The sequence below is a fragment of the Lepidochelys olivacea genome (assembly GCF_965140295.1).
Source record: "Lepidochelys olivacea isolate rLepOli2 genome assembly, chromosome: 2".
Classification (NCBI taxonomy): Eukaryota; Metazoa; Chordata; order Testudines; family Cheloniidae; genus Lepidochelys; species Lepidochelys olivacea.
Genome location: NC_140412.1, coordinates 85,367,063 through 85,499,910, shown reverse-complemented (window position 1 = coordinate 85,499,910; position 132,848 = coordinate 85,367,063). Strand labels below are relative to the sequence as shown.

The window sequence follows — 132,848 nt, the reverse complement described above, 5'->3', positions numbered from 1 at the left end:
ATACAAAGAGGACTGTTGCATTTGCTTCAAGGACACTAAGTAATGCTGAGAGAAAATATTCTACAGTCGAAAAAGAAGCATTTGCTTGTGTCTGGGCTACAGAAAAATGAAGAACTTACCTGTGGGACCACACGTTCAAGTTGCGCACAGGCCACAGCCCTTTGACGACGTTGCTCACCACGAAAGGACTGGGAAGGTCAGGATATCGTATTGCTAGATGGTCTGCAAGACTACTTTCTTTCAATTAGGAGCTGGAATATAAGCCTGGAAACCAAAATGTGGTAGCTGATTGCCTTTCTCGCCTGCCTTTGCCTTCACCAGATGGTCCACTGGAGGATGAGGATGTAGTAGTTGCGCTTATTATAAGCACTCTTACTGCAGTTACAAAAGTACAATTTCAAGCTGCTTGTTCAGCGTGTCCAATTCAACAAAACTACGGGAATTTCTGACAAAGGGATGGCCCAGTAACTCTAAAAACCTTGACCTAGTTTTGCTGCCTTATTTTAGAGTTCGGGATGAACTTTCTTTGCTTGATGGCTGTGTGCTACGAGGTACACACCGGATACTTGTGCCAGAAAAATTGCAGTCAAAATTCATACATCTGGAACACGATACTCATCAAGTCGATACTCAACAATGACTATGGGATCTGTATTGGTGCCCAGGGATGGGCTCTCAAACTGAAGCACTCATAAAATCCTGTGTCACTTGCCAAATGCATGGTAAGACAGCAGTGACATGTACCTCTCCATTACAGCCTGTTCCTCTTCCTGAATCTGCATGGGAAAAAGTGGCGATTGACATTGTAGGATCCTTTGAAACTGCTCAAAGTGATTGCCATTATGTCATCACTTTAATAGACTATTTCAGTAAATGGCCTGAGGTAGTGTTTACATTGCAAATTTCTTCTGCTACAGTAATTAAGTTCCTCTCTTCAGTTTTTAGCAGGGAAGGTAACCCCAAAGAACTGGTTTCAGATAATGGTAGTCAATTTACTTCCCTGGAGTTTGAAACTTTTCTAGCAGAGAGGAACATTTTACATAGAAGGTCATCCCTATAGTACCCTCAAGCCAATGGGGAAATCGAATGGTTTAACAGAAGTTTGAAAGAGAGTTTGCAAACTGATAAACTGGAAGGGCGATTGTGGATAAACTTCACTACTGATTTCTTGCAAGCATACCCGGCTACACGACATGCAACAACTCAAAGATCACCTGCAAAATTACTACATGGGAAACAGATTAATACTAAACTGAACATTGCTGGATTGTTAAAGGCATGACCTGAGGCCCCAACCGAGGATGATGTGAGAAAAACAGTTGAACAGAACCAAGCAAAATATAAGACTTTCAGAGACGAGTGGCGAGGTGCTAAGGAACCAAATTTGAGTGTGGTTCCTTCGTTAGAATATGAAAACCTGGAATTTTTAAGCAAAGGGGACCATAAATTCACAGGTCCTCTTAAAATCATAGAGAAGAAGGGACCTTACACCTATCGACTTTCTGATCAGCAGGTATGGAATGCTTCTTATCTTGCACCTGCCTATGCACCAAGAGGAGATTATGCCAACACCCAGTCTGCATTGGATGACTTCACCATAGTATCAACACAACAAGACATTGCACTGGAACCGGGGCTTGAGAGACGGCCTGTCAGACCCAGACGACCACCTGTCTGGACTGGAGACTATGTTATGTAGTATCTACAGTGTTTTCAGTGTAATATTTCTGCCAACAGTATAGTGTCTTGTTTCATATTTGTTCCTGTGGTTAGAACAACAATGTTTATTTTAATTGGGAGATTTCAGAGTAACAGCCGTGTTAGTCTGTATTCACAAAAAGAAAAGGAGTACTTGTGGCACCTTAGAGACTAACCAATTTATTTGAGCATAGCTTTCGTGAGCTACAGCTCACTTCATCGGATGCATACCGTGGAAACTGCAGCAGACATTATATACACACAGAGATCATGAAACAATACCTCCTCCCACCCCACTGTCCTGCTGGTAATAGCTTATCTAAAGTGATCATCAGGTTGGGCCATTTCCAGCACAAATCCAGGTTTTCTCACCCTCCACCCCCCCCACACAAACTCACTCTCCTGCTGGTAATAGCAGGATAGTGAGTTTGTGTGTGTGGTTTTTGGAGGGGGGTGAGAGAACCTGGATTTGTGCAGGAAATGGCCCACCTTGATTATCATGCACATTGTGAAGAGAGTCGTCACTTTGGATGGGCTATTAACAGCAGGAGAGTGAGTTTGTGTGTGGGGGGGTGGAGGGTGAGAAAACTGGATTTGTGTTGGAAATGGCCCAACCTGATGATCACTTTAGATAAGCTATTACCAGCAGGACAGTGGGGTGGGAGGAGGTATTGTTTCATGATCTCTGTGTGTATATAATGTCTGCTGCAGTTTCCACGGTATGCATCCGATGAAGTGAGCTGTAGCTCACGAAAGCTCATGCTCAAATAAATTGGTTAGTCTCTAAGGTGCCACAAGTACTCCTTTTCTTTTTAATTGGGAGAGTTTCTTAAGAGAGGAGGGAATCTGCTGTAATTATTAGAACTGGGAGCACTGGCTGTTGGGAGTCTGAAAGGACAGGAAACAGGAAGGAGGGGGGAGGAGTTGAGGAGGTGGAGTGAGAGCTACCGAGCGTGCAGTAGCAGCTTGGTAAAGAAGTTTCCACTTTAAAAATAAAGTCCTGTTGAAGTTTGTTAGTACCTTGCCTGGTTGCTACAACATTTCCTTAATCACCAACAACACCTCTCCTGCCCTTGTGCCTGAGAGCATGTTGTCTTCTGCTGGACAGGAGCTAGTCTCAGCCCCTCCCATACTTGGAAGCACCCTGCTCCCCTGTGTTACAGAGTCACAGGAATCCTCACCCACCTTAGTGGTTTCTGAGATTCCCTGCCCCTTCTCTGGGCTCTCCTCTGGGACACATTTCTCTGTGCTCCCTGGAGCCAGTTTTGCACTTTTAGGGAGCTTCTTCTCCAGCCCAACCCAGACAATTCTTTTCATAGGCTGTATATTGGACTTTTGATACTGTCTCACATGACCTTTTCATAAACAAACTAGGGAAATGCAATCTTGATGGAGCTACTATAAGGTGGGTGTAAAACTGGTTGGAAAACTGTTCCCAGAGAGTAGTTATTAGTGGTTCACAGTCATGCTGGAAGGGCATTACAAGTGGGGTCCCACAGTCAGGGATCAGTTCTGGGTCCAGTTCTGTTCTATATCTTCATCAATGATTTAGATAATGGCATAGCGAGTACACTTATAAAGTTTGTGGACAATACCAAGCTGCAAGTGCTTTGGAGGATAGGATTAAAATTCAAAGTGATCTGGACAAACTGGAGAACTGGTCTGAAGTAAATAGAATGAAATTCAATAAGGACAAATGTAAAGTACTCCATTTAGGAAGGAACAATCAGTTGCACACATACAAAATGGGAAATGACTGCCTAGGAAGGAGTACTGCGGAAAAAGATCAGGGGGTCATAGTGGACCATAAGCTAAATATGATTCAACAGTGTAACACTGTTGCAAAAAAAGCAAACATCATTCTGGGATGTATTAGCAGGAGTATTGTAAATAAGACACGAGAAGTAATGCTTCCGCTGTACTCTGCGCTGACTCAACTGGAGTATTGCGTCTAATTCTGGGCTCCACATTTCAGGAAAGATGTGGACAAATTGGAGAAAGTCCAGAGAAGAGCAACAAAAATGATTAAAGGTCTAGAAAACATGACCTATGAGGGAAGATTGAAAAGATTGGGTTTGTTTAGTCTATAAAAGAGAAGACTGAGGGGACAGAGGGGACATGATAACCATTTTCAAGTACATAAAAGGTTGTTACAAGGAGGAGGGAGAAAAATTATTCTGGTTAATCTCGAGGATAGGACAAGAAGCAATGGGCTTAAATTGCATCAAGGGAGGTTTAGGTTGGACATTAGGAAAAACTTCCTAACTGTCAGGGTGGTTAAGCACTGGAATAAATTGCCTAGGGAGGTTGTGGAATCTCCATCACTGGAGATTTTTAAGAGCAGGTTAGACAAACACCTGTCAGGAATGGTCTTGATAATACTTAGTCCTGCCATGAGTGCAGGGGACTGGACTAGATGACCTCTTGAGGTCCCTTCCAGTTCTATGATTCCCTGATGGGAGGGCTGCCCCTGTTCTCAAGGGTTGACAAACACAGGGCCCTGGGCTGGGACTCAGTGGAGCAGGTGGTCCCAGATCCCCCTACCACTCCCCCGTGCTTAAAGACTGAGACACTATAACCAAGCAGGGAGCCATTCCTTCTAACCACTAGGTCATTGGGCCTCCAGACTCCCATTACAGATTTAGTGGAGAATGTGAGCAGATGCCCTAGTCACTGGATAAGGGAACTGAAGGCGGGGGGCGGGGAACCCAAACAGCCAGCACCCAAACCCCATCCACTAAATGGAAATGGAGCAGCTATTAAAATGGATGACCAAACCAAACCCCACCCCAGCAGCAACAGCAACAACTGCTTTGGCAGATGGCTAACCACCAGCAGCAGTTGATCCATGAGCTAATGGCCCAGCTGCAACAGTTAGTCCGGCAGGTGCTTGCGATCCTGTAGCCATCCGCTCCAGTACAGGCAGAGAACCCTACTCCAGCTGTAACTGCTGCCCTGATTAGGCTTACCAGGATGGGGCCCACTGATGGTCTGGACTGGGAATACTGACCCAATTCTCCAACTTTGTAGAGGAACAACAGGCAGACAACATGCTGAGCTGAGTGTACACCCAAATGGTGGTAGTAAATGGGGAGACAGTCAAGCCCTTGCAAGTGGAAACATTCCCACACTTTGAAATTCAGAGTGACTGCATATATTCACATCAAGAAGGACCAACAGACTGGGGAAGTCCAGAGTCAGCTTCTGGTACCCCGATTCTACTGGAGGGAGGTGATGCAGCTTGCCCATGCCAAGCTTGCCCACCTTCTCAGAACACCTCGGAAAGGAGAAGACATTAGTCCAGATTCTTGCCCTTTTTTTTTTTGGTTTGGGGTATGCAAAGATGTTCAGGATTTCTATGATTTATGCCCGGAGTGTCATCATACATCTCCCTGGCCAACAGAGAGAACTCCCTTGGTCCCACTCCCATTGGTTGGCATGCCCTTCAAGTGGATTGGAATGGACATTGTCGGGTCCCTGGAAAAGAGCGAGGTAGGCTACTAGTTCATTTTAGTGATAGTAGACTATGCAACCAGGTAGGCTGAAGCAGTACCTTTAAACAATGAATGCCACAGCAGTGGCTGCTAAACTCATAAAAATCTTTGCTCGGGTCAGGATGCCATGGGAGATCTAAACAGATCAGAGAATGAACTTCATGTCCCAGATGATCAAACAATTGTGCAGTCTGCTGAAATTCAAGGCTCTCAGGACATCTGTTCACCATCCCCAAACAGATGGTCTGGTGGGATGGTTTAACAGAACACTGAAAATGATGCTCCAAAAATTTATCATCATGGATGCTCAACATTGGGACCAGTTACTCCCTCCTCTTCTGTTCAGCATGCAAGAACACCTGAGGTCTTCCACTGGCTTGTTGCCATTCAAGCTGTTATATGGAAGGCAACCCCAAGGGATCTTAGGACTCTTTTGAGAGATGTGGGAGGACCAACCCTCTCAGGCCTATAACATTGTTCAATATGTCCTGGAGAGAAGCTTGACCCTCTTGGCTTGTTTGCCAGAGAAAACCTCCTACACACCCAGAGCACATAGGAAGCAGCCTATAATAAAAGGGCTTACCTCTGAGAGTTCCAATCCACTGATTGGGTTCTCTCGTTACTACCCAGTTCCGAATCAAAACTCCCAGCCTAATGGCAAAGGCGCTATGAAGTGGTGCGGTGAGTGGAACAGGTGAATTACGAAATCCCACAGCTGGACAAGTGAAAGGTACTGCAAATATACCATTTGAATCTTTTAAAATTGTGGAAAAACTGAGAAAGCCCACTAATAGCTCCCTAGCACCCCTTAACCTGAGTTAGGCCAGCAGGTTGCTGAGGCCTCAGAGCTGGGGCTGGTCAAAACTGGAAATAGCCTACCCCTAGACCAGAGGACATGGACTCGACAGGTGATTGCCACCTTCTTCTCTGTATTTTCTACCCAACTTGGATGGATCCATTTAATAAGACAACATCTAGATGGAACTTGGGCTTAAAGTCAGAGAAAATCCTCGACCCCTTCCCCAGAAGTTGCAGGAAACCATGAAGTGAGAACTCTAATCAATACTTAAACTAGGAGTAATCAAAGAATCATACAGTGACTGGAGAAGCCCTGTAGTGTTGGTCCCTGAGCCTGACGGGACCACCCAGTTTTGCATCAATTTCCGAAAGGTCAGTGTGGTCTCAAAATTTGATGTGAACTTGCATGGATGAACTGCTCAACCAACTAGAGAAAGCAGAGTACATTGCCACTCTGAGTCTGACAAAGGCATATTGGCAGATACCCCTCACACCACAGTCCATCGAAAAAATAGCTTTTTCCACTCCCTTTGGGCTCTTTCAATTCTGGACAATGCCCTTCAGGCTGCATGGCGCCCTGGGCACATTCCAGTGGCCAATGGATTGGATCCGCCAATTCCATAGCCAGTATGCTGCCATGTACATAGATGACATCATAGTCTACAGCTGAAACTGGCAGGACCACCTAAAACATGGGATGGCCATGCTACAATCCCTTTACGAGGTCAGCCTGATTGCAAATCCTGCTAAATGCCACCTGGGCAAGGATGAAACAATCTATCTTTAGGAAAAGGCACAGTCTGACCTTGATTAATAAAGCCCAAGCCCTCCAGATGTTCCCCACACCTTCTTTAAGGAAACAGGTACATCAATTTTTCAGGTACAACCACCAGTTTATTCCTGGTTTCGCAATCATTGCAGTCCCTCTGACTGATCTTCTCAAGAATGGTAGCCCAAAGATGATCCAGTGGACCAAAGTTTGTGAGGAGGCTTTTCAAGCCCTGAAGACCCAGCTCTGCTGAGGACCCATTTTGTGCAGCCCTGACTTCACCAAAAAGTTCTTGCTATATACCGATGCATTGGATGCAGGCCTAGAAGCCGTTTTGTCCCAGGTAGTGATGGACACACAATCTGGTACATTAGCTGCAAACTGTTTCCAAGGGAGAAGGCCTACTCCATAATTGAAAAGGAGGCATTTACAGTAAAGTGCGGTATGGACTCGCTCTGCTACTACCTTCTGGGCAGAAGGTACCTTCTACCTTCACATTAGTTACAAACCATGGCCCCCCTATGATGGCTACATGCCATGAAAGATACTAACTCCTGAATTATGAGATGGTACCTCTCCCTCCAGCCCTTTTCCTTCCACATTCAACAATGGTCTGGAAAAGACCACCTGAATGTTGACTTTTTTTCATGGAATGAGGAGAGCGGATGGGAGTTGGGGTTGGACCCCAAATGGGATCATGGAGGGGGGGAAATATGTGATGAAGCAGAGGAACCGCCAGCCAGCACATCAAGGGTTAAAGACAGCCCAGCGCAGCTAGCCCAGCCCCATTATATCTACAGCAATGCCAGGCCTGAAGGGAGGAGAAAAGGAAACAACTTGGCTCAGTTTGAGGCTGACTGGCAAAGGGGCAAGAGCTAGTCGCCTCTCTAACTGAAAGGAAGGACTACTAACCTGCTCACCAAGGCAGTCACCAAGGCAGTCGCTCCCCACCAGCTGCAGGAGACTCTGGAGGAGACCTAGGAGCTTCCAGCTCTGGAGGCAACTGAGTGGGCGAAGCCCAGGGACATTGTGGGTCTGGCCTCCCCAGCTTGCAGCTGCCTGCCCAAAGGAGCATGGGACCATGATGAGCCACCGCTCAAGATCCATGAGAAAGACCCTACAGGAAGCAGGCCGCCCAACTAAGTGAATTATAGGGTCTGTCATAAATATAAAGGGAAGGGTAAACCCCTTTGAAATCCCTCCTGGCCAGGGGAAAGCTCCTCTCACCTGTAAAGGGTTAAGAAGCTAAAGGTAACCTCGCTGGCACCTGACCAAAATGACCAATGAGGAGACAAGATACTTTCAAAAGCTGGGAGGAGGGAGAGAAACAAAGGGTCTCTGTGTCTGTCTATAGTCTGTCTATATGCTGGTTTCTGCCGGGGATAGACCAGGAATGGAGTCTTAGAACTTTTAGTAAGTAATCTAGCTAGGTATGTGTTAGATTATGATTTCTTTAAATGGCTGAGAAAAGAATTGTGCTGAATAGAATAACTATTTCTGTCTGTGTATCTTTTTTGTAACTTAAGGTTTTGCCTAGAGGGGTTCTCTATGTTTTTGAATCTAATTACCCTGTAAGATATCTACCATCCTGATTTTACAGGGGGGATTTCTTCATTTCTATTTACTTCTATTTTTATTAAAAGTCTTCTTGTAAGAAACTGAATGCTTTTTCATTGTTCTCAGATCCAAGGGTTTGGGTCTGTGGTCACCTATGCAAATTGGTGAGGCTTTTTATCCAACATTTCCCAGGAAAGGGGGGGTGCAAGTGTTGGGAGGATTGTTCACTGTTCTTAAGATCCAAGGGTCTGGGTCTGTAGTCACCTCGGCAAATTGGTGAGGCTTTTTACCAAACCTTGTCCAGGAAGTGGGGTGCAAGGTTTTGGGAAGTATTTTGGGGGGAAAGACACGTCCAAACAGCTCTTCCCCAGTAACCAGTATTAGTTTGGTGGTGGTAGCGGCCAGTCCAAGGACAACGGGTGGAATATTTTGTACCTTGGGGAAGTTTTGACCTAAGCTGGTAAAGATAAGCTTAGGAGGTTTTTCATGCAGGTCCCCACATCTGTACCCTAGAGTTCAGAGTGGGGGAGGAACCTTGACAGGGTCCATGCCCCAAACTGAACAGATTGGTAGGAAGTAGCCCAGAGCAGTAAATTTAGACTCCCTGTTGGGAGGATTGCCCCTGTTCAGGGTTTGACAAACCCAGGGCCTAGTGGAGAGAGAGAACCTGGGCCTTAAAGACTGAGGCTCCACAACCAAGTAGGGGGCTTGCAGCCACATGCGCTAACCACTAGGCTGTCTGGCCCTCCAGGCTGCCCATTACACATTCACAGTTTATGAAAAGGCACAGATTTTTAAACATTCCTCTACAATAGAGCTTGACATTTCTTTAGCTTCAGCTATATCAAAGATGAGTCTTTCAGTCTCCTGTAGCATAATCTTTGCTACTCATCAGTTGTTTAGACTAGAAGTTTTCCTAAATGTAAAACAGAGCAATTCCACTTTCACCATCATTAATTACTTATTTGAGAACCTCCTGACTTCTTTCAGGTGGCTTCAGAATAAATATGCCAGGAGGGAAAGAAAAATTATATAACAACCTACAGCTCAGGCACTTTTATTTGCATTAAAATTAGGCCCTCATTATTCACTTTGTCCCCAAGCCTGTTAAAAGAGTTACTGTAATTGCCAGGTATTTAATTTTTCAGTATGATTTATAATTCAGCACGATTTATAATTCTGTTATATTTAAATATAAATTGGATACTTATTTTAAATCCTCATGGAAAGAGGACACTGATAGAAAAATAAAAAGTTAAGAGAGCATAAAAATAATAGATTTTAGTTATATAGATGTTAGGCCTTAAAAGAAGTCACGCACCTTTCGAGATGTGTGTCCCTATGGGTGCTCCGCTCTAGGTGTAACTGCATCTGTGCGCTGCTGATTGGTGAACTTCAGTAGCAGTGTTTCTTTGGCCTGCACATGTGGTGTCTCTCCTCATGCTGGGCCATATGCGTGGGCTAACGGTCCTCAGTTCCTTCTCCACCACAGAATCATAAACGAGAACTCCTAAGTTGAGGGGAGGAGGGAGGATAATGGAGCACCCATAGGGATACACATCTCAAAGAATCGTTGTTACTGCACAAGGTGAACAAATTCTTCTTCTTCTTCGAGTAGTGTCCATATGGATGCTTCACTGTAGGTGACTCCCAAGCAGTACCCCACTTGGAGGGCTGGGACTTTGGAGTTGAGTTAGTCAGACATGATAGTACTGTGGAGCCAAAGATGGCATCAGAAGCAGTGTCCCCAGTGATCACATAATGTTCTGCGAAGGTGTGGACTGACGCCCACGTCGTTGCTCTGCATATCTCTGAGATGGGGACATCCTTAAAGAAGGCAACAGATTAGGAAGTGATCTCGTGGAATGTGTATGGATCGAATCTAGAGAGGTCATGTTATGAATTTGGTAGCACTGTCTGATGCAATTTGAGACCCACTTAGAGAGTTTTTGGACTGATATCTCTGAGCCCTTAGATCTTTCTGCCATAGAGAGGAATAGTCTAGGGGACTTCCTGAAGGCTTTTGTCCTACTGAGGTAGAATGCAAGGGCTCTTCTGACATCTAGGGCATGTAGTATGGCCTCCCTATTGTCTCAGTGAGGTTTGGAGTAGAAGGCAGGAAGGTGAATTGAGTGATTCATATGAAACGAGGAGGTCCCTTTCGGGATGAACCTTGGATGCAGCCTGAGTGTAATCTTATCTGGGAAGAATACTGTGTATGGGGGATGCATCATCAGAGCTGCTATTTCCCCAATTTTTCTAGCTGAGGTAATTGCTATCAGAAAAACCTTTTTCATCGATAGGAATGCTAACGAACGGGTGGCCATAGGTTCAAAGTGGAGCCTGGTCAGTCCTTTCAGCACTAGGTTTAGGTCACATGAGAGGGTAAGGAAGCTGAGGTTGAGGGAAGAGGTTTGTTATTCCCTTAAGGAACCTTTTAGTGGTTGGGTATGAAAGTACTGAGTACCCCTCTATGGATGGGTGAAATGCGATAATAGCTGCCAGGTGGACCCTGCGATTGCTCAGGGATAACCCCAATCTTTTAAGGATTAGGGGATATTTCAGAATATGTGGAAGACTTGCTGACACTGGAGAGATTTATTGGGGCATGCACCAAATCTAGAACCTGGACCATTTCTGCTGGTAAGTGCATCATATAGAGGATTTTCTACTATGTAGTAGAACCTCTTGCACTTCCTTTGAGCATGAGTTTTCTAGGTGCTGGAGCCATTTAGGAGCCATGTTTTGAGGCAGAGGACCGCCAATTTGGGATGTATGGTATGCCCTTTGTCCTAAAAGAGATGGTGCAGGATGGCCAGAAGGGAGATTGGTGGCACATCATGAAGTGCGTCAGGTAACAGTACAAGGTCTGTCCCAGCCACATGGGAGCAATTAAAATTACATAAGCTCCATCCATCTTTATCTTTATCAAGATCTTCAGCAAAAGAGGAAATGGAGGGAAGGCAAAAAGAAGTTCCTTTTCCCACAGGAGGAGGAGTGGTAAAGTGGTGATCTGTGGATGGTGTTCCCTTCCATATGAACAAGTTGTGATGTACTCATGGGTGCATCTCCCACTCATGTGGGAATTTGAGACTGAGCTTGTCTGCTCTTGAGTTTTGCATGTCTGGGCAGTAAGCCACAGACAAGGTAATGTTGTGAGAGATGCACCAGTTCCATAGTTTCATTGCCTCCATGCATAGGGAGGACAATCTGCTCCTGACTGATGGTTGATATAACACATGTGGGCTATGTTGTCTCTTAGGATTTTCGTACATGATCCTGTTATCACTGGCACAGGCATTCCTGACCACTCTCAACTTGAGGAGATTGATTTGCCGGGATATCTCCACAGGTGACCATTTGCCTTGCATTATGAGACTGTTTAAATGCATGCCCCATCCTATGGGATGCGTTTGTGGTAAGTAGCGACGAAGGTGGAACCTGTAAGAAGGGGATCCCTTTGTATGCATTGGCTGGGTTCTTCCACCAGTCCAGGGAGTTCTTGATCCTGGTGGGCAGTAACAGGGGTATGTCCAGTTTGTCTCTGTTCGGTCTGTAAACTGAGCTGAACCACAGCAGTAGGCATCGCATGTGGAGTCTGGCATGTGGAATCACCTCCGTGCTTGCTGCTATATGCCCCAGGAGTTGGAGGAAGATTCTGGCTGGCACTTGAAGGCTGCATTGAACTGTGCCTATAAGTGAGACCAGGGATAGAAACCAGTCCTGAGGTAGGAAGGCTTTGGCCTGTACCATGTCGAGATTGGCCCCTATGAATTCCTGGGAATTGATGTGTAGGCCCAGTTCCATGAACAAGCATATTGTGGCTTTGGTGGCTCAACAAGCCCCCTGAAGTGATCGGGCTCTGAGGAGACAATCATCTAGGTAAGGATAGATCATTATCTCATCTGATCGTTGATGGGCGGCCCCACTGAGAGAAATTTGGAAAATGCTCTCAGGACCGATGAAAGAACGAAGGGGAGGACTCTGTATTGATTGTGGTTGTGTCCCAGAGAACCTGAGAAAAGGTCTGTGAGCTGGTAGTATTGAAATGTGAAAAGTCCTGTAGGTCGAGGGCCAAAAACCAGTCTCCCTGTTCCAGTGATGAAATGATTGTTGACAAGATGACCATCTTGAACTTCTGAGCATCGACAAATTTGTTGAGAGTTCTGAGGTCCAGAATGAATCTCCACCCTCCCTTCTTTTGCATATTAGGAAGTAACAAGAGTATGACTCATTGCCTCAGAGATGTTGAGGTACTGTTTCTATGGCTTCTAACTGCAGGAGGCAGTTTATTTTCTGCTTTAGTAGACTTTTGTGAGAAGGGTACCTGAAGAGGGACAGGGAAGGATGTTGTGGGAGGGATAGGGAGGGTGAAGTGGATGGAGTAACCAGATCTAATGATCTCTAGGACCCATCTATCCAACGTTATGCACTCCCAGGCACTGTGGAATGCTGCCAAAGGGTGGCCAGACAGGTGCATGGGCACTGGTAGTAGTGGGGAGAGGTCTTGCAGCACCTTGACCTGCCCGTCAAAAGTGGTGCTTAGGGCCAGGTGGTTGGGTCAAGGATTGGGAGCTGGAAGGCTTCCATTTTGAGAATTTCCCCTTTTTCCTTTGAGGCTCATAGTGCTGTTGTGACAGGAATTGGGATGAATAAGGCCTTTGTTGGTACTGAAGGCCGAAACATCTCTTTTGCCCCGGCGTGTAGATTCCCAGTGACCCTGAGAGTGGCCCTGGAATCCTTCAAGGAGTGGAGAGAGGCATCTCTCTTCTCGGTGAAGAGCTTCACCCCCTGAAAGGGGATGTCCTCCACAGTGATCTACACCTCCTTCGAGAGGTGAAGCCATGATGTCTGTCATATCACCACAGCTGTGGAGATGGTCCTGACAGTGGCAACTTGTTGGCAGCATTGAGGGCTGAATCCACATCTGCCTATGATGGGATTTCTTACTCCTTCCTCTGAAGCCTCTGGTGGGCCACTGTTGGAAACAGAATATTAGACTAGATGGACCAGAGCTCTGACTCAGTATGGTAATTTTATGTCCCTACAATTGTCTTGTAACCACTTTCAGGAAAAACTGGGTTGTGGTGAAGAACCCCCTTATCCTATGATGAAGGGTGGATCAGCCATAAGTGCCTGCAATTCAGTCAACACATTCAAGTGATAGCAATCAGAAATGCTGTTTTAATGCACAGATGAAATAAAGAACAGTCTGGCAATGGCTCAGAGTGTCGATTTTTGTTGTGAGTACCAAATTAAGGTCTCAAGTAGGAAGTGATTGTCTTTTTTGGGAATATGTATGGTCCAAACCTTTCATATTAGGATGAGGAAGCATAAATTACCCTTGAATGAGTGGGTGACAAGTGTATGTATCTGACAAATACATGTTGGCAGTAGATATAGAATGCATGAAATTCATGTAATGACAAATATCTGCATATAAGTATTGTGTGATTAGCTCTTATGAGATGTATTTGTTGCACTTATGGTGAGCTATGTAAGTCCATCCATATACGAGAGTGTCAGCTTCCATGCTCTAACTGTGGGGAGTCTCAGTTCAAATACAGAATCTGACCCCATTGTCTACAGCCAAGCTCTACGATACAACTGCATTTGCTCCAACCCCTCAGACAGAGACAAACACCTACAAGATCTCTATCAAGCGTTCTTACAACTACAATAACCACCTGCTGAAGTGAAGAAACAGATTGACAGAGCCAGAAGAGTACCCAGAAGTTACCTACTACAGGACAGGCCCAACAAAGAAAATAACAGAACGCCACTAGCCATCACCTTCAGCCCCCAATTAAAACCTCTCCAACGCATCATCAAGAATCTACAACCTATCCTGAAGGAAGACCCATCACTCTCACAGATCTTGGGAGACAGGCCAGTCCTTGCTTACAGGCAGCACCCCAACCTGAAGCAAATACTCACCAGCAACCACACCCACACAACAAAAACACTAACCCAGGAACCTATTCTTGCAACAAAGCCCGTTGCCAACTGTGTCCACATATCTATTCAGGGGACATCATCATAGGGCCTAATCACATCAGCCACATTATCAGAGGCTCGTTCACCTGCACATCTACCAGTGTGATATATGCCATCATGTGCCAGCAATGCCCCTCTGCCATGTACATTGGCTAAACTGGACAGTCTCTACATAAAAGAATAAATGGACACAAATCAGATGTCAAGAATTATAACATTCAAAAGCCAGTTGGAGAACACTTAAGTCTCTTTGGTCTCTCGATTACAGCCCTAAAAGTGGCAATTCTTCAACAGAAAAACTTCAGAAACAGACTCCAACGAGAGACTGCTGAATTGGAATTAATTTGCAAACTCGATACAATTAATTTAGGCTTGAATAAAGACTAGGAGTGGATGTGTCATTACACAAAGTAAAACTATTTCCCCGTGTTTATTTCCCCCCCCGCCCCGCACTGTTCCTCACACGTTCTTGTCAACTGCTGGAAATAACCCACCTTGATTATCACTACAAAAGGTTTTTTTTTCTCTCCTGCTGGTAATAGCTCACCTTACCTGATCACTCTCATTACAGTGTGTATGGTAACACCCACTGTTTCATGTTCTCTGTGTATATAAAATCTCCCCACTGTATTTTCTACTGCATGCATCCGATGAAGTGAGCTGTAGCTCATGAAAGCTTATGCTCAAATAAATTTGTTAGTCTCTAAGGTGCCACAGGTACTCCTGTTCTTTTTGCGGATACAGACTAACATGGCTGCTACTCTGAAAGAGGTATTTGTGCATATCATGACTTTGGATACCAAAGGAGGGAGGAATGGAATGCTGTACTGAGGCATTATGACTGAGGCATTGTCCGCCACAGAAATGAGTCCAATATCTCTGGATGCTTGGTCAACTTTTTAAATAATGTTGCTATTTGCTTTGTAATGTGCATTCATTTAAATTCAAGAAGATTCTCATTTGTAATCCTGGTATGAGATGTCACCTGAGTGCTTGAGGTAATAAGAATATAAGAACGTAAGAATGGCCATAGTGGGTCAGACCAATGCTCCATCTGGCCCAGTATCCTGTCTTCTGACATTGGCCAATGTCAGATGCTTCAAAGGGAATGAACAGAGCAGGGCAATCATCAGGTGATCCATCCCCTGTCATCCAGTCCCAGCATCTGGCAGTCAGAGGCTTAGGAACACCCAGAGCATGGGGTTGCATTTCTAACAATCTTGGTTAATAGTAATTGATGGACCTATCCTCCATGAACTTATCCAATTCTTTTTTGAACCCAGTTATAATTTTGGCCTTCACAACATCCACTGGCAATGAGTTCTACAGATTGACTGTGTGTTATGTGAAGTAAAAAGAGACCTCCTGGGGACACCTGGAGCCCCAACAGATGTAAAAATGTTCTAATTTGGAGCTATTGGATTCTTGATGAGAGCAGATGTGAGAGGCATTCTTGGTTGGTACTTATATACTACCATAATAAACAGGATTAATAATTAATAGTTTGGAATGTTGTGAAACCTCTCCTTTAGGCCAGGAGGGCTTTTAATGGGAAACATTTAATACTGCTCCTAAAAAGCACTAGACAGTGATTCTTCAGTCTAACAAGTTTTGTTTAAAGTATAGCTAGATTGCAAAAGAAATGCCATGTTGTTAGTTGTGATGTAGTACTTTTTAGAGGGTGGATGTATTTCCATTAAAGTTGGTTCTGCCCCTGAATCCATCTCTCTGACTAGTGTAATTTCTTTGTTGAACATATGTAATCTATATTTTGTATCAAAGTAAAAACAAAACAAAACAAAAACATTATCAGGTATCAGTTTCCATGTTCCACTAAGGTGGAATTTTTAGTTAATCTGCAGCCCCAGTTTTCAGATAACTGACAATTCATTTTCAGAGATAAGCTTAAGCCTTGATATATTTGAAGATAAGGATAGATCAATGTTCTGATACCTTGGATGGGCTGCAGCTAGGAATTCTGTGGATATATGGTGCTGTTGCTAGTCCACAAGGAAGGCTCTTGTATTGGTAAGTGGTCATGGTCTACACACAAGTGAAGGTGTTTCTGATGACACTGTCCGATTGAGATGTGTAAACAGACATCTTTCAGATCAAGACCTTTAAACCAGTCATCTGAAGGCAAAAAAGGGATGATAGATGTTAATCTCATCAAACAGAATTTCTTGATGAACGTTCAAATCTCTCAAGCCTATTATGGGATGTAGCTTCCCTTCCTTTTTGGGATAAGAAAACAGTGGGAATCCCTTCCCTCAATTCTGTATGGAACTTTTTCTATGATTTTACAATAATTATCAACAGTTTTCTCATTTGAAGAATTCCTCAAAAGAGAAGTAGAAAAAAAGGATAGGAGGGCAGCATGAAGTGGCATTTGAAAGCATGCTTTTTTTCAATCACTTCTAGCACTTTGTCTGAAATAATTCTCCTCCATGCCACTAAGAAGTGGCAGATAGATATTCCCTAAAGGGTGCAGGACAAGGTAGGAGGATGGGAAGATAAAGGGGAAATAAAAGATATATTTGGCAAGTGAAGTTCTCAGATGCAGGATTGAAGTTGCTGTCTGGAGGGTAGTGAAGCAAAGCCTGAGTGGCTAGTTAACTGTTTCTGCTTTTAAGGACAGAATTCCTGAAGGCTGTTTGGTTGGGGCAAGAAACAGACTAATTATTTTTTTTACAGGACTGAAAAAGTTCCATTAAAACAGAAGGGCTTCTTGTATCTTCTGGAGCTAAGCTACATCAGGCCTAGGGAGCAGATTTGGTCTCCTTAATTTTGCCTACTGTTTCTGACTAAGTTAGTCTTTGAAGGGCAAATCTGTAACACGGGACACAAAAAACTTAGTTTGGAGAAAGTTATTAGTGGTGTGAGTGCATATTATCTTTTAGGATTTGAAAAATAACAAAAAAAACTACCACCAGCTACCAACTGTTGAATGTGCAGAGTTAAAGTTGCATTTCTCAAACAAAGCTCACACTCAATTATCAACCATAACCTTAATTCTACCTCAGTAAAGTCAACAGAGGACAAATCTGAGTTGTAGACATGGTTAGCAGAATTCCACTACACAAAATGGTCATCAGCAAATACAAGTAGAATTGTTAATGTTAGTTTCCATACACAATTATGGTGTATGTTATTATGCAGCAGTTTCCATACACAAATTCAACAAAATTACTCCTAAGAAAGAAGATACTGGTGTATGCATGATTGAATATTTAGAGAACCAGTATTTACTTTTTTAAACATGAGTATCAAGGGAACGGAATTCCAACTTGGATATTTACATGCTACTTACATAAAACTCTCACTGTAGCTTCAAATTCAACTATTAATCACTTCCCCTTAAAAACAAATAAAACTGGTGTTGTGTTTCTGGCAAAGAATTGCTACCACATTTTCAGTGTGGAGGTGGCTGCATTCAGTTGTAGGTGAAGTGATCTTACTTTTGGAATCTTCAGAAGGAAAAGTGCTATATAAATAATTTTTGAAAATGTATAAAATCAAAAAGGAAGAAGAAATAATTTCAGAAGTGTTTTCTCATGATCACTTCAGATCAACCAGCAAGAACTGGTTGACCATGTAGCAGAAATAAAGCATATTATAAAGAGACAGAAATCACATTCATATCAACCACAAGAACCTGGGCATCATTGTATAATATAGCCCGTAGCTGAGAACAATTAATTGGCAAAAAATCTTCTCTGAATAAAAAGGTGTTAAAGTCACTCATAAATTAATAAAATAACTTCATTAAATGAAATCAATTTACTGCCCTATCAGAAAAAAGTTGACAGATTGTGCCCAATGTAACTACTACTCATGTTTTTTTCAAAATATTTGTTAATATCATTAAGATTTTCACCAACCGTTACAAAGCAATATACCCATCAACATCCAATACCCAGGAAGAGAATATCACGCCATCCTGATCTGTAGCATTGCTGAGTCTCTCTGGCTGGTACATAAGGAGAGATATTATGGTGCTGTTCTTTTCAGCAGGCCTGGTACCCCAGTGACACGGCACATAGCTGTAGAGCAGAAACTGATTAAAAGATGAGAGGCCTTTTTTGTTGCTTTTCTTTGCATTACATTTTTTCCTGCTTTAGCTTGGTAATATATGTCTAATATGTAAAGTGTTCAATCATAGTATTGTTCTGTGTATTCAGCTGGAGGAAGACCAAGGTGTTTATTTTAATTTTTTTAATACAAATTCAGGATGGCTGCTGCATATAGCCGTTCAGTGCTTTAGATAATCATGAGTTGTCAAATGGATGATCCTATTATTAGCTATTAACACTGTGTTCTGTTTTGAATTGAGTAAATGGGATGAGTTAGTGGCCTCACTGGCATTTTAGACTATCTAGACCAGTTTCCCAAACTACAGTATATGGGCAATGGGTGGTCCTTGGAGAGCAAGTTGATCACATAGGTGAAATCTTGATTCAAATGAAGTCAGTGGGAGTGTTATCATTAATCAGTGGGTCAGGATTTCATCCAGTGTTGGTTCTTCTTGTTTCCAGCTGTTAAACTGCATTACAATACGGCTGAACTTTGTGACTTTGTCCTTACCCATAACTATTTTACATTTGGGGACAATGTATACCTTCAGATCAGCGGCACTGCTATGGGTACCCGCATGGCTCCACAGTATGCCAACATTTTTATGGCTGACTTAGAACAACACTTCCTCAGCTCTTGTCCCCTAACGCCCCTACTCTACTTGTGCTATATTGATGACATCTTCATCATCTGGACCCATGGAAAAGAAGCCCTTGAGGAATTCCACCATGATTTCAACAATTTCCATCCCACCATCAAGCTCAGCCTGGTCCAGTCCACACAAGAGATCCACTTCCTGGACACTACAGTGCTAATAAACGATGGTCACATAAACATCACCCTATACCGGAAACCTACTGACCGCTATTCCTACCTACAGGCCTCCAGTTTTCACCCTGACCACACCACACGATCCATTGTCTACAGCCAAGCTCTGCGATACAACCGCATTTGCTCCAACCCCTCAGACAGAGACAAACACCTACAAGATCTCTATCAAGCATTCTTACAACTACAGTACCCACCTGCGGAAGTGAAGAAACAGATTGATAGAGCCAGAAGAGTTCCCAGAAGTCACCTACTACAGGACAGGCCTAACAAAGAAAATAACAGAACGCCACTAGCCATCACCTTCAGCCCCCAACTAAAACCCCTCTAATGCATTATTAAGGATCTACAACCTATCCTGAAGGATGACCCAACACACTCACAAATCTTGGGAGACAGGCCAGTCCTTGCCTACAGACAGCCCCCCAACCTGAAGCAAATACTCACCAGCAACCACATACCACACAACAGAACCACTAACCCAGGAACCTATCCTTGCAAGAAAGCCCGTTGCCAACTGTGCCCACATATCTATTCAGGGGACACCATCACAGGGCCTAATAACATCAGCCAAACTATCAGAGGCTCGTTCACCTGCACATCCACCAAGATATATGCCATCATGTGCCAGCAATGCCCCTCTGCTGTGTACATTGGTCAAACTGGACAGTCTCTACGTAAAAGAATAAATGAACACAAATCAGATGTCAAGAATTATAACATTCATAAACCAGTCGGAGAACACTTCAATCTCTCTGGTCACGCAATTACAGACATGAAAGTTGCTATATTACAAGAAAAAAACTTCAAATCCAGACTCCAGCAAGAAACTGTTGAATTGGAATTCATTTGCAAATTGGATACAATTAACTTAGGCTTGAATAGAGACTGGGAATGGCTAAGTCATTATGCAAGGTAACCTATTTTCCCTTGTTTTTTCCTACCCCACCCCCAGACGTTTTTGTTAAACCCTGGATTTGTGCTGGAAATGGCCCACCTTGATTATCATAGACATTGTAAGGAGAGTGGTCACTTTAGATAAGCTATTACCAGCAGGAGAGTGGGGTGGGAGGAGGTATTTTTTCATGCTTTGTGTGTATATAAAAAGATCTTCTACACTTTCCACAGTATGCATCCGATGAAGTGAGCTGTAGCTCACAAAAGCTTATGCTCAAATAAATTGGTTAGTCTCTAAGGTGCCACAAGTACTCCTTTTCTTTTTGCGAATACAGACTAACACGGCTGTTACTCTGAATACAGATAAATGTACCCTTACCCATTTTACTTTTCCAAGTAATTGCTGTAAATGATCAAGAGATGTTACATGATTGTGAATGGGAAAGAAGTTGGATCACAAAACCCTTTCATTTTTAAATGTTTGGGAAACACTCATCTACCTAGAACCACTATATTCCAGCAGTTTGGATTAGGCCCTTCTTCCCTCCAAGGGAGAACCATGAAATTTACTAGATATGAATCCTTCAGATAGGGCCTTAAAACATGGCTGTCTGGATGTTAGATATCCCAGTGATGCTTTTTAAAAAAAGTTTCTGCTTATTCACCTGCCCTTATATTGCCCCTACTAATTTTTGTGGTTTTACAACCACATTTTTAAAAAAATATTTTTAATTTGTGAGATACATTATGCATATGGAAAGTAAAAATCTATGTTTAATGTCAGTTCTTAAAAAGGAAGTGATAGTTCACCTGCAGAAAGAATGCACATATGAAATAATGGCTATACATACATAATTGGCGTAATTTTAAATTTTGGCCCATAAAAGGGGACAGTCAACTTGAAACTTACTCTACTCATAAAAAGTAGACCAGATTTCAGTCCCAAAGACTCCCTGCTGGGTTTTTGGCCACACAAACAGGGGGACTGACAACATAGGGGAAAGAATAAAATTGTAAAGTGCTGTCAAACGCACAAAGTACATTGGGAAAAAATATTGTAATTTGTCAGTTCAGTAACCTGAGGTGTTACTTGTAACTATATTAGGTTACAAACTTTTAGACTGAAGTGTGATTTAAGTTAGGTGGACCTCTAATGCTTCAACTATAACAAGAGGTCAGGAAACCTAGTGAGAGAGATTTTCAAAAGCACCTAGGAGATTTAGGCACACAAGTCCTATTTAAGGTCAATTGGATGTGTGCATCTACACCCTTGTAGTGCTTTTAACCCCCCCCCCCCCCGCCCCAAAGTTTAAGGAAGGTCAGTTTATACTTTCCTGGATTATTATTTTTTCTGTCTTAAACAGCTTAAGAAATCTATCCATTTTTTGAAAATATTTCCACATTCAAAACGTGCATTTCCTAGAGACAAATACAGCTCCAAAACATAAGTCAGGGAATTCATTTAGTTTTTGTTGAAAGAGGCACTCCTTATCTACCAGAAAGTTTCTCCAGCCACACTCCAGTGTTATGTGCATTCTTTATGTGGTTTATCCCACCCTTCTCATAATAGAATCATTTAGGAAAATGAGGTATTTAACATTTTATTCAATATAAAATACCCCCCAAATCTATAAGGAACTTCTAAGCAATCACATTCTGTACAATAGCTATATCTGTGATAAACTAGTAGACCAGTATACTGTATCCAAACAAAAGCCAAAGAACCAATTACAAATTGCTACATACCGATAACCAGTAGCAGATACATTTGTTTCCAACTAAGAATGTACTTTAGTAGCAAAATAGATTCAAAGTAGTAATGTTCTGTTGTCTTTGGTGCAGCAGTTTAAGAGCAACATTCCATTTCAAGAAGGCCTATTTCTCCTCTGGAATAACAGAAAGATTACCTATTAGATTACAAACTCATGTTGGGGAAGAAGCCTCATTCCGTGAGCAAGATTTTCAGAAATGACTAATTATGAGTGCTTCAATTTTTGAGTGCCCAACTCCAGACACCTTAAAGAAGCTGGGTTTTCAGAAAAAGACGAGGAGCACCCACACTCCAAAAAGTCTGGAAGTTTGAAGAAACTAGAAGGATTAGCTAAATTGCAACCTGTTTTACTAACTTCAGCTGGTAATCATTGTGGCATGGGTGTAGATAGCACATTACAGAGGGCCAAATCTTCTACTGGTGTAGAAGTCAGTGCAGCTCCATTAACTTAAAATATGTATATATATATAATTTACATGCTGTGATCTAGCCCAAAAATCATAGCCGATTAAATAATATATTGCAAATAATATTAATTTCAAATGTAGAAATTTTTCCATTATTCAAGCAGCTTTAATATTTGAGCAGGAAATTTACAGAATACTCAAGAGCAAGACATTCTGGCCTGGATTCTCCAACTTCTCACCCATTACCCCTGTGAGTAGTCCCACTGAAATGAGATTTACTCATGTAATCTTATTCCGATTTTATTCACTATAATCAGTAGACAACTCCTAAGAGTAAGACTGCAAGTTGTGCCCAAAATTAGACAAACACCTAGTGACAAGTTGGTTAGGGAAGCAGGGGAGGACAGAGACTTAAGCAATGAAAGAAAACATGGCCCTTGGGAGAGCTTTTTCAAAATCTAATAATAACAGGTCATATGAGGAGCTTTGTTGTGTATATTTGTTTGTTACTTCCTTATAATTAGAGTAGGAGTATATGGCTCTGGCGAGCATATACGTAGTAGAAAATGAACCAAAATAAATGCATTCTGAAAAGAAGAAAATTTGTCTGGCTCGCAGGAAGAGGGAGGCTGTTCAAGCAGAAGAGGACAGCTTAAAAATGGCAAGCGAGAGAGCGGGGAACAGAGAGCCTTGAGTAAGAGGAGAAATGGGAGTATTAGCTACTTGTAAACCTTTGTAACAGTCTGTATGGTCGGGATAACTTATTGGAGTGTAAAGTGGGAGAATGGATAATTAGGAACCTAATATTTAAAGCTACCATCCCAATGACAATGTTTGAAGCAGAATACCCATTTGTGAGCCAGAAGATCTCATACATACCACATTAATTCCAGGCTATTTTCTATAATCTGAAAGCACAATATAAGCCATATATAACATATTAAAGAGACATCCAGCTCAGACCTGTGCATAATCTTTGTTGAGAGATGATTTGAGCTCAGGTTTTGTTTTATTGTGTGGGTTTGTGTTTCAAACACTACCTAGCTGCAGGTAGATTTACACATTGGACTGTGTTTTGTCATCTGCCTTCTAGAGACTTGATGAAAGCATAAGCAGCAACTCTAAAACACAATGGGGTAATTAGTTTTTATTATAGATACTTATTCATTAGCATCAATGATATTTTATTATTTATTACTATACACAGTTGATACATCAAAAAATCCAAATATTGACTGAAGTATTTTCTGTTAGCTAGCTGGGAGATACTGTGGTACATTTAATTACTAAGGACAATAAATGTTGATTTTAAAAAAAGTCCATGTCTGCTGTACAAAGTAGGAAACAAAAAAGAGAAACAAGACTGATTTAAAAGATAGCTACCCACGTTCTCCTGTTTATTAGGCTTGAACCTCTCTTATAGACACTAATTTTAACCCCTCTAAGGAAGACAGGATGAAGAGGTGCTAAAGTAAGCTATAATGAGAGCTTTTGCTTAACAACCCAATAGCTTTCTGTAAAAATAATAGTATATCTAACAGTAGCTTCCATGTTGCCAGAGAGGATAACATGCCTTGCGTACATCTGTCTCTGGTTCAGACATATCTGGGTAGCAAGATAAGGTTGTTTTCTGGGAATGTGGACCACTTAAAGGGATACAACGTGACTTAATAGACTAAGCTCACTTTTTCTATACTACTTAACAAGGTTCAATATTGTCCTTAATTCCCCCCCAAAAAACCTTCTTTAAAAATTGTTAAGGGTTTTTCTACTCTGCTTTATGTTGAGAAGGGTCTTTGGGCAGGTGTGACAGTTCTTGGGGTACCCAGATTGGAGTTATTTCGCTATCCCCTGAGGTAGCTGGGTGTTAGCTCTGTAACACCACCGACCAGCCAGCGACTCCAGCACTCTACTCTGGGCTATTTCATCCCTGTCTTTACCTTGCAGATTAACAAGTGCCCAAGACCTCTTGAATCGTTCCCCTGTGATATCCAGCCCCTTATCTTGGCTACTCACAGAAATCCCAGATTCTCTGCTCTTAAGCGTATCCAAGTTTACCAGTTTTACTTTGAATCATTGCACCTATAATAACTAAGACCCTACCAAGTTCACAGACTGTGAAACAAGTCCTTCCCCGTGAAATCCAATCCTCCAGTAGGAGGCTCCTCACTGCTAGTCCCAGCCAGGCTGGGGAAGCACAGGACTTGTTCTTCCCCAGCAGTCGCTTTCAGTGGGGAGATCAGAGCAACTTTCAGAGGCAATGCAGAAGTGAGGGCAGTACACCCTCACTTCTGCACTATAGGAGCCCCGGAACTTCCTGCAGCCAAGGAAGGTACTTGGACATAGGTCTGATCTCCCCACGAGACTAGCCGTGCAGGGGAAGAGCAAGTTCTGTCACTCCCTAGCCCGGCCAGGAGTCAGGCTTGGAGCTTCCGCCCCTGCGGCATCTTCCAGGGCTCAGGCACCAATTTCTCCAGGGTGCCCCCAAATTGGCTGGGAGTCCTGGGCAAGAGCCCTGTGGGCCCACGCAATAATTTGCCACTGGCTGGGACTAGCAGTTAGAAGACCCCAGCTGGGGTGCTCCCAGCAGCACCGGGGAGATCAGACTCACCTCTACCTCCGGAAGCTTCCTTCAGCTACAGGAAGTTCTGTGGTTGCTGCCTTCAGAGCCTAGCTCTGTGGGCAGCATGGAAGTGAGGGTGGCAACAGCCCACAACAGCTCTGCAACCCCCCCACGACCCGCTTTTAGGTTGGGACGCCCACTGTGAAATTTCAGCTGTAAATGTGCAATTGGCTAATTTTTCATATCCTATGGTCATGAAATTGACCAGAATGGAACTTGAATTTGGTAGGGCCCAATATGTAACAGACAGCATTTATAATAAAACAAAAAGGTTTTCTTTAAGCAAGAATGGATAGTTAATGAGAAACAAGAGTCATAGAAACAAATGGTTACACTATAAAACAAAATAATAAAACACAAACTAGGACCTACACTTAATAGATATCCTTCCTATTTAATAAAGTAGTCCCCCTAAAAAGGTCAGTCTGATAGGGAGCTGGCTGGTTTTCCAGGAATCAGTCTTTTATGAAATACCTCCACTCAACAAGATGTCTCCTCAGTGAATGGATGCAGAGTGTCTTTCTCCACCCTGTGACATACTGAATCAGTCTTTTGTCTTTATAACAGACCGGAGATCGCCATTTCTGTGAATAACGTTCCCTTTTTATCTCCATATGGTTTTGAATGTTTGCAATGGACTTTGATGGTTTTGACTGTTAAGAGATGGGGCCACGGTAGATTATTGAGCCTGGCATTATATCACCAGCTAACCAGGGTGCGATGACAACTCTTTCCTGATTGAACAGGCCATCACTGAGACAGATGATTCCCTAGTGACTAATTTCCAATTCAAGACCATCAGGCATAATTTTCAATATAATTACATTATTCCTTAATTATTACCTGTGCACACATTTCACAATGATTATGAGTATTGATAAATTACAGGCTTTCAGTAAAGACCTTATATGCTACCCTTTATGAATAAATACCATGAAAGAGGGGTACTGGTGTAATCAGTTTGTCAGGTCTGAGACAAGAGTTGCTTGTAAAGTACAGTTAAGCCTTTGCCAGGTGGTTTCCTCTGAGTGTCAGCAGGTCTGTGAGCAATACCAAACATGCTCAAGCACAGTCCTCCTCCCCTGTCTACTGCCTGTTCTCTTTTGGTGCTGCTGCTGCCACTGGTTAAAAAACCAAAACACTGTCTTTTGCAGGGCGTGGGGAAGGATGTGCACCATCAATAGAAACAGTTAAATTTGCTATATACTGTCAAATGCACAGTAAACACAAAAATGGGAAAAAAACCCCTTTCATCTCAGTTATTAGTAATCTTATAGGTTTATTGCAACATTAGTCAATACAAAGTTTTCAGATGGCAGATTTTCAAGTTGGCAATGTCCCTTTTAGCAGTGGGACTTGATGTCCCATCTATAAATCCATTCCAAGTCATTTTTCAGAATGGTAGCGCTGTATCTTAAACCCATTAAATATTTCTTGGAGGAGCACAAGTAACGTGAACACCTCCTACTAGTTACAGAGGGATTAAAATTAAATTTGTTCTCTGGGTTGTGTCTTGCCATAGTTGCATAAATGGATAACAAAGAAAGTAAAAACAAATCCATTACTTTATTTGCAAATAATTTGATTAACCTCTTAATTTGTTTTATAGAATGATGCACATACTAAAAACTAAAAGGAAGCTATGTACATTTGTAAAAGAGTCTATGAAACATAACAGCAATTCAGCTAACAAGGAAATCTCTGACAGGTGATGCCTACATTGAAGGACGGATGCCTCTAGAGCTCTGCAAATTCAAAATTTTTATCTTCTTCATCCTTTTTGAGAATTACACTGCATCAGCCTTCTTTTTATAGTTGTCTAGGATCTCTCTTAAGTTTGCCAATAAATCTTCTGACATGAATTCTTCAAAGTCTCTATCAACCTTTACATTCTGCTCACCCAGGTATTTCTGAAAGAGAGTTTCAGCAAACTAGTTAAACTATTGCTTTCTCTAATAATGTTGAACGATGGTTTCTTCTTAAGTATTTGGGATTTGCGAGCTGCATGTGTTTTGAGTAATCTCAACTTCTAAATGTGAAATATTTTAAGTCATTCTATTCTTGAGGGAGACGCAGGAGGAGGAGGGAGGAAGATTAAAATGGACAAGGAAGGACTACTAAATTTCAGCTGCCATTCCTGACTTCTACTGAACAAAGGATTAAACTCATCAACTTTATTATCAGAAGCTCCAAGCTCTTTTTAACAGGACTATAGATGCTATGATTGGTATTTTATTCAAAGGAGCAAACTCTTTAATACAGATGCAGTTATCCTTCGGAAAGTCCCACGTTCAGAAGGATTTCATTTTAGACAGCAACAAGTTTGACTTACCTCTACTGATACTACATGAGTAGCAATCACTTCCAACAGTCGGTTCAAATTATCACCCACTTTCCTACTCTCTTCTGTTGTCATCTGCATAACAACCTGGTATCTAAAGAATAAAAAGCCCTTTCCTTAATTATACAAGTTGAACAACAGTGGAAACAGAATCACTTTACTCTGGCTGATGGTTCAGAGTAATACAACTTTTTATGGGATAATTTATTTGAATTAGATCAGACTTGTTTTCTTAAACTTAACTTTGAAAAACAAGGATAATTTTTATGCTGGTCAATAAAAAGTAAAGGATCACAAGGAAAAGAAGAACAACAGAGAAAATCCTGTCTATCAGGATCAAAATACAGCTTTCCTGGATTTTTCTGGATGAATTACTGCACTCAAGTATGTCTTTACTGAACTCTGATGGATTTACACTCTCACTATAACCAAATACATCATATGAAGGTACACTGGAAGACAACTGAACACAACTATGGGGCAAACTGGTTAAATATCCTGGCAAAGCACATTTACTGTGGAGGGAAAATATTTTATAGCTCTAAGCTTGCAGAAGAAGGGTAATGATATTGAGTCTCATGAAAAATAACTGAAATGGGTACTTACTCACTTAAGGAACTATAAAAATATCATCATATAATGCTAGACATGTTAAAACTTAACACTGAATGACCTGTGCAATATATCTCAAAAACCAATCGCTAGCTGTTGTTGGACTTACTGCCGCTGAACATCATGCAACTCGTTCATAGCTTCACTGAAGCCTTCATTGATTCCACTCTCAAGCAAGTGTTTATGCTTCTCCAATAATTCCAGCTCAGTTGCACATTTTCTCTCTCTCTCTTCTGCTTCCTGTAATGGTAACAGGAAAGTTAGTATTTCTATTTTTTATTTTTAAGAGACAAAATTGTTCTCTCTCAATTTCCAACCAATACTCATATTAGAATTAGTAAATCAACACACTTGTAATGCCATGCTGCAGCTTATTTGGAAACCAAATGAGAGAGTTCAAGGGGGTCCCTTTGTACTACTCTGGAGTACAACTCCCACTCCACCCTTCAACGCTTGGGTTGCTCCAGCCTTCCCTTCCAAGTCTAACAGCCAGCCCGCCCTCCCCCCCAAGTTATTTGAAGAATTAAGATAGGCAGTAGTATTCACCTCTCTCACAGTGGGAGTACTCTGGGATCCTGATTACTCCTGCACATTTTTGTGATTTTACAAGAATATCCATTTTTAAGTTTTTCTTTCCCCTGTTCCTCTGTGAAAGGCTCAAACAAAACAGGCGAAAGACTGACTATATGCAGGGAAAGAGTGAAGTTGGCAATACACATAGTGCTATCAAATGCACAAAACCAACAAAAAGAATTCCCGCACTCCAGAGCTTTCAGTTCTAGTAAACTTAAATGTTACTCATAATAGCAGATAAGTCATACTTCTGCTCAAAAATTGTTGATAGTCTTTCTAATGTTTGTATAGTGTTTTGAAAGTTATATGAATAAGTATTATTACCAATATCACAGCTGTTAAATATTTTGTTGCCTGGGGGTATGTCTACACTACCTGCCGGATTGGCGGGCAGCGATCGATCCATCAGGGGTCGATTTATCTGGCACAATAAATTGACCCCTGAGCGCTCTCCCATCGACTCCTGTACTTCACCGCCGCGAGAGGTGCAGGCAGAGTTGATGGGGGAGCGGCAGCAGTCGACTCAACGTGGTGAAGACACCACGGTAAGTCGATCTAAGTAAGTCGACTTCAGCTACGTTATTCACGTAGCTGAAGTTGCTTAACTTAGATCGATTCCCCCCCACCCCAGTGTAGACCAGGGCTTACTCTAATAGCATAGTATCAATAGCTGAGTTTAGGTGTGTTGTGAGGCAAGAGTGTGATGGTCAGCTGCCTTCAACTCCTAATTAGTGCATCAGTAGCCAAGTAATGCAGACCCTTTTTGTGGTTTACAGCTCCACTAACTCTTTCAAACCTACACCTCTAACATTAACACTAGCTTATTTTGAAGTAGCATTTTTTCCTGTGCATCACTCTTTCTCAGAAATATAGTTCTCAGGGCAAGAACAAACATAAGAGAAGGGGTTGCTATACAAGATGACAGGTGCCAAAGCAGTAATGGGGATGTTAAGGGGACCACTCAGTCAACAGGAGGGCTCTTTTTTGTTACCAAACATGTTCTACTGGATGTTAGATCAAGACTTTCTTCAGCGCTGAAGTCTCAATTATGTATCAGTTTGTTTATGACTGTGACAGCACCAATAAGACTCAAATGGCCAGTCAGAACACAACTTTCGATTCTCACTATCCAAATCCCCCATTGAATTTGTCTCAGTTTATAAATAGTGCCTACCTTAAGCTTCTGGTGGTAAAGGTCATCCAGCTTTTGGGCCTCTTCCTTAAGCATTTTAACACTGCTTTTCTTTTCTAATACCATTGTGTTCACCTGAAAGTACACAGTTGGTTAAAAAAGTCCAGCAGTAGTCCTTCAAAAATTCCAACCTGCAATTTTGAGTACTTTCCACCTTCACAGAAAATATATACATAGAAGCCACATCCCCCCATGATTCTTATTTCAACTCCCAAAGATGAATACTTAGATCAACTCCTATTATGTACCAGTGTAAGGAATAATTGTTAGTGACACAAACTATGTATACAGAGAGAATTGTACCCTTTGCCTTCAGTATTACCTCTGATTAAGTGGGGATGGAGGTTGGGGGAAGAGGTGAAAATAAGCTACTTCAAAAACAGGTCTTAATATTCTTAATATGAATAACTATTAGAAAACTAATATAAACTTTGACAAGCCATATTTTCTGTGTACAAAACATTTCCTGAACAAGAGAATTTTGTAATAGGTGTCCTATTAAAAGTGCTTCTTAAAGTGGCAGCAAACTTAGCAGCATGTTATTTCATCAGAAATTTCAAGAACAATTCTTCTATCTGATGCAGTACCAGTTTTGAATGCTCATTTGTTGGCTCCTCCTCCAGACAGGTCTACACTTTTTTTTTAAAATGCTGCTCCTGTTAGCTAATACATATATATTATGTGTAGTATACACCACATTAATGGATATTATGCCTTCAGTATTCATATACATTATATATATATATGTGTTGGGAAGTTATAGTAACTGAATGTATTATACTATTCTTTCCACAATTCTGTTCACCCATGTCAAGTATCCCATAGCACTTTGCAAAGCTGAGTTCAGAAACTCATTAGAAAATAGGAAGCCTGTCAAAGTCAAGATACATTTGTTCTAGGTCCCAATAGAGGTACTTTCACAGGCAACTGTCTTGGAATATAGTATCCAAAACAAAGATAAGGAAAGGTATAGGACAAGAAGTTAAGGAACTGGTGAGTTGGATCTTAGGTGATGTATAAAGTAAAGTACTTTTTAACTGGTAAACAGCCATGATATAAATGTAAGTGGTCTTGGGGCTGTATCTTTGAAGCACACCTATTGTGTGATAATCATGCTGAGAGAAAAAAAAAAGAGTTGTTCTCAGGAGGTGTATGTATGTCTTCCTTTTGTATTGTAGCACACTGTTTTGTATATAGACAAATTGGCTGAGCTTTGTTATTTGGGTTCTTGAGCATTTTTAATATCCAACTGCAAATATAGTCAAAATCAATTGGCTATAATATTAATCAACAACCTCTAAACATGGAATACCTTCCCCAAACTAATCCATCTTCAGGTACCTGCTAGGCCCAGTTCTACTCTGAAACCTACAAGATATCAGTCAGTTAGTGATGGCTAGGTTGCGCAGAAGTCTGAGAAAGCTCATTTTACTTATTTGTTTGTCTAAAAAGAAAAAGCTTTCCAATATTTCTGCAAACTTATGTGACTGCATCTTATTTTTGTTACCCTTGACCACCCAACTTTCTCTTCTGTTAATCACTTTTGCATCTTTGAGGCATGGACCATAGGTACCTTTGTTTCGTACTGTGCCTAGTACAATATGGGGTGGGGGATGGACTGACCCTGGCAAAGGCCTTTGGGCACTACCAGAATAAAAAAAAATAAAAATAAAATGTTTTTATAATATGTAAGTGGTCAAGTGTTAGTAATGGTCTAGCAAAGCTTAATATCGAGACACCATAAGCATGTGTAGCTCACCTGTTCCAATGTATCCTCTAAACCCATTTTCTTGTGGGTAGCTTTTCTAATTTCTTCTTCTGTCCTATTTATGAGCTCCATAAGGGGAGCCTGAAATGCACATACAAAAGAAATAGCCATTTAAGAAGCGGTGCGTGTTGCAATAAGGAAATTGTCCCAGAAACCTCCAGAATTTACAATAATTTAGAATTGAACAAAACCATTATTGCTCAGAGAAAAGCCCCACCACAATTTAAAACTTCAAAGGATGGGCATCTGGAACCTCTTCAGCAAGACTCAAGCTTTCAACCAAGCCACTTTATAAGCAAAAAAGATGACTTGGGGTGGTGTGAGAGACAAAAAGAAAAAAAAACACCCTGAAAGTGATGTCAGTTTCTCCCCTCCCTCCCAAAATGACTTACCACTCCCACCACCCCTTATACTTTTTTTTTTTTTTTTTTTTTTTTACTTAGACCATCTATACTTTACCATTTATTTCCTTTTGCCATTCCCGTCAGTACATCTCAAAGCACTGTACTGACTTTACATAAAGGGTAGTTTAAAACTTCCTAACAAAGTTGCTTATAAATGAAGTACTAACTCTGTTCCTAGGAGCGAAGCAGCAATAAAATTATCAGTCTTTTAAACACAATGGTGTCCACTTACATGAATATGAGTTCTGTATTTGACTAGACAGTTTGGTCCTGCTTCAGGATTAAATTTAATCTCAAAGTCATGGCCTTTAGAATTCTCTGCACTTATTGGGATTAGTTTCAGCTTTCGAGCCAGCTTGTGATACTCTGCCAGTTGTGTTTCGATCTGTTCGGTTGCAGGGGGAGAGAGGAGAGGGAAAAGCCAAAAATTAACAGAAATTCCAAGCATGCATCCAACTCCAAAGCCTTGCAGCAAGCTCATTGTTCTTACTATGAGTAAAAGAGTGCCCAATTGCTCCACGAGCACACACACTTCTTGGAAATGCAAGAGTTCTAGGTTTTGTTAACTTACCAATTAGCGTTTTTGGTTTAACCACTGCGAGTCTTGTAGATTGGCTCTCAGAAGTTTCATAATGTATACAAGTGAGATTGAACAGTTTCCTTATTTGACTTATTGTATTTTCTCATCATGAAGTATAACTACTCTCCAGTTTTCACTTGGGTACTGACTCTCAAAGCTAGGAGATGGATACTTATGAGTAGTTTGTAAGGCTCCAAAAAAAGGCAAACATCTGTCATAACTGCAATGCTTCTAATGTAGGGAGCAAGAGTTATGGACACTGCACATACACAATTGTATGGCCTAGCAAGTTATTTTAATGATTACTTACCTAGAGAGTTTCAAAATTGGCCTGTTTCCTGATCCCCAGGTGTTACTTAGCAACAGTGCAATATCTATTTTGTTTTTATTTCGCATTAGCTCTGAATTTTACAGCTATAAGCAAGTGCCATGTAAAGTTATACAGTGTTTGAGCAGAATTTTTTTTTTTTGGTGTGCTTTGCCCAACAAGCAGCAACTTTAAAAAACTGCCATTTTAAATTAGAATACTAAGGGCCAAACTCATACTTTCAGCAGGGCTGAATTCAGTGGAATTGAGGGATGAGTTTGGTCTTAAAAGCTCAGAGAAATATTGATGCAAATTAAAGTGCTAAAATGGCATAAATTACATTAGGGATATTTAATTCCAAAAAAGTGATTTAGGTGCATACCTGCTATCCCATAGATGATGCACAAATCATTATGCATCACAAAGACATTTCCACTCCACTTGAAAGGAGAGGTGGGCAAGAACAAAAGTGTTTGTTCAAGATAAGAATAAATACAGACACTTTTAACAGATTAAAAATGATAAGACACATTACTGCTATTGTTAAATTAATTTAGGAAACTAATTGGCAGTAGTGTCTTAAATTTCAGTTTTTGACTAATCTTGAATTAAGTTTTAAGGATGCAAACTGACAATTGCCTCTCTCAGATAGTAGTGCTTTCACATACCGCCTCTTTTCCTTTAGCATATTTCATCTCTTCATTCCATAATTGGTGTTCTTCTGCCTCCAGTTCCTTGGTCAGCTTGTTGATGGTTTGCTGCAGTTCATCCCTTTCATGATTTATTCTCTCAATGTCTGCAACTGAGTACTTCTGGTTATCAAAGATGTGCTGGAGGCGTGCATTCTCCTGCTTCATCGCTTCAACTTCCATTTCTGAATTTACAAAATGTTTTTTTAGATCTATTAGAAACTCAGACTAGTTAATGGCTGTGTAAGCATTATAACTACTCCATATTAGTTCATACTTTGCTTTCTTAAAAGTTTCCTAATTTAATACCTGATGTATCTTTCTGAGCCCTGGAGCTAACATCTCTAATGTGACCTAATTCAGCAATACTATAACTTTTAGCAAAAGAAAAGGTGATTGTTTCAGAAGTTTGGGCAATTTCTAGTTAAAACAAGTTAGAATCAGATGTTTTGCCAATTAAATATTAATATGGAAAGGAAATCACTAAATATACACTAAAATTAATAATAGAATCTTACATTTAGAAGGATATTTTTGTATAAGAAGGATCCCCAAATGCTTTACAAACAACATAAGGATGCTTTCACTCAGTTTTGAAGTAAACCTAGCTCTAGACCAGTGTTCTCAAGCTTTTTGTACTGGTGTCTCCTTTCACACAACAAACCTCTGAGTGCAGCTATCCTTATAAATTAAAAGCGTGTAATAACTTCATGACCGCCAATTTGAGAACCTGTGTTCTAGATGTTAAAATAAATAAATAAAAAAATCAGGATCAACTAATAGGTTCTTAAGTATCAGCCTATGCATTTTTTAAAAGTGATGCATACATTGGTCTGGGAAATAATCACTCACTTGCCATTTCCTCACCACACCCTCTTCAGAGCCTATAGAGTGGCTACAAATCTAATAAAATCTGTTTTGTTAGGAATCTATATAGGAAAGTTTCTCTGTAGGATCATGATATGCACAATAAATATTTCACACTCATAAAGCTGAACTAAGTTGTTTTTAGCATGGTCGACCATTTGTGAACAGTGCTTCTTCCTCACCTGCTGTTTCAAGTTCCCCATTAATTCCTTTCACTTTCTGGTCAAGGATGGTTGCATGAGACTCCAGATTAACCATGTAAGCCTGATATTTCTGAACATCTGCTTGCAAAGAAGATTTCAGTTTTTTCAATGACACTAAACGATCCTTTTGTGGGGAGGAGAAGGGGGGGAAAAAAAAACACCAACCTCTCACTTAGAGAATTTGTAGAAATAAAATCATTTTTACTTTCTATGCAGGACTGTGCCGTGACGACAAGAAGCTTTGTTAGGCTGATGAAGTTTTCCTTTATACTCGCTCCCTCTTTTTAGCAGTTGACTTGCCCAAAGCCTTAGGCATTCCCAACAGCTTTATTAACCTCAAACATTTCAATCCAAAAGCCTCTGATACTTTTGTTTGTATCACAACAACACTTAAAAGCCTGTATCAAGGATAAGGGCCCAGTAGTGCTAGGCACTGAACAACAAGCAATAAGCTAGTTCCACCTCAGAGAACTTGCAATTTAGGGTTATGACAAGACAACAGATGGTGGAAACAGGGGAGAGGGGACAACAGTAAAACAAGCACATTTTGAACAGGAGAAGTACAGAAACTCCTCACTTAAAGTCCTCCCGGTTAATGTTGTTTCCTTATTACCTTGCTGATCAATTAGGGAACATGCTCATTTAAAGTTGCGCAATGCTCCCTTATAACGTTGTTTGGCAGCCACCTGCTTTGTCCACTGTGTGCAGAAAGAGTAGCCCGTTGGAGCTAGCCGCGGGGGGGTGGGGTGGAGGGGGTGGGGACAGGGGCTTGGAACCAGGGTGGATCGGCAACCCCCCTAAATTCCCAGTGTAGCAGCCACCCAGCAGGCTATCAATTGCCAGGCAGTTCAACTGTCCCTCCCCCCACTGCCATGTGCTGCTCCTGCCCTCTGCCTTGGAGCTGCTCCCAGGAGCCTACTGCTTGCTGTGCGGGGAGGTGAGGGGGTGTGCTAATGTCAGGGGGTAAAGGAGCGGGACATGGCAGGACAGGGGTCAGGGAGCTTGCTGGCAGCAGCTGCTGTCTCAACTTGCTGATCTACTTAAAAAGGCAATGTACTTAGAGTGGAGTCAGCATACTTAAAGGGGCAATACACGTCTCTCTCTCTCATACATGGTGTGTGTCTCTGTCTGCCATGCTGTCACCCCTCCCTCCATTTGTGCTGCCTTGTAGAGCATGAGGCTACATTAACAACGTGTTAACCCTTGAGGGCTCAGCCTAGTGCTAGTTCATCATTTAGCAGTAAGGTGTTCCCTGGGAAATATTCCTCTTCCACCCTTTGACTCCACCACCTCAATCAAGCTTCACAATCATCATTGCTGTGTTCTGTATTAAATTGTTTAAAAAACTTATATTGTGTGTATATATATATAAAAAAATATAAAATATAGTCTTTTGTCTGGCGAAAAAAATTTCCCTGGAACCTATTTACAATAATTCTTATGGGGAAATTGGATTCGCTTAACATTGTTTCACTTAAAGTAGCATTTTTCAGGAACATAATTACAACGTTAAAGTGGCAAAGAGTCCTCTGGCACCTTATAGACTAACAGACGTATGGGAGCATAAGCTTTCGTGAGTGAATACTCACTTCGTCAGATGCATGTCATGGAAATTTCCAGAGGCAGGTATAAATATGCAAGCAAGAATCAGGCTAGGGATAACGAGGTTAGCTCAATCAGGGAGGATGAAGCCCTCTTCTAGCAGTTGATGTGTGAACACCAAGGGAGGAGAAACTGCTTTTGTAGTTGGCTAGCCATTGACAGTCTTTGTTTAATCCTGAGCTGATTGTGTCAAATTTGCAAATGAACTGAAGCTCAGCAGTTTCTTTTTGAAGTCTGGTCCTGAAGTTTTTTTGCTGCAGGATGGCTACCTTTAAATCTGCTATTGTGTGTCCAGGGAGATTGAAACGTTCTGCTACAGGTTTTTGTACATTGCCATTCCTAATCTCTGATTTGTGTCTATTTATCCTTTTACGTAGGGACTGCCCAGTTTGGCCAATGTACATAGCAGAGGGGCAAGGCTGGCACGTGATGGCGTAGATTACGTTGGCGGACGTGCAGGTGAATGAACCGGTGATGGTGTGGCTGATCTGGTCCTCATCCTCCCTGATTGAACTAACTTCGTTATCCCTAGCCTGATTCTTGCTTGCATATTTATACCTGCCTCTGAAAATTTCCACTACATGCATCCAACAAAGTGGGTATTCACCCACAAAAGCTTATGCTCCAATATGTCTGTTAGTCTATAAGGTGCCACAGGACTCTTTGCCGCTTTTACAGATCCAGACTAACATGGCTATCCCTCTGATACAACATTAAGTGAGGAGTTACTGTAGTCTCAGTTTCCCAGTTTCCTAGCTACTGAGCCAATTTATATTTCAGTATATTATATATATTTAAAATACTTAAACTGACTTTTCAAATACGCAATGCTTTCTTACAAAACAAACATTTTGATAAGTTGCTGCCACTTGTCCCATACTCTTCTCCCCCCAAAACCCTCTAGATATTAAGTCCTTGGAGAGAAATCCTGTTGGATAAACAGTGCTTAGAATTACATTGGCTAAACTGTGAACATTGCAAAGTCCTCCATTATTTGAAAGTATCTACACAATACCTAACTGTGACTCAAGCCTTCCCAATAAAATGTTTTATATTGCATAGATATAGAGCAAATGATATCCAGGGCCAGCGTGAGTCACTTGGAACATCTGAAGGAATATTTACATTTTATTCTAGCATGAAATAGCCACATCAGTTTGCCCGTCTTACTGTTGTGTTATCAATGCTTTGCTATGGAAATATTATTTCCAAGGAATGTGAGCGGGGACCCGGAATATCAATATAAATCAAGTTAAAAAACAGCTCCCCTTCACTTATTTGGGTATATTTACTAACCGGCTCACTTTCCCTTTCTTTTTCTAGTCTTGCAATCTCTTCTTGCAACCTTTTATTTTCTGCTGCTAGAGCCTCCACCTGGAATTCATCTACATTAAACAAATCCTCTGCAAGGAAACAAAAAAAGGTTAGACTGCTCTCGTAAAACATCAACATCCATACTGCATAATACCAATGCAGTTGCTTTTATTATAGCACACCAGACACCCAGGCTTTGAATAGACACACTTATCAAAAGGTTATAATTTTTATTTAATTCTTATCACACAATCTAGAACATAGACAAAAAAAAATATAAAATTAATCCAAGTGAGTTCTTGCCTATGTCAGATATATGCAGAAGCTCTACCATGTGGCGAGTTCCAGTAAACAGGGATTCTCAAACTTTTTGAAATGATTACTACACATAATTGTAGTAGAATGTTCACCTCATGAACCAAGTCCCTCAAAACTTCTCAAGTATAGCCCCATTTGTGACTGTGCAATATGTTACTTATGTAAAAACTGTGATAAATGTGGGGGGAAATGGTCACTTACTCACTCTGCTCCTCTAACAATGATTCTCTTCTTTTCCTCCCAGGTGCCTCCCAACAATTTGATTTGTCCCTTCCCTTGCTCCTTGCACATGCTGGACAGCTGCCTGGTTCTCTTTCCTTTTGAACTTTCCCCTCTCACTGATAACTCATGTCTCCTCTCCTACTAATGGCTCCATTAGCAGGCAACTCCAGTCCTATTGGTGGTTCTAGTCTGAGTGTGGCTCCTATGTAAACAGCAGCCACTGAGGGACTGAGTGAGATTGTCTCCTTGTTTTCAGCAGTTTCGACAGGCTCTCTGTTGGATGCCTGTAGAAGCAGGTGAAAACAGGGAGCTGCACCATACAACTTGCCAACACTCTGCAGACCATCAGCAAGTACTTCACAGGTCAGTTTGAGAAGCTCTGCAATACAGTGTGGAACCATACAGGCCCTGAAAAGAGACTGCAGAAGTGGAACCTTCTTACTCATCTGATCTGCTGTCTATATGTATTCAGTCACATCTGCATCTTTTAGTGAGAAAAGGAACTTTGTATTGCCTTTTATTTGTCAGCCCTGCTGAGCCAGAGGTAAGAATGAGCAGCAAATGCTATTTCATCTGTGCATCAACAGCATTGCATAATGCATTCCAATAACTTACACCCATACAACACCACTGATAACACAGGATTGCACGAGTATTGCTGAGGGCATAGGGTGACCAGCCTGTATTACTGGGGATGATACATAAGATGAAGACAACCTCATCTGACTCTCAGAGCCCAGGCTGAGTTTGCATGGTTGGCAGTTTGGAGGGGGGAAAAAATCCATCCTTTTATTTTCATATCTAATTTGCAAACAAGAGAGAAATATGGAATCAACCTTTTAGTTACAACTAGGCACTTTACAGAGAAGAATTTCACTTTTAATTGAAACAATTTATGGCCAAATATAGACTAACTCCTTCCCCCCCCGACACACACACACACAACTTACTTAGCTTTGACTGCACTTCTGCATCAAACTCCTCAAAAGTGTCTCCACCCTTCATGAAGTGCTCATAGCACTTTACAGTGTAGTCCATAAAGAGCTGAAAATACAATTTAAAAAACTTGCATAAAGGAAAGCCAAAAGCTTCTAAGCATCTGGATATCCAGTTCCATCCCGCAAGTGGAATTAAACTGAACATTTTAATCAAAAAGATCTGTTATCAGTTTATTTACTAAGCACTGTCCATGTGCTCAACTCTTTACAATACAGACAGATGGGGTCTGGCCCAAGGGATTTACATTCTAAATTAAAAAACAGAATACAGTTCATACTTACTATACACCAACTGATCAGATGACCATTAACTCTTAGAACTGTTTGTTTTAATATGTTTTTGTTAGGATATTTTTAAATAGTTTGAATGAAGATAGCATAACTATATGGTACATAGAATAGTTTCTTTCCTAAGTATAAAAAAGAAGGTACAAAGATGAGAATGCAGAAGAATACAAAAAGAGAGGCAATGGAGTGAAAACAAGAACAGGATGAAAATAAAGTGATGTAAGCCAGAGCAGAGTTCAGAGGTTTGAAGGCAAGGTCCAAAAACTTGACTTTCAGATAGCAAATGAAAGGATTTAAATAGGGACTTATATGGTACATCAGAGGCATGAGGGGAAATTTTTTTGAAGCAGCATTCTGCATGGCCTGGAGGAGAGCAAAGAGAGAAACCAGCAAGGTGTACAGTAAATGAGGCAGAATGGATGAGGATTCAATGGTACATAATGGGGAAGAGGAAAGATTAGAGGCAAAAGGATGAGTTCAGTTTGAGCTGAAGAGGGAGAGGAGAAGGAGTAATAGTCATCAACCAAAATGCTCAAGAAATTTGGGAAAAAACAAGAAGTGAGCATGGAGAGCAAAGCATGAAGAGAAAAACCATATAAGAGTGAATCCAAGTGGGAGGAGTAATCAACCACATTAACAAAAGAGGAGTCTAGGCAAGCAGCTTTTTGGTGTGGCTATGAGGTCTTTGGTGACCTTGATAAGACATTTAAATGGTGCAGTAGAACTGGATTTAAGGGAATTAAAGACAGAAAGAATAGATTGTGTATTCAATTGAATTTAGATGCAAAGGAGAAGGGAGGAAGCTGATGTGGTATTTGCAGAGGTAAGTGCGGACAAAAAAGTCTATTTTTTGGTGGTTTTGTTTGTTTTAAAAATAAGATGTATGAGGGATGATCTGATATAGTCCCCTGACAGATGATGTAGCCTGTATTGTTGGGCAGGGTGTCCATGTAATCCAGGAATCCCCAAAGATTGTAATCGGTTAGCAATTTTAAACTGCAGTTCTCTCAAGAGCAACTGAAAGTGGTATTGTGTGTCTTTTGTTTGTACGTTAACTCCAGCTCATATTTGTTCAGTTTACAGAGGTTTTATATTTTAAACAGTTTTTTCCATTGCAACTGCCAGCCCTGCAACCTCACCCCAGGATCCAAAATTCATCCAAGGTTCTTTCTTGCTTGTACATCACTGCTCATAACAATTCTATAGGTCCAATTATGCCCTCTGTCAAACTGTGCAACCCCACTGAAAAGTACTGCATAGCTTTAACTCAGGGCAGAACTTTTATTACTGATGATAAGAGGAGGAAAGAATGAAGCTTGGTTTTTAGATCTGGGGTTAGGTTGTAGGGCTAGCAGCTAGAAATAGTTTTACTCAGTTTTAATGTAAAAATGAAGATCTGAACTGGCAACATTTGTGACTAAAGGACCTCTTGATGCCAACTGGCAGAGGGCCCGGGATAAAGGGATCCCCTGGGTTCACCAAAAGAATTTCATGTAAGGTCTCTAATGAAAGCCAGTCCACTGTCATCATAATCATTGACAGATGTACATACAGGAAATATGTGAGGAATTATGAATATATGCTGAAAATTATGTTGTATAGGTCTGGTAGTTAAAGGCAGATCACTAAGGATACAGTACCTGGAGACAAACTTCTCCAGATAGAAGATGGGAGACACTTATCTCCCTGGTGGACCATTCAGTATCCAGTATCTCACAATAGAAGTCTATTAGCATACTGATTCAAATGCTAATGAAGAACTTATGGAGACTTTAGAAGAGAATTAACAGGAAGAGGTAAATGAGGATTAGGGTTGCCAATTTTGATTGGATGTATTCCGGGAGGTTTCATCACATGACAATCTTTAATTAAAGATTAATCTTTAATTCCTGAAGTCTCGAGGACAACTCTGAAGGGTTGGCAACCCTAATGGGGATGGACAGTTGTGGGGAGTGGAAGGGAATGGAGAAGCAGGGTGGATAAGGAACCCTGTTTTCAGGTGAAAAAAAATCAAAGGTTTGGTCTGGTATATTTGGGGATGCAGACACACACCCTGGCATCTTTTAATCTGTGAAGTCAAGCTGCCAGTGGGCTTGATTTTATAAAAGGGAGATCTCAGCCATCCTGGCTGAAAATTCTTAAAAAGGACTTAGGGTAAGCTCTCCCACAGCAGAAAGAGTGAATTAGGTTTAGGTCTAGAAAGTCTGTTATGATTTTGTTTTGTGTGTAACCATATTTCCAATATTCTTACTACCATTTGAATCTTTATGATCAGAGAACAAACTTATTCTGGTTTTTCCTATACATATATCTGAGTGCTGTGGGTTAAGTGGGAAGGCAGGTAATCCTGGATTAAAACTAGTAAAATGGTGTGTACTATTCCCTTGGGAGCAGTGAATCTCAGAGTTCTGTGAGTGTTCAGTGGAATAGGGGCTGGACACTCCAGAGGGATGCTTGAAAGACTTGGGGGTTGGCATGTGCCTATTGCTAACCTATGCAAAGAAATTGAGGCCTAGGGAGGCCTGGAAGGCAGTGCTTGTGTTGCCAAAGGATGATGGAGTCAGGGAACCGATCTACATAAGGCACAGACAAGACTACTTCATGCTAAGGGCAGATGGTAGTGAGGTGCCGCACAATCCTGTGAAACGTCACCCCCATAAGAAAGAAACCCTACCTTTTTTAAATGGAGTTACTGTTCATAACAGTATTGCAATTTAATAAGAAAAGAATCAAGTTCCAAATAGAGGAAATCTTTTGGACTTTGCCAAGAGAGGAAAATGAAAAGCAGGATGACAATCCTCTCTTCTCTCCTCCCCACCCCTCCTGAGGAGCAGAAGCACTGTGTGACAGAATCATAAAAACAAAGGATTCCTATTTTAAATTTAACAAACAGTTTCTATCCTGAAGTGGAACACTTAGACTATTAATCTGGTGTTAATCCACATTCAGGGAAGTAGTTTTAGCTGTAATTTACCAGTGCCCAGACAAAAGGAGGATGAGTGCCTTTCCTAAGAAATTTATTTTATTTTAAAAATTAATTTGGGTTGAGGTAAACAGTCCAGCCAATAATCGAGAAAATACAATAAAGCTTATGCTGCAGACATAACATAGTACAATCTTACAATTTTAAAAAAATAAGGAGACACTAGTACAAACTGTTACTTTCTTAAGCTAATTTACATTGTATTTATGATTTTGTGAAAAATAGCATTAAAGATGTAAGACTGACCAAGAAAACTGAAAGCCGAATTAAACTAGCTTAAGTTATACACATTGTCTTATGACAGTATACTTCAGAATCTAGGTCAGAGGTCCCCAAACTGTGGGGCGTGCCCCCTTAGGGGTGGAAAAACATTCAAGGGGGCATAGTGGGGCCAGGGGAGAAGAGAGGGAGCACCACCCCATCCAGCTCTACTCTAACTCTGCTCTGGCCCTGCCCCCAGCCAGGATCCCGGCTTCCAGCCCCATCCCAAGCCTCGACCCTCAACCGTAGTCCAGCTGCACCTCTGCACCCGGCCCCAGTCCTCACTCCTGCCCCCAGCCTCAGTCCTGTTCCTGGCCCCAGACCTGCCTCCAGCCTCAGCCTCTTTTACCCCTGTTGCCCCCCCCCCCCCGGAACCACAGCCATGCCAGCCTTGGCTCGAGGGGGTAGCGGGTAGGGGAGACACGACCCTGAAAATTGTGGGGACCACTGCTCTAGATGATCAGTTACTATAGTCACTGGTAAATTATTTTGGTACCTTATGATGTACAATTCCATCTTCTGTTTCTCCTTCCCAGGTCTGTCCTTCATCAAAGGGTGTGTTTTCCCTCATGGCAGAATACAACTAGAAGGGGAATTAATGGCATATGAAGTTAATAGTACTCCAGAGAATGCAGTCTGTGAAGACCTCTACCAGTTGCTGGATTACAGTATCACATTAATTTTAAGAAAAAGTCCATGGATGCAGAATTAGCATCACTGGACCAGTATCTCCTTTTTTTGGAGGTGGTTTCTAAATAGCAGCAGTGAAAATACCAAGTTTTGTTAGTTTAATTCTGCTGTTATGTTGCCAAGCTAAGTCTCGCAAGAGAGGCAAAAGAACTGTCTGGAGACTCCATATAACAAAATTGTATCATTTAACCTTCTGAATGTAAGCCAAATGTATCTTTGCAGCCATAAATACTGGAAGTTTTAGGGTTGGCTTTTCAAGAGTGCTCAAGACACAGGCATACACATCCCATTGTGGGACAGGTGTCCTGCATATTGAAAATCCCACCCTTACAGTTTAAATTTAATAAACTGAAGTAGATGGCCAAGGTCAACAGGAGCAAAAGGGAAGTTTCTCAGAAGCAAGTGGATTTTTCAAGCCCTATCTTACATTCCCCCTTTGAACTGAGTCTAGATTTTTTTAAGTGTTCATATATTTCATTTTTACTTACATGTAGGTACCTTGTTTTAGTGTAGGTATTAATCAACATCACAAGTTAGCTTAACAAGAAGTGTAAATATAAAATTAAAATCAAGTCATATGATATAGCATTATAAAAATAAGGCTAAAGTCTAGCTCCTATGTTACATCATCACTAACAATGTCATCTGGCAATTTTTTTTTTTTGCTTTCTTATTGTAGTGTTTAGGCTACTTCAAAAGTCACTTAAGATACCTCTAACATTCTACCCTACAACAACACTCCATACATGAAAACAAATTTATTCTACTCAGTGAAGTCAGATAGTACCTTGACACAATCGATTAGCCAAACCAAAGCTGCTACAATCTGAGGCCAGGTGTGTGGAGCCCCCACTGTGTATATAGAGCTTTTTGACAATGCAAAGGGATACCTACAATGAAAAAGAATCAGAGCATTTTTCAAATAAAAGTTTTGTTCTGGTAAAAATACCCTGACTACACAAAATGACATTCTTACATACACCTTGAGGCGAACCTTACCAATAAAAGCAAGGATGTGCTTCTACAGAGAAGCTACAGAAGAGCAAAATAGATTCTATTTTACATCATGCATAAAAAAAAAAAAAAACAACAGCTAAGTTCCAAAAGCAGAATATTTCAGCTGGTGATGACAGGAGTTTAATGTCTTCTTGGAGTGAGGAGGTGGCGGTTTGTTGCATAGACAAGGGTAGTGCTGGAGCCAGAAGTGATGTCTTCAGACTATTCCCACAACTCCCATTTGCTCACCAGATTGCAAGACACATCCCTCCCTTTTTCCCTCTTTTTAGTCTGGTGCTGGGGGCAACTCTTGATCTTGACTCTCCTCTGCTGCTCTGCCTCCCCACCTGACATCTCCCCACTTGGAATGATTCTCCCCTTTCTCCTTTTTAGGCTATTTTGAGGAGAGAGACATGCACATCAGTGCTAGAAGGCAGGAGAGGGAGCTATTTAAATAGGTGCTAGGAAAGGAGACAGAGAGGCCTGGAAGGGAGGGTGATGAGGTGAGAAAGGAAAAAAGAATTCCAACATGTGAAGTACTGACCTATCTTTTCCCTCACTGTGGGATGTGGTAATGGTGCAGGCAGGTCTGAAGCCCATCCACTCCTAACCAACTGGCCAAGAGAAACAGAGGAAGAGCACCCAAGTCCCCACTAAATGAAATTCTCACTTCTGGGGCTCTCTAAATGCAAGACTGGCTTTCAAAAGTGGTTGTGAACTTAAGATCATATTATGAGGCAGAAATAGCATAGTTTTCAGATCCTAGGTTGAACTTACAGTGCTGGGAGCTAAATAAAACAACATCTGGAATCTGACCAAATTTGACATGCAAGTTACTGAGAAAGTTCATAAATATATAACACCTGGATGTTGCATTGCTAACTACAGACACAGTTTGGAAATCTTCTGAAATTCAATGTGTGGAAAAGTGAACCTTTTCTTCTGATTTTGGATTGCAGTATGCAAAATTAGTTTAGATTTATAGGGCAATGAGCTAAAAATGTTTTGCTGGTAAAGTGTGCCAAAGTGTTTTAAATGCAAATGTTCTTTAAACACCCAGATTCAGTTTTTTAAAAAAATGAATTATTTAAATCCATCTTCCAGCTCTGGAGACAAGTTTCTCAAACAGTCTTTTCATTACAAGAATCATTACCATGTTTTGACAGCTACCCAGGATTGTATTCTGGTTACCTGGTCTCTAGTTAAATAGTCAGTTTCTCAGTATCACAAAGAAAGGCCATTAGAGAGCACCCTTCTTTTCAAAATTTCCACTAGATAACAGAAACCAAAGACCTCGCGTATTTGACATGGTGAGCATGCTTGACTCAAAGATATCAATATGAACTGAGGGTAATCATCACCTTGCTACCAGCACAAGGCACCTCACAGGATGAGTTAAATGCAATTCACACTTCCTCATGAAGTTGGAAATTTGGAGACTACCAACATTTAAGATTTTTTGAAAATGTTGGACCTACTACTATTTCCAAGCAACACCTAAGATTACTATTACAACAGCTAATTGTTCAGCTTGAGTGAAACGCACCCCAAAAAACCCTCTACATTCAACAAGCCACCTCCTAAACAAAACAAACAGGACCAACAACAATACTGGGGAGGGAGTTTAAACTACACAATTTTAAGTTTTACCATGCCCTTTTACATTAAGAAATTGACAAGAATGAATTCCTGATGCATACCCAAGCTCTTTAAAGATTCTGGGGATTTCCTCTTCAAACTTAGAATCGGGAAGCTCGTAAGGGCACAGGAAGCCATAGATAAAAGTGAAGATCTTTAGGAAGTCCTTAACAGATGGAGATTGGAGTGATTTCATGGAGACATTATGGGCATAACCATTCTCTACAAGAAACTGAGAAAAGACACATGCATATTACTAGTGTATGTAGGTAGATTCTAGACAAAAGCTAGGTTTGAGGCAAAGAAAAAAGGTAGATTTTGATTAACCCCATTTATGATTTAAACCAAACATTTAAAGAAAATAGCAAAATACCTCACAGAGCTGTCGGATACACTGCTGGATGAATGCCTTGTCATGAAGTGGCCTGGGATCCTTGATCTTTTCTGTACCAAACACACCATACTGACTGTTACGTGAACCTCCAGGACCACTAGTTCTAGAAACAAAAAGTTTAGATACCTGTAGACCATAACCGTAGTGTTCTTAAGCTTATTTACTTTTATTCACTTAATCACTTTTATTAAAGAATAATTACTCTGCTATGTCATTTGTATTCTGGAACAGGTTATCCACACGGAGTTATTCTGAAATAGTTATTGCAGAATAAGTTATTCTGCATTATCTATGCTAGTCAATGTCTCCATTTAGACAAAGCCTTAGTTTTAATACTAGTTGAATAACAACAGTTAATTGGACTAATAGCCAAAACAAACAGATATAAACCTTATCCTTAGATTTAAAATATAAATTCTCATCTTCCTTACCTTCATCCTATCACGGAAGTTTTTGGTGGTCCCCATCCTCTAGCTCAGGGGTCGGCAACCTATGGCATGCGTGCCAAAGACGGCACACGAGCAATTTTTAATGGCACTCTGCTGTCTGCCACGCACCTACTCTATGTGGACAGTTCCGGGACCCCAGACCGGCAGTGGGCTGAGCGGGGCTGGCAGCCGGGATCTTGGCTGGCAGGAGCCGGCGGACGGTACCCCAGACTGGCTGCGGGCTGAGCCACTCAGCCTACTGCTGGTCTGGGGTCCTGGCCGCAGGCCCTACTCAGCCTGTTGCCGGCCTAGGTGAACGGAACCCCAGGCCGGCAGGGGGCTGAGCGGGCCAGTGGTGTAAGATCAGCATTTTACATTTAATTTTAAATGAAGCTTCTTAAACATTTTGAAAACCTTGTTTACATACGACAATAGTTTATAGTTATATAATATATAGACTTATAGAGAGAGACCTTCTAAAAAACGTTAAAATGTATTATTGGCACGCGAAACCTTAAATTAAAGTGAATAAATTAAGACTTGGCACACCACTTCTAAAAGGTTGCCAACCCCTGCTCTACCTTATTATCCCCAACTCAGGTCTAACTGAGAAAAAAATTCATGTGGGAGCAGAGCAGTACAGCCCACTAAAGACTTTTCCCATTGCCTCTCCCCTTGCTGTGGCTTCTGAGGGGAGGTCAGTGATCTGCACAGGTGCATGATCTCTGTATTGCTCAACCCTTGTGAGGAGAGATAGAGCTATGAAGCTGCTCCTGCTCCAAAGTGCCCCAAATCCATTCTTCCCCCACCGAAATCTTTCTAGGGAAAACATAAATTGCAGAAATCTTTAAAAAGTAATTGAACAGCTTTTTAAATTTACTGCACAGAGCCCTGTCATCAATACCTTTTACCAAAGAAGCTGACTTTTCTTTCTGAGGTACCAGATGCAGGTTTACTCATACTCAGCTTCCCAAAGGTTGTTCTGTCTTGCCTTAAAAAAAAGGTTTGTGTAAGTTACTGATATTACAATAAGTTCACCTTTATGCTCACTTAAGAAAACTACAGCACATATTCATAGCAGAAGGCAAGTTAGACCAGGGTGTATGGATTTGTGTCACCGATTTAATCATGATTTAAAACAGCAAACCTCAGTTTAAATCATCGATTTTAATTGTGTTTTGCATTTGTACTTTTTAATTACTGTCCTAAAGAAAGGCTGATTTTCATTGATTGGTAACCATGAAAACATACTGATTTACAACTAAATATAACCTTTAGAATAAATATGCTGCTGCTTTTTGTTACCAGGAGGATACAAAATGCCTATATACATTTATTTATGCAATTATATAGCTTTAGGTACATTTACTCAGATTCTTAAATTTGACATTTTTTATTATGTTAGAAATGGTGAATGATATTTATTAGATGAACTTTGTACTTGCAATATGTGTGAAGGTCTACTTGGGTGTAAATTCAAATTCAGTTTAAAATGCACAAAACCGGCATTCACTTTTTTATTAAATAAAACCACTTTAAATATGCTGGGTATACAAGAAAAAAAACCATAAAAGAATATTAACATGATTTGCGTTTAAAACTGACTTATTAAAAAAGGAAGTATTATCTGTAGTTAATGAATTGAATTGATTGTTTCTGGTCACTGTGTCCTGCAAGATTTTAGAACTAATAGAGATCCTCTCACGCCAAGCTTTTATTTTTAGATTGGGAAAGGAAGACAAGCTTTCTGGGTTCAGTGCCCATCTGGTTTCTTAATGCTGAACTAGTTGAATAAACTGAAATGAAGAAAACATTCTCTCTACAGTGCACCTGCAGAAAAGGCAACTGCTACTTCAACAAGCACTGGTTCCGGGTACTTACCCAGTGACAAACCACAGAACTGGTGGAACATTCTTTAAAAACTGGCAACAAACACATATTGCTTAGAATTATTTTTTGCATTTAATTTAAATGATTGTAATAGAGTATAATAAATAAAGGCATTAGCACAGATTGATAATTTTAAATTGATTTTTAAAAAATAAACCTGTACTTAAATTTTAAAAAAATCAGATTTTTTTTTTTAAAAAAGCACCAATTTTCATCCACCCTGAGCTAGACTAAGCATTTTAGAATTACAGCTTCTTGGTGCTGCTGACCAATTAAATATATTGTTTGGAGACTGCCACTTGTATAAAACCACTGCTGCCAGATGTTCTGTACTTGATAATGCAACAACAACAACAAAAGTTAAAATATGACATTTTAGTCACTTGAAAGCCAGGAAATTAAAGTTTTAGCTCCCAAAGTATCATACATTGACCATATTTGCATGCACACATAAATTATGGCATTAAAGTTAACACCATCACACAACTTGTTGTTTATGGATCTGACCCTACAGAGACTTAGACATGCTTAACCCAATGGGATTAACAATTAACTTTGTGAAAATCCACTCTGAATGACTTGATCAGTGACACTTACGCCTGTGGTGTCTGAAGACCCATCTTGTTGGTATCCTGTACTCTCAGAGGCATCATGGATTGTCGACTACTGCTACCAGTGGTACTCGAGCTGCGCCGCATTGTGATTAAACTACAAGGCAAATTATGTTGGTATTAGAGGAAAGTCACAGTGTCAAGGAACATCATCCTTCTTGTAACATCACAGCCAATATGTGCAGAGGCTGGATTGAACTAGGGTGGGTTGGTATCTTGGACCAGCAATTATCTGATGGCCCTATCATTCCCGAAGAAATTGAAGTTTTGTATAATAAAAGAAATAGTAAGTAAGCCTCCCAAATGTATACTGTCTGAGAACTCCAGATAGAGACTGAAACAAAAGCTTTATGAAAGGGATGACCTGCCCGATTCACCTTAGTGATGCTCTAACTCTGAAGGCCACTAATAACAGCATTAAAACATTTAAAGGAACTATTTCACCAGTGTTATATGCAGTGTTAGCTCCAGGATATTAGAGAGACAAGGTGGGTGAGGTAATATCTTTTATTAGACCAACTTCCGCTGGTGAAAGAGAAAAGTTTTTGATCTACTCAGAGCTCTTCTTCAGGTCAGGGAAAATTAATCTGAGCGTCAGAGCAGAATATAAAGAGGAATAGATTGGAGAGATCAGATATGGATTGACTGCTTTGTGAAAAGTGTTCACCTATGGGTGATAGGGTATTTTTCTCTTATTTTTCTGAGAGAGTTAATTTGAGAGTGTAGTGATTGCCTAGTTTCACCCACATTGTTGTTGTTGGGGCATTTGATGCACTGGATGAAGTACACCACATATTGTGATAGGCATCTGTAGGACATATTTCAGAGTAGCAGCCGTGTTAGTCTGTATTCGCAAAAAGAAAAGGAGTACTTGTGGCACCTTAGAGACTAACACATTTATTTGAGCATAAGCTTTCGTGAGCTACAGCTCACTTCATCAGATGCATTCGAAAACTACTCCTTTTCTTTTTGTAGGACATATGGATCTTGAAAGATATGTTATGGGTGAGAATGGTGATTGATCATTGTAGTAGGGGAGTTATGTCTGCAAGTTTTTTATCTGTTATTCTGGCAGGGTCTGGGTTGCTTTGACTTGGTAGGTCCTAGTCTGTAGGGAGGTTGCTTCTCATGAGCATGGCAAGGTTGGGGGGAGTGTTTGAAGACCAGAAAAGGGAGTTCCAGAAAGAAATCATTCAGGATGTGGTCCCCATCAAGTATGGGTTATAGCTGTTTGATGATGTTTCATAGAGGTTCCAGTATGGGGTGCTAGGTGACAACTAGGCATGTGTGGTCAGTGGGGTTATTATTTCTGAATTGAAGCAGGTTCTCTCAGGCTATTTGGGTGGCCCATTCCATGATGTGATCTACTTCTCTGGTGCAGTGTCTTTGTTTGGTGAAGGAGATTTTAAGTGGGTCAAGGTGTGTATCCCAGTTCCCCACCCCCCACCAAGCATATTCTTGCTTAGGTGTAGATACAAGATTTTTTGACACGTCTGGGGTAGATACTGGATCTGTGAAGTTAAATCTGGTGATCCATGGATTTTTTATATATAGTTATCTGTAGGGTTCCATTGATGGAGATAACCATGATGTCCAGCAAGTTGATGCTGATATGTGAGTGTAGTAGAGAGAGAGTGATGTATGGGAAGTGGCTGTTGAAGTTGCGGTGGAAATCTATGAGGGAATTTAGGTTGTCTGTCTAGATGATGAAAACATCATTGATGCATCTCAGGTATACTATTGATTTCATGATGCATTTTTCCAGAAATTCTTCCTTGAGGTGGCCCATGAAGAGGGTGACATATTGGGGAGCCACTGTCTGTTCCCATGGTTTGGACAAAGTGTGTGTCATCGAATGTAATGTTGTTATGGAGAATGAAATGGATGAGTTTTGCGATGGGATGGATGTGTGTGTTTTGCCATCTGTCTTTTAGATATTTGAGGCAGGCAGAAATGCCATCATGGTGAGGGATGTTGGTGTATAGGGAGGTGACATCCATGGTGGTAAATATAGTGTTCTGAGGGAAACTGTTAAAGTTGCAAAGTTCCTGGAGAAAGTCCATTGAATCTTGGAGGAAACTTGCCCTTTGTATGGTTTAAAGACAGGTTCTAGGAGTCCCGATATTGCTTCAGAAGGAATACCACACCCACATATGATATACAAGCAGGAAACCCAGGCAGATGCATCTTAGGAAGCATGTAGAAGTTCCCTGGGGTGGGTTTGTGAGGGGATGAGATTATAGATAGACATCAGCTCCACTGCAACACCAGCCTTTCAACAACTCAGGCACTCTTCTCAGGACTCTAGTAATCCTATCCTTACTTTAACATTAGGTGCACCCCAACCTTCAAGCCCCCCTCAAAGAGCATTCCCTTGCAATATCCAGACCCTGTCATTGGACACTTCCAGAAATTACCAAGTCCGCTATCGCCAAAGAGACAATGTACACACCAGCCTTTTGGCTCAGTGGAGGACGTGCACCCCACTTTAATATATCGCACTGAGATTAACCCTTTCCCCTGGGCGATCTCTTTGCTGCAGCCCGTGCGCTTTGGACGGAGACAGCTGCAAAATCCAGGCCAACCCAGGCACCTGTTGGTTTTACCCACAATACCCTCCCCAGCCCCACAAGGCCTGCATAGCTAGTGCAGGGCAGGCCTGCCCTACTGGGGTGTGTGCGTGTGTATGGGGGGAGGTGGGAGGAGTACAGTGGTGCCTTCGGACTAGCTAGTTGGCAGTAAGGCCTGTCCGTGCCCCTGGCAGGCGGGGCAGGGGCTCCACGTGACACACGCCCCCACCTCCTTCTCTCACAGGCAGAGCAGTCCTGAGTAGGGTTACCAACTCTGACTGAAGCTATTCTGGAGGTCCCCCCAACGCGACGCAATGCTGTTGTCTTAAAATACCCACTTAAGTCTCCTGGCTTGCTTTCAATAGTCACCAGCAGTTCGATGCCAATTCCAGGAGACTCCAGGCCAATCCTGGAGGGTTGGCAACCCTAGTCCTGAGGAACCGGGCCGCCCCTAGGGACTCTGCCCGCTACCAGCAACGACGCCTGCAGAGCGGGAGAGAACTTGAGCGAGAGGCCCCGGCCAGACCGCCCCGCCATCCCTAAAGGCTCCCTCCCACCCGTTGGCCGGGGCCGCACGCGCCGGAGCCACCCACTCACTGTTGTCGTTGCGGCCGCCGCAACTTTTTCTTCCTCCCGTCCCAATTTCAAATCCACCCGCCACCGGCGTCTCTCGGCCTCCTGCCCAATGCGCGCAGCCGAGCGTCTTACGTCAGGCGAGGGGGGAGACTCTGCCAGTGGCAAGGAGCGCCGTCTCACGGGGGTGACGTCACTTCCGTTCTCCTCCGGAGGGTATTTGTTCTAATAGTTACGGCAGTTAAAAAAAAATAAAAAAATCCCTCATTAGCATCGGGTTTACTAGCAGTCCTAGCTGGGGCGCTTCAGCGGAAGTTAGGGAACGCCCGCCTGACACAGCTGCTGTGTCCGTACAACAAGATGGCTGCGCTCAGTGTGGGCTCTAATCGCTCAGGTGAGTGGAGCTTCTCCTCGCACAACCGGACGTTCGCCTGTCAGTGTCCGAGAATGAGGGGCTCGCGCAGGCAGGCCCTATGGGGCTTCTCTAGGACCTGAGCAGGGGTCCCGCTAGCTGCCTCGCTCTCACCCCAGAGGCGCTGCCAGCCCTGAGCTGCGCGCGCCCTAGTCACGGTGCTGCCGTGAGGTGGCGCCGGGCGGGCTGCGGGCGACGGCCGGAAGCGCTGTCGCGGCGCCTTGCTTCGGTCACGGGCTGGCGAAACGGGCAGGTGCCGCCGGGCCTGGGGTGGCTGGAGGGCCGAGGCCCTAGCAAGACCTGGGACAAAATCTGGGTGGGTGTCGAGCGGGCTGTGATTGGCGCTGCTGCCCAGGACCAGCCCTTCGAGGTGTGAGGTGACCCGACATCCTCTCTGGGGGCTGCAGGATCAGCCCCCTCCCCAGCCCGCGCAGCAAGTTGCAGAAGTCTGTCCAAGCTGTGTGTGAATTCGTGGCACGTTATTTTCAAAGGGAGCACTTGCGCGTTCCTGTGTCGGGGGTTGTCTAGCCCAAGCTCTCATTTTACCTAAAACGGTCAGAGCTGCTGAGCTAAAGGGATAATCATGGAGTAGGGAATTGTGGCATGTTACAACAGGCAGTTAGTCTGTATTTTATAGGGACACTTGAGAAATAGGCATACAGTTACAGTACTATGGCCAGGGAGTTTAAAGGCTGGGGTTTCTGCAGAATTAACAACAGTGCATGGTGGAGGTCAGCAACAGACTGTATATTTGAAATGCCTAGCACACTTTAGGCATTGTTTTAATACACTTTAATAATTCTATTAAGTCTGCTTTTGTATTAATTATAGGAAACATCTAAAGTAGAAAGCGAGCGTGAATTTCAGTTCCGATTACTCAGAGACTGTCCTTGAAAAGGAGAAAATGTGATGTCTGTGGTGCATCAGCTGTCAGTTGGGTGGCTACTGGATCATCTTTCCTTCATCAACAAGGCTGGATACCAGCTTTGCCCCTCTCACCAATACCCTGCTCCCTCGGCTTCTCGTGTTGCTCCTGTTTCTTCCGCCCCCTCTACAGAGGATCTTGTTGCTCCTTCCACCATTGATATTACTTACTCTGCTGGAGCTGCAGTACAGAGAGCAGAAGCAACGCTAAAGAAAAAGAAAAAATATGTGTTTCGGGAAGAGTTCTTTCATGTTTTTAAGCCCCATATAGTTTCAGCTTCCCAACAGAAGCCCCAGCAAGGAAACTCTGATGCTGGCCCAAGGGAGGGGAAAGACAGTGGCAATGGAACAGAGCAGCACGAAGGAGAAAAGAACAGTGATGGGGATTCCGTTGCCAGTGCTAGGAAGGTATGGTCTATAGAAAAATCAAACAATTAATAAAATAATTATGCATTGAACAGTCTACCATAACAACGTCTTGCAAATTGTCTTGCTGCTTCCTGAAATAATTTAAAGCACAAGTTGTTAGGGGGCAGGAGGGAGATGTAGATCCACAGCAGGTTTCAAAATGTGAAAGAGGTCTGCACTTAAAAATTGTGTGAAACTGAAGCCTTTGCTAGATACTCACAGGGATTTACCTAGCTCCTTAACAAGATGATGTCAGGGCCTTGTAGCTCATGACCCCATTTTCAAGCCGTTGGTCCTGTATCATTTAGCATGCATCTGCTAAACACTTACAGTCTGAATTTTCAGAAGTGGTGAGCTGACTTGAGTGTGAGTTGTTCAGTCCCTCTGAAAATCTGCTTAGCAGATGCCTACCCAGCAAGCTTAGAAATGAATGGCTTGTTTTTGATTTCTAATGTTTTCTAACTTCTTGAAGGAGAACTATCCACATACAAAGTTGGAATCATAGAATATTGGGTTAGGAAGGGACCTCAGGAGGTCATCTAGTCCAACCCCCTGCTCAAAGCAGGACTGATCCCCAATTAAATCATCCCAGCCAGGGCTTTGTCAAGCCTGACCTTAAAAACTTCTAAGGAAGGAGATTCCACCACCTCCCTAGGTAACGCATTCCAGTGTTTCACCACCCTCCTAGTGAAAAAGTTTTTCCTAATATCCAACCTAAACCTGCCCCACTGCAACTTGATACCATTACTCCTTGTCCTGTCATCTGTTACCACTGAGAACAGTCTAGATCCATCCTCTTTGGAACCGCCTTTCAGGTAGTTGAAAGCAGCTGTCAAATCCCCCCTCATTCTTTTTTTCTGCAGACTAAACAATCCCAGTTCCCTCAGCCTCTCCTCATAAGTCATGTGTTCCAGTTCCCTAACCATTTTTGTTGCCCTTCGCTGGACTCTCTCCAATTTTTCCACATCCTTCTTGTAGTGTGGGGCCCAAAACTGGACACAGTACTCCAGATGAGGCCTCACCAGTGTCGAATAGAGGGGAAAGATCACGTCCCTCGATCTGCTGGCAATGCCCCTACTTATACATCCCAAAATGCCATTGGCCTTCTTGGCAACAAGGGCACACTGTTGACTCATATCCAGCTTCTTGTCCACTGTAACCCCTAGGTCCTTTTCTGCAGAACTGCTGCCTAGCCATTTGGTCCCTAGTCTGTAGCGGTGCATTGGATTCTTCCGTCCTAAGAGCAGGACTCTGCACTTGTCCTTGTTGAACCACATCAGATTTCTTTTGGCCCGATCCTCCAATTTGTCGAGGTCCCTCTGTATCCTATCCCTGCCCTCCAGCGTATCTACCACTCCTCCCAGTTTAGTGTCGTCTGCAAACTTGCTGAGGGTGCAATCCACACCATCCTCCAGATCATTTATGAAGATATTGAACAAAATCGGCTCCAGGACAGACCCTTGGGGCACTCCGCTTGATACTGGCTGCCAACTAGACATGGAGCCATTGATCACTACCCATGGAGCCCGACAATCTAGCCAACTTTCTATCCACCTTATAGTGCATTCATCCATAGTTCTTTAACTTACTGACAAGAATACTGTGGGAGACAGTGTCAAAAGCTTTGCTAAAGTCAAGGAACAACACATCCACTGCTTTCCCCTCATCCACAGAACCAGTTATCTCGTCATAGAAGGCAATTAGATTAGTCAGGCATGACTTGCCCTTGGTGAATCCATGCTGACTGTTCCTGATCACTTTCCTCTAAGTGCTTCAGAATTGATTCCTTGCTGCATAATTTTTCCAGGGACTGAGGTGAGGCTGACTGGCCTGTAGTTCCCAGGATCTTCCTTCTTCCCTTTTTTGAAGATGGCCACTACATTAGACTTTTTCCAGTCGTCTGGGACTTCCCCCGATCACCATGAGTTTTCAAAGATAATGGACAATGGCTCCGCAATCACATCCGCCAACTCCTTTAGCACTCTCTGATGCAATGCATCCGGCCCCATGGACTTGTGTACTTCCAGCTTTTCTAAATAGTCCCGAACTACTGCTTTCTCCACAGAGGGCTGGTCACCTCTTCCCCATGCTGTGCTGCCCAGTGCAGTAGTCTGGGAGCTGACCTTGTTCATGAAGACAAAGGCAAAAAAAGCATTGAGTACATTAGCTTTTTCCACATCCTCTGTCACTAGATTGCCTTCCTCATTCAGTAAGGGGCCCAAACTTTTCTTGACTTTCTTCTTGTTGCTAACATACCTGAAGAAACCCTTCTTGTTACTCTTAACATCTCTTGCTAGCTGCAACTCCAGATGTGATTTGGCCTTCCTGATTTCACTCCTGCATGCCCGAGCAATATTTTTATATTCCTCCCTAGTCATTTGTACAATCTTCCACTTCTTGGAAGCTTCTTTTTTGTGTTTAAGATCACCAAGGATTTCACTGTTAAGCCAAGCTGGTCGCCTGCCATATTTACTATTCTTTCTACACATCGGGATGGTTTGTCCCTGTAACCTCAATAAGGATTCTTTAAAATACAGCCAGCTCTCCTGGACTCCTTTCCCCCTCATGTTATTCTCCCAGGGGATCTTGCCCATCAGTTCCTGAGGGAGTCAAAGTCTGCTTTTCTGAAGTCCAGGGTCCGTATTCTGCTGCTTTCCTTTCCTCCTTGTGTCAGGATCCTGAACTCGACCATCTCATGGTCACTGCCTCCCAGGTTCCTATCTACTTTTGCTTCCCCCTACTAATTCTTCCCGGTTTGTGAGCAGCAGGTCAAGAAGAGCTTGAATTTTTGTGTTCTGCTATTTTAAAATTATTTTAACTCTCCCCTCCCCCCCATAATTATTCCGTTCTAAAATAAATCTGTGGCTAGGTGTTTAGATGGTGTAAATTCACTGATTTCAATGGAGCTCTGTTGATATCTGAGGATATGCTCATCTATTTTTTTTTTCTTGTAAATAGCATTTCTAAAATGGCTGGGTAGTTTCTACTCAAACTTTTTAAAAAGAATACCTTTGGCTGAAATCCATCGTCAACCATTTCAGCCCAAAAGAGCAGTGTTAGGAAGGAAAGACTGAAAACAAAGATTTGTAGTGGAACTTCAGATGCTTAGATAACCTTACAGTAGTTATATTTTGTAAAAAGTAACTTTGAATGACTCCTTGGTTAAACTTGCTCAATTTATAAATAACTGGCATATCTATTTTTTTTAACAACCATTTTTTACAAACTCAGACTCAGATCTGAGATCAAGTTGTTGGGGTTTTGTTTGTTTGTGTTTTGGCTAACGCCTAACCATCAGTAACAAAGCTGCAGAAACTTCGCAATTTTGTTGATTTATATGTAAGACTGAAAAGAATGCAACTCACTACTGATTTTAAATTAATAACAACTCGTTAGTCAAAAAAACAGCTATATCTCTGAAAATGCTGTTGGTGCAGATATGTTGTTAAGAAAGCACCTTTCATTTGCACACTGTTTTCTGACGCTACTGCAACTTTTACAGCATTTGTTGGCATGTTTGCCTTTCTGTATTGAAGCTGTTACTGCATATCCAGGCACACTCAGAAGAGTGTATGTCCATTGGAGTAACTGAATAGGTTTAGGGTGTATACAGTAGAATCTGAGTTATGAACACTAGAGTTATGAACTGACCAGTCAACTACACACCTCGCTTGGAACTAGAAGTGTGCAATCAGGCAGCAGCAGAGACCAAAAACAAGAGGCAAAAACAGTACTGTACTGTGTTAAACGTAAACTACTAAAAAAAAAAAAGGGGGGAAGTTCTGTTTTTCATTTAAATTAAGATGGTTAAAACCAGAATTTTTTACTGCATAGTAAAGTTTCAAAGCTGTATTAAGTCAATGTTCAGTTGTAAACTTTTGAAAGAACAACCTTTAACGTTTTGTTCAGAATTACGAACATTTCAGAGTTACGACCAACCTCCATTCCCGAGGTATTCGTAACTCTGAGGTTCTACTGTGTATATTAAATACTCTTCATGCTGTATTATTGAAAATTTAATGAAGATGGGCAAAATGATGGATCTCTGGATTTTGCCAATTGTTATTGCACTTCATTTATTGACCAAACAAAACCCAACTTTTTTTTTTCTTTTTACTTTAATTGCAAATACTGTTTTACAACTGCAGGACTATACTTAAATTTTCTTTAAATACAGCCTTGTGACAAGTGTATTTGCCAAGGATGATTAAGTCATTTTGAGGGTTATTTTTTTTTAATTAACATGGTAAGGGTGGATAAATATATTTTGTGCATGGGCTTGAAGTTTTTTTTTGACAGTTTTGCTGATGTGCTTCATGTAGTGTTCATTGAAATACAGAAATATGAGGTGTGTCTGTTCCCTTTAAATTTTGCGTATATGATGTCTGGGATAAATCAATAATTGTCGCTTTCTGGAGTTAGGTGACACTTTCTTGTTGCCAATAGCCTGGGCTTGGCAAGCAAACAAAGATTTCATAGCATTATCCCAAGGGAGACAGAAAAACTAAGCAGTGAAGATTGGAGTTAATATGAGCTGTCAGGTGGCATAGGTATCATTGAATAGCATTGGCAAACATGTGAGGTAAGATTATTTTATTACTTTATTTGTATCAGCCTAGATTTTAAAATTACTCTGGCACCAAGAGAAGATGACTTTGATACAGGACTTAAGTTCATAATAAAGAAGGGTATGGCAAATTGTTACAAGCTCTGAAGGCATGTGTGTATTTCTCTTGCATATTTATGCCATGTAGTAGCACAGCTGACTCCCTCTTTTTTTTTTTTTGTCATATTTTTTTCACTGCAGAAAAATAAAAGAAAGTGTAGTGTGTTCAATCAAGGTGAACTGGATGCTTTAGAATACCATACAAAGGTAAGCCTGAGCAATAGTAATAATGACAAGTGTACGGTATGTATCTATAGGTAATTTATTGAATATAAACCCTCTGAAACTATTCCAAAATATATGGAGCATGTGTCTTGTAATTTCAGTTCGTTACAGCTAAAGCAATATTTGGTCTCGCCAGTCCCCAAGTGGAGGACTCAATACTGAGACTATTTTAAGTGTGTGTGTGTGTGTTTGTATAAAAATCAAACTGCTGCTGAGAAATTTCAAAGAGCTAGAAACTGGTTTCACATAACACCTTTGATATTCTAGGTCGCTGAACCTCCTGGAGCAAGCACTGACTTAGCTAGCTAGGTAATGTCAGCAAGAAAATGCTACAGATGCTGGTTTTGAGCCTGGGCAGTATAAACAGTTCTAATGATGTGTATATTGGATGCTGAACTGAGATTATTCCCCAACTCCGTACAAAGATGCTCTGATGTGTCACATCCACTGGAGAGGGGCAGAATTACCCATTCTTTAACATCTTTTATAGTATCCTGTTTGGCCCATGATGTTTCCAAAATTTTCCTTGCTTTAGTTTTTGAAACTTTATAGTTTGTATTTAATTTTTTTAACATTTGTAAAATGATTTGAGCTTAAACATGTCAGTCAGGTAAATGGAAAATTATTATTGTAGAAATGTGAAGTTACTTAAATGTGGCTTTTTAAAAAAAAATTGTGCTCATCTTCGAAGGTGAGTTGACTTGGGAGGATGTGTGAGAGGAGTTTAATTTCTTTTTTGAGTAGGAATCTTTAGTCTTGACATTTCATTTATAAGAGTAGAAATGCACAGTAAAGTGATGATTTGTGTTCTATCCAACACTGAATCTAATTCATGGAAAAATTTGATTGTAAAAAGCAAGAAAATGTTATATAAATGGTAGTTTCCTCAGTTCTGTTTGATTGCAAACAAGATCTATATCACATATAGACTGTCAAAATTTATTACTAACAAAAAAAAATCAGTGTTGTAGAACATTAGTTTGTGTAGTTTTTAAAAGTAGATAAAATATATTGAAAGAATTATCAAACACAGTTTTGATGGGGTGAAGACATTAATATTTGGTGTCAGATGGATTCATTAACACCGTTGTGACATATTTCTTATACATGATCACGTTACTAGAAATACATGTTTTTTTAGATTATGTTTGTAACAAGTATACACTGATTCTGTGGTTAAACATTGGCGCTTTCATGTGACATAATTAAAAAAAAATATATAAGCCAGATGCATAAAGCAATAGATTTTTAAGGCATCAATTCAGGAAAGCACTTATGCACATGCTTATGTGTTTCCTGAATAGTAATACTTTCCTCAATTGAGAGGTGTATTTGCATTCCTTTCTCCTGAAATTGGTGATAATCACTATATTTTTATTTTTCTCTTGAAATTTTATTTTAAAATATTAAGATACATAATTTTTATATTACATCACAATATATGTATAGGATCCCCATTGTATACTCAACCAAACTTTGTGATCTGTTTATGCAGGTAACATCACCTATCTACAGATCTCAAAATGCTTTAAACTTAAAATTATTTATAATATAATGTGATCCAGGGGTCTGAGTCCGATTAGGGGTTCAGTATGCTAGGTGCTATACAAATGCATTGCTCCAAATTGCTTACAGTTTAAGACCCTGATTCTGAAAAGACTTATGCACATACCTCATGAACTGAATCCAATGAGATCACTGTTTGTGAAGTTAAATGTGAGCTTAGCACTTTGCAAAATTGGGGCAAAATAAAAACAGTGCATGAGGGAGTGAGAAAGATGGACAAGTGATAAAATCTCTTGGTTGCCGATACTAGCTATGTGCACAACTTTGGGTTTTTTTTTTAATGAAGGTGTAATCAAACAGTAGCCATTAATGAAACACTAGTCATCTCTACTAGCCTCTTTTTAAACCATTAGAAAATTAAACTTTGCATTTAGAGCAGTAAAAGCTAACCTCCCCAGGTTGTTCCTCTCCATAGGATAAGTAAGTTCAAATTGTTTTAACATTTATTCATAGCTGTTGTAGGAACAGAGCAACTGCATTTTTTTAAGGTGTTTTTTTTGTTTGGTTTTTTTTTTTAGGAACCCCTTGTTCATTCATTGGTATTCCTGAATGTGTGTATGCTAAGACTATAATTATATTCCAATATTGCCAACCCCAAGTATTCAAAAATATTCAGATTGGCTTACTCGTGAGACTTTAAAAATAATAAATATGGGGTTCTTGTTATTTGCCTTCTCATGTTTGATCCTTTAAAAGTTCATTGTAACCATAAAGGCTAGAAATTTACTTAAAAGTTAAGATTCCCACACAATCTCATGATTCCAGGAGCTGGGGGCTTTAAAAACAATAATAAATATTGTAAGATTCATGATAGTTGGCAACACTGATAAATGGACAGTATTCTTTGGTTTATACCGTATATACTCATTCAGAAGCCAAATATTTTTGGTAAAAATGTGACTCAAAGAGCGGGGGTCGGCTTATAAACAGTCTACACCAAAATTTGATGATTTTAAACTCTGTGAAATCGTTGAATTGAATATCTAATACATTTTTGTTTTGTTTACCTGGAGCATCTGCAGGCATAGAGCACCTCAGTTCCCTGTGGCCGCGGTTTGCCGTTCCCAGCCAATGGGAGCGGTGAACAGCAGCCACAGGGAGCTGAGGGGCTCTGTGCCTGTGAACGCTCCAGGTAAACAAAACGTCCCGACCCACCAGTGGCTTACTCTGACAGGCTGGGCGCCAAAATTTGCCAACCCCTGAAATATAGGGTCGACTTATGAAAGAGTCATACAGTTTTTACTGTTTTTACCTATCCATCTTGGGTCGGCTGATAAACAAATGGGCTAATGAACGAGTATATACGGTAATTGAAAATATTGGGGTCTTGATGATTATGGATGCAGGTAGTAATTTGAGGCTCGGAATCGTCAATGAGAGGTGCATAACCAGATTCTCAATTAAAGTCACTGGGATTCTGTGCAAGTTCAAGGATCTGCCTGCATGAATGACTTCCAGGATCAGGGCCTAAGAGGGTGTCGTTTAGATGGTCACTAAAAACAAGTTATAATAATTTGACTCACTAACTTTTTTTTTTTTAATCATTCTTAGTTTAATGCATAAAACCTGTTGTGTTTAAAGTGAGTTTAAGGTTCTGGAAAGATACCATATTAAAATTTCTGGATACTGACATCCTCAGTTTTCCTGATTGTAAATTTGTTTGTCTCAATACGGGTCCTGATGATGATCTGCAGATTTGCAGTGTAGCAAATATGTATGAAATTTCTGTTTAATTCTCCAGAGATATCAACCAGACGTTTCAAAGATCCTTTCCCTCTGCTTTGTATCTCTTATTACTGTACAGATTAGGGGGCTGATATTGGAAGGAACCAGGTGTTTAATCGAAGAAGGACTCAAAAGTGGTTTTCTTCACCCCATTTCTGCAAAACAGAGTAGTATCAAGAATGTTGTTACAGGACATGTTGGCTGTGGGATGGCTGAATTATGTGAAATGGCAAAACATTTTCCTTCTCTGAATGAGAATGACCACAGATCTGCACAAATTATAGATGAGGAAACATCCATTCCAGAGCAGGATCTGCTTTCATGCGTTACAGAGAACGATACAGACTATGCAAAGATAATAAATTTAATGGGGCAGAAGTACCTGGTGCCGCCAAAAAGCAGTTTCCTTTTATCTGATATTTCCTGCATGCAACCACTTATGAATTGTAAGTATCTTTACTCCTTAAAATTTTCTCTTTTTGTCAGTAGCCCATCAATCTGCTCACTGTTGGAATATGTTGTCTGTTAAGCCACAGAGCCCCTTCTCAAGTAATCATCTTGACATTAGACTTCAATATGGATTGAAGTATTGGTAGTAGGGAACACATTAGCAAGCTGCTACCATTGGAAGTTTGAGAATGAGCTATTCTTCATGCAGATTGGCTGGGATTTTCAAAGATGCATATGGGAGTTAGTTACCCAACTTTCTGAGAGGTTTCTAAATCCCTTAGGCTCCTTTGAAAATCTCATCTGCAGTGTATTGTGTGAAACTCAACAGACTAATGCTGCTTTAATTAGCTAAGCACTTTATTTCTGTGCTTCCCCCAATAATCCATTAAATGAATGTGCTGTTTACTCATTTGAATAATTTATAACTACAATATGACAAGGTATTTAAGAAGAGAGAGAATTTTTTCCCCCCAGCATTAATTCCTTCATGTGTATTACCAAAAGAATAAATTACTTAGGCTGTAACCAATAAGCTGTGACTTGATAGTTACTTTTATTTTCCACTCTCCAATATTCCATCTTAAAATTAAAAAGAAATCACCCATATTTTGATAAAGACATGCAAGAGCCCTTTGGCTGCCCCTACGTGTAGGAGCTGGAGTGGGGGGACATGTTGCTGCTTCTGGAAGTCATGGCGTGGAGAAAACTCAGGATTCCACTCCCCGGCTGGAGCATCGGAGTGGGGCAGGATCACTGGGAGCTCGAGGTCTGGACTGAAAGGTCTGAAAGCCCATACAAGGCTCACTGGCCATAGTTTGCCCATGCCTGGTCTAATCTGTTCTTAAAAACTTAGAATGATGGGTTGTTTCATCATTCTTTACACATACTCTTCCACAGTGAATAATTAAAGTTTGTGCCTTTTAAATACACTGGGTATCTCATTCAGTATTTTTAACTGAATAAAATTGTAATCTAAGCCAAATTCTGTCAGAAAGAAATCTGAATTTAGATAAAGAATTTTAAGGGTTTTTTTCTCTTATGACCATTAAAGTGGTGGTTACAGTACTGGCAGGATAATAGCTGAAACATTAATACATAAGTAGTCAACGTGACAAAACATAGCAGAATCTGAGTGTGGCCTAAAACCATAGCTCTAACTGATCAGCCATTTAAAAATCATTAATAGCTGACCCAGTGACCCATCAAAACAGAAAAATATCTTAGTCTGACACAGTGTCCTCAAAATGATAATTATAGAGTAGTAAGTTAAAGTAGTTAGAAGCATTTTAGTTATTTTTGAAAGCAAAATAGAATATCGCCCCTCTTCTGCACAGTCTAGTCTTCTGGTCTTTGTAATTAGGTTGCTTAAACTTTGGGGAACAATTTTAGCTTTTGTTTTAAAACTAGTCTTTCAATTTTACTTTCTTTCTAGATAAGAATAAATATGATGTAATTGTGATAGATCCACCATGGCAGAACAAGTCTGTTAAAAGAAGTAACCGGTAACTTTTTTGTAAATTTATATATATATATATATATATATACTGTTATTTAAAAACAAAAAAAAAAACCCCACCAAACCCCACATTTGATTTTGTTCATGTGCTGTTGCAGTGTTCCTGCAAAGTTCTGATTATGTGTTTTATTTTTGGTTTTTTACCTCCACACAGATACAGTTGATTATATGGTAATACAATCCAACACACTGCAAGATCGGGGCCTAAGCTAGCAGTTATCAAACACTTTTTTTGACATCTGCCTAACTTGAAGCATGTGAGTAATCTCATGGATTTCATTGAGACTAGTCAAATGCTTCATGTGCCAAAGAGTTGACAGTATTGGCACTTAAATTACTTTCCAGGAGAGCTTCAAGCCAATTTTATAGCAAAACCCCAATCCTGCAAATACTTACGCATGTGCTCAGTTTTATTACCCTGAGTACTACTGTTGATTTCAAAGTTAAGTGCATTACATAAGTGTTTGCGGGACTGGGGCCTAATTTAGAAACTTCAGAATTTTTTTGTTTTGGGTTTGATTTTCTGCTTGATTGGTAGAAGTAGAAAATTTAATAATACAGTACTGAAATTCTCAGGCATAATGAGGTCAGCTGCTGAGAACTCTAGTTTGCAAAGTCATTACATTAGAATTTATGGCCCTATTTCTTAAGTGAGCTACATACATTTTATTCCACCAGGACTCAGTTTGTTACATAGACTCACCACCATGTAGAAGTGGTGAAAATGGTGGAGAATTTGGACCTATAACTTTCCAAAGTGAATATTGATATAGTTTCTCTCCTGTAGTTCTGGAAGCTTGCAATTAAAAAAAAATTCAGACTTCTAATGTCACAGGATTAGTCTGGTGTTTTTAATTTTGAAACCCAGACCAAAAAAATTGCCAACTCAGGAAATACTTAACTTCAATTCTATCCTGTCTGCAATTTTTTTTTAAATAATTTGTTACTTAAATCATTAATATCCACACCCCATGCTTTGCCTCTTAATCATAAAATCCAAATAGAGTTCCAGTCGCCTCTTCTGAAATAAACTGCTTTAGCATTCAGCCACAGACAATACATACCAATGCAATCCTGAAAATCACACTCATATGCACAACATTAACTCTCTTCAAGTGTTCTTAAATGGTAGTAACACATTACAGACTTTTAAAGTGAAGTATGTCTGTCAGTAAGACATGTTGGTGTAGTCAGTTAAGGTTGTGCGGCATTGGGAAATGGAGGGAAACAGGAGCTACTCTCTTTTTAAAAGAAAAAAAAATTGTATGTAATGTCATGTTGTCTGGAGTGGCTCACAACCATGAGTGCTAACCTCATGGCAGACGCCCCAAACTGGCAATATGTTCTATAATTAGATTTCACCAACCCAGTAACAAGTATGAACTCCTGGATTACTGTAACAGTCTTACTGTTGCGCTTGTAGGTTACTCCATTTGCTTTTCATTCAGATGGGAGATTTCTTATTCGAGAGTGAATGGTATTGACTTGAGTGGAAACTACAATATAAACAGAAACTATTGTGTCATCAAATAGTTTATTCTGGTGTACAAATGAGAGTATTGGATTAAAAGCAGTAATCTTTATCAAAATTAAGACTGGAACTCAGCCTTTTTCAAAAGTAGAATTCTTACAGAGCTGATCTATTTTGGGAATGGGAGAAATATTTAGATAAAAATTACAACCTATATATATATATATAATCCATATGTGTGGGGTTTTTTCAAAAGCATCCAACATATTTGGCCACTGGATGTCACTCTTGACTCATATTTAAGTTTATTTAACTGTGGGGTTTTATTTATATTCAGGAAATGTTTCTTAAAGAAGAATGTCAGAGTTGGGGCTTTATATAGCGCCTTTCACTGTTGTTTTTTATACTAGTTTTGTATTTGCTAATACACTTTCTGAAATATACTGAGGTACAGATACAACCACTTGTCTTCCTGGCAAATCAAGCAAATTCCCATACCATCGCTAGCTGCTCCAAATTGTCTTGTGGTCACATGGGTGACCAATAGACAGAAGCACCTGCGTTTTGTTAGGGATGAACTTTATCCTCATTGGTCTGTGAAGACTCTTGCTGAGTGGCACTGGGTGAAAGTAAGTTCTGAATCTGTTTGCTTTTGGTGGGTGGGGCATGCAACGTGGTGCTTTTCTGCATATTTCTGTAATTTTTCTGTCCCTTAGTGTTTTTTGTATTTAAAGGTCATTACTTTTTCACTGGGAGGCAGAAATTTTATATCTTCATTTTGGGGAGGTGGGGAAAGAGATTAATAATTACTAACAGAAAAACATATACCTGTTGTATACCAAGTCACATGCAAAATTTATTTCTCATTTCTTTTTGTCAGATTACCAGATCTGGAGAATTTGTATTTCCATTAGATTCTTCCCACAAGAAACCCTATGAAGTCCTTGTGTTGGGGAGAGTTCAAGGAATAATAGATTTTCCATTAAGGTAGGAGAGACTATTTTTAGTAAGTATTTTTCTAAGTGGTTGTTCTTTTTGCATTTGTCATTCTTATATAAGCTATATAATAAGCTTTCAGGGTTGTCACTATGTGTCACTCTGGAGCCTAGAATCTCTGTTTAGTCAGTGTGAAGCGATGGAAACAGCTATAAGCAAGGTTGAGAGCTCTTTTTTTGTTCAGAATATCACCAGGTGTAATCATCAGTGGGATTTGTGATGTGTTACAATCCAGTTTTTAAGTTCTTAGTCATTTTGACTCTACAAATTACACTTGTGATACTGTACCTGTACACTAAGGCATGTATCTATGCCATACCAGTCACTTTTTGCCCCTCACCTGGTGCATACTGCTCCTAAAGTTGGCACAGTCACCCTTGGGAGCATCATCTCAGTGAAAGGGGAATTCTCCAGTGGCACAGAGTGACCAAAGCAGCTCTTGTCTCTCCCAGCTGCCAGTGTATGGCGCATGGCTCTGGGAAAGGGGACATGGCTTCCCCTTGCTGGCACTTCTCAGCTGCAGTCCTACCTGCCTGGGGCTGTTGACTGCCATCAGAAGTTAGAGCAGTCCTTTGTCTGTTCTCTCTCTCACTGGGGGACCAGTCAAATGAACAGGTGGCCCCAATCAGGAGGAACAAGTGGGTGGGGTTGTGCTGTGCATTCCTCACCATAGCAGAGCGCCAGTGTGTATGTATTTGTGTATGCACATAATGTAGGGGTGTGGTTTGGGTTCTTTTGGTTAAAGTCAGTGATATTCTGCGGTTGAAAAGTGACAGAGCTATTGATTAGTTTGGATTTTTTCCCCCTCTTGTTTTATCCCTTTATTACCTATATTTTCTTCAAAGCCTCTGAAATGTCATAAACTGACCTTTAGCTTTCAGGAAAACAAATATACTCAACATTTAGATATTTAGCTTCCCCAAGGCTTGCGGTGAAGTCTGATAGTGAATGAGTATTCTGTAGTTTTTATATCCCATTTGGGACAAAACCCCATGAAAACGCGTACCTGTATCACAGTATTGATTGAGAAATCTCATTTATTTTCTTCTGATTTTATACAACAGGAAATCAGACGTGGAAGTACTTCCAATTCCAGACCACAAATTAATTGTCAGCGTACCCTGCACTCTTCATTCACACAAACCTCCTCTTACTGGTATGTTCTTTGAACACCTCTCTACAATATAGTGTTTGTATAGACCAAGATTTTTCAAACTTGAATGTCTGAAGTTAGGCACCTAAATCCATATATAGATGCCAAATAAGTGGCCTGATTTTCAGAGATGTCAAGCAAATGCGGTCAATAGGAATGACAAGTGTTCAACATCTCTGAAAATCCTGCCACATTTAGTTCCTTAAATATGGGTGTTAGGCACCCAAGTTTGGGCATCTCTGTTTGAAATTTTTGGACAGAGGTCTTAAATTTAAAAAAAATTTTTTTTTGCATTTGTTTTCTAGTTTTATAACTACTTCAAAATTGCTCTGTTCCTGCATTCTGTATGAAATAGTTCCAGATGACCTGAGTTCTTTCCTTTGTGTGGTGAGCAGCATTTCCCTGGCTGGGAATACATAAAATAGACTGGTTATTGCTTACTTAATTAAAACTACCAGTCTTTTCTTTCTGGGACACCTAATTGTGGAAGAGATTTATTTATTTTTTCATACACAGAATATGCACATATAGCACAAAACCTTGGGTATGTTGTATATCTTTTTAAAACCACAGATTTAATTAAAATAACTTTTAACAAAATGACAGTAATTGACAGCAAGTAGACCATACCCATATTAATTACCAATAACCATTATACATTACAGGGGTTGATCTCCAGCCAATCAGTTAGACTATAGGTGCCTCCCATCCAAGCCCTTGCTCATGCTAGGTCTGAAGAATCTCTTGACCTGTACACAGTGCCAAGGGGGTCTGCAAACTGGGGCTCTGGCGGATCAATGATGAATTTTCAAATCAAGATTGGATGTTTTCAAAAAGATATGCTCTAGGAATTTATTTTTTGGAAGTTCTGTGGCCTGTGTTATACAGGAGGTCAGACTAAGTGTTTTGGAAGTATTATTATTTATGCCGGGTAAAACTAAAGGCCAAATGCTATTTATAATTGCTCTAAACCTGCCTAAATAATAAGCAATTTAGTACATCCAAACAATAACAAAACACTTCTAAGCATTTGATCAAGATACTTATAAATAGGCTAAACTCCAGGAGTGCTTAGACCCATATTGGTTGGCTTCAACTTGGTCAGACAGGTATTAGCCATGAACGCTTTAAGAGTTGACTTTATTCTCTTTTTAACAAACAAGCAATGACATTGCCAATTATCAGACCTCAGTTAAGGCCAGATGAAGCAGTTTCTTATATAGCAAATTACTTACTGCACTTGGTATCCAATTAACTGTGTTTTATTTCTCTTACTTCAGCCCATACTTTAAGATAACACTGATATTTTGAAGGGTCACTACAAGTTTAACACAACCCTTCTTTCACATGAACTCATTCTTTTTGGTCACATGCTTTGAGCCCATTGCTCATGCTAATATCCCAACTTAATTTAAAACTGTGGTTCACCCAAATCTAATGTTGACCTATATTACTACAGTGGGTGATCACAGTGGCCCTTCTGGCCTTGGAATCTATGAACTTATGGATTGTATCATTGAAATATGCTATACTTGAAGACTCTTCATGTTCCATCTGCAGAAGGTGCGAGTAACCACAGGGAACCTGTTAGACTTGTTCTCTGGCCACTGCACCGAATCCATATTAGGTTTTGGGTGTAAATCCAGTCACTGACTGATTTTTATAAAGCTCTAACTGGTTTGGGTCTTGGCTGTTGAAGAGACTGCGTCTCTCACCTTGAACTACCATAAATGAGATCAGTTTGAGTTAAATTACTGGATTTAAATGTGTGAGAGCTTGATGACAGGGTGTGCAAAGTAGAAGTCTTTCAACTTTAATGTAGCCCACACTTCTCTCCATACGCACTTCTGACAAAATCCTAGTTTGATTACTCTTCTATATAGGTAATTATACTGACCTCATAACTGTAGTATCTGAGCGCCTTCCAGTGGTCCATTAAATGACATGACTAACATTTGTCATGTGTGGTTCGTTCTTCAGTTCATCCTCTCCCAAGGGGGGAAATTGTGTGTGCAATGTAGTGTTGGTTATTGTAGGTTTAAAAATCATATGCATATAATGCTATGTATTTCTGGTGTAGAAGTCAGGTTGAAGAAGTGTGCCTTGCACTTGGAGTAGAAGGTGATGAGATTGGAGGTGATTCTTGGTTCCTGTGGGAATTTGTTCCACATTCTTGGTCCAACCCCCAAGAAGCTCTGTCTCCTGCACTGACAAGATTTACTCTCATGGTAGAAAGTTGCATTGTGTCTGAGGAGCAGAGTTGTCTGTGGACAGGGTACTAGTCTCAACTCCTTTTCACTCTTGTCTGAGAGGGAGTTTTTGAAGTGTTTATTTTTGGGGTTTTTTTTGTTTTGTTAGTAGTGGGTGTTAATATACATGTGTCTGGAGACAAGTAATTGGGCACAATTTAGTAATCTGAAATATAATCAAGCTTGAATCCTTGACCATCTATCAGCAATGTCCTGCAATAAGCCGTAGAATTTAAATCTTTCTGGTTGATTAACGGGAGTGCCTGGACTGATCTATATGATTGCAAGATTCGTGGTCACTGAGGCAGCTGGGGCTCAGACCTCTTAAGACTTTACTGGCCAAGCTTGGAAAGGCTTTACAGACAAACAGAAATGCAGTCGAGTTGAGTGTATGTAATGTGATAACTTTTGAATGGTGCATTAGATCAATTCCAAAATTTCAGGAAGTGATCTAGTTATCAGTGGGCAGAATCCTATTGATCAGGGGGGAAATGGGGAATATATGGAGTTGCTGTCATCTGTTCAGTGCAGCCACAGTTTCATGTACCTCTGCACTTTGTCTGCAGTTCAAACAACTTGTTGATGGGTTTCAGAGTAACAGCCGTGTTAGTCTGTATTCGCAAAAAGAAAAGGAGTACTTGTGGCACCTTAGAGACTAACCAATTTATTTGAGCATCCGATGAAGTGAGCTGTAGCTCACGAAAACTTATGGTCAAATAAATTGATTAGTCTCTAAGGTGCCACAAGTACTCCTTTTCTTTTTGCAACTTGTTGATGGTACCCTTAATGCCTTCCAGCATAACCCCTGCTCATCCTCCCAATAGAATTTAATGTGGTTGACACCCTGACTGATTTATCTTCCAGACAGACAGAAGAGAAATAATTTCTCTTCCTGATGAAAGCTGTGTTATAGATGCTCAGCCAGTAGGGGCAGACAGAGGGAGAGAAGAAGCCTTCATTTCTCCCTTCTAGTGTCCTGCCTCCACAACTCCTGCTCTGTGGTGGGGAGGGAGGCAGAAGTGCTCCCCTCCCTTTCAATCCTGGGGGAAAAAGGTACTTTGGACATAGTCCAGAGGAGAGTGACAAAAATAGCAAATCGTATAGAAAAGCTGGCTAAAGATGAAAGGTTAAAAAAGTCTTCTTCAAATATGTTAAGGGGCTGGTATAAAGAAGATGGTGATCAATTGATCTCCATGTCCATCGAAGGTCAGACAAGAAGTAATGGACTTAATCTGAAGTAGAGGAGATTTAGGTTAGATTTTTAGGAACTATTTTCTAACTCTAAGAGTAGTTAAACTCTGGAATAGGTATCCAAGGGAGGTTGGAGGTTAAGAACAGGATGGACAAAAACCTGTCAGGGATGGTCTAGATTTACTTGCTCCTGCCTCAGTGCAGGGGGCTGGACTTGGCCTCTCGAGGTCCCTTCCAGCCTGACATTGTTATGATTCTGTGAGTATGATTTGTGGGAGGGGAGTCACATAGCCTGTGGCATAGGAGGAATGGGTTGGAACAGGACCCATATAGTGGGGGAAGAGAGGAATAGGGGAACAGAGCCCCTGGCCTTGTGCTGAGAATGGGAGATCCTGCTTGGAGGGGTGGGGGATGGAGGGAAGACAGACAGTGCTGAAGGGGAAATGGGGGGCAGAGACCCTGGCATGGGAAAATGGATGCACAAAGCCCCTAGTATTGTGGAGGGAGAGTGGGCAATCTTGAAATGGGTGATGTGGGAATCGGGGGAGCAGACAGAACCCCCAAGGGAACAGCTGCAACCCCCACCACTACCAGACCCTCCAGAGGCTTCTCCCTACCTATCATTTTCTTATTTGGATTGAACTTCAGCCAACTATCTCGCATCCGTGTTGGACATTGGTCAGGTACTAGGGAGACTGCCATCCAATTCTGACAGAAGTGACTTAGGTCACTGGTGATCTTGCATCTCAAAATGTCTGATTTCCCTTAGTGCAGGAGTTCTCAGACTGGGAGTTGTGACCCCTCAGGGAGGTCGTGAGGTTATTACATGGGGGGTTGTGAGCTCTCAGCCTCCACCCCCAAATTCTACTTTATCTCCAGCATTTATAATAGTTTTTAATATAAAAATTTGTGTTTTTTTGTTTAATTAATAAGGGAAGGGGGCCGCACTCAAGAAGCTTGCTGTGTGAAAGGGCTCACCAGTACAAAAGTTTGAGAACCACTGCATTAGTGCCTTATATCCACACTGCACAGAATGGTGACACTATTATGTATAGATTAGTACAGGAATCCTGTACTAGAGTAGTTCCTTCATACTGTATGTGTCTGATACAAACTATAGAAATGACACTAGTGAATTCATGTATATGAATTCAGGTCTGAAACTGGCTTAAAAACAAAATATTGTACTTTGTGGATTAGCAAAAGTATTTAAAGCCAGGGATTTGGCAAAATTAATTATAGTCAAGTAAATATGATTAGTATTCATCTTTCATTTGTGTGCTTCTTGCTTGTCACTCAAATATCTGGTACTAACGCCATTGTAGGCGAGTGGTAGGCACCACGATTTGGTAGACTTAATGTACCCTCACTATGTGCGTGCACACATACGTCATTTTGAAAGCTTATTATGTCTACTTTAAGATGAGAGATGATGTAGAGCTGTCAAGTGGAATAGAAACAGGAATAAATAGTGACACTATCAACACACTAAAATGACCACTTTGAAATATTTGCCTTTGTTTGTTAGTGTAATTGCACTATGTATTATTTCAAGACACAAAATTGGATTTCTTTGTGACTTTAAAGCATCACAACAACAATCTAAAGTGTAAAACAAAATCTAATACATTTTGTACTGGTATCATTGAAACATGACTGGTGACATTTCTAGTCAACATAATTATCATCATCTTCCTGATCTCTATTGAGAGTGTGCGTTACCACAGTCTTCCTTGCCTTGGCATGTACGCAGTTCTATGAAGTAAAGATTGTTCTGACTATAGACGCAGTTAACTGTAGAGCAATGCCTACTGGTACAGGCACAAAAAAGGCCTTGCAGGAGCTGAGATGCCATTGGTCCCGTGAAGAATATAGGAAGTAGATCATACACATTTTTCCATATATGTTGCAATGGTGATCCAATATCTGGTTTACCTATATGCAAAGACATCCAAATCTTTGTTTGGCAAGATTCTCTTTTGACATGCTATTCAAAACTGTCCTCATGTGAGGGGAATTTGGCCAGTGACTTGTCTTTTTTGATGAATAGATTGAGGTGCAAACAATTCAGGTCTCTGTGGGTTTTCTTTTTTTGCTCTGGTCATAGAGTACTGCTTTGCTCCAGAAATTGAAGCTTGTCTGTCAGACTCTCCCAATTTGGCAAGATCTCTGAAGTGGTAAGCTCCCTTTGTTTTGACAACATTTAAACACAGATTTTTTCCCCCCCAGTACCAAATAGGGATGAGACCGTTCTATCTCTTAATGCATGTATAGCAAGAGGTATGTTGCAGAAGTCAGGAGTGAGTGTGCCACAAATTGTTTTCACAAGTATGAAACAATGCTTGTTAGTTGTGCTTGTAGTGGTGCCTGTGTTAGGCCACATGTTATCTGCATATTCCATTTTTGGAAAGTAGTGAACAGCACATCCAAATCATGTGTGTCAGATGACCGAATTGTTATAGTTCCTTTGACACACAAGAAACCCAAAAGCCACTCTGGCACATACAAGCGTGCAGAAGCATCTTTGTGTCCACTTCCTTTTGAGTACTGTTCAAGTGTTGGGGCTTGTCTTCACTTACCAGTGGATTGATACTGCGGCTATCGACCCAATAAGGGTCAGTTTAGCAGGTTTAGTGAAGACCCGCTAAGTTGACTGTAGATCGCTCTCCTGTCAACTCTGGTACTCCACTGGAACGAGAAGAATAAGGGGAGTCGACGGGAGAACATCTCCCGTCGACAATGCGTAGCGTTGACCCCGCTGTAAGTAAATGTAAACTCTATTGACTTGAGTTATGCTGCAAGTGTAGCTCAAATTGTGTAGCTTAGATCGACTTTCTCCCGTAGTGTAGACCTGCCATTGGACTTCAACACACTTAGTGGTGATGGACTTTGTTACTTCATTATTGAAAATGCATCGAGCAAGAAGGAGTGTTTGTGCTGGCGTGCTCCTACACACTCAGGTGCATTTTGAACTGTATATTCACAGAGAAATTTTACAAGTGACTGCTTCTTGGATGCCATGTTTAAAAACTCTTTCCATGGAAGCATGTAGTGTCCACCAGTCACCTGGTATTTCTTGCATCTAACCTTAGATCCTGTCTGATGCTGTCTTTCTGCAGTTTTCTGTCAAAGACTTCAGGTATAGAATTAGCTTTTAGGACCTGCCTGAAGTACTCAGGAGCCAGTTCATCAAATGTGTGGAATTTGTGTCCAGCCATTATTTGTATGACAGCCATGGCGTCTTTGCTATACACTGTCATTTCTTTGTTGCATGCTCTTAGCTCATGGATTCCTTCAGATTCCCTAATTCAGCTTTGTCTGTGCTTCTTATTGTTACATCAGCATGTAAGAGGGACATAGGCTCAGGTACCCATGGGAGACTAAGAATAGCTGGTATTGAAACATCCTCTCTGTATCTTGCTAAGGATTGGGCTCTGCAGAAAACAGTTTCAAGACAGATAGCTGCTGTGATTGTCCTTCCCTTGCCAGACTTAAATTTGGTCTTTTTCATCATGTCAGCATATGTTTTGATGGCAAATTTCTTGACAGGGCTGAAGAAGCTACATGTCCCATGAAAATCAAATGCACCTTACAGAGATCTTTCCATTTATACTTCAGCATCTGCTGTTTTCAGTCGAGACTCTTGTATGATGCTCTTTATCTGCAGTTTAGAGGCAAGGACTTGTTTGTGGACTTTGTCTTCACTATTTCATTAGGCCGCTGCTTTCTCTCATAGCTTTTGCATTTTCATAATATGAAGCTGTGTATTATGATCACTAACACTCACTTGTGCATGTGTGCCACTGAATTAAAAAGCTAGTTTCTAGTGTATTTCAAAGGTTAGTACTGCATGAATAGGCAATTACAAATTAAAACAGTCTACCAGGCAGACTAGAGGCTACGTTGTATGTACAAAAGCTGACAAATGGAGAAGTATTATGTTAAAAAGTCATGTACATTTATATCTGCCCACTATGTAGTACAAACTATAGGCACACGATCTACTGTTACTAGTGCACAATCTTCAGTGTGAGACTGATCAGTTTAGCAAATTTCAACTGAAAATATCACTCATGAGATACTTTGACAATGAAGAATGTGATGTGAAAACATTTCACGTTAGTACATTGCAAAATGTTGATATTTGCCATTTTTGCCAGGTGCGAAATAGCTTAATCGTTGCTGGAAAAAATATTTGCCCATGCAAAACCATTAAAAATACTTTAATACATTGATGTTTGGTAGTTTTGACCAATAAACACCACATTAAGGTGTTGACATTAACATGAACAGTAAAAACTATAGTCAGTCATATTGTAGTGTTTCCAGAACTGCAAAAAAAAGACACACTCATTTTGGATACCATTGCTTCACTGTGTCCTTCAGCCTTACTGCACCACTTGACAGCTCCACATCATATTCCTATAAAGGTACATAAAATAAACTTTCACATAATATCTGATGTAGATGTGTGTACATTACATGCCAAAATTCTTTTGGAGAATTGCTGCATGCCTGTTGTACTTTATTCATTTTTATTGCTGAAAGAAGAAATTTGCCACTGAGTACAGATCATCTGGCCAGTGATTTACACTTTTTTTTCTAATGTACATGTATATTTTCAATAAGTAAAGGTTACTCTTAGAACAGCAAAAATTAAAGAGTAAAGGTGTTGCTTCTGTCTAAAGATGTTGCAAATGCTCTTAGTAGTGGTATTACACAGGGTGGTGGTTGCGTTTTTTTTGTTTTTTTTTTTTGTTTTTTCAAAGGCAGTATTCTAGATTTGCCAGTAGAGAGCAGCTGATCCACATTCCTAGATTATTTAGAACAACATGAACAGAAGCTGAAGTTTGGGGATGGGGAGAAGGAAACTTGATGACTCACACACACATTCTTTGTGTTTTTGTTTAAGTAGCAACAAAGCCAAAAATATTAGTATTTATTGCTACTGTCTGGCACTTGATTTCTTGTTACTATTGTAAAGTTTTATGTTGGTACATATGTAGCCATTTAATGACTGATTATAACAATTTATTTCTCTGGGGGAAGAGGAAGATGCAAATTAAAGCAAGCCATCAAAAGCAGACATTCAGGTTCCTGCAGTGCATTTAACTATGAAATCATGACTGTAGGGGTTTCTGGTGATACATGTTCTGTGTTTAGTGCTCACGGCTTTAATATGTCATTATAAATGTACTTAAACTGCTTTATGCAAATACTTTAAAATGAAATTTTATCACTTATGATTTTGATTCAAATAACAGCAGGTTTTCCTTCTAGTCCAATTCATTGTTGCTGCTAGGATACATAAAGGGTGGCTCTCTTACATGGAGGACACTGAGCAATATTGAATTTCAAATAATGTGATTTTTTTTTTAAACTGTTCTGTACGGGTTCATATACTGGCTCTTGAGATTTCATATTTCTTCCTCAGTTTGTAAAGAAGCTATTAATTATGAAAAGACAGCCCACTTAAAAATCCTGGGCCTTATTCTTGGGTCTGCCCCAGCCACTTTACCCTGCTCTAGCAGAGCAAAACAGTTGGAAGCCCAGAGAAAACCTGCTTCCTGTAGCAGCTCTGTGCCCCTTGAGCCATGTTGTAGAGACATGTCTCAGAGGGAATTAAAGAAGGCATGTACAGGGAGTCCTTATGTCCCATGTGGTACCATGCTGTGCAATAGTCTGTGGGGCTGTTGGCAGCCAGGCATAAATTGGAACTCAGCCAACTGGAGGCTTAGACAAAGGCTAGGTGGCATAATGCCACCTTTGCCCAACCTCCAACACTTCCTCGCCACCCTTCTCTGGTCCTGTGCTAAGCACAAATCAGTCTGCACAGATAATCTGGCCCACATGTTGTGAACAATATTCCTAATATATTACTAAACATGAGAGAATTTCAGTCATTTGATTTCCTTTCACTGTTTGTTTTATGGTTACATTTCAGACCATGAATCAATGAAGTTTTTTCACTTGCATTTATATAGACCATTTCCTATCTAGGTTCCTACTACTTCAGTATTTGAGTTTCAAACACTACAGGGGAATGGTTGCTTGTTTAAAAACCGACCCTTTCTTTGAATTCTTATTTAAAATAAATGTTGTTCTAAAATACACTTGGCCCAAAATGTGCAAGTTGATAGTGGCTTTTTAAGTTAAAATAATATTGATTTTCAGTGACATTTGTGTTTATCGTGAATAGAACTGAAAAAGTAAAAGTATTTTTAATGTGTGGCCGTTAGAGAAAATAATATTTTTTATCTTTTGGTATCAAAGGCCTGACCCTTCAGTCCTTACTTAGTTGAAAAACTTAAAGTTTTGCTTAATGTCTGAAGATCAGTCCCCAAGTGTATGTTAACATATACTTGTGAAGGTAGGAAGGCCATAAGACCCTAACAAAGATACTATTATAACATTCTATTTTAAGCTATAAGTTAATGGTCAAGTAAACTGGCCGCATTAGATTTTATACCAACAAAATATGGCCATGTTATTGCCCTCTATATATGCTAATTTTCATTGCACTGAAGGTTACTTCCTGATGTGATTATGTAAATACCCAATCCAAGCTATGAAAAATTATATTGTGATAGCTTGAATTATTGTAAATATAATCTAGCTGCATCTGTGCACACAGTCATCATGTACTAGAGTGGGATCTTTAGGGGCTGTAGGGGAAGGGAAAGTGGGAGAGACTCCTAGGAACCCCTGGTTAAATTCTGTCACCAAAATTGAGGGAAAGGTTGGTGTCACACCTCTAGTTACAGCTAAGTAATCCCTATCGGAAGTAATTTCTCCCTTGTGCTGTGTCAGATAGTAGGTATTTTAAAATTATTTTCAGAAGATGGAAGTTTTGATGCTCAATAATTAGTAATACTAGTGCCGCTGGACTTCCTGTTGCGGCAACAATATTCATTCATTCTCTCTCTCTCTCTCTCATTTTTACACACACACACACTCCCTCTCCCTCTCCCTCTCCCTCTCCAAAATGTATATTTAATAAAACCTTGTTGGTCAAATGGTATTGTCTCCTTTATTTGGATTTTTTGGTTATGAAAAGTGGGTTTTATTTCTAAATGGGGAAAAGAAACTAAAGAGCTGATGTTTCAATAAGCGCTGCATGCGCTGGTCCCTGTTGAAGGCAAAAGAGCAGAATTCTTCCCAGGGCAAATTTATTGACAGCGTGGGGCTTTAGAGTTTCCCTCTTTTGGAAGGGCACATACCCTAGTAGATGGGCTTTCTTAGATTGGGGGAATAGATTTTTTGGGAGATGTTTGTTAAAATACTGGCAGCATATCCGTACACAAACAATCCTTAACTAAAGAAAGCATGGAAAAGAATGACAGGTTTTACTTTTTTTGTTTTTTGTTTTGTTAGGTGATGGCTTTGCAAAATGGTACAGGCACATTTTTCAAGGAGTACTATCTAACTGTCTAATTAGGTGGAGGGAGGGAAATTCTTGTGAGATCAAAAAGCACTGTTCAGTGTAGCAGGCTTGGTGTCAGAATGCACATTCTGTTCTAAACCTGCCAGACGCTTATGCAAATGTTAGATTGGATTAGGTTTTCTAGCCTGCTTATTAAAAGGAATAGATTTTCCGATATGAGATTATTAGTAATAGCAGTATTATGTGGCAAAAAAACCCAATGTGAATAAGTCATCTACAGAATTTTTGTTTTTTTTGTTTTTAAAAGAGTTGGGGCAGGTTTACATGCCCTGTTCTTGTACCAAAATGTGAGAAGTATGGAAACTTTAACGGGGAAAAAAACTTTTAAAATACAATATTAGAATGAGTTTAAAGTGGGTTTCAGGTTTCAGAGGAGGGAAAATGTTTGGGTAGAAAAAGCATGTGGGAAGATTGCCACACAGTAGATCTTTGGGAGAATATTCATCTTCCAGCAGCAGGAGCATTTCATGATGTGCGTTTGAACAGATGAGATAGAACAGTGTAATTCTTTGATGGGCAACTCTGACCTGAAAATCAAACAATGGATTCTAGCCATAAATGTTCCCACCCTTTCTCTGATGTATGCTGATTAGATGTGTTTCTGCTTTCTGAAATGATAGTGAGAGGGAGAGATCAGTTCAGGTAACAAAATGCCTGATATAATAATGAACTGTTTTCTATACCTCATGTTTCATGAGGAATAGTGAAAATTCTGAATGAGTTCTCGAGGAAAGTTGAGAAAGGGGGAGTTTTTTCAATTCTGTAGTTAGTCATAGTTAGACGTAAAAATTACATTGCTGGGACATATTTTTGTTCTAGAGGTATTTTTCAGGCTTTCCCACTCCTACATACTGTGTCACCTTTTAAAACCTTTTACTTAGTAAGCTTTTTTTTGTACTTTTAAACCTTCTCCCTGAAACATAACAATTAAGAATCCCTTTGACCCAGCAGCAAGCTATATTGATCTGTCTGACAAGTACCCCATTCAAAAATGTAAGAAATATTTGAAATAATACCTTTCAGATAAAATCAACCAATCAAGATACCTTACCTGCCCCCCCCTTACCAAATATTCCTCATAATCAGTGAAGTAATTGGTATTTTAACAGAAAATATCTATTTATTTAGATTTAAACATTTAAAAAATACTAAATTGTAGGAGAAATATGATTATATTTGTATCACTAAAGGAAAGAACACTTTAATAGATCTTTCTCCTAATGCTTCCAGGATAGAATGGTTCTAGTTTTATGAAGAAGTCTCTGTATTAACTACCTCCTAGATGCTTGAACTGGTGTTTCTCCTTCACCTTTTTATAGGATATCATCACGAATTGCTTTATCCTTTTTGTGTTGCGAAAGGTGGGGGGTACTGCAGCCCTAATAAATAATCAGAAGCAATTGCTCTTTAAGAAGGAAAACTATATATTTTTTTTTTGAATGTCCATGTATTTAAAAAGAGAGTCAAGTCAGTACTCAGGAGATGTTACAATGACAATATTGAAAAATTGAAAAGTCACCAGTGTAGGCAGTGAAATCCTCATTCCCTGACTCCAAATGAAAACCAATAAATCAGGGCTATTGAAGGCTTTGACAGTATTGTTCAAAATCTCAAGGGCACTTATTTCAAATGACTTTCTGACTATAAATAGTCAAGCTGGTTGATGAAATCCTTGAAATTAATTTGCTGTCCTTTTTTTTTTTTTTTTAATGCAACATTCCTTTTTTCATCTCCCAACAGCTCAGAGGAAATTGATTTTTTTTCTCTCCTTTTTCATCATCATCTGTTTCTTTTTTTTTTCTTTTGCACAGAGATTCTGACAGAATATATCAAACCTGATGCGGAATGTTTGGAGTTGTTTGCTCGCTGCCTGCAACCTGGTTGGACCAGTTGGGGAAATGAGGTTCTTAAATTCCAACACATTGATTATTTCATTGCTCTGCACAACGAAAATGAAGTAGGATCTTTTAGCTTAACTTGAAAACTGCCCCACTCCCCATAGTTCTAGAACACGATTTTATTATGAGGGGTGCACTCAGAAGGCAATGTAAATGAAACAGACACTTAAATTGCAATCCTCATAGTGCTTAGCCTTCTGATTAGATTATGGTGGTGTCTTCGGTTTCACAAGGTGTTCCTGTATTTTGATTCCCCTTGAGAAGCAGGGCAGATCACTTGAAATACATGCTTTTGAATCAGATTGATTTTCTGAAAGAAAATACTACTTTGGATCTGTGACAAATCAGAAAACAAGGGAAACTGAAGTAAATAAGTATAAATACAGCATATCTTACCACATAGTCATGTGCCCTTCTATCCGCTGAGAAGAAGGTACGTTGACTGGTACATAGTCTATATTTCTAAAAATTACACTTTTAAAAGAGTCAACAATTCCATCTTTTTTTAAATGCTGTTAATACTTTGAGTATGGTCTCAATATCTTACAAATTCTGCATATTAAGGCATATATATATTGCAAAAGTTTAGGAGAATATAAATATTTTATAAACTGTTTCCTCATTCTTGAAAACATTTTAAAAACTGAGCTATGCTTCATGTTTCAATTTATACCTGACTTACTTTTTTTAGCTCCTCTTTCTTGTAATGTTCTTGAAAAATATTTATTTAAAGTTTTATATCTTTTATTTTGAACTGATAACTGTTTCTGCAATAATTAAATTATTTTTAGAATGATATACTGCATATGTCCTTTGCTTCCCTTAGGTTTTACTATGAAAAAGATAACTGTTTAATGAAACATTGCTATTTGTATGCAACATTAGAGGCAAAGAGATCCTTCAGAAGATACATTGCCATTATTGATAACAAAAAGCAAAATAAATCATACACCTCAAATTAAATAAACTTTTGATTGTTTTTAACCAAAGCCTGATGTTTACAAGTTCTCTCTTTTGTAACTTTAACACAAATTTTTTAAATTTAATTTGTTTTGTCAGTGTATTATGCACGGGTTTTCAATTTCTCTGTTATAGTTTATATTGTGGTTCAGTTTCACTTTTTTTTTTCTTTATTTGGGCAGTAGAATTAGCAAAGCTGAAATAATGGTTGTTTTTATGCTAGATAGGTCATTTTCAAAACAAAAAATGTACACAAATATTTCAACAATGAAGTGCAAGCTGTTATAATCCTACCAGTGGGCAAAAACCTCCTGTTGGCTATAGTATTAAATAACAGTTATGGGTTTTTGAATTGTCCAAAGTGTAAGGGGGGAAAAGCTAAGTATGTACTATATATATATATATATATATATATAATTAGCTTTTAATATGTCTGGGTGTATATATTACATTTTCCCTGGGTTTGTTTAGGCTTCCTTTAGGAAGCTAAACTCGTAGTTAAAAAACTAACACAGAACAATCATAAAGGGGAAAAATGTTTATGCAAAACTTTTATTGATATCATGGAAGCTTTGCTTACAGAGTAAGTGTAGAATATGGTTTTAAGATAGTTGAATGTCAAGGACTGCAAGAGGAAAATAAATACCATATAAAACTCAGAACGTCTAGAGCAGCTCCCAAACTGAGGATCTCAGTACACTTTTTTATAAACATGTAATTACATAAGCTTCACAATGCCAGGACTGTGTGACTTATTCTGGGCTTTGTTTAACACTTGTGCAGCTCTAAAAAGCCTCTACTGCAAGTGCCAGCAAGGGGTGTGGTGCCATGGAGTTAGCAGGGAGAAGGGTGTGTTGGGGGAAGGGCTACAGCACTTAGTATTTTGGGGATTTGAGGTGCTGCTACCACCCATAGGCAGCTGGCAACCGGTTGCTATAACTTAGGCTGTCTTCCAGGGCTGTATGAGTTATTCTGGGTGCCATAGCAGTCCAGAATATGGAGAAGTCAGAAGTAGCGTAAAGCCACCATAGGTCCCACAGAGGTTGAGTTTTGTGCTGCACCTCTTGTAGACACAGCACATTTTTCACCCATAGAGATTACAGTCTGAGGGCCTAATCCTCCTATTGGCTCCAGGCAGGCAGAGCTCTGGGCCAGCAGGGACACTACTGAAACCTGTGGAGTCCACATGGGTGCCACAGTCCACCTACATAGAGTTGGCACCTTCATTTTTAAAATGTCAACTAGTTTTAGGTGTCTCAGTTTCAGGGTTCCATCTGAAGAGAGTTGGGACCTGATCTTTAGAAGATGAGGATCCAGAGTTCCTGTTAAACTCAGCAGATGCACCAGGAACTCATCTTTGAAAACCAGGTCTGCCAAAAGTTGAAAGATTAGGCTTAAGTGACTTATCCATGATCAGGTCTTATGTGGCAGAGTCAAAAATTTATTTAAAAAACTACTACATTCCTGGTCCTTATGGCTGTGGAGAAATACTTCCAAACATGAAGCTATGTAAACAGATGTATTGTCCTCTGAGTCTGCAGCCAATCTAAAACAATGGCATTAACAAGGTATGAGTTGCCCTCATTTTTTCAATGAACAGTTAACTCTGAAACCTAATGACACTGATATTGTCAGTGATTATTTTAGCAGAAATAGCCAGCTATTATGTCTGTCCCATAATCCCAAACTGTTTCCAACACTTTCCTGGCTGCAAAAAGTTTCCATCTGCCTCTTACCAGCTGCCAAATCTTTCTATAATGCCATTTGTGTTGTCCATACAAATATCTGATGCACATTGAAAATTCAGGGCAGAGTAAAATCAAATGAACTTAAGTGGACCCCTGTCCGCCTGAAATCTAGTTAATCTCTTAAAAAAAAAAATTACAGGTACTTACTATGTATTGTGGTCATAGCGAAAGGAACCCCGACCTATTGTGCCAGGGCCTGTACAAACATGGAATAAAAAGACAATCCCTGGCCCAAAGACCTTGCAACCTAGGCATAAAATGACAGAACAGTTGGAAATACATAAAGGAGCACAAGATAATATGAGTTTAATTCAGATCAGTGTGATACACAGCAGTTGCCTATGTATTATGTGTGCCCCTTAGTTTTCCTGACAAATTCTGTTTTGTCATCTTTTTCCTATTTTTAAAAGGTTTTCCTCTTTCTTGTTGTTTGTGTGGGGTCTCTTAACGCAGCAACAAGGAACATTGACTTTATGCAGAGTGCTCTTTAATGAACAAAACATAGAAAAATATTCTTCAGTGTTTCTAATTTTCACTTTTTGCAATATTAGGTCTTTAGAAGTCCGGTAGGTCATTTTCAGACACAAGTGAGATTTTTAAATTGGCATATCCTTTTATCAAAATATGAAGGTTTATTGGACGAAGAATTGCATAAGCTCAATGCTTAAGATCCTTAGAGAATTATATAATTACATTAAAATATTAGCTCATAAAGGCAATATTAAGTCATTTAAAGCTATCTTCATATTTAGAATTTATCAAGCTGAAGGGTTGAGTATGATTTGGAAATGTCAAATTATCATATGACCTTTACTTATTTTTAAAATCTAATAAATACAAATATTTTATACTGTTAGGATACTTTCTGGAATAGTTATATTTCTACGTGTTGATTGTGATATGAGCTCCTTTTTGAAATTATCCACTAACACTACAAAGCTTCTGTTATGAGAAGATAAAACATTAGAAGTGAAGTAGCAGTCTAATGTGCTTTTCTCTTTCCATAAGTTTTCAGTCTGTGTAAATGGCAAGGACAGTAAAGAACAAGCTATGAAAAATTGCTTCCAAGACATTGTGATGATTCAGGAGATACAAGGATGACAGCTGCAAATATGCTCTTGGTATTGTGTTCATCAACCTTAACACATCATTTAAGACTACTTACTATTTTACACCTGAATTTAAATATAAATTGATAGAGGTGGGCAAGATCTGAGATCATATTTATCCAAACTGTTATAAGAGTCATGATGACTCAATTGGCAGATCCTTATTGAGTGGCAGAGCCTTGCTTGACTCTCTGTAAGACCTTGTGTCAGGAGGTTACATCTGGGCCCTGATTACCAAAATTTCCCAAATTAAGCTACTTTTATATCTTTCCATGTACATCAACTCCACTGCAAGTGGGTGGGTATGGGATATGGAGCTGCTCTGCATTAATCTGTGAGTACTATTAGGACTGTCAAGCAATTTAAAAAATTATTTTTGATCACATTGTTAAACAATAGAATACCATTTATTTAAATATTTTTGGATGTTTTCTACATTTTCAAATATATTTTTCAATTACAACACAATAAAAAGTGTACAGTGCTCACTTTATATTTTTGATTACAAGTATTTGCCCTGTAAAAAAAACAAAAGAAATAGTATTTTTCAGTTCACCTAATACAAGTACTGTAGTGCAATCTCTATCATGAAAATTGAACTTACAAATGTAGAATTATGTACAAAATAGCTGTATTCAAAAATAAAACAATGTAAAATTTTAGAGCCTGCAAGTCCACTTAGTCCTACTTCTTATTCAGCCAATCACTAGGACAAACCAGTTTGTTTACATTTTCAGGAGCTAATGCTGCCTGCTTCTTGTTTACAATGTCACCTGAAAGTGAGAACAGGTGTTCACATAGCACTGTTGTAGCCAGCGTCACAAAATATTGATGTGCTAGATGCGCTAAAGATTCATGTCCCTTCATGCTTCAACCTCCATTCCAGTGGACATGCATCCATGCTGATGACTGGTTCTGCTCCATAACAATCCAAAGCAGTGCAGACCAATGCATGTTCATTTTAATCATCTGAGTCAGATCCCACCAGCAGAAGATTAATTTTTCTTTTTTGGTGGTTTGGGTTCTGTAATTGCATCCGAGTGTTGCTCTTTTAAGACTTCTGAAAGCATGCTCCACACCTCGTCCCTCTCAGATTTTTGGAAGGCACTTCAGATTCTTAAACCTTGGGTCGGTTAGAAATCTCACCAATCTCAAATTGGTACCTTCTTTGCATTTTGTGAAATCTACAGTGAAAGTGTTCTTAAAATGAGCATGTGTTGGGTTATCCTCCGAGACTGCTATAACATGAAATATATGGCAGAATGCAGGTAAAACAGAGCAGGGGACATACAATTCTCCCCCAAGGAGTTGAGTCACAAATTTAATTAACACTTTTTTTTTTTTTTAAACGAGTGTCCTCAGCATGGAAGACTGTCCTCTGGAATGGTGGCCAAAGCATGAAGGGCCATATGATTGTTCAGCATATCTGGCACGTAAATACCTTGCAGTGCCAACTACAAAAATGCCATGCAAATGCCTGTTCTCACTTTCTGTTGACACTGTAAATAAGAGGGCAGCATTATCTCCTGTAAATGTAAACAAACTTTTTTGTCTTAGTAATTGGCAGAATAAGAAGTAGGACTGAGTGGACTTGTAGGCTCTGAAGTTTTACATTGTTTTGTTTTTGAGTACAGTTATGTAACAAAAATCTGCATTTGTAAATTGTACTTTCACAACAAAGAGATTGCACTACAGTACTCGTATGAGGTGAATTGAAAAATACTATTCTATCATTTTTACAGTGCAAATATTTGTAATAAAAATAATATACACTTGTTGTAATTGAAATCAATGTATATGAAAATGTAGAAAAACATCTCAACTATTTAATAAATTTCAATTCGTATTCTATTGTTTAACAGTGCAATTAAAACTGTGATTAATGGCGATTAATTTTTTTGAGTTAATTGCGTGAGTTAACTGCAATTAATCGATAGCCCTAAGTACTATATATTTTCTGTGATGGTCCAGTTGGGGGTAGGGGAAGTAGCTATATTGGCGGAGTGGAAACTAGATACTTAGGTTAGTTCACTTTAAGAGCAGAGGGTTAGAAAAAACAACCAAGAATGCCAGACAATGGGTGCAGCTAAACTACTTCTCCAACAAACAAGGCTGAGCAATTAACTGTAAATGGCCCACTTACAGCTACCCCTATGTCCTGCCAAGGCTGGAACCTAAAGATCAAATGGACACTAAACAGTTAAAAAGTGACCTGCTAGAGAGACAGATCTTGTGGGTGGATCTGGCTAACTTGGCCTTTATGGCTGCTATGGAGGATTGTGGAGAGAGGGAGAGAAGGAGAGCAAGACTAAGCTAGGTGTGTGTATGTACTGCACAGTACATAAAACTCCACTCTTGTGCAAAACTGTGTTCCTACTATTGATCAGTAAGCAATACTTGTTTTGGAGAAGGCTGCCTGGGCACTGCATGTTAACAGCTGGTCATAGTCCCAAAGGAGAAACCAGGAGTCAGGCCTGCTGAGTAATCACAGGAAATAAGCAGGAGGCTGCAGCCTGGGAATCCTGTACAAGAGTGGGCGAATTGTGAGATTCCACCCTGAGGGAGGCAAAGGCAGGGGCCCTGTCATCTGGAGGGGTGCACTTGGAGGATCCAGAGAAGGATCCTGGCTAGCCCTGTATCTATGACAGTGTACAACCCCTGCTTTGCGCATACAGAGAATTATTTGTGCATGAAAATCTGGGTTTAGAGAGGAACATTATAGTTCAGTTTACATTGTTTAAATCAGGTGCAGCCAAAAGTGCTTGTGCACTATTTAAAATTGGATCCTTTTGAAGGTGTTTTTTCCAGTGTTTTTGATGTTAACATTTGAAAGGAAACAAGCATTTATTTGATTAGCTGTATCCTGAAAGCAAACCTAGTCTATATTCTTGACTAGACTATAAGATATGGGTATAACGTTTCACATAGTACTTTTTTAAACCAATGGTAACATAAGAATGGCCATACTCGGTCAGACAAGAGGTCCATCTAGCCCAGGATACTGTCTTTCGACAGTGGCCGATGCTGGGTGCCCCAGAGGTGAAACTGTGTTTTACTCACGGGTATTTTTAGTAAAAGTCATGGACAGGTCATGGGCAGTAAACAAAAATTCATGGACCATGACTTGTCCATGACTTGTATTATATATGCCTAACTAAAACTTGGTCTAGGGGGCTATAGGTGCTCTGGGGCGGCACTCGGGGCACTGTGGGTGTTGGGGGGTGGCCCGGGACCTCCGCTGGTGCTGAGAGGAGGGGCCAGGTGGCTGTGCGTGGCCGGGGACCCCCACTGGTGCTCAGGGGTTGGGGTGGGGTGGCCCGGGTCCCTTGCTGGTGCTGGGGGGGAGGGGATGCGGGAGGAGTGGTGGGGCTGGTGGATTCCCTACCCAGCTCCTCATGTCCCTGTAGCTCCTAGGGGGACGGAAGGCCAAGGGGGCTCTGCGCACTGCCCCTGCCACAAGATCTGGCTCCACAACTCCCATTGGCCGTGAACTATAGCCAATGGGAGCTGTGGGGGTGGCACCTGTGGGCAGAGGCAGCGCTCAAAGCCCTTTGGCCCCCCTGCAGGGTCATGCCTGCTGCTTCTGGGGAGACCCAGGGGAGCTGTGGGGTGGCACCTGTGAGCTGCAGAGTCATGCCTGCCACTTCTGGGGAGACCACACCCCAACCCTCTGCCCCAGCCCTGTGTCCCCTTCCACACTCAAACTTCCCCAGCAGCGGCTGGTGCGGCTGGCCCCGGGGCTGCCTGATCTGCTTGAGCAGTCCCGGAGCTAGCCGCACTGGCTGCTGCAGAAGTCATGGAGGTCGCAGAAAGTCATGGACTCCATGACCTCCATGACAGACACGCAGCCTTACCCAGGAATGAACAGAACAGGTAATCATCAAGTGATCCGTTCCCTGTCTCCCGTTCCCTGTCTCCCATTCCCAGCTTCTGGCAAACAGAGGCTAGGGATACCATCCCTGCCCATCCTGGCTAATAGCCATTGATGGATCTATCCTCCATGAATTTATCTAGGTCTTTTCAGAACCCTGTTATAGTCTTGGCCTTCACCACATCTTCTGGCAAAGAGTTCCACAGGTTGTGCGAAGAAATACTTCCTTTTGCTTGTTTTAAACTTGCTGCCTATTAATTTAATTTGGTGACCCCTAGTTCTTGTTTTATGAGGAGTAAATAGCTCTTCCTTATTTACTTTCTCCACGCCAGTCATGATTTTATAGACCTCTATCATACCCCCCATAGTCATCTCTTTTCCAAGCAGAAAATTCCCAGTCTTATTAATCTGTCTGGTATTGATATTTTGTAATGTAAAGAGCAACACAGACATCATCATTGCATTGTGGTTTCTTCATGTGGCCTTGTCCCCATCGTCCCCTTGTCCCATGGGAGAGCAGGTGGTATATAAGTAACTAGGCAACCAGGTGGTTTCCTTCCAATCCCATCAAGGGAATACCCAATGATCCCATTAGGGCAGATTTAAATCCCCTTTGCACCACTGGAGTAGTGCAAAAAGGACTTGATCTGGAAATAAATTATAGCTTTCTATAAGCATTGTCCTCCATTCCTTCCTCCTCCTTAACCAGATGAATACCTTCCCCCTGCAGTTTTTCTCACTCAACTTTTATCTGTGTAATAGAAAATAATTTTAAAGGTATTCAGAACCACTGAGTTATACATATTGTTAACTTCACAGTTGGGGTACAGTCCTGGCCCCAAGGGGTTACTGAGGGAGTGTAAGGACTGTAAGAGTTTATCTGGGGGAGATTTTCAAAGGCTCCAAGGACAGATAGGTACCCAACTTTCTTTGAAAGTAAAAATCTCTCCTGTAGAGGACAAACTGTTATTAAGGCATGGATCCTGAAAATATCCACATTAATTTTATTACCATTTCAATTGTAGTGGTAGTAAAGGGCTGTCTCATGGTAGTAAAGGGCTGTCTCTTTCTGTGCTATACAGTGCCAAAACACAGTGGGACTTGTCTCAATTCTGGGCTTCTAAATACTACCACAATGCTTAATAATACTTCAGCCATATGTTTCTTCTGCCTTTGAATTTTTGCTATGTATTACCATCTCCATGTGAGTGAAATAATAGAAATTGAAAAGTACCACCAGTAATTAAGACATGAGTAGAAAAACTTCAATGGAAATAGGACATGAATGCATGCAATGAGGTGGAATTAATTTATGAAATATCAGGAGCAATGCTCTGAGATAACAGAAGAACAAAGCAAGGTATCATCCAGGGATCACAAGGAATATGATGAGCAAGACACTGCAAACAGATCATTTATTTCAAATCATCTAAGAACATGATCTTCATGTTTAACTTGCTATTGTTACTCAGACCCATGGTGAAAGGTAGATATTTTTAGTGACATTTTTCTTTGTGCAACTCATCTTATAGTTGTGCATAAAAAAACAACCAACCAATATAATACTAATAATAATCCCTCTACACCACTGGTAAAAATATAATTCATCTTTGCTTCAGCTCTTTTTCATGAGAAGAGAGAGAATTTTCAGATGAGGGAGGGAAAGACAAGTTATTTTGTTCTGTAATCAATTTCTCTTTTGCACCACAATGAAGCTGGTGGAAATGGCAAATTCTGTAATCACACTGGACTGATGGGCTATTCCGACCATTTATGAGACAGTTGTCATACATTCAAAAAGAATCTCCTTTGGATCGGATCACTCACCACAGATACTGCCTATTGGTCAGGCAAGGTCGGAGCCTTTCCTGGTACCCATGTTCATAACTACTTGCACCCTTCAGTGGTCTGCCCTTCGGTGACTCATTCATCTGACATATTTATGTCCACCCCTTTTGGGGAAATATAAGGAGCCCAGCAATGCACTTAGGCTTCTGGGTTAAGCAAGGAGTTCTAGGTTGCCAGTGGATCAAGAGCTCATGATCTTGATGCTTCTTCCTGCAGCATCTTGTCTCAACTGGATTCCCCATAGCAGGAGCAGGCTACTATCTTCAGCACTGCCTAGGGGTTGGTAAATGAACCTGGCCCACCCTCTTCTCCACTTTCCAATCCAGGGTCCAGTAGAAAACAACTAAATCCCTCGCCCCAAAGTGCAATATTGCTGCCTCCTGGATCACTTCCTGCTAGTATCCTCTTTTTCCCAGTGGCTAAAGTAAAGACTATAAATAACTGAAATCAAAGGTAAAATCTCAGACTTGAGAGTCTCAAGTCCCTTCTCTGTGAGTTTGACCAAGCTGTCACAGCCAGGCAGTACGTGCTCGTGCTGTGCTGTGCTTCTTCCCAGAAACTCAGAGCATAGGTCAACTCATCTCCACTTTCTGCCTATTACTGGGTTACTCAGCTCCCTTTTAAGCTCCTCCTGCATGCTCTGCAGGTGTGGCAGCATGAGAGCTGCCAGGGACCAACATAGCTCTTTAACTCTTCCCTTTCCAGTGCATGATTTGTACATGCCATCACACTCAAACCTCCGCCCCATCCGACTGCCCCTGGGACCTCCTGCTCCTTATCCAACCCCCCCTCCCCCTACCATGCTACTTAGAGAGGCAGGACAGGCTTACTGGAAAGCCTGGGAGGTGGGTGGGTGCAAGACATGCTTCCTGCATGGCTATGGGGGAGGGGGGACAGCAGGGGAAGGACTGGGGGCAAGCCTTCCCGGCCAGGAGCTCAGGGGCTGGGCAGAATGGTCCCATGGGCTGTAGTTTGCCCACCTCTGGCCTAGGGAGTTCTTCCATTAAAGTGAATATAGAAGAAAAGGAGAATATACAGCAGGAAACAAAAGGTGAAGCTGGAAGCAAAGGTCCAGCATGCTGAGGAATAACAAAGGTTACAATTCAGAATACAGGAAGTGCTTCTGCAACCTATTTACTGAGTGTGGCTCTCCAGCCCCTACTAATGGCTGCACCACATGCAGGGTTGAGTCATTACAGACTTCAGAGGCTTGTCTTTTAACAAAAGCTTCTGTTTTTAGATCCACGGATCCTAAGTTCAGTCACTGCTGCCAACAACCCACCCCAGCACATTGTGATATTCTGCCAATTCAAGGGACACCCTCAATTTGAAAATCTAGTCAAAAAAGATTTAGGTACAAATTGACCTCTGAGTACCCCTGCCAATTTGTGTGGTTTTTCAATCATATTCCACCCACCTCCTTTTTTAAAAAAAAAACATATTTGGTTGAGTGAAAGGCCCGTGTAAAAGAAAGGCCTCGATCTGCAAACACTAATGTGTGTGAGTAATGTTATTCATGTGAACTGCATAGTGATTGTAGGATTGTGGCCAAAACAGGAAACTGACAAACTACTCTCAAATGTAGAGGAAATAAATGACAACAAAATCATGAAGTGTTTTGTCTCAAATCTCTTTCGGGTATAGTCATGTTAAGTGGTGTTTATAACAATCATTGGTTAAAAAAAAATCAGCCAGACATATGGATCATAATTTTCAAAATTTGGTGTCTAAAGGTAGCCACTTAAGTCTTTATTTAAGCATCTAAGAATTGGCTTATTTTCAGAGATGCTGAATAGATACATAGTAAATATTTATACTAGGGTAAATAATTACTATTGTTGCAAGAGGTAGTTCATTGAAAATAACATTATGACAATGCTAATCCCCTCAAAGTATTACATGTATCATTTTACCTATGTAACTTTGTATCCTTTGTTATTCTGTACACACTTTCTCAAACTTTTGTATTGGTGACCCTTTCACACAGCAAGCCTCTGAGTGCGATCTCCTCGCCCCCTTATAAATGAAAAACACATTTTAAAATAGCTCAGTGGTTTGAGCATTGGCCTGCTAATCCCAGGGTTGTGAGTTCAATCCTTAAGGGGGCTATTTAGGGATCTGGGGCAGAAATTGGGGATTGGTCCTGCTTTGAGCAGGGGGTTGGACTAGATGACCTCCTGAGGTCCCTTCCAACCCTGAGATTCTATGAAAAAAATATTTAACACTATTATAAATGCTGGAGGTGAAGCAGGGTTTGGGGGTGGAGGCTGAGAGCTCACAACCCCCAGGTAATAACCTCACAACACCCAGTTTGAGAACCCCTGCTTTACACTACAATACTCCTGATGTTAGGCCAAATTCAGAAAGAAAGTAGCTTTTTTTTTTATAGTTCATAACTCATCTACTGATTCCTTTCACTTCAAAGAGACAATTCTGCAATAAAAATGATACTTTCCCACATCAAAGTGACCAGCTCTAGCTTTCTATCCCAAAAGCTGTGAGGCCTATGGCCAAACTCATTAAAGACAAATAAATTGGATTGGATTAGATTAGAAAGGGCAATTTTTGCCAACTGATGAGCAAAGTTACAAGGACGTCTGGATTTTGATAAGGACAAAGAGAGGAAGAACAGAACACCAATCTAAATACAACTATAAATTGCATTGCATGGTGAACCTTTATTATATTTCTTCTCTAGGCAAACAACAAAAACCAAAACAACTAAGAGAGGGTAGAATCAACAAGTTAAAGAAAAAAGGTCAATGGAGCAACCTTTCAATTCTTGCAGTGCTGCAGGGCCCATATGAACAGTAACATTTACCATGAGGGAACAGCATTACCACATAATTTGATGTCGTCTGTAAACATATTACAGAACTATGTTATAGCACTGTAAAGACTAGGGTTGTATCATCATTCCATAGCATAGTTATTACATAATAATAATACTTAGCTCTTACATAACACTTTTTGTCTATGGATTTCAAAGTACTTTACAAAGGAAGATGCAAACCATTATCCCCATGTGGGGGGAAATGAGGCATAGAAATGAGAAATGATGTGTCCAAGGTCACACAGCTATTTTGAGGCCTAAAGTGGATCGTAAGTGCACAGACTTTGTGTTGGCCCCCGGGGGAAGAAGAGGAAGGGCATTTCATTCCATATTAAAGGAAAAGTTGCCAATGCTGAGATGAGCTGATTGCTGAGATGAGCCAATGGGATCAACTTTTCCTTTAAATGAACAAATTTCCCATTGGCATCACATGTGTAGGTGTAAGACAAGGTGTGTTTTAACTAGGTTAGGGTATGCAATGTAAGTATTTAGATTTTTCTTCTTTTCACCATGGTTTGATTTTTATACTGTGAACCAACAGAAATGTGTGTATGCTAAAGAGTGAACGAGATCCATCCAGATCCACAAATTTGGAGAGAGAAAGATGGGAGGTGAGAAGCAGAGATGATGGAGTTGGGTTCAGTCTGTGGAGGTTGTTTCATTTTCATTAAAGCAGGGCCTTGTGTAGTAACAGACAAAATTTGCAAAGGTTGCAACAGTAACAGGAGTTGGTGAATCAGTTAAAATGTAGAAGTTGCCTCTTTCTGAGTCTTTAAAAGTTAATCTTAAGTGTTTACTGGAAATATAAATAGCTGTCTGAATATTTTAAAGGCTGTTTATTATACAAAATCTTTTTGCATGATAGTAATAAGAAGAGCAAGTGAAAATAAATCCATGAGTTCTGGTGCTGTTTAGACTTCCTTTGCAGTCATCTGATGATATCTGTTGTTGTCTTGATAATTTTTACTGTCTAGTCATTTATGAAATGCTTACCCAGTGAAGATAGAATTGTTTTCATTTAAAATCTTGGTACAAGCTATTTAGTCTGAGACCAGCTGTGACACTTAAGTATTTCCTGCTTTGATGAACCAGACAATCAAATAATCTAATTAGTCTCCTCATGAGAAGCAGTCAGAACTATGATAGCTTTCCTATTTAAGAATCAATAAAATGGCAAGATGGTAAAATCTGTCAGGGCATCTGTAACATAAATGCTTTATTATGAAAAAATAGAAACCTCATACAGATCTGATTAGAGAAGATTATTTATCTTCATTTGCAATAGTCAGGGATTAGCAAACAGAGCTTATCATTTTGCGTACTTTGTGTGTGTGAGACTGATGGATATTGGTAGTTATTTTCCTCTCTCTCAGTAGCTACTGTATGTAGAGACTACACTTTTGTGACACCCTTAGTCTTTCTGGGTTTAATGTAGTAACAGTTCTTGGGGCCAGATCCTGAGTTTGTTTAAATCAAGGGATCTCCATTTAAGTTAATAATGCTATGCTGGTTTGCACCAGTTGAGGATGTGGCCCCCAATTTGGTACATGCTAATGTTTCCCTTTTCCATGTGCTTCTATGGCTTTCTGAGCTGTTCAGGCTGTAGAAGGCTATGGAAAGCTCCTTAGCAGGCCAGTCTATTCTTGAGAAAGGCTAAAGAACCCAGCGTCACAGGCCTGTGAATTGCAGCATAGACTGGGCATGTCCACCTGTCTCTCACTGCAGCTGTATGGCCTATGAACGGTTTCCACTTAATTTTATCTCATCTGTCTTAATGTGATTCATTCACATTTAATTTATGTATGCCTAGTTTTCAAGGATGAGCATAGTTTTTAGAAATCCATATAAATAAAAGTGTCTTACCTATCTATCTGAAACACAAGTTTATTGTGGTTGCAGATATTTCATATCTAGCTTAGGTGTTTCTAGGAAAGCCATTAGTATAATACTCTAAGTATCATATTAATTTACCTTTGCACAGAGGTGTTAACAGAGGACTCAGTAGTTGACTCTTTCCTTTTTGCCTCTCCCTGGTTTGGTATCTTTATTATTTTAGTGTTGTTGGTTTTTCACATTTACTGTTGTTGCTATCTGCTCTGGGAGGTTGTCCTCTATAGTATTAGAATGCCTTATCTCTTTGTGAAGGGCACTGTTAACTTCAGTATCCAAGAGAAGCACAGCTTTTTCACTGGGTCATTAATGGAGAGATTGTAGACAGCTGTACTTGACTACCCCTGCAAGTCCCTTATGAGCTGCATATTTCATGTAGATGCAATGGAAGAAGTCTTTTGGAAAACTTTGTAGGACAGGGTATTTGCCCTACAGATAGGTCCAGGAAGAGCATTCTAACCATAAGGCGTAGCATGCAGACAGGTAGGTTTAGGAAGAGCAGATGAGGAATCAAAGAAGGCATCAGTCACAGAACAAAGGTGTGGGGGATGCTGTGTGACAAGACATATAAAGAGGGGCAGACTTGCGTAGGGCTTCAAGGTGTGGACAAGAATCCTGAATTTAATGGTAGTTGAATAACTGGAAGTTTGACTGTAACACAATAGATATAGACTTTCCCCAACTTGTTTAATTGCTGACCTTAGTCAACCTTTCATACATTTCTGGAAAAGGTTCACTTCTAATGAAAATTTTACCCTAACTTATACAATTTTTAATTCATTTGTAGATGAATGTCTCACCAGCTTAAGTGGGCAGCATACTCGATCATGTGTGGTAGAACATGCTCAACCATGTGTGATGGAAGATGTCAGAAAGGTAACTCAGGGCTCCAGCTGACATTTTTAAAGTAATTCCTCCTACATTATCAGAACCAATTAGCTGGATTATAATCAGATATGCTGAGCAACTCATATGATTTACCTGCTCCATCCTTGCTGGAGATGCTTTTAATGGGAGAATGAAAATAGAGCATCCAAGTCAGATGTCAATTAAAATATCCTGTGACCCTAAGTTTAATGCTGGTGAGCATGAGGATGACAAAAAGCATGGATGAGTGTACCTAGATGCTACAATGATGGATACCCTAAAAGTAACTGAAAGAGATTACATTACATTAGATATTAATGAAACATTCCGAAAACATGCAACATGCTGCACTGGGCATAGCAGCTGATCTCGTTACCACTTCATGCTAGAGATCAAATCACTGAGACTGGGATTTTCAAAGGAGCATAAAGGATTTAAGTGTCTAAATCCCATTCAATTTCAATAGGATTTGGGCATCTAATTCCTTCAAACTCCTTTGAAAATGCAGCCTGTGTTAATAAGAATACTTTACTTATTTTATTTCTTTATATTTAAACAATAAAAATACCAGAACAAAAAAGATCTAGGGACCCTCACAATTAATATAACAGAACAACTATTATTTTGCTTGAATGTGCTATCTTTTCTAGCATGGAACAAGCTACCTAGGCTATCATACATTGACAACTTGCTGTCAGCCTAAGTTTGTAGTTGCAACTGGCATATATTTTGCTTCATGTCTGAGTGATATTTCATCTCACCAGCCACGCTCTGATGCAAGTGCCAAACATAATGAAAGAGAGAGAAGGAAGAATCACAAAGGAGAAAATTATCCACAGCTATATTGAAGGGAGACACACTGGTCATAAAACAAACCTAAACTCGATTGGTATTTTACTGCCTCTTCTTCGACTATTGGTGCTTGAGACGCGCATCGCTGGGCTACTGTCCTTGTAAAAAACAGCATTATGGCAATGCTCACTGCCAACCTAAGAAAAGTAGAAAATATTGAATACTACTGATGGTGGCACAGCAGGCCCTTCATCCTCATCCCCTGGAAATTAACAAACAGCCTCAAAAATAACTTTTGTTGGGCCATCAAGAACTAGTGACACAGAGCAGATGGTAACACCTAATTTCAGCCCAGACTAGTTACCAGCAAGTTGTGGCAAAAGTTAAAGAATCTGACACTGAGGAATGAGAAGAGAGTAGAAAGGGAATTGAGAAAAGTGTCTCAAGCTCACTCCTCAGCCTGCTTTAAGTTATTATTATAATTAGTGACTTTGGACAGGGCCAGTACTTTCTCCTTCATAAACAAACTGGGTGATTTTGACACCCCTTTCCTGTTCCCTCCACCCAACACTGTCAACTGGTTAGCTGAAAACTACAATCTTGAACATGTATGGCATGTACAAGAAACAGGGACCTTGTATTTCATGTGTGAACCGCTGATCCAGCCTCCAAAAATATCATGTGTTTTTTGACACAAGGATTATCAGGAGGAAGAAAGAAAATGCACATTTCTCTTTTTCATCTCCTCTCTCTGTTTCACTCTTTCCCTCCTTTGATGCTAGTGACTGTAAATTAGAACAATAAAAATATGGTACTACACCACCAAATTTGTATGCTGCATATTAAACCTGCAGTTTTCCAGGGACAAGCTAGATGAAGTTACCTTGTTACCCACTGTAGTGGGTTGATCACCTGCTCCTGCCTTAAAATGGTTAAAACAGCCCAGGGAGAGGGCTGTGGCAGGGAAGGAAAAGCAGGGCTGACTGGGAGAAGCAGCCTCAGCTGGGGGCCATGCCTCAATCAGGTTGTGGCTGGCTTAATCAGGGCTCATCTGGCCCTTATAAGAGGGCAGTGGGCCAAGAGCACACAGAGTCTCCTCTAGTGGTGGAGGGAGATGGGCTTGGGTGCTGGGGAGGGTACCTGAGGTGAAGCAGGGCTGGGGAAGACTAGAGGCGCTGGGAGGCTCTGGACTGGAAAAGCCCCAGGCTGCAGGCCTGGCAGATGGCCTAAGACGGGGTAGTGGGGTTGCAACAGGGCAGCCCAAGGGTAGGCAGAGGCAGCAGGTCCAAACCCCCCTTGCCTATGATGTCTGGCTTATACAGACTGCAGTCAGCCCCAGTGAAAGATGGTGACTGGCAGTAGCCCATAGGCTGAGGCAAGGTGGGGATAGAGGGTGGGGGGTTCCCTGGGGAGGGGAGGGGAGACCCAGATCTGTGGGGTATTGCCTGGGGGGCAGCACCCCAGGTAAAAGGGCACTGGGGTCCGGGAGGGACACAGGGGCCAGCAACAGCAAGACACTGGCAGAGGGTGCTCCAGAGCTGGTAAAAAGAGCTAATTCCCAGCCAGCCAGCAGGAGGCTCCACTGGGTGAGTTTGCGGCCCGTTACATCCGCCTACATTTTTCAAATAGCCCCAGTGAGCCAGACGAGTCATATAATTCAATACAGACCTATCTCTTGAAAGTATTCATACACACACTACATTGGAAGAAACAGTACTGATGTAATCCATTAAAAGTAAGCAACACATAGTGAAAAACAAGCTATATCTTCTTCAAATCCTAGATACCAGATGGCATTGGCTAAATGGCTAGGCCTATATCATGGACCACATGCTCTTGCAGGGCCATAAGAACATACTAGATGAGCTACTCAGACCTCGGCTCTAGGCACTCTGGATAGTGGGCCCTACATGCCTATTTACTAACTCCGGAGCAAGTGGGTGAGGGAATGTACAGAGCTGTGGTCCTGCTTCCAAACCACTGTGCCAATGCAGCTGAGCTGGCACAGGAGATGTCTTTCTTTGTTGATGAGACAGGAAACAAGTAGGAAGCAGGTTCAGAGGGTAGAGTGACAATGGAGCCTACTGTAACCCAGTGGCTGGGGTAGCCTATGACACCCCTTACAGGTCTGTCCTGTAGGGAGAATCAGGGGAGGACTGGAGGAATCTTCTTATCAGCAGATCCTCTGGCCCCACCCAGACCTTTTGCTGGGCTTGGTTCTCCTAGCCCCTTGCAGAAAGATCTCCTGCAGAGCAGGGCTCCACACAGTGCAAGGAGTACAATAATTTGCACGCCTACTCATCTAAACCTAAACCTTTCCCTTTTGCTGCAGAATCACACTGCTTTTCTAGGGGTATGGAAGTAATGGTAAGATTTGCCTCTATGTTGTGGAAACGTGTGATAAATTCCTGTTTCATTGTGAAGAATTCCCTTTCTTTCATGGGTTGGTGGACAACCTTAATGTTCCTTTTTTTATTTACCAAGACTGTCTGTCTAAACATACTCTTTCTAATGGGGTGTTACATATGAACTATTTTAGACTTCTCCTCCTTTATGGAGTCTTTGAATGACACATAACACAGAAAACAAAACACCTGAAATTGCACAAGTGAATATTAACGGGCTGAAGCACGAATTTCAATGTACTGATTAACAACTGCAAGTTTCCTCTATTTTGCTCCTGGTTTGAAGAGCCTGGAAGTGATTGGTTTTATGTTTATCATTTAACACATACCTCCTGGGAAGGTAGCACTGTTCTGAACACTCAGACTATTTGTCAAGAATAAAAAACACATGAATGATCACACTTGGAGAATTATGCTAACTGAAATTTTGCACTGTTGATATTTTTAAATGTTCAGTTATCCTGATTAGAGCTGGATGGATAATTCATAATGAATAATTTGAGGAATTTTGCCTTTTTGTGCACAAACAAGTTGCAATCTTCTTAGATTTATTCATGTATTTCTTCAGTGAATAATTCTTGGCCCACAGAAGTTTGCAAACTGTTCACTGTGAATATTCAAAATCTGAAATTCATACTGTATTAGTTAATTACACAAAAGCCTGGGGTATTACTTCTAGTTCCATGACAGGATGATTTATCTAAAGACCAAGAATAGTAGCAGTTCTAAAATGCATATTCAAGAGTAAAATTTGAACTCTTCCCATTTAGTTATACAATCAGATATTTGCTTTCAGTGATTATTCAACCATTTAGATTTAAAATTCACTTTTTCTTAGTATTCACAGAAGTGAAGTCTGTTCCTTAGAATATTTATGGAAAGTGAACACAAGAGGGGTACTGTCACAGGGCTTTAGGCTATGCTACTGCCTCAGTTTGCCTTCCATTTTACATTACCCAGACCACTACACTTAGGAGGGGGCTATTACTTGGAGAACACTAGGTCTGGTTTATTACCATAATAGAACACTCAGACCCTTCCAAACCTCTTCCCCTAGCACAGTCTGTTATAAATTGAAACAACTGCCTTCAGCATTCATATAGCTGTTCCCCTAGTTCAAAACACTGGTCAGTTCTTTACAAAGTCCTCCCCTTCATTATAGTCCTCCCTCCAGGTGCATGGTCCTTTAGAGCCCTTCTAGCTGTAGTTTCTCACCCTGCAGGCTATTCAGCTAAGGCTTATCACTCAACAGGCTTCCTTGCAAATCTGCTTGGCAGCTTTAAGGAGCTATCACCAAGCCCCTACCCTCAAACTATCTAGTGGAATGCAAGCCACACCTATAGTCTCCAGAAAGCCTGGATTCTAGTCACCTGCTACCATCACATGACCCTTGGTGCCATTCCCTTCACCTGGGGAGGCTGGCCAAACCTGTTACAGGTAAAGCTGAGTCCTAAACCTTAAAGGTTTCAGAGTAACAGCCATGTTAGTCTGTATTTGCAAAAAGAAAAGGAGTACTTGTGGCACCTTAGAGACTAACCAATTTATTTGAGCATTAACCTTAAACCATAAACCTTAAAGGGACATCTTACCTGGTGACAAATACAAACAAAGATAAAGCAAATTGGGTTAAAAATTCAAATGAATAGCTGCAATTTTTGTTTGCAGTATTTGCTCTAGCTGTGGTGTTAATCTAATAGAAATTAGCAGATCTCTGTGACGCTTGAGAAAATCCTGTGCAATAACAATTAAAACTATTTCACTTGATTATGAGTAGTCTCTCCATAGTTTTGGAGACTCCATGACAGTCTAACCATGGGACTCTTGTGAAGGGGAACTTCCCAACCGCCAAGTAGAAGTTCTGGCAACTAGGATCATCGGAGTAGTGTTACTGTGTCTACTCTACCACCTCATCCTGTTTCTAACTTTCCTGTATGCAGGTGCAGACAGCCTCTGCCCTGTGCGGTAGACCCAGGTGCTCAGGGACATGTAGAATCTTCCTATTGGGCTTCCTCATTCTATGGAACCTTGGTGATTCTGCTGCCTTTTAGGCATTCCACGTCCCTGCAAAGGGCAGTGAAGACAGGCTTTGGTGCTGTTAATCTGTTCTCAAGAATGAATCCTTAAGAAAAGGTCACCAAGACATCAATCATCTTAGAGACTTTTCATTTCACTCTGAAATTCAGACTGCACAGGGACAACTCCTCCACATTACTGCAAGCAACCATTGGAATGCTAACAGCAAAATGATTGTAATGTCTTTTGATTATTACACAGTGCATTAATGTGAATTCTGCACTGCTCACTGGTATGGTATGGAATGTATCATATCCTTAGGGTGGGTGGAGAATGGGGGAACTGATCGTGCATTGTTTTCTTTGCTTATTTTTCAAGTTGCAGAAGCAGCTGTGTGTGTCTTTGAATTGTGCTTTGAATTTTATTTAAAAACCAAACAAACCCCAAACCTGATTCTCAGTTAAAGACTGTGCTGATTAATCTGAGACCAAACTGGCAGCTCTTTAGCCATTCTATAAATAGAATTTCCTCAACACCACTCCTTATTCAGGCTTTTCAAGCTGAAATAGAGACAATTTAAAGGTGAAATTCACCCCAATGTGCAGACCCTGTGCACCTCAAACCCTGGGCTCAATGTAACCCACAAATATGAAAGAAATGGGGTGTATCCTTTTTGGTCTCTGTGTGATACATGAGAAAGCACTAACCATTTTCCTATTATTAAAGAGTTCCCCCCATTCTTTTTATATAGAAAATCAGGTCTTATCTACCCTAAAAGACTCCATATTGATGACTGGAAACTGGTAGCATAATTACATTATGAGTACCAAGGAACTGAAACCTGAATAACTAAGAGGGCAAGTGGTTTTTATACAGTGTTAAGAATGCTTTGGCCAAGCTGTGCTACTTTTACTCACATTGGTGACAGCTACTCATGTAAGTAGTGTCATTGATATCATTAGGACTCCTTGCTTGCGTAAGTGCTCACCACCAGTGTGAATAAAGTTTTTCCAACTGGACCTTTTGCTTTTTGTTAACACCCATTTAATTTTAACATCTGAGAAACCCTGTGGAGAAAGACTCACTTTGTTTAAGATTCCGCACATCTTGAGACCTTAATTAAAGGGGATGGAAAGCTCACAATGGATATTTGTAAGGATGCAAGCAAAACCAAGGAAGACCCAACAGTTCTGATGTTTCCAAGGTAAAAGCAAACAGGAAAAAGCTTCAAAGTCCATTTGAACGTTTTTTGTCCATAGGCTTGTGTGTCTCTGTCTGGCTATGACTGAACCTCCCTTGAATACTGAACACTGGTATACTGTCCTTCCTCAGTGTCTCAAACTAAAATTTAACATTAAAAAACCCCAAGCTTCTCAGCTTTAAATGTGATGTTAAAAGTTAAAGTTAAAAGTAAATCTCCACAGTGTTCAGGGTCAGAGAGCTTGAAAATGTTGATGCAAAGAGGCAAGTGCCCTTCCTCAAAAGCACTTTAACTTCATGTATGCATTGGAACAATCAACAGCCTTGAATTCATTGAATGCAATGTGTGAAAGGAGCTTAAGGTACCATCAAGAGGCAATAGAAAATAGTCAAGCATTTGTCCACATGTAAATAGTTAACTGACTGTTGTCAGACATCATGATTCAAGGTTGTTCTATTATGCTTAACATAAAGCTGTGCGATTACAGAATTATGCAAGTTGCAAAATACATTCAAGATGACAAGGTAGTCTTAACCATGGCATTGTAATGACAATGAGTGATTTTTTCCCCCTAACTTATTTTAGCCTACACAGCACAGGTAGGGCATCAGATACTCAGTATTGTCCTCATTTTATTCCATTTTTCTGCTGGGATGAACGAGGCAAAAGGAAGTCAAGTGTCTTGTCCAAGTGCATACATTCATGCCAAAAATGTGCAACATTTATAGGCCTGATTTTCAAAATTGCCAAACCCAACCATTCAAAAAATCATAAGTCAGGCCCCCACAACATCATGAAATATTTTTAAAAATAATACAATTTGTATTTTTTTTCTTTCTGGATTTTGAAGCTTTAGGATGCATTTGGGTTATGTTCTTAAACTTTTCTCCACAACTATGTGGGCTAGACACTTTTGAAATGAAAGCTGAGAGTCTTAGGCCATGTCTACACTACAAAATTACTCCAGTTTTACAGAAGTCAATTTTTGGGAACAGATTGTATAAAGTCAAGTGCAGGTGTCCACATTAAGCACATTAATTCGGTGTGTGTCCACAGTACCGTGGCAAGCGTCAACATTCCAAGCGGTGCACTGTGGGTAGCTATCCTGCTATGCTGCCCATTGGCTGAGCTCCCAATGCCTGATGGGGCCAAAAATTTGTCTCAGGTGGTTATGGGTAAATGTCGTCAGTCAACCCTCCCTCCCTCCCTCCCTCCGTGAAAGCAACAGCAGACAATCATTTTGCGCCCTTTTCCCTGGATTGCCCAAGCAGACGCCATAGCATGGCAAGCATGGAGCCCATTCAGCTCACCGCAGCAGTTATGACAGTTGTAAACGCCTCTCGCATTATTGTGCAGTTTATGCAGAACCAGCACCTGAAAAACCCGGCAAGGAGGCGACGGCAGCGCTGTGATGAGGACATGAGCACAGATTTCTCTAAAACCGCGGTCCCCAGCAATTTGGAGATCATGGTGTTACTGGGGCAGGCTCATGCTGTGGAACGCCGATTCTGGGCCCGGGAAACAAACACAGAGTGGTGGGACTGCATAGTGTTGCAGGTTTGGGATGATTCCCAGTGGCTCCGAAACTTTCGCATGCATAAGAGCACTTTCATGGAACTTTGTGACTTGTTTTCCCCTGCCCTGAAGCGCATGAATACCAAGATGAGAGCAGCCCTCACAGTTCACAAGTGAGTGGCAATAGCCCTGTGGAAGCTTGCAATGCCAGACAGCTTCCAGTCAGTCGGTAATCAATTTGGAGTGGGCAAATCTACTGTGGGGGTTGCTGTGATGCAAGTAGCCAGTGCAATCATTGAGTCTGGGAAATGTGCAGGTCATAGTGGATGGCTTTGCTGCCATGGGATTCCCTAACTGTGGTGGGGCTATAGACGGAATGCATATCCCTATCTTGGGACCAGACCGCCAGGGCAGCCAGTACATAAACCGCAAGGGTTACTTTTCAATGGTGCTGCAAGCACTGGTGGATCACAAGGGATGTTTCACCAACATCAGCGTGGGATGGCCAGGAAAGGTTCATGACTTTCGCATCTTCAGGAACTCTGTTCTGTTTAAACAGCTGCAGGAAGGGATTTACTTCCCAGAGCAGAAAATAACTGTTGGGGATGTTGAAATGCCTATAGTTATCCTTGGGGACACAGCCTACCCCTTAATGCCCTGGCTCATGAAGCCGTACACAGGCACCCTGGACAGTAGTAAGGCGCTGTTCAACTATAGGCTGAGCAAGTGCAGAATGGTGGTAGAGTGTGCATTTGGACATTTAAAGGGTCGCTGGCGCAGTTTACTGACTGACTCAGACCTCAGCGAAACCAATATTCCCATTGTTATTGCTGCTTGCTGTGTGTGCCACAATCTCTGTGAGAGTAAGGGGGAGATGTATATGGCTGGGTGGGAGGCTGAGGCAAATTGCCTGGCCACTGAATATGTGCAGCCAGACACAAGGGCAGTTAGAAGAGCACAGCAGGAAGTGCTACACATCAGAAAAGTTTTTAAAACCAGTTTCATGACTGGCCAGGGTACTGTGTGACACTGTTTGTTTCTCTTGATGAAAACCCGCCCCCTTGGTTGACTCTAAATTCCCTGTAAGCCACCAGCCCTCCCCCCTCGATCACAGCTTGCTTGCAAAGGAAATAAAGTCACTATCATTTTAAAAAATGTATTCTTTATTAATTGATTATAAAAATAGGGAGATAACTCACAAGGTAGCCTGGGTGGGGTGTGGGAGGAGGGGAGGAGGGAAGGAAAGGCCTCTTTAAAACTTATTGAATGACAGCCTTCTGTTGCTTGGGCTGTCCACTGGGGTCGAGTGGTTGGGTGCCCGGAGCCTCCCCTGCCCTGTGTTCTTGGGTGTCTGGGTGAGGAGCCTATGGAACTTGGGGAGGAGGGAGGGCAGTTAAACAGGGGCTGCAGTGGCAGTCTGTGAGCTTGCTGCTGTTCATGAACCTCCACCAGATGCTGGAGCATGTCCATTTGATCCCGCAGTAGCCCCAGCATTGCCTCATGCATCCTCTGATCCTCCTGCCAGCACCTCTCCTCATGTTCATCAGCCACTTTCCTGTACTCTGCTGTTGTGTCCCTCCACACTTTCTGCTGAGCTGTCAGTGCTGGACGACTGCATGAGCTCAGAGAATATTTCATTGCGCGTGCGTTTTTTTCCCCCGCCTTATCTGAGATAGCCTTTGGAACAGAGGAGGGAGGCTTGAAACATTTGCAGCTGCAGGAGGAAAAAAAACATTTTACAGAACAATGGCAGTACTCTTTCACGGTGAACAACACTATTCACATTACATAGCACATGTGATTTTGGTACAAGGTCGCATTTTGTATCTTATATTGAGTGCCTGTGGCTTTGGTGTTAAGAGATCACACACGCAGTGCCTGGCAACAGAATTCGGCTTGCAGGTGGCCATGGTAAGCCATAGTCTTTTGGCTTCTGCAACCTTCATAACAGCAGCGCCCTCCTCTTGCATACCAAGCAAAGCATGTTGAGTTGGCCATTTAGTGCTGTGGTTTTCCTGTTAACGTGCAGCAGCAGAAACCAGTGATTGCTTTACACCTCACCCCACCATGTGGCTAGTATCAGGGAAGATTCCTGCTAGCCAAACGCGAACAGCTCAGTGCCAATGGCCCCCCCTCCCAGCGCATGCCTAACTGCGGGGAGGATTTCTTTTGAGCCACAGGTAAACAGCCCAGTAGGAACGGCCACCTCTGAATGGCCCCTTAATTAAATTCCCGTATTTCAACCAGGTTACCATGAACGATATCACTCTCCTGAGGATAACACAGAGAGATAAAGAATGGATGTTGCTTGAATGCCGGCAAACATTGGGACCATACGCTGCCAGGCATTATCATGCAATGATACCAGATTACTTGCTACTAGCATGGCGTGGTAAGGTGTCCTACCATGGAGGACGGAATAAGGCTGCTCTCCCCAGAAACCTTCTGCAAAGGCTTTTAGAGTACCTCCAGGAGAGCTTCATGGAGATGTCCCTGGAGGATTTCCGCTCCGTCCCCAGATATGTTAACAGACTTTTCCAGTAGCTGTACTGGCCACGAATGCATCCCAAGTCCTCAGGGCTACTTAATCATTAATGACACTTACTTTTATAACATGTATTATATTTAAAAAGGTACACTCACCAGAGCTCCCTTCTCCGGCTTCGTTGGATTGGGAGGGTATTTCAGTCAGGGTGATAAAAAGATCCTGGCTGTCGGGGAGAACAGTGTGCTGTGTGCTCTCTTGAAGCTTGTCCTCCTCCTCATCTTCCCCGTCCGCAAAATCCTCAGGCATGGCGGAGAGTACCCCATCACCGGAGTCCATGGACAGGGGTGGGGTAGTGGTGGCAGCCCCCCCCCCAGAATTGCATGCAGCTCAGTGTAGAAGCGGCATGTCTAGGGCTCTGTCCCGGAGCATCCATTTGATTTTTTGGTTTTCTGGTATGCTTGTCTGAGCTCCTTAAGCTTCATGCTGCACTGTGTTGCGTCCCTGCTGTAGCCTCTGTCCCTCATGGCCTCGGAGATTTTTTGAAATGTTTTGGCATTTCGTCTTTTGGAACGTAGTTCTGATAGCACGGATTCCTCTCCCCATACAGCGATCAGATCCAGTACCTCCCGTTCGGTCCATGCTGGAGCTCTTTTTCGATTCTGGGACTGCATGGTCACCTGTGCAGGAAATGAGATTCAAAAGTTCCTGGGGCTTTTCCTGTACACCTGGCCAGCACATCTGAGTTCAGAGTGCTGTCCAGAGTGGTCATAATGGTGCACTGTGGGATAACTCCTGGAAGCCAATACCTTCGAATTGCATCCACACTAACCCTAATTCAAAACGGCTATGTTGATTTCAGCGCTAATCCCCTCATTGGGGAGGAGTACAGAAATCAGTTTTAAGAGCCCTTTATGTCGAAAAAAATGGCTTCGTTGTGTGGACAGGTGCAGGATTAATTCGATTTAACCCTACTAAATCCGACAAATTCGTAGTGTAGACCAGGCCTTATGAAGTAATATGATTCCAGGAGCTGAGGAAAGACTAAATATAACCAGAGTTGCCAACACTGGGGATGCCTTACAATTGTGTAGCCTTTTTTACACCTGTGCAAAGTGAGTGTGAGGAGGGTATAGAAAGCTGCAACTAATTTCCTAGCATTTTACACAGGTGTAAAAGAATACACATGGCTGGAGAACCACACCCTGTCTTGTTAAAACACTTTGCAATCTTTGGACCCGATTCTTTACTTTAATAGACCAGTTTTACATTAGCGCATCTTCTGATCAGTGAAAGGTAGGATGAGGGAATGGACAGGAGGCTGTGAATGCAACAGATAAGTGGGATACAGGGAGGGAGGAATTCACTGGTGGTCACTTTGCACCAGCAAGCATCAATTCAGCTGGTGCAGTAACGGCAAAGGGGCCAGATGGCCTAGTCTGGCTCCCTAAGAGGTGCAGGTGAAGCTCCACCAACTCTGAGCTGTTTCTACAGCAGCACAGCAGTGTTCTGTGTTGAGGGTGGAAGCATGGTCAGGGAAAACCTTTACCCATTAATGTCCTATAGGGTCTCTTGCAGCCCTCTATATAGTAAACTGTACCTCCTCCATCCCTGTGCAGGGATGCATCTTGCCTGGAGTCTCCAAGGTCAAGGGAAAAGAGTGTATGGTTTTAAATATAAGTGAATTAAAATTATTGGTATTAGTAGGCACATGAAAATAACAATTTTTTTTTTCAGTAAATTGTTGTATTTGTCAACTAACGTAACAGTGCTAGTTCTAAAAGGTAGCAATCAGCGATTTTTATGGAAACTGGGATACTGTGTCTTTCTGAAACAGTTGATCTGAGAGGAAAACTTGCTAGCAGACTAATATTAGAGGGCTAAAGAAGAGATTAATTTATTTTGTTTGTTGAGAAACAACAATTACTGTAAATCGTGGGCAGCTTTGGGAAAAGAATTTCCAAGTGGAAATGTTACCCTATTTGTCTCTGACAAAATTAATGTGTGCTCTGTACCCCTACAGCTGTGGTATTTATGTCAGCCAGCCTCCCTGAGTGTGTCAATGCCAGGGATTCATTTAAATTATGAAGAAGAGAGATTGCAGATTTTTTGAATTTGATAGCTACAATTATAAAAGTATCGAGTTATAACAGAGCCTCATAGCAGTGTGAGTAAACCTAAGAAACAGATGATTCCTAATAAAGAGGGAGGAAAAGATGCAAAGAAAAATGGAGGCATTCAAATACGACAACAAAGGGAGATAAAATGCTAACTCCCTATGCAGGGTGGTGGTGGGAAGCAATCAATATGCTCTGCCACAGGAGCTACAGGGATTAAAGTAACTTCAACAGGAAAACATTATTAAGGGGCAGGGGGAGACAGGGAATTACCAGACCCCAACAACAACAAAACAAACCTTGGCAGATAGAAGAGACCAATCAAGAAAAGAAATCTAGTTTTAAAAATATCACACACCAAACATTGTGCTCAATATAACAGCAATGACAGAACAGAGGTATATTTAGAACCTGAAATAATCAAAACAGGCTATTGAGAAGTTTCCAGATGTCAGTCAAGGAGTTTTGGTGCAGGAAAATTATCATCCAGATTAAAAAGAAATTTATTTATTGACTGTTTTCCTAAGACGTCTGTTACCATGCAGTGATCCTTCTTGCATAGGGGGAAAAACACCACACAGTTTTGGGTTGAAATTTTTCAGGGTTATTTAATTCTGTACTGATTTTGACATTGCCACTTCCAGTAATTGTTTAAGTTGGCTATTCACTAACTACTTACTGAACTTCATTTCCATGACAACTTCTTGTATTACAATGTCTGATAATCTCAATAGAACATAGCTATTAATTTAAAACACCTAAAAGATGCTCAAAGGTTCATCTCTGGTTTCCTAGGCAATGTCTTCCATGTCATCCCAGGATATCCCAATACATTCAAGAGGCATTCCATCAACTTTTAATAATTGTACACTGACCTACAGTATGCACAATATACAAAACTTAAAATATTAGATGACAAAAATCTTTACTGATTGTATTCAGAAATATTGCTTCTTAGCTAGAATCCAATTAGTTTGCCCAAATGCATATCTTTTCTCCATTAGGCCTGCAAAAACAATGCTCTAAGAAGACATATGTAAGCATCCAAACCAATCAGAGGATTAAAAATAACTTTGCATACCAAAAGAAATATTTTTTATAGTATTAGTGACAATTTCTTACCACCTCAAAGTAAAATACATGTATAAAAATAGATAAAACATTGCCATCTGTGTGAAGAGCATCTGGAGAAAACCAAAGGATGTATTGCAATGCATGTACTCTTTCAGCTAGATTATTGTATAATGGTTAAAAAAAAGACCTTAACAGGAAACCCACCCCAATATCTTTTGAAAGATACTGAGGCCCACAAAATGAGCAAACCTAATTCTGCACCATATCTGGGGCTGTTCTAAATTGTGCTGGCTTTTTAGAGCCCACCATAGCACATTATGCTGGTGCAGAATAGCTGGAGCGTGCTGCTAGCTGACCACACTTCCTCAAGGATACCGGAACCTTTGTAGATGTGGGGCAGGGAGGGCCAAGGCCAAAGTGGATTCCTGTGCCCCTTCTCCCCTAACCCCTGCACTCCTGTGCCCCTTCTCCCCAGTGTTGTTCGACCACCTCCAAGCTACACTCATGTTAAAATATGGGGGGGCATGGTCCCTTGGTCCCCCCCAGTTCTGGTTCCAGCTTGTCCTGACAGGCTCCTAAAACTGGGAGGGTGGTGGATGTTGAGCTATTATGCTATCTCCCCACTGGCTAGAGAGCCTCCTTTAGAGAGGCATATTCTGTCGTGGCAGTATAAACGTTGCTACATCATGAAGTAGAATTGAGACTGGGATCTGTAGAAAGAGTCTGAAAAGTAAAGTAGAAAGCAGTTCAGATCCCGAATATACATTATTGTATAAGACCACAGTATATCAAATCCAAGATGTCCACACTTAATTAATTTATCTACCTACCTCATTTAATCCTACCTTCTTGTGGGTTTTTTTTTTTCAACATTACTCAGTTCCCTGTTAACCCAGAAACTAATATGGGGGCTGGTCCACAGTAGATAGTGTTGGCCTTTCAGCGATTGGTTCCGGTGCCTGGAATCAGTCTAGGAACTTATATAGCCCTCATCACCATAGCAATTCTGAGTTGGTGACATTTTACACTAACTTTGCACAGGTGCCAATGACAACACTTGGGAGAAAGCAGCAGAAAATAAGACCTTGGTTGGAAATTATTACTTGGTCAAGCCTTGGGTGACTGTAACACAGAGGCCCATTGATAGTTCACTATTCTGTGTTAGCAACTTCTGTCAGGCCTGACAAACTCACTACATCTGACACACTGTTGTCATGATATATACCCAAAATGTGCCATGTAATATATTATTAGAAAACTAATAACTCACTGATCATTAATATTCTTGCATGATGTATATATGGGTAGTGTACAAAGAATTATAAACATGTGCTGAAATTATGTTCTTGATGTGTTTGGCAAACAACGCATAAAGACACTCTGCCCTAGCTAAAGGAATATGTATTTGCTTTTCTGAGCAGCCTGGTCTTCAGGTGGAGACAACGAAGGTCACTTTACATATCATATAAACAAAGAAAGAAGCTTTGGGCTTATTTTTCAAAGAATACATTTCTAAGTTTTACAGGGAGAGAACTCTACAATTATTCTTCACCTGAGGAGACAAAGGACCTGAGCACTTTGGGCTCTGTGAAGGGTCCTGGCCAGAGTGCCTGGCCAGCCATGCTGGAAAAGAGACTTGGTGAGAAACTCTACTTTGAACAAAAGACTCTGGTTTCTTAAATCAGCGTTTGATAGAATGTGACTCTTTATTAAATAAAGTTGTTCTTCTTTTACTGTAAACCAATTAAGTGCTTTGAAAGAAACTGAGTGTTAACTCCAGTTAAGGTAATAAGCTGCTGGGTACTGTCTTTTAAGGTTTCAGAGTAACAGCCGTGTTAGTCTGTATTCGCAAAAAGAAAAGGAGTACTTGTGGCACCTTAGAGACTAACCAATTTATTTGAGCATGAGCTTTCGTGAGCTACAGCTCACTTCATCGGATGCATACCGTGGAAACTGCAGCAGACTTTATATATACACAGAGAATATGAAACAATACCTCCTCCCACCCCACTGTCCTGCTGGTAATAGCTTATCTAAAGTGATCATCAGGTGGGCCATTTCCAGCACAAATCCATGGCCCACCTGATGATCACTTTAGATAAGCTATTACCAGCAGGACAGTGGGGTGGGAGGAGGTATTGTTTCATATTCTCTGTGTATATATAAAGTCTGCTGCAGTTTCCACGGTATGCATCCGATGAAGTGAGCTGTAGCTCACGAAAGCTCATGCTCAAATAAATTGGTTAGTCTCTAAGGTGCCACAAGTACTCCTTTTCTTTTTGTCTTTTAAGGGGAGCAGCAAACTTTATAACTTGTGTAAGTGTTCAGCGAGAAGGCAGGCAGTTTGGGGGAAACTTGGGACAGGGAGTGTTGGGGTTTCCCTACATAAAGTAACTGGGCAGTGGAAGGCAGGATGTGATCTGCACACTTGTTTGCTGTTGGTGTCAAGGCTATAAACCACAGCAGCAGAGCATACTTGATTTCAGTCAAGATGACTTTTTTTTTTTTAGGTTTGAGCAAATGTGGATCAGACATTTTGAAATCTGAAGAAAAAAACAAACAGACAAAACCACTTTTGTTATTAAAAAAAAATTGCCTCTTTAGTTTAAGATAGTTGTAGCACCTCAGCAATTTTTCACATATTCCCAGGCCAGAAGGGACTGATCATCTCGTCTAATAATTTCCTGTATAACACATTTGCTTGATGACGATGATTCCAAGCTTGCATTTACATTTTGAGACCTATCAGTTACTCCGCTTGTGTGCCATATTAAATTAATATCATTCCAGTTTTTTAATCAAACTTCAGGGCAGTACAAGCTCAAATGCCTGACAGAAGTCTAAGTATAGCACATCAACACTATCACTGTGATCAAATGAACTTGTAATCTCATTTAAAAAACTAAGTTAGTTTGACAGGGTTTATTTTCCATAAACACGTCAGTTGGCATTATATCGTACCTTCCTTTCATTCTTTATTCATCGAGTCCTCTATCAGCCACTCCCTCATTTTGCCTGGGATCAATATCACATTGACAGGCCTATAGTTACCCGGATCATCCCATTTATCCTTTTAAACTATTGGCACAAAATTAGCTTTCTTCCGGTTTTCCAAAGACTTTCTGAAAATCAACATTCGTGATCCAGAATGATAATTGTATTATTTCCATGTGGTAATAGACCAGTACCATTGTCAGGATTCTTTTTGTTCCTAATTAGTTAACAAAAATCCCTTATTGTCCTTAACACTGTTGGCCATAGATTTCTCCTTTTGTCCCTTTGCTTCCCTCATTAATTTTCTACAATTCCTAGCTTCCAATTTATATTCATTACTATCAAATTCCCCTTTCTTTCATTTGTTATATATTATTTTTTACAGGTGCCGTCACTACCCTTCTAAACCAGGTCAGTTTTTTAACCAATATGTCCTTCTTCAATTGTTGCTTTTTGGACACCCAGTAAAGTGTTAAACAATTTATAATTATCATTCACATTTTTCTGATTAAATTCTTCCTTCTAGTTCATAATTGTTTTCAGCATTGTGAAACTGGCCTTTTTAAAGCAAGTAAATATACTACTGGGTTGGAGTTTATTCTGTTTGCACATAACAAGTGTGATCAGGTCACATCGTTTTGGTAATTAAATATTCATGATAAATAGGCCCAATGGCCTGTGATGGGATATTAAGTGGGGTGGGATCTGAGTTACCCAGGAAAGAATTTTCTGTAGTATCTGGATGGTGAATCTTGCCCATATGCTCAGGGTTTAGCTGATCGCCATATTTGGGGTCGGGAAGGAATTTTCCTCCAGGGCAGATTGGAAGAGGCCCTGGAGGTTTTTCGCCTTCCTCTGTAGCATGGGGCACGGGTCACTTGCTGGAGGATTCTCTGCTCCTTGAAGTCTTTAAACCACGATTTGAGGACTTCAATAGCTCAGACATAGCTGAGAGGTTTTTTGCAGGAGTGGTGGGTGAAATTCTGTGGCCTGCGTTGTGCAGGAGGTCAGACTAGATGATCATAATGGTCCCTTCTGACCTAAATATCTATGAATCTCTGAATCACTTGTACCTAAGCTACCATTACATTTTAGTTCTGTGATCAGTTCCTCTTTTTATCTGTCAAGAATAGAATTCCCCCATGTTAGATGCAACACTTTCTAAGTTAGGAAATTGTCATTTACAACATTTAGAAATTCCAAGGATGTTTTAGTATGGCAGCAGGAGACCTTCAGCATATGTCACTCTGATTGAAGTCCCCCATGATCACATAGCTTTTTTCCCCTACACATTACAGATAGGGGCTTAAGGAGTCGGTCATCCTGTTCCTTAGTGTGATCTGGTGGTCTGTAGCACAGACCAAAGAATAATACCCTATCTTGTGCTTTACCTGTTAGCACATTGATTCATAAGCATTTAAGACTATATTTTTGTGAGTTAACAGTGACTCAGAAATAGTAATACCATTTTTGGCAGAGTGGCACTCCTGCTCCTCTTTTGCCCACTTTTCCTTCCAAAATACAGTAGGTTATAACTATTGATTTTAACATTACAGTCATGCTGCTCATCCAACCAGGTTTCAGTAATACCAACTAGATTGAATTTATGCTCATAAATGAGCAATTCCAATTCCTCTTGTTTGTTACCCATGCTCCCCAGCATTGGTGTAGCGGCAATTACAAAATTTCTTCTCTTCACCTTCTTTGCTTCTTTAATTTTTTTTTCTGAATATCTCAATTTTGTGCTAAATGAGTTCATATCAACCCCCTATAATAATAGCAACAATATAATAATCTGCAATATAGCTGATTTTTCTTCTTTTAAACTAATGATCTGCCAGCATTCCTTGGGTTCTGAGCATATTAATTGAGTGGAATTTCATTTTCTGGGCCTGATCCAATACCAATTAAAATCAACGTGGGTCTTTCCACTGACTGTATCGGGTATCAAACTCACCCTTTAACATGTGACTATGATAAGGGAATGTATGTATAGTTGAGGCAGGGCTCCAGAAGATTCTGATGATCATCATCAAACTAACTATGCCATAATTTATTAACTTACCTGATTCTTCACTAAATCAGCAAGTGACTTCAAATCTATACAAAGAGAATGATATATTATAGGTATGCTAATGATATATAATAGGACCTACTTATATAATATAAAGGAATGTTATAATTGAATTTTAAGTATCTTTATTTTGCCAGTGAACTGTGCTTGCTAGACTGTTAATCACAAAAACAAACAGCAGCTAGGACAATGGTGGGTCTACTGTAAAACTCTAAATAGGGTAAAAATCATCTGAAAAAATACTGTTAGTGAGATCATTTTCCTAGAGAACTACTGCTGAAACCTGGCTAGTATCTGTTTGCATTCTTGTGGATCAGCTGCAGGAAAATTATGGTTTTATTACAACTATCCATTATATTTATTGCAAGCCTGCAATGTTGCATCTATTTCACAAACCAGCAGAAGCTATAGATTTAACATGCATCTTTAATTGTCTTTCAGTTAAGACTTCTTTTAATGTTTCATTTGTCTGAGGCAGCTTTGGATGTGTAACTAATATCATTGAAATATATGAATGCATTTTCATAATTAGTGTCTTATGAGACTAAGCATGGATTTAATGGGACTCAGTTCTTAAGTGTTTTGCAATATACTGATTAATACTATCCTCTCAAGCAGAACTTAGTCTAACAGCCACCTGGTAGGGACCTCCTTTCTAGAAAATCCACAGATGAAATAACCTAATGTTAACATCTGAAAACTAAACAAGGGTAGATGAATACGTTGCAATTAAACCATCCTTGCAAAATGAGCAGCAGCTTTGGGGCTTTGGATAGTAAACATTTTGAAATAATTCTGCATATTTTTATGCAGGATGTACGTTGTAGTTAGAATATGCCCCGAAGGTAACCTTTTTTATACACTAATGAAATTATTTCAAAGTACTAAAGTTGAATTATTAACCATCTTAAGGGTACAATATTTACCAGCAAGAATTAAACATAACTTGAGACAATTATGATTTATTTTCTTGCTAACTTTACTTCATTCAGTAATCAAAAAGTAAAGTTCTAAGAAAAGGGATTCAGGATGCGTGTTATGTTAGTGGGGATTTTTCTTGTACTGGTTCATTTTAAATGCTGTATTTTTTTTTTAAATTATGGTTATAATCTGCACTAGCCCTTATACTAAACACAGAATGAGCCACATTCAGAGTATACCATTGACTTCCACATGATTGCCCCTGCTTACACTTTGTTTCTGATAATGTGTTTGGCGTCAGTAAATAGACTGGTAGCACACCATTTCTAGCTCTCAAGTAGAATTTAAATAGGAGTCTGAACAGAGGCTTAGCAAGCTAGAAAACCGGTGTGTGAAAGAAACCTAATGAATTTAAATAGTCATAATTTGAGCTCCACTACTACAAAATCACATGTTTTTATATTATTAGTCTAACCTATCTGTCTAGGTTCTTACTCACTGTAGTCCCTGAGTTCCTTGGTTTACTACTGGATGAAAGACTTTTCTTTTACCTATAACTCAACAGGTAAGAAAAATTAAGAAAAAATAAAGAGAGACTCCACTCCCAAACTAGCATCCAGTTGATTTATTGATCAAAACTTCAAGGGCGCCATACCATAGGAAGCCCTCTGATGTGAATTCACAGATGAGGAACTGGAACAACTTCTGCTGGCTGCAGGTAGAAAACAAAGTTACCTGCTTCCTCTAATGAGGTGCCTGCTCCACAAAATACCTATGAAAAGAAATGTAGATGACATTTTTGAAACCTGCATTATTCAGTCTAAAATGACTGGCCAGAGCTGGACTATGTATGAATGATTAGAATTTAATAATGTGATCAGGGATGAAATCGTTAATACAAAGCAGGAATCTGAGAATGAAATGATTAAAGACACACCAGTGGCCAGGGTATTTTAGAACCGAAGTTGTAGGGTCTCTTGTTTTGAACTACTGGCCTCAACAAGCAGCATGAAGAGGCTAGCATGTGGTGTGTACCGGATCTGTAGCAGCGTGTGTGCATGTGGTGCTTGATTTGGTGTTGTGATTCTTACCCAGCTGCAGGCAGTTTTATTTTCCTTTTTAAGAGTTGCAAAGAGAGCATGAGTGTACAGTTAATCTCTTCTTCTGTTACTGGAGGGGGCATGCCTCCCACTCCCCTTCCCACCACGACCCCGAGTCTGAGTCACGATGGGATGTGATTCTTGTCTCTGTCACTTGGTAGGGAATTTGTTTGGGCTTAAATGAGTTGGTCACAGTAACTCTCACTGTCTGGTCACTCTTTTGCTCTGGTTATTTCCAAAAGTTTTTGTTTTTGAAGGTGGATAAAGTGGGGAGGGAAGAGGGAGAACAGCAATGGTGAATTATGGAAGTGCAAGTGCTCTGGTCCATGAATCTGAGTGGAAACCCAGGAACGTATAGTGAGCATAAGGATGTTGTTAGGCTGCTTAGGTCTGCAAAGGGGAGGGGGCAAACTCCCAGCAAAGAACTATGGGCAGTCAGAACACTCAGCTGCTTGGGGGAAAATGGTGGGATGGAGAGAAAAGATGGCAAGGAAGAAAAGCTAAATCTGTTGGAGGTTTTGAATCCCAAGCGTAGGGATTTCCACATGTCCTCAGCAGCTCCAACTCTTGTTTGTATTTAATTCTTTCACCCTCTTCAGTCCCTCCCTTGGCCTACTGCTGGCTGAAGCCTGAGGCAGTCCTCAAATGGTCACATCTCTCCCATTGGGACAGTCACTTCACATTGGCAAATACCTGCTGTCTTTTCCACCATCAGCCTACTCTTCCCACAGTGTTAAGTCATGATCTTGTTCCATAAAGAAAAGGAGTACTTGTGGCACCTTAGAGACTAACCAATTTATTAGAGCATAAGCTTTCGTGAGCTACAGCTCACTTCCTCAGATGCATATCGTGGAAACTGCAGCAGGCTTTATATATACACAGAGAATATGAAACAATACCTCCTCCCACCCCACTGTCCTGCTGGTAATAGCTTATCTAAGGTGATCATCAGGTGGGCCATTTCCAGCACAAATCCAGGTTTTCTCACCCTCCACCCCCCCACACAAATTCACTCTCCTGCTGGTGATAGCCCATCCAAAGTGACAACTCTTTACACAATGTGCATCACACAATGTGCATCACATTGTGTAAAGAGTTGTCACTTTGGATGGGCTATCACCAGCAGGAGAGTGAATTTGTGTGGGGGGGTGGAGGGTGAGAAAACCTGGATTTGTGCTGGAAATGGCCCACCTGATGATCACCTTAGATAAGCTATTACCAGCAGGACAGTGGGGTGGGAGGAGGTATTGTTTCATATTCTCTGTGTATATATAAAGCCTGCTGCAGTTTCCACGATATGCATCTGAGGAAGTGAGCTGTAGCTCACGAAAGCTTATGCTCTAATAAATTGGTTAGTCTCTAAGGTGCCACAAGTACTCCTTTTCTTTTTGCGAATACAGACTAACACGGCTGTTACTCTGGATCTTGTTCCATGACTTCTTTGCACTCTCCCCAGCAGTGGAGCTCACAAAGTAAATCAGAGTGAGGCTCAGTCTCCTGGCTCCACATTTGTCACTGTGCCACCATGCCTGTGTGCACAGTGAATCCTTCATTAGGTGTGCATTTACAACCACAGAGATATTGAATTACTCACTGAAGGTGACACAGAAAATCCATGTAAGAGTGAAGAATAGAACCCAAACCTGCCAGCTCCCAGTCCTGTGCCTTAGCCACAAGAACATCCTGTCATGTGACAACGATCAGTAATCACAAGAAGAGTCAGAGTTTAAGGCAACGAAGGGACCCCTTCCCCCTCAGATCATCTAGTCTGACCTCCTGTATATTGCAGGACATCAGCACCACCCAGGACCTGCACACTAACCCAACCACTGAAATGAGACCAAAGTATTACTGCCCACAGGAGAGTAGACTATGATGTGTCTCGGGTAGAGAAAAGGAGGGACCGACATGCACCAGTGCTTGAGGGTCCTGCAATGGCAGAAAAATAATTTAGTCAGATACACCCAGATAATTGTGGCAAGTGACCCACATCCACATGCTGCAGAAGGCAAAAAATCCCCAAGGTCACTGCTAATCTGACCTATGGGAAAATTCCTTCATGGCCCCACATATGGAGATCAGTTAGACCCTGAACATGTGAGCAAGAACCAGCCAGCCAAGTACCTAAGAGAGAGCGCATGCTCAGTGCCACCTCACCGTGCTGGCACCCCTCCCAATATCCCATCTCCAGCTGTGGCCATCCCTGAGGCTTCAGAGCAAAGAGATTTTTAAAAACTTCTCCCAGAATACACTGGGGGAAAAAATCCCTTCCTGAATTCTGCTGTTGGTTGGCTGAACCCTGAAGCATGAACTTTAAGAACATCAGACATAAATTAGAAGGGAGTCCCAGGGCAGTTGAGCCCTGTCCCCCTTCCATCACAAGCAGCCCTGTCAGACAACTGCACTCATAAATTTGTCCTTCATAAAGTTGCTTCCTTCTAGCGCTGAACAAGGAATGTTAAGAGAACAACAACGTTATCTCTAAAGCTAATCTAGATCTTTCTGATTCTTTATGGAATTTTGGCGCAGAACCTCTTCCAGTCCAACTCTTTTCTGACCTCCAGCTATAAACGTAAAGAAACAGTACACAAACTCACTCAACCTTCCTCAGGAAAATATATGTTCTATAGTAACTGGAACATTTATCAATTAGAAATGTTAAACTTCTTTATATAAGAAATTTTCTTACTCTGTTTATATATGATCAACTAACAGAGTTATGTCCATAGGAGAATGAATAGACTTGTCAGGGAAGCTCATTAATTTAATCAATTATGATTAAATAAAATGAATGTTCACTTCTCTGTTTTATCAAGAATTATAATAAAGGTTTTAAAATGGCCAGGAGGAATGTTCGAACTGGTGATTTAGTCTGTAAGACAGAAAGCACGTTTTGTATTGGAAAACAAATTTAAATATGCGACTACAATATGCCTGTGTGTAAATCTGAAATACATTTGCATAAAGATCTGGACGCTTACATCAAAGAGCTCTCGAGGGAGTTCTTTTTGGGTGAACACCACTATTTTTTTCTTTAATTAGCATTGACTTTAACACATAACGTTTACAGTACAAGGGAAGGAAGCCGTTTATATTTTGAGAGTTTTTTGAAGTCTGGATTGTGTGTGTGTGTGTGTATTTTCCCCCTTTATGACTGAAAACATTTCCAGCAACAAACAAGTGGCTTTATAGACCTGTCCTGGGGTTATAAACAGAACAGGTCAGTACTCTATAATGATTGGTTATAGTACCAGTGACACAGGACATGTATTCTGGCAATTATTCATGAGAGAAGCAGTCTGTTTATTAGTAGCTAAATTAGAATCTTTCTTGCCACTTTTTCTTTGTGTCCTTGTATTCCATAAACACCCATGACAGAATCACTCCCTCTCTGACCACTTTCAACTCTTCCTTTCTGACCACGTCTCCACATTCCATTCTTTGTTTCTCCCTTCCTTTCTTATCCCCTCTCTCTTGTTAGGAGCACTGCACAGGAAGTTACCACATAACCAGCTCTGTTCCATTTCTTGCTCTGCCTGGAAACATGCAGTCAAATCAATGAGTGGAGTGTGGTTCACAGGATTACTCTAATGCCTGAAGCAGGACAGGGAACACTCTTCTAGTTGGTATCCTACTACAAGCCCATGTGCTTCATGTAGAGTAACATAGACAACACAGGAATTATCAAAATGGATCAGACTGATGGTTCTTCTAGTCCAGTTCTTATCTCCAACAGTAGCCAACATCAGACACTTCAGAAGAAGGTGCAAGAAACCCCACAGTAAATCTGCAGGAATGCAGGAAATCTGCTCCCCATGAAGGTCTCAACCTAATCCTTAATAGCTAGTTATGGTCTTAAACCCTGAAGCATAAGGTCTTATGTCGCTTCCAAAATATTTGCATTCTGGATATTCTTGTTATTCATATAAATGTCCAGTCCCATTCAGAATCTTGCTAAATTCTTCACCTTGTAGTAGACTCCAGGTATGGCCTTTGCATATGCAGTAGAAGTACGAATATCTGTATGCAGCGGCAGAATACCTGAGGCATTTCAGGTGAAGTAGGAACAGATTTCTGGACCATTCCATCTCAATCAATCAATCAAATAAATAAATGGGACCTCTGCTGAAGGCTGAACAGTGTAATGGATTGTAATCAACATTCCTTATAATTAAAAAATGAGTTTGGACACCTACCTAAGAATGATTATATAAGCAGAAATATGGCCACTCTCTAAAGCAAAACAAAACAAGCCACCCAAAATCAGAAGCTTCATTTTGGAGAATGAAACATGGAAATGTACTTTATGTTTATACACACCATTTCCACCTCTAAATCTCAGAGCACTTTTCATAAGAAGGGGAAAGTGGAGCACAAAAAAATTAAGTGACTTGCCCAAAGTTACAAACAAAGTTCCTTTCTGCAGCCAGCCAGGTGGTCATCTTAAAGACTGAAAAGAAGCTAGGTGCTAAAGCAATATCTCTATTGCAAGAAGAAGTGCGTTACAAATAGAGCCAATGGACATTGGACACCATGGCCATGCAAAGACAGAGAGAAAAAATGGTAGCTCTGTTGGGACCTACATTGTAGCAGTGTTTCAGGACTGGGATGTGTGGCAACATTATAGTAAGGCTTTTGTCATATAAAGCCAGACTGCATTCCTCTTGCTCCCACTTGTGTGCAGTTCTCAGAGAAGTAGTCCCCTCAACTTCAGTGGGTCCCTGTGTGGGTGCAGAGACCTGCCCATCTGGATCCAGTTTGTAGTCAGGGTCACTATCTGGGATTTGAGTTGAGTGTTACTCAAATGATGAGTGGAACTAGCCATTTGTTACTTTTTGCTAAACATCAGCAAAATGATGAAAATGAAGTGAATGTACATTGCATACACTCAGATCTCCCATTTAGCTTAAAGGAGTTCTCTATTCTTTGAGGTTATTTTTGGTATAATTGTTAAATTGTCCAGGGGTAAAAAGAAAGATCATTAAAATATGTAGACTGTAAATTCATTTTTTAAAAGTAATGATTATAAAAGAGGGGCAGGGGGAATTTAAGTTCACATGGGGATACAATTTACCAGAAAACAGAGTTGGTAGTGTATGAGATACTTTAAGATGTGTGTGTGTATGCATCTTATTTGTTAAGGGTACAGTATCTCAGACAGTTTGGCATGTGATGTGGCAGTTGTTATGGCAACAATACACTTTTTAAATGGTGTTAAATGGTGGAGTAACACCATATATATTAGCAAGGATTAAAGTTGCTTCTGCTCTGTTTTATCTTTCTTTCACACATTTAAAAATGTTTCTGAACTGTTTCTGTAAGTGTGTATACAGTTCTTTTTGCATGCTTTGCTTAAATAAATAAAAAGAGCAGACTTTAAAAGGCAGAAATTAAAGCAATACTACCTTCAATGACACTTCACTACTAATGATACATTTTCCATCTCAATGGTAATAATGTTTTCAGTATTGTTTAAAGTGAAGTGTGTGACTTTCATTGTGTCTGTTCCATGTTGACAAAGATCAATGTGGTCAAAATGCTGGTAGCATTGTTACATGTTGGCAAAAGGAATATTCTGCTTCATGAGAGCTTAATCATACCATAAGGGACTGATCTGCATTTGGGATGATATGGAACTATTCAGGAGGCAATGTACAACAATGGCTCCTTAAACTGCCAGGTGCCCAGGGGAAGCATGCCTGCTGGAGAAGTGTTACTTTAAGGAGGTGCAAGGTAAGTTCCTTTCTGCAGCCAGGCAGTACTGAGAGGGTGCAGAATCATGTGCTTCCTTGAGATAATTAATACCACTAGAGGCCGTCTCTAAGAGTATTCCTTGTGCTCAAGGGGATACAAGGACTAAAATTGTAAACTGCTGCCATGTGGAGACTCTTAGGGGAAGTTGTTCATTGGTAACTGTGTAGCTGCACAACACAACATGGTCTGACCATTTACATTAACAAAAAAACCAGAAATTACATTATCTATCTTTTAAGAATTCTCTGCAAAATAATAACAAATAATAATAAAATGGTCCTGATGACAAGTAAGCACCCAGACATCTTGTGATGGCATGCAGGCCTGTATCCACACTCTACATGCTATTGTAGTAATCTGTGTACAGAACATGCCCTGTGCGGTATCGTTTGAAAACTAATAACTTGCTGGTCAACAATATCATGGTGAAATGTATATAACAGCATTGTATGTAAAGTTATGAATTCCCATTGGAATGATGTTGGGCACATGTTCAAACTCACGTAGCCCTGATTAGGCAGGACTGGTCAAACAGCTCTTAAACAAAGGAATGTGTGTTTACCTCAATTTACATATAAGTTGTAAGCAGGGTCCTTGGACAGTGAGAGGGGGAAGACAGGAGACAAGGAAAATCTGCATTCAGCAAACAGAGGTGAGAAGAAACAGTGTGCCATCTTTTTCACTACCAGACCCCATGTCTGCGTACTCACAGCTGGAAAGAACTCTGTCTGGGGGTAACCTTCAGGGAAAGGGAAAGGCATATAAAAGTGAGGAGCAAAAACACCCTAAGTTATCTCTCCCCTTTCCACCTAAAACGACAAAAGAAACAGCCTATAGACTTTGGGAGAAGATCCTGACCCAAAATTTGGTCAGCCCTGTTGCTGGGACCATGTGGGAAGAATCAAGTCTTGAACCAAGTCTAGTTTGTTAAGTTTAGAAAGTGTTTTATCTTTATTTCTCTAGTAGCAGTTTCTGACTTTAATGCCACCTTATCCCTTGGACTCACCTAAGATCTATCTCCTAGTACTTAAATAAACTTATTTTATTCTTTAATGAAAACTAATCCAGTGTCGTGAACAGTGTGGGTAACTCCATTTAGGATAGTAGACTCTTGTATATTGTTCCCTTTAGAGGAACAATGGACCTAAAATATCTGGACAGTCCAAGAGAGGGCTGGACAATGCAGAACACCCTTTTCTGGGAAAATCTGGGACTGGGAGAGTGTTGGGGTCACCCTGCAAGTAGTAACCATGGTTGCTGGAAGCCAGAGTGTGGGTGGTGTTTGCTAACAGGCTATTGGGGTCAGAGTTGCTGGACCAGGGCTGTGATTTTACACAGACACGCAGGTGTAACCTACAGGCTCTTTGGCTGTCTGTGAGGAGCCCAGGTCAAGACCTAAAGCTGCAAAGCATTGTGAGGCACCACAGCTTGCAGGGCAGGGGTAACAGCCCCTCACTGATCTGGATTGCACCCCAGAATGTCATACATCTATTGGAAATTTACAGGGATTAGTTCCTAGGATTTGTATTTACTTTCGGGTACTCTCAATGGATCCAATTCACCAATATGCATAGGACTACCCAAAGGCCCTTAACCTATCATATCACTCTCTGGCTATTGTCAAACCATCCCTACTAGGGATGACTTTTATACTTAGCTGATAGAGATACTCCTTAAAAGCTCTCTCTCTCTTTTTTGCCTTTGGAATGAATCTGATTGCATGAAATGGCAGGTAGTTTCACAACAATTTCCCATGGGAAGTATCCCTGGAGTCTACTATAAGGGCTTTATCATCCTTTCTGAAAATTACTCAGTTCAAACCTAGATTGTATGTGTGCTTGTGAGGCCATTTTCCATTGAAAGGAGAGGGCAGAGGCCCTCTTCTTGGACAGCATGGAACAAATATTTCAGCTATGTGTTTCTTCTTTCCTTTGATGTTATTAATAAGAAAGAAAAATGAATTCTAAAGGGGTCAAACAAACATGATTTGCTTGTTACATAATGAAGAAAAGACAGAAATGGGGCCCCAGCAAGAATTTGTTCAACCCACATTGAAAGAAAGGCTGCACAATTAAATCAAATCGAAGTACAGTGTAAGTTCTGCTTTCTAAAAATTTGCTGTGTGTGCAATAGTAACTTTTTTTATTCCTGGAAGTGCATAAGGTATTGCTCCATCTCCATCTCAGACTATGTCAGTCTTATTATTTACTTTCTAACTGAGAACTGCCTGAGGCCATTTGCTGACAAACCACCGAATATCAATACCACTAAACATCTAGAGATCATTTTGGATGCTGATATAACTTCCCCTTCTGCCCCCCCAGAATATCTTTCACTCAAACAAAGGCAGTTCCATATGGAATTAGAAAAAGTTTGCTTTGGATAAGCAGCCAAAACCAGTGAGCATTTTTTGGTTCAACACTGATCAGTCTGCATTGTTCAAAATTCAGAAGTGAGTCAGCTGCAGCCCTTTTGAACATCTTTGAGATTAAAGGAAAGGGTTTTCCCCAAATGCCTGGGAAATGCATTAGAGCTATATTTGAGAGGATTCTTACCTCTTGAGAAAACAAGCTTATTTGAATAAACAAAAAGTCTATAATATATTTCTATTATTTAAGATCCCCCCTCCCCCGTGCTTTCAAAAAACTGCCCCACCACCAGGTATATTGCTCGGAACTCTGCTTTCTCACCACTATTCAGAGACTTGTATGGCTGAAAAAAATCAACAAGAAGACTGCTTTTTTACTGTGCAGTTTGGTGGGCTGAACAAAATTTAGTTATTACTAACCAGTTATGTTTTTCAGATTTATTCTGAGAATGCAGATTGAGCCAGTAAGTGGTTTTATGGCATGTCTGAACTTTTGGAAGACTCAGAACTATCAGTTTATATATATAGTCAGCTCTCCATTTCATCTGTTTTTCACTAGAAGAAGCACTTGTGGTCAGAGAATATGGTTTCTGAGAGAGGGGAGAAGTGGTTTTGAGAGGGCACTCGGCAGATTAGGAAGAACTGCAGACTGCTGTCTCTATTCAGGGCCCAAGGCTGGAGTTCCAAAGTTCAAGGTGGGTTGGAGCTCCCTTCTTTTCAAAGCACTATGGGCGTGAAAGGATTAATATGTATTTCCCAGGGCAGCTAGGAACTATAGTTTAGAGTCTGGCAAGGCATGATGGGAATGGGAAAGGGTATGAAAAGTGCTCCTTATCCTGAGAAGTGAAAAGAATTTCAGGAATCCACAAAGGGAGAGACTTATCTCCTAGAAGAAGGGGGCATAACCTGGTTTGTTTGGTATACTTGTCTAATGTACACATTTTTGTTTAGAGGAGGAGAACTATGTAGCCAATCCATGCAACAATCTAGAAGGGCTGAAAAGGAAAATCTTTGACAGAGAGATTTGTTTTATCTTTTGAGGAGGACTCCATGTGTAGGGCTCATTTGTTTTGGCCTTCTGTACAGTGCCACCCACTATGAGTACAAAGCTGGGAAATGTTTTAGAATTGTTTTATTTGCCTCCCCCTAGAAACAACCAGGACACCATGAAGCCAGATTCAAAATATTGTGCAAATGAGCCTGTGTACAAAACAATGTTTTCATAAATGACAATGAGTAGAATTCTATTCTCAGTTAAATGACACTGGGATAATGGGGTTACTTACACCAGTCCACCTGGGGATTTATCCTCCATGGACCTGAATCTCAATGACACTAAGAGCTTCCTTAAGGACCCTTTACACTTCAAGAACAGTATAGTGTGGGTGCAAGTCCCAGTTTTCAATCTCTCTCTCTTTATTTTATCTATAGTGCCTGTTGGATAGGACCCGATTGTGAACCCCTTATTTGCTTTAGCCCCAGTCACTCCTGTTGTACTCTCTGGGCAAGTAACTCTTCACCACAGGGAGTACAGGGCTCACAATCTGGTCCTACAGTATCTAAGAGCCAGATTCTGATACCCTGACTCAGAGGGACTAGCACCCTATTTCAAGACAAGCAGTCCTACTGAAATCAATGGAATTACTTGTGAAGCAAGGTGAATCTCAACAAGAGTGAGTGTGGTAAAATCTGACTCTAGGTGCTGATTTTTCCTTATCTCTCTTGTCTTATTTCCTCTTCCCTCTCTCTACAATGTCTTGAGGTATTTTCCCCCAGTTTTCTTCAGTGTCTCTATTTTCTCACAGTCTAATTTTTCTCATTCATTTCACTCCTTTCCCTACAAACCTTTCCATTCAAAGTCACTTTTCTTTTTCTGCCCTTTCTTCTTATCTATTTTTACTTGTCATGTTTTCTCCCCCCGTCTCCTTTTTACTGTTGTCTGTCCCAGTCTTTCCCACTATTATCCGGGGTGCTATGGATCATTGGTCTATTCTGGTATGCCGATGCCGGTGATCCTAAGTAGACTTTAAAATATTATTCATTTTTTCATTTCATTTAAATAAATGAAAAATATCCAGTTTTTATATATAGCATTATCTGTCTCTGTCTTAATGAGGATGTAGCATGGCTTATATCTGAAAGAAGGATGCTACTGGAATTCTAGTATCTTATATTAACTGACTATTTAAAGTCAAGTGTACAGTTCTGTTCTTCTCCAGCTGAACAGAAAATCCAGCCTACAGAGTAGCCTGCTAGACAGGCTGAATACATAGATTTATTTCTATCTAAAGGATGTGTGGACAGAAGTCCGAGTGGTGCATTAGTCATTTTGAAGTGTCTGATATTCAGTAACATCTGTCTTTATTTTAAAAGCATGTGTAGAAGAAGTTAGAATGATGATCTCTCAACGTCTTCTTTCTCTAATAAAATAAAGATGCCATTTTGGAGAAACATTTTTCAAAGGTCTCCAATCTAATATTTTCTATAATTTAATTTTTTTCAGAAGACTTAGACTATTTCTAAAAGCCCTGATGCTAATCATGCTTCTGAAGTGCTTTTATTTTACACAGCACTACTATCCAAGAGAACCCCTGAAATACTGAATCAACTCACCCATAGTTAACTGCACTTCAAATATCTACAGCAAAATGCCCTTCCTTAAAAAGTAACCAATAGTTTTCCAGATTTCATACTATTTTAGCCTTTTTTTTGTAGCCTACAGGCAAATGGTGCCTCAAATAATCTTTGATCAAATATTCCAACTGACTACTACAGCCTATGCCCTTCTGCAACTTCCCATTTGTACTACACTTCCTTTGTAGGGTCTGTATTTCCTCTGACACCGGCTGTACCTGCTTAGCTAATGTGTTACGGGAACTTTTTTTCTTCAAAAGCTCCTGTCCCTATTGCCTCAGTGTGCAAGTGGATTGTTCATATAGAGTTTTGGTCACTGCCATTCCCAGAAATCTATGCAGGGTCTAAAGATAGGTGCAATAGACCCTCACCTTTCCTGCATTGGCAGCTATTTTATTTCAGTACATTTCTAGCATCACCCAGTACTCCCTCAGTTTTTTCCATGGTTTTCTTCTGACTCTGGGTCAGATCAGGATCCCATGCCCTTCCAAGTCAAATGCTTTACAGAAATCTAAGTATATTACTTCAACACTATTTACTTTATCAACTGGTTCATAATTGTTTTCAGCTATGTGAAATTGGCCCTTTTAAAGTACCAAGTATATATATATATTACTGGGTGAGACTTATTCCGTTTGCACTTAACAAATGAGATTAAGTCATAAAATACCATCAACAGGGGATGGATCCCTTGATTCCCTGTTCTTTTCATTCTTTCTGATGCACCTGGCATTGGCCACTGTTGGAAGACAGGATACTGGGCTAGATGGACTTTTGGTCTGACACAGTATGGCCACTTTTATGTTCTTAACCAAATTTGTAATCTTATCAAAAAAAGATAAAGATATTTTACAATCTATTTTCAATAAACCCATGTTGATTAGCATTAATTATATTACTGTCCTTTAATTCTTTAGTGATCTAGTCCTATATCAGCCACTCTATTATCTTGCCCAGGATTAATATCAGATTGACAGGCCTATAATTTCCTGAGTCATGCTGTTTACCCTTTTTAAATACTGGCACATTAGCGTTCTTCCAGTCTTCTAGAACAGTGTACAAAGACGTATTAAAAATCAGCGTAATGATCCAGGTTACTCCTCAGCCAGCTCTTTTAAACTCTTGGATGCAAGTTACCTGGACCTGCTGACTTAAAAAGGTAACTTTAGTAGCTGCTGTTTAACATTCTCCTGAGATACTAGTGGAATGGAAGGGAAAGCAAAGGCAGCTATGAAAATAGGAAAGTAAGAAATTGTCATCTACAACATTTAGAAATTCCAAGGATGTTTTAGTTTTGGCAGTATGAGACCTCCAGTATATGCCACTCAACCTGAAGGCCCCCCATGATCACACAATGTATTTTTCCTACACATTATACATAGGTGTGTAAGAAGGCAGTCATATCCTTCTCCCTAGTGTAATTTGGTTTTCTGTAGAACAGACCAATAAATAATACCCCATCTTGGGCTTTATCTGTTAGGACACTGATCTATAAGCATTTGAGACCATTTTCTTCTGAGATATCAGTGACCAGTTTCCATTATCCATTGGTATGACAGCAGTTTATAAAATAGGTCAGGTTACAATCCATTAATCTCCAATTGACAATGATTGATTTGAACAAAAGACATTTCTTTCTTAATTTTCAGTTAGTTTGCTCATCACCTGACAGGAAGTGACATGATATGCAATGTCAAATGAAGCTTCACGTTATATGACCACATGAAATGCCACATCATTGATTTCCTCAGGCAATGCTGTGTCTTTTTGAAGTGATTGGAAAAAAGGGAGGAATATAGTATTAACTTATGCACAGTCTTTTTGACTGTTGGCATTTAACTCATTGACTGTAGTTATTTTTGCCATATAAGAAGTTTGCATCATTACTACATTGACTCACTTGAGAAACGATTTGTGGATTCTTTCGTCACACAGCCAGGTTTCATCTTCAAATTCCTATGTCAAGGGTTCTATTGTTTTTCCATATGAACAGTTAATTTGCACAGCTCCTGTCTTATCTAGCAGAGAGCATAACCCAGACACAGCATTGGGAAAGAGTGCACTCACGGCAGGTATGCCCCCTCATAGCTAGGCATGGTGTAGCAGCTCTTTTGTCACCTAGTGCCCCCTACTAACCACTGCGCTAGCCTTTCGGTGATCTCTCTTCATATCGCTTGGCCCTCCAGCCAAGTCATATTTAAGTCCATCCCTTCTGGGGTAAGAAAAAGTCCAAAAAATAACAGTCTAATGTCCTTGGGCCTGACTCTGGGACAGTGAGCCTTACGCCCCTCTCTTCAGACTCTGAATTGTCCTTCTACCCCTTTGTCAGGGGGCTTCTTGTAGGGTTGCCAACTTTCTACTCGCACAAAACTGAACACCCTTGCCCCACCTGCTGCCCTGCCCCTCTTCTGAGGCCCTGCCCCCATCCCACCCCTTCTCCAAGGCCCCGCCCCGGCTCACTCCATCCCACCCTCCCTCTGTCACTCGCTCTCCCCATCCTAACTCACTCGCTCATTTTCACCAGGCTGGCTCAGGGGGTTGGGATGCAGGAGGGAGTGAAGGCTCCAGCTGGGGGTTCAGGCCAAATCCGGGGTGAGGCCGGAAATGAAGAGTTCAGAGTGCGGGAGGGGGCTCTGGGCTGGGGGATGGTTGAGGGGTTTGGAGTATGGGCTCTGGGCTGTGGCAGGGGGTTAGGGGGTGTGAGTGTGGGGTGTGTGAGGGCTCCAGCTGGGAGTGCAGATTCTGGGGTGGGGCAGGGGATGAGGAATTTGGGGTGCAGGAGAGGGCTCCAGGCTGGGACTGAGGGGTTCAGAGGGTGGGAGGGGGATCAGGGCTGGGGCAGGGGGTTGGGGCATGGAAGGGGGTTGAGGGGTGCAGGCTCCAGGTGGCACTTACCTCAAGCAGCTCTTAGAAGCAGTGGCATGTACCCCTCCAACTCCTATGCAGAAGTGTGCTCTGCACACTGCCCCGTCCATAGGTGCCACCCCCACAACTCCCTTTGGCTGTGGTTTCCGGCCAATGGGAGCTGTGGAGCTGGAGCTTGGGGTGGTGGTAGTTTGCAGACCCTCCTGGCTGCCCTTATGTGTAGGAGCCAGAGTGGGGGACAAGCCGCTGCTCCAGGAGTAGTGCGGAGCCACGGCAGGCTGGAAGCCTGCCTTAGCCCTGCTGCGCCGCCAACTGGACTTCTAATGGCCCAGTCCGTAGTGCTGACCGGAGCCGCCAGGGTCCCTTATCTACTGGGTGTTCCGGTCGAAACTGGTCGAGGGGGCATACCTGCCGTGAGTGCACTCTTTCCCAATGCTGTGTCTGGGTTATGCTCTCTGCTAGATAAGACAGGAGCTGTGCAAATTAACTGTTCATATGGAAAAACAATAGAACCCTTGACATAGGAATTTGAAGATGGACACCTGGCAACCCTAGCTTCTTGCCACCTTCTCTGGTAGGGGAACCTAAGCCCATCCTCTACACTGGGTTCCAGTCCAGGGACTCTGGGATGAGCAGCCAAGGTGTGCTCTGCCAGATACCTTGCCACTGCTACCTCCTTGGACTCCTTCCTACCATAGTCTTTCCTCAGGCCTTTCCCCCAGCCCCTTCTTGGGCTCTTTGTAATGAGCAATACCAACCAGGGCTTCTCCCCAGAGGTCCAGTTCCTAACTTTGTGTCAGGGTCAGCTATAGGAGGTGACTCCAGTCCAGTGTCTCCCAGGTATTGTCTATCCCTGGGCTCCTCCTTGTCCTGTGGGAGCCTTCCTGTTCCCCACAGGTTTCTCACTCTGTACTGAAAGCACCCCTGTATTCACACCCTACACACTATTGCAAAACTCTTTTCTCATGTGAGGTACCACTTAAAAACTAAATACCACAAGGGTCAGCAATATTCTTGTTTAATGTATGTACAAACTACGTATTAAGAGTTATGAACATAAGCTGAAATTCTGACTATAATGTGTATACCAGACAAGTCTGGGGAGGGGGTAAACTGGTTTCTCAAAGACAAAGGACATGCTTACATCTTAGCCAGATATCATCAAAGTTGATTGTTAATCACCTATCAAGTGGCCATTCTTTGTCAACAAAGGGGGGCAGGAATAGATGGATCTGCATGTTAGTAAACAACAACATTGAACCTCTTTCACCATGAGACATCATGTCTCCATCCTCACAGTTGGAATGAACTTTATCTAGGGTAACCCTCAGGAAAATGTATTTCAAAGGGTGACTGGATTATAGAAGTGAGGGGCAAAAATAGAATCATAGAATATCAGGGTTGGAAGGGACCCCAGAAGGTCATCTAGTCCAACCCCCTGCTCGAAGCAGGACCAATTCCCAGTTAAATCATCCCAGCCAGGGCTTTGTCAAACCTGACCTTAAAAACCTCTAAGGAAGGAGATTCTACCACCTCCCTAGGTAACGCATTCCAGTGTTTCACCACCCTCTTAGTGAAAAAGTTTTTCCTAATATCCAATCTAAACCTCCCCCACTGCAACTTGAGACCATTACTCCTCGTTCTGTCATCTGCTACCATTGAGAACAGTCTAGAGTCATCCTCTTTGGAACCCCCTTTCAGGTAGTTGAAAGCAGCTATCAAATCCCCCCTCATTCTTCTCTTCTGCAGGCTAAACAATCCCAGCTCCCTCAGCCTCTCCTCATAAGTCATGTGTTCCAGACCCCTAATCATTTTTTCCAGACCCCTAATCATACCCCAGGTTCTCTCTCTCTCTTTCACTTAAGAAGTCACAGGAAGCAGCCCTTTGATTTTGGGGGGAGATCCTGGCCTGAGGATTTGGTCAGCTGTGTTGCTGGGAACATGTGGTAAGGGAATCTTGAACCAAGTCTAGCTTGTTAAGTTTTAGCTACCTTATACCTGTATTAATACTACGTTTATGGCCCTAAGGATGTCACATGCGCTGCATCTGTGTGCTGATCGGGCTGCAAGTGGCCCATGGACTATGAGTTGAGAACCACTGCCCTAGATAGACATATTATATTGTATCACTGACACAGCTGTTCAGTTAGACCTAGATATCCAGTAGTGTTTTAGTAAAAAGTTGATGGCCTGACATTCAAAAGTGCTAATCAGATGAGCGCCCCCAAAATCAGGCATTAATGAAGAACCAAAGGACCTGTCAGTTACCCCAGGAAATGTTGTCCCCCAGGAAATTGAAAATGTTATGTTGCGTCACACATGACACACTCCTTCAGATTCAATATTATATCCTTGTGCTGCAAACTAACAACAATTTGCTTAACTGTCACAGTGGAAACAAATTACTATCATAGAAGTGGACAACTTCTTATGATTTCTTTTTTTTTTAAACAAGCTTGATTTTTATTTTTAATTCCAATCTTAAGCTTCCTAACCTGTTTCTCATGTTATCCAAAAGATACAGGCTTTCTTTTTGTCACAAGTTTTTCCTGCAAAACATAAAACTACTATAACAATCCAATAAATACTTGTAAGTATAAAGATTTACAGCATACGAATGGCAATGATTCCTTCCAGCAGAATTCTTTGAAGCAAACAAATATTTTAAAAAGCACTCCATCCTCTTAGAAGATTTTCAAAAAAGTTCAGAAAAGTGCTTAAAAGAAAAAAGAATGAAATGGCCATAAAGTCTGATGTTGTAAAGAGTAGAAGAAATCTGAAGAAATTTTTTTTCTTTTAACTTGGACTTTTTAAAGAAGAGCTCTCAACTAGAGAAAAATGAGTAGATACTTATAAACTAGTTACAAGTGACAGTTTATAACTAAAGATCA

At 40.8% G+C, this 132,848-nt stretch overlaps 2 protein-coding genes across 6 annotated transcripts; one reads left to right on the top strand and one right to left on the bottom strand.

Moving 5' to 3' along the window:
* Positions 1 to 26,172: 26,172 nt before the first annotated feature.
* NDC80 (NDC80 kinetochore complex component) lies at positions 26,173 to 52,455 on the bottom strand. Of its 3 annotated transcripts, none has more exons than XM_084618735.1 (17): positions 52,361 to 52,455; positions 49,069 to 49,179; positions 47,486 to 47,572; positions 46,133 to 46,256; positions 45,822 to 45,991; positions 43,913 to 44,015; positions 42,932 to 43,018; positions 38,856 to 38,949; positions 37,348 to 37,454; positions 34,429 to 34,573; positions 33,359 to 33,564; positions 32,036 to 32,188; positions 31,391 to 31,480; positions 29,614 to 29,706; positions 27,976 to 28,106; positions 27,246 to 27,348; positions 26,173 to 26,823 (listed from the first exon to the last, which is right to left on the bottom strand). In XM_084618735.1, exons 2-17 carry the CDS (start codon positions 49,167 to 49,169, stop codon positions 26,701 to 26,703), a joined length of 1,917 nt encoding a protein of 638 aa, XP_084474861.1. In that variant the 5' UTR covers positions 49,170 to 49,179; positions 52,361 to 52,455; the 3' UTR covers positions 26,173 to 26,700. The 3 variants fall into 3 exon arrangements, with proteins under 3 accessions (XP_084474861.1, XP_084474859.1, XP_084474860.1); XM_084618733.1 differs by having other exon boundaries at positions 52,250 to 52,387; XM_084618734.1 differs by lacking the exon at positions 52,361 to 52,455 and adding an exon at positions 51,991 to 52,165.
* Positions 52,456 to 52,468: 13 nt separating this feature from the next.
* On the top strand, positions 52,469 to 81,174 carry METTL4 (methyltransferase 4, N6-adenosine). Of its 3 annotated transcripts, none has more exons than XM_084618736.1 (9): positions 52,469 to 52,619; positions 53,469 to 53,969; positions 58,777 to 58,842; positions 62,231 to 62,597; positions 64,034 to 64,103; positions 66,043 to 66,217; positions 66,469 to 66,575; positions 67,649 to 67,740; positions 80,433 to 81,173. In XM_084618736.1, the coding sequence occupies exons 2-9, from the start codon at positions 53,547 to 53,549 to the stop codon at positions 80,600 to 80,602; spliced, it is 1,470 nt and encodes a 489-aa protein (XP_084474862.1). In that variant the 5' UTR covers positions 52,469 to 52,619; positions 53,469 to 53,546; the 3' UTR covers positions 80,603 to 81,173. The 3 variants fall into 3 exon arrangements, with proteins under 3 accessions (XP_084474862.1, XP_084474863.1, XP_084474864.1); XM_084618737.1 differs by lacking the exon at positions 52,469 to 52,619 and adding an exon at positions 52,632 to 52,953 and having other exon boundaries at positions 80,433 to 81,174; XM_084618738.1 differs by lacking the exon at positions 52,469 to 52,619 and adding an exon at positions 52,632 to 53,007 and having other exon boundaries at positions 80,433 to 81,174.
* The last annotated feature ends 51,674 nt before the right edge of the window (positions 81,175 to 132,848 follow it).

Excerpts from the sequence above, each read along its gene's own strand:
- NDC80 (XM_084618735.1), bottom strand. The coding sequence starts at position 49,169 with ATGCGGCGCAGCTCGAGTACCACTGGTAGCAGTAGTCGACAATCCATG. Across the intron at positions 46,257-47,485 it reads GTCAGCTTCTTTGGTAAAAG|AACTAGTGGTCCTGGAGGTT; the intron begins GTATTGATGACA and ends TTTTGTTTCTAG. Across the intron at positions 27,349-27,975 it reads TTGCATGATGTTCAGCGGCA|ATACCAGGTTGTTATGCAGA; the intron begins GTAAGTCCAACA and ends TTTATTCTTTAG.
- METTL4 (XM_084618737.1), top strand. The coding sequence starts at position 53,547 with ATGTCTGTGGTGCATCAGCTGTCAGTTGGGTGGCTACTGGATCATCTT. Across the intron at positions 66,218-66,468 it reads CTGAGTGGCACTGGGTGAAA|ATTACCAGATCTGGAGAATT; the intron begins GTAAGTTCTGAA and ends TCTTTTTGTCAG. Across the intron at positions 66,576-67,648 it reads ATAATAGATTTTCCATTAAG|GAAATCAGACGTGGAAGTAC; the intron begins GTAGGAGAGACT and ends TTTATACAACAG.